Source organism: Theropithecus gelada, chromosome 14, assembly GCF_003255815.1.
Source record: "Theropithecus gelada isolate Dixy chromosome 14, Tgel_1.0, whole genome shotgun sequence".
NCBI lineage: Eukaryota > Metazoa > Chordata > Mammalia > Primates > Cercopithecidae > Theropithecus > Theropithecus gelada.
Window position 1 is genome coordinate 20,975,641 of NC_037682.1, and position 142,918 is coordinate 21,118,558.

General features: G+C 50.7%; 1 protein-coding gene across 3 annotated transcripts; it reads right to left on the minus strand.

Annotated features, from left to right (window-relative positions):
* Positions 1–19,982: 19,982 nt before the first annotated feature.
* Positions 19,983–74,590, minus strand: CD82 (CD82 molecule). 3 transcript variants are annotated; one of them, XM_025356066.1, is made up of 10 exons: positions 74,453–74,590; positions 52,643–52,724; positions 45,473–45,555; positions 39,540–39,612; positions 34,572–34,696; positions 34,326–34,400; positions 24,076–24,177; positions 21,068–21,271; positions 20,714–20,797; positions 19,983–20,418 (listed from the first exon to the last, which is right to left on the minus strand). In XM_025356066.1, the coding sequence occupies exons 3-10, from the start codon at positions 45,533–45,535 to the stop codon at positions 20,341–20,343; spliced, it is 804 nt and encodes a 267-aa protein (XP_025211851.1). In that variant the 5' UTR covers positions 45,536–45,555; positions 52,643–52,724; positions 74,453–74,590; the 3' UTR covers positions 19,983–20,340. The 3 variants fall into 3 exon arrangements, with proteins under 3 accessions (XP_025211851.1, XP_025211852.1, XP_025211853.1); XM_025356067.1 differs by lacking the exon at positions 52,643–52,724 and having other exon boundaries at positions 74,453–74,545; XM_025356068.1 differs by lacking the exons at positions 39,540–39,612; positions 45,473–45,555; positions 52,643–52,724; positions 74,453–74,590 and adding an exon at positions 35,266–35,338.
* Between the last annotated feature and the right edge of the window lie 68,328 nt (positions 74,591–142,918).

The following is a 142,918-nucleotide window of genomic DNA, read 5'->3' on the forward strand; positions in this document are numbered from 1 at the left end:
TCTTGGCCAGGCTGGTCTCAAACTCCTGACCTTGTGATTCACCTGCCTTGGCCTCCCAAAGTGCTGGGATTACAGGCGTGAGCCACCGTGCCTGGTCCATTTGCATATATTCTTTGGAGAAATGTCTGTTCAAGTCCTTTGCCTATTTTTCAAATAGCTTATTATTTGTCCTTTTAATATTGAATTGTAAGAGTTCCTTATATATTCTGGATACTAGTCCTTTATCAGATATATGATCTCCACATATATTCTCCCATTCTATAGTTGTCTTTTCACTTTCTTCATGATATCTTTTAAAGCACAAATGTTTTAATCTTAAATAAAGTCCAATTTATCTATTTTTTTCTTTTGCTGCCTGTGCTTTTGACATCATGGCTAAGAAGGTTTTGCCTAATCCTAGGTCACTAACATTGAAACCTATGTTCCTAAGTTTTATATATAAGAGTTTTATAGTTTTAGCTCTTTCATTTAGGTTTATGATCCATTGTAAGTTAATTTTAGTGCATGGTGTAAGGAAAGAATCCAACTTCATCCTTTTGCATATGGATATCCAGTTGTTCTAGCGCCATTTGTTGAAAAGAATATGTTTTCCCATTGAATTGTCTTGGCATTCACCCTTTTTCATAATGTATGATTTTATTTCTGGATTCTCAATTCTCTTCCATTGATCTCTATGTCAATCTTTTTGCCAGGACTACAGTCTTAATTACTTCAGCTTTGTAGTAAGTTTTAAAATCAGGAAGTGTGGGTCCTCCAACTTTGTTCTTTTTCAAGTCTGTTTTATCTATTCTTGGTCCTTTACATTTCCATATAAATTTTAGGATCAGCCCGTCAATTTCTGTAAAACGGCCAGCTGGGATTTTGATAGGGGTGGCACTGAATCTGTAAATCAATTTGGGGTGCATTTCCATCTTAATAATATTAAATCTTCCAGTTCATGAACAGAAGCAATCTTTCCATTTATTTAGGTCTCTTTTAATTTATTTCAATCATATTTTACAGTTTTAAGGGTGCAAGCATTGTTCTTCTTTTGTTAAATGTATTCTTTAGTTTAAAAAAAAATTTAATGCTATTGTAAGTGGAATTGTTTTTCTTACATCCATTTTTCTTGGATTATATATTACTAATGTATAGAAATACAATTATCTGTATACATTGATTGTGTATCCAGCAACCTTGCTAAACTTGTTTATTAGTCTAATAGTTCTTTAGTTGATTCGTTACCATTTCTATACAGAGGAACATATCATCTGCAAATAAAGATGGTTTTACTTCTTTAATTTTTTTCTTGCCTAATTTCCTGGCTACAACCTCCAGTACAATGTTAAATAGAATTGGTGACAGCAGACCTCCTTATCTGTTCTTGACCTTAGGGAGAATAAAGTACATTCTTTAGACTATCCTTTAGTGAGGTCCATTGTGGTAAACTCAGTTTTTTGTTCTTTTTCCCCTCTTGAGATGGGGTCTCAATCTGTCACCCAGGCTGGAGCACAGTGGTGATCTCCCCACCTCAGCGTCCCAAGTAGCTGGGACTACAGGCATGCACCACCACACCCAACTAATTTTTGTATTTTTTGTAGAGACGGAGCGGGGATCTCACTATGCTGCTTAGGCTGGTGTTGAACTCTTGAGCTCGAGCAATCCACTCGCCTCTGCCTCCGGAAGTGCTGGAATTACAGGCACGAGCCACCATGCCCGGCCCCTCCCAGTTATATTACATCTTTGTTCTTGAAATGTGGATTCACCAGATACAGACTTCTAGGTCAACAACTATTTTATTTTAGCAATATAATTTAAAATGCACTAAAAATATTAGTCTACTGTCTTCTGAATTGAATTGTTGCTGCTGAGAAGTCAGCCACCTGTCTAAAGGCTGTTTCATGGGATTTTTTTTTTTTTTTTTGTCTTGCTGGCTGCTTTTATGATCTCTTTCTTTAAAGTATAATTTCTTTTTAACTGACACATAATCAGTCTACATATTTATGGGGAACAATGTGATGTTGTGATACATGTAAACATTGTGTAATGATCAAATCAGGGTAATTAACAAATCCATCACCATTTATCATTTCTTTGTGGTGAGAACATTCAAAATCCTCTCTTCTAGCTATTTTGAAATATACAATACATTATTGTTAACTATAGTCACCCTATTGTGCAAGAGAACGCTAGAACTTATTTCTCCTAACTGTAACTTTGTACCCATTGACCAATCTCTTCTCATTCATCCCTCCTCCCTACCCTCCCCAGCCTCTAATAACCACTATTCTACTCTACTTCTATAAGATCAACTTACTTAGAGTTCGCTTATGGGTGACAATCTCTCTTTCTTAATTCTGCTGCTTCACTGTAATGTGTATACTGGTGGATTTCCTTTTATTTTTAGTGCTTAAAAATTACGGAGTTTTCTGGGTCTAAGGTTGGATGTCTTTTGACAATTCTTGAAAACAGTCAGTTACCATCTCTTCAAATATTACCTCTTCCCCATACTTTCCCCCTTCTCTTTCTAGTATTCTGACTGAACATGTCAGATCTCTATCCTCCACATCTTTTACTTCTCTTTTCTACTTTCCAATTCTTTTTCGCTTTGGACTATATTCAGGATAATTTCTGCAGTTTCGTTTTATATTTTACTAATTCTGTCTTCACAGGTATGTACTCTTATTTGACCCATACTTTGAATTCTGCCATTTCAGTGACTATATTTCCCATTTCTAGAAGTTTCATTTGGCCGGGTGCAGTGGCTCACGCCTGTAATCCCAGCACTTTGGGAGGCCGAGACGGTGGATCACCTGTGGTCAGGATTTTGAGACCAGCCTGGCCAACATGGTGAAACCCCATCTCTACTAAAAATACAAACAAATTAGCCAAGCCTGGTGGCAGGCGCCTGTAATCTCAGCTACTCAGGAGGCTGAGGCTGGAGAATCGCTTGAGCCCTGGAGGCGGAAGTTGCGGTGAGCCAAGATGGTGCCATTGCACTCCAGCCTGGGCAGCAAAAGCAAAACTCCATCTAAAAAAAAAAAAAAAAATTTCATTTGATTAATTTCCAAATCTATTTTGTTGTGCAGACTCTGGTTACTTGTTCATATTTTCAAGCTTCTCTTATTTTTGAAACATCCTGTATTTTGCATCCAGTTTCAATGTCACTTGTCTTTTCTGGTCTGATTCTCCTGTCTGTTGTTTATACTGACTCTTGTTCGTGGTATTTTGTTTCTTTGTGTGTTTTATAATTTTTCTACTGAGACCTCCTATTTCCTGGAACATTATCTGTAGGAGTCTTTACAATTACATCCCTCCAGAGAGAGTTTATATTTGATCCTGCGCATCACGTTTGAGCATTACGAACCTAGGGCCACATTAAACTGAAGTCTCTACTGGAAGTTTATTGATGCATATAGGTAGCACCAATTCAGGAGCAAAGGCACATCAGGGCTGGCTTATGCTTCTGCATTCTCATTGTAGACGTTTTTCCTCTTCCACATGATGTCATGCTTAAGATGGATACATTTCCTTGCTTCCCGTCTGTGCAGTGGAGTTAGTTATTCTTTTTTATTTTTAAATGGAGTTTTGCTCTTGTCGCCCAGGCTGGAGTACAATAGCACGATCTCGACTCACTGCAACCTCCCTCCGGGGTTCAAGCACTTCTCCTGCCTCAGCTTCCCGAATAGCTGGGATTACAGGCACCCTCCCACCACACCCAGCCTTTTTATTTTTTTTTGTATATTTAGTAGAGACGGGGTTTCACCTTGTTAATCAGGCTGGTCTCGAACTCCTGACCTCAGGTGATCCACCCACCTCAGCCTCCCAAAGTGCTGGGATTACAGGTGTGAGCCACCACACCTGGCTGGAGTTATTTATTCTTTACCCTTACACTAAGAATTGAGTTCTGTAGGCTCCCAACTTCATGAGGAGTTCTCTTATAGACCCTCCACTTTGAGCAAGCCACATAACACTTACTATTATTATGTGATTTTTGGTGGTGGTGATGTGTGTAGGTGTGGGTTTTGTCAAGCACCTGGCAAGACTAATGTTCTGAGGGACACCCTTGAAGTGTTGGTTCAATGGCACCTGCTGGGGCAGCCTGGGTGATCGTCCATCAGTCAGACAGGGATCTCGGGCAGGGCAGATCACAGCAGACCCTGTTGCCTTCTGATCTCCCTGGAGGAATGGGAGGAAGGTTTTCCCCCTCCCAATGCCAAGCCAACCAACCTTCAGCATTCTGAATCTTGGGGCTCCAGATCCCAGGTGCCAGGGGATAGATGGCCTGGTTCTATTTCAAGGTTGTTCCTGAATAAAACCTCCATCCAGGTATTTATCTGGGAAGAAGAGAGAAGAGCCAGTGTTGGGAGTTGGGACTGGGCCTTTGGCCACACTGAGGAGGGAAAATCCCTGCAACCAAAGTGAGGAGGAGTGCTTAGACTTTCCATGGGCAGCAAGGTCCAAGGCCTACTCCCAAGTGGCCCTCCACACTGCGGGACGGCTGCAGTGATCCCAGGAAATGGGTGTTGACCTCGTAGCTTGACAGCATTGGTGAAAAGTCCTTGTCGTTCAGCTAACACTGACAGCAAAGGACCAGCCATTTAGCTTTGAAATGGACCTTGAGGAATTAGGAGTGAGCGCCCCGCAGGCAACCAAGGCGGACTGAAGGTCCCCTTGTAAGTGGGGCAGGGGTTTGCGGTGCATGGTCTCATTGAAGCCTCACACCCGCACACTCGCCCCCAGAGGCAGGTCCTATTATCATCTGAGATGAAGCGGAAGGAGATAAAGTCCCTTATCCAGGGTCGCCCTGGTGGTGAGGGGAAGAGCCTCAGTGTGCACTGGGGGTACGTCTGGTTCAGTCTCCAGGACTATAACTGCTGGAGCTGAGCAGCCTCCAGCTGGGGAAGCATCTGACCAGATCCCACCCACTGAGGAGCCTGGGTGGGGGAGGATCTTCACGTTGGTCCCAGGGCACAGCCCCTCCTCCACCCAGGATGTGTCATCCTCACAGGGGCAGCCAGGGGTGAAGGGTAAGCCGGCTGGGGGCGGGGTGGGACCAGGGAGGGTGACGTCACCGCTGGGCTTAGTAATGCTTTGGCAGAGCCTGAAGCACCCACCTTGGGAGGAAGGGGAAGGAGGAAGGGCAGCGCTGGAGCCAGCATCCAGGAGGCTGCCAAGTCGGCGATCAGAGATGGGCACCCTGCCAGGAGCACCCCAGACCAGGCCTCTTGGGCAGGGGGCCTCTGGGAGAGGAGAGACACTCTTGGCGTGCTGGGAGGGGACCCTGCAAAGCGGTGTCTGTATCAGAGTGAGTGCAGAGTGATCCTCGGACTGTCTGTCCATCTGACTGGCAAGGCTGGCGGCCAGCCGTCCCCTGATCAATGCCCGACTGTCTGACCGCCTGACCGTTGAGTCCTGTCGCTGGCAGATGGATTGCCTGACTGATTTATGTGACTGACACTTGGAGAAGCCATGAGGGATGGGCCAAATCTCTGTCCACATCCATGAGACCCTGGGCTACCCTCAGAACCTGATGCCACCTCTTATGAACACCCAGGGTCAGGCGAAAGAAGAGAGAAAATGAACATCTCCTGAGGTTTAGCAAATACCCAGCCTTGGGCCAGATGCTGGAGGGACACACCCAAATCTGACAGGGCCCCGCCCTCAGGAGCCCGCATTCTAGCAGGGGAGACAGAGTCACAGCCGTAATGGCAGAAACCAGTGCATCAGATAAGCAGACTCAGGGGAAAGGGAAAACAACTTTATTCTTGTCACCCAACATTTTTTTTTCCACTTTTCACGATTCTTTTGCAGGTGGAAGTTCGTCCCCCCGATTCCTGGATGAAAACTCAGGCAGCCCCACAAGTTTTCTGACCCCGGTTAGGCGATAAAAATTCTTAGGTCACTTTAAATTGCAAATACAGAGTCAGGTTGGCATTAAAAGTGTCTGGTCCAAGGTAGTAACCGCATCTTTGAACTTGGTTCAACGCTAACCCACCTTTCTGCCCTTGCTGCCCTCTGCCGGCAGCAAGCTGGAGAAGGGGCTTGGTTCTACTTTGCCCCTGCACATGCCCTTGCTCCGTGCCCCTCTTCCCCCATATTGCTACAGACTGAGCATCCCTAATTCGAAAATTCAAAATCTGAAATGCTCCCAGATTCAAACCTTTTTGAGTACCCATGACATGACACTAGGAGTGTAGAATATTCCACCTAACCTCTGTTTTCTGATGGTTCAATATGCACAAACTTTGTTTCACGTACAAAGTTATTTCAAATAGTCTAGAAATTACCTCCAGACTATGTGTAGAAGATGCATATGAAACACAAATAAATTTTGTGTTTAAGGCTTGGGTCCCATCCCCAAGATATCCCATCATGTATCTGTAAATATTCCCAAATCCAAAAATATCCCAAATCTTGGCCAGGCACGGTGGCTCATGCCTGTAATTCCAGCACTTTGGGAGGCTGAGGCGGGTGGATCACTTGAGGCTAGGAGTTCAAGACCAGCCTGGCCAACATGGTGAAACCCCATCTTTACTAAAAAATACAAAAATTAGCCGAGCGTGGTGGCATATGCCTGTAATCCCAGCTACTTGGGAGGCTGAGGCTGGAGAATCGCTTGACCCTGGGAGGTGGAGGTTGCAGTGAGTTGAGAACCTGCCACTGCACTCCAGTCTGGGCAACAATAGCGACACTCTGTATAAAAAAAATGTCCCAAATCTAAAACACTTCTCATCCAGACATTTGGGGTAAGGGACACTTACCCTGTATTTGCAGTTCCAGGGGCTGCCAGGGCATAGCCCGGAAGGGAGAGGAGTCGGGAAGGAAAGGTTTTGTCTCACTGGTTCTGTCGTGGGATGGCTTCTGCTCACAGGGCATGGCAGAGGGCAGGGCTGACTCTATGGGTTCTTCTGGATGCCTCCTTCCTGTCCCGGGAGCCTTTGGCTGCACTTCCCACACCGCAGGCCACGGGCATCCTGCAGGTGGCTGCTGCCCGCTCTAACTCTGGCTTTCCACGTCCACCCCACACTCGTGCTGTGCTGTAACGCTTCCCAGATTTACTTGTCCACATAATTCTGAAGAGGAGGAGGAGGAAGAGCTGTGTTTTGTGAAACTTCTTGGTAGACCAGGCCCATGTTTGGACCCCAGAAAATATTCCTGTTTTCTACCCTCTGGTGAACTCTGGGGAATTCCAGCCAGTCCCAACCTCAGATCCATCTCCTGCTTATCCCTAGCAGGCAGCAGCCTTTGCTGGCCTTTTTAGATTTTCCTGGTGGGAGCCAACTTTGTCTAGGCTTCTGCATCCCCAGCTCACTGATGACACACGTTACCATCCTCTCACAATCCACTGGGAAGCTCTAACCAAGCCATAAGAGGGGCAGGCACTTCCAAAACAGCCCCTCATAGGGGCTAGAAATCTAAGCATCCCCAGATCTCCCTCCAAAGAAATCCTTTTGACAAAACATCTCCTTCTCTCTAGTCACTGGAGCTTTTATATCCTCAACAGTCAGGCCATTAGCCTGTTCTCGGCCCAAACTTCCAACATGGCTCTTATTCCATGATAGGACCCCGCATCTGTCCCCAGCTGCACTCCTTCCCCAGGGTCCCCAAGCCCAGGAAATAAGGCTTCAGCATACTCAGTTGCTCAAGCTGTATCTGTACCTTGCAGTCTAACTCCAGTGCGCCCTTTTGCTATGGACTTGCCCATCTCACACCTCTCAGCCCTGGCGCCTGCTGTGTCTCCTGCATTCTCTCTCCTCCAGGGCCTGGCGAATATGGCTCACCTTTGGCTGTCCAGGGTCGCTCTCGGTCTCCTGCCTGCAAATCCTTCCTGTCTCTCAAAACAGCCTGAACTCTTAAGGTTGTGCAAGTGCTGCCGTCTCTGGAGCTCTGGGGAGGCTCCCCGGGTCCTACAGATCTGAGTTGCATCTGACAACACATATGTGGACACGCTGGAACTCACCCATTCATTTGCTGAGCACCTACTGCATGCCAGGCACTGTGCTAGGCACTCGGGATACAGTGGTAAAGAATCAATAACATCCCTGTACACACTCAGGAGCCCCGCAGCATACATGTGGACACACGCACACACACACGCACACATGCACACAGACATAAACAAACACCCCAGTTTACAACAGCTTTCCTGGGGTCTGGACTTCATGAGGCCTAAGTTCATAGTCAATATCTAACAATAAAATGTCCCTCTTGGCTGGGCACAGTGGCTCACGCCTGTAATCCTAGCACTTTGGGAGGCCGAGGCGGGCAGATCACCTGAGGTCGGGAGTTCAAGACCAGCTTGATCAACATGGAGAAACCTGGTCTCTACTAAAAATACAAAATTAGCTTGGCATAGGGGCGCACGCCTGTAATCTCAGCTACTCGGGAGGCTGAGGCAGGAGAATTGCTTGAACTTGGGAAGCGGAGGTTGTGGTGAGCTGAGATGGCGCCATTGCACTCCAGCCTGGGCAACAAGAGCGAAACTCCGTTTCAAATAAATAAATAAATAAATAAATAAATTAATTAATTAATTAATGTCCCTCTGGCTGCCTTCTCTCCTCCCCACCTGTGCTGGGCTGAAAACAGACTAATGGCGTGCCTGTGCTCAGGAGGTGGGAAGCAGTGAGGTGGGCATTTCATGTTCCAAACGTCCTCACCAAGTTCTAGTCCTAATGCCTGCCAGTGACTTCAGACTGGCCACCCCTCCTCCGGACCATGACAGAAATGGGAGATGCTGCCGACCATCACCAATCCCTCTTTCTTCTCCTTTCCCCAGCCTTTCTAGGCTGGGGCAGCTCTCCTTCCAGAGCCTAGGGTGCCACCTCCAGGAAAGGCCCACTGGGCTAATCCCAGGCCTGAGGTTTTGTCCTGACTAGGCCTCCTTTAGAAAGTGCTGCCCCTGATTTCCTCCTAAGTGGAGTGGACACAGGACATCATGCTCAGGGCGTCCTTTCCCCCAGGGGCATCCTGATTCATAGGACCCTGGACTTGTCACACGCTGGGACTGCAGCCACCTTCCTCCGACTTCTAGAGGTGGTCATTGTGAGGTTGGAGGCTGGTGCCCCATCCTTTTGGGTCACTGGTGGCAACACCCCTCCACCTTTCCTCTTCCTTCCCTGGAAGACTGGCACCCATCCTCAACACTGCCTCCATGCCTCCTCCTTCAGGAAGCCCACCAGGTCCCTCTCCCTCTGCCTTCTATCTCAGACAGGAGGAACCCCAGGCCCAACCCTCTGAGACACATAAGCAGTATATTCACTTTTCTCCTCTCCAAGCTTTGCTCTAAGCCAGCATTTCTAAAACTGCCTGTGTATCTGAATCAACCGAGGTACTTTTAAAAGCCCAGATTTCCGGCCAGGTGTGGTGGGTTACGCCTGTAATCCCAGCACTTTGGGAGGCCAAGGTGGGTGGATCACCTGAGGTCAGGAGTTAGAGACCAGCCTGACCAATATGCAGAAACCCCGTCTCTACTAAAAAATACAAATTTAGTCTGGCGTGGTGGTGCATGCTTGTAATCCCAACTACTCAGGAGGCTGAGGCAGGAGAATCCCTTGAACCTGGGAGGCTGAGGTTGCAGTGAGCTGAGACGGCGCCATTGCACTCCAGCTTGGGCAAGAAGAGTGAAACTCTGTTTCAAACAAACAAACAAACAAAACAAAACAAAACAAAACAAAATCCAGCCCCGATTTCCAGAGCCCCCTCCTACCCAAAGAACCAGAATCTCCAGGGGTGGGGCCCCAGAATCTGGATTTCTAGCAGAAGGTGCAGGTGATTATCAGGTCACACAAGTATAAGACCCCACTCTAAAAGAACTTATCATTGCCTGAGTTCTTTTCTGCATCACATTATTTCATGCTGCTACTGACAATGGGGCCTGTTGTATTCATTCATTCATTTATCCAACAAATATGCATTAAGTGCTCATTATGTGCCAGGCACACGCTCCAAGCTGGGGACAGGGCAAGGAATGAACCAGAAGCCCTTGAGGAACTTAGGGTTCAGCGGAGAAGACACAGACTTCAACCAGCAATGATAACTATCAGGAGAGCGCCTTTGGGGGCGAAATGCCCATTGGGGCACGGCAAGCTTGCTCCACATCTGCAGAATTTCTTTCTTTTTTGTAATGACTCAAAAAGGCTTCTTTTTTTTTTCTTTAGCTTTCTGAACTAAACACACTGTGCTTGTGCCTTCAACACTTTCCCAACAATTTCCTGCTCCTCCATGAGGAAAGCACATTGCCTCCTTTCCCGGACACATTCAGCACGTGCGGGACCACCTTGGGCCTTGCTGATGTGTGTTTTCATTTTAGATAACCTCATAAGAACTGTGGGTTCTGCCTGGGCACACGCCACATGCAGATTTCGGTGCCTTTCGGACCGTCTTGGCATAAAAGTAAACAATTCTATTGCCAGGGACTCAGGACGCCGAGTTTTGTTGGAGGCTGTATCATAGGAAAGCCTACAATGGTGTGTCACACTCTGGGCCATGCTGAGTGCCTAAACTCTAGACATCTTTAAAAAAACCTGACAGCTTTTCTAAGCCTGAACCTCTGCTAAATCACTTAGTCCTGGCAACAACCCTATGTGGTTGGAACCATTATTATGCTCATTTCCCAGAGGAGGGTCTAAAAGAGATTGCAGAGTCTGGATTTGAACCTATGGGCCAGGCATTTGCACAGGGGAGGCCCTCCCCATAGAAAGGGTGGCGGAAGGGCAAGGCCACCTCTGTCACTGGGGCTGTGCTCTGGGGAGTTCCCTGAAGGCGGATCTGAGGGAGGAGCAGGAGTTAGGTGGAAGAAATAAGGGAGATTGTTCCAGGAACCAAAGGAGCACAGCTCACTGATGATGGAGATATGGCAGAGGAGTTTAGGGCACTAGGAGACCCCGGCGGCCAGCAACTTCATCCAGGGCATCAAGCAAGCCAGTGTGGAGCATGACCTGACCTGCAGCTGGTGAATTGGGCAGGGCGTCTATACATTTGCAAGTACGACCCACCCTGAGAAGGGAGGCTGGTGGCCACGAGGCTGAACCCCTGGGCTGGGAGTCAGGGTGACTGAGTCCAAACCTTTTGTGGCCACTCACTCACCCAGACCCTGGGCAAGTTACTTAACCTCACTAAGAATTCAGGTCTTAGGATTGTTGTGGGAATAGCTAAGATCATGTGTGCAAAGTGCTGAACACTTAATTCATATTGCTGTCTGTGTGGTTATGTGGCTCTGAGAATATTTCTGTTCAGTTTCAAGATGAGGAGACGGAGGTCCAGAGAGGCAGGGTGATTGGTCTAAGGTTTCTCAGCCAGTCAGGGCCTCCAGGGCAGGGATATTTCCAGCACCCAAATTGCCCTAGGGGAAGGCAACCATGTGTGGTTGTGGGACAGTGGGTTGCCTCATTGCCTAGAAGACCCCCAGGCCTCTCAGCCTCTCACCTCTGTGTCCTCCTGTTCCCACACACTGGTGAAGGCTCCGTGCAGTTAGACTCTGGTCAGGACATCTGGGTGGGAGCCTGCTTCCAGTCTGAAGGAGGAACCCTGGGTCGGGGGTGGGCTCTGGGACCCTTGAGAGACCTGTGGCTAAGCCCCACCTCCAGGGAAGTGATGGCCCCGGGAGGAGAAGACAGCCTGGGCGGACTCTCCCTGAATTTCCCATTTGTAAACAGTGCAGCTGGGGAGGGGTAGGGCCCAGTGCCCAGTTTCTGGTGGTGGAAGATGGCAGCGGTCCAGCAGCTAAGCAGAGGGGCGGGTGGGGATGAGCGATGGCTGTGGCTGTCAGCTGCAGACACAAGGGAAGCAGGCTGGAGCCTGTGGCTATTTCTCCTCCCTCCAGGACATGTGACCTCCTGCTGTCCTCGTTGGCCAGCTCACAGCATTACCCAGAGCTTGAGCTTGAGCACCATGCCCAGCCCAGGAGCCAGCCACCTCTGAGAGTCAGCGGACGTTTTCCAACAGCCCCACTAGCCTTTCTCCTCTCCACCTTCCAGCCCCTTACCTGCCATACACAGAACCCAGGGAAGTTTCAAAATCCCTTTTTTAAAAAAGCCACAGCTGTGGTGATAAATTAAGAAGAGACCCTGCCTGAATTCAGCCAAACCTGGAGTTGAATCTTGTTTTGGTCACTTACTAGTTAAGGGACCTCAAGGTGGCCACTTCGCCTCTCTGGAACCTCAGAGTTTTCTCAGCTGTAAAGTGGAGCTAATCCCAACGACCCTCAAGTTGCCATAAAGGCTACATGGGCAGAGTAAGAGCATGCCATAGGGAGCCAGAAAATGTGTCATGAAAGAACGAACACTCTGAAATAAGCACATAACAGGCCCTCTGTAAATATTTACTGATTAAATAGCAGGTGGAATCAAAGAGAAATAAATTATCCCGTCATCTGTGTCTTTTGTCTTTCTCTCCAGAAGCCTAAGGGAATTAGAGGCATTGACTAGGGGTGAGAGAAGAACAGGGTGAGACAGGGCATAATTCTTGGGGACGGAAGGCTGAGAACATTCTTAATGATGTCAGCTCCCGTGTGCAGAATACATTACACTCTCTCAAGTGATGCTGATTCTCTCTGACATTAAGGCTGTTCTGGAAGGGAGATTCAGACACCACACCCATGAAGACAGATTTTAGGTTCTCATCTGATCTCTGTCTCTTACTATTCAGCAGGCTTAGACCAGACTTATGTCTCCTCTGAGCCTCTGTTTTCTTATCTATAAAGTGTGCATCCTAATACCAACTCTCAGGGCTATTGTGAGGATTAAATGAGTCAGGGGACTCATGCAATGTATGTCAAATGCTTAGTGCTGGGCCTGGTGTAAAACAGGCCTTCAGCAAATGGTAGCTGTCATTATGATTACCTATCCTATCAGTTAGCTATTGCTGTATAATAAACTACCCCCAAATTTAGGGCCCGAAACAACCACCATTTGTTTAGCTCATGATTCTGTGTGTCAGCCATTTAGGTTGGGCTCAGCTAGGTGGTTCATCTGGTCTTCTCCTGCGTCTGAAGTTGGCTGCAGGTAGGGTGGTGGTTCTGCTTCTGGGGGTAAGTTGGCTGTTGTCTGGGATGATGGAGTACTGACCCGGTTGCCTCTCATGCTCCAGCAGGCTAACTTGGGCTTCTTCATGAGGCAGTGGCAGGGTTTTGAGAGAGTGAGGCAATGAGACGAAGAAGTGGGGACAAGTGTGCAAAATTCCTTGAGACTTAGAATTGACACACTATGTTTTCCCCCACATTCCATTAGCCAAAGGAAGTCACACAACCAGCCATCAGAGAGGTGCTAGCTGCATAGTCATGTTGCAGACAGCATAGATACAGGAAGGGGAATAAGTGTGACTATTTTTGCAAACAATGACCACATGCAACTAATTAGGGAACATCTGAGACAGAACCACGTCCCCTCAACTCCCAGTGCCATGACTTCCACCCTAGCTGCTCACTCTGCCCTGTGACACTGGCAGGAAAGCCGATTGCTCTCCCACGAGGCTTCCCCACTACATTCTCTATTCCCCAGTCCGAGCCAGGCTGCCACCGTCACAATCCTTTTCCGAAGGAGATGGAAACCAGACTCCATATGGGACCAGGCACAGGTATCCCACACATGGAGTCATGGGGGTCTGATGACCTGCGTCCCCCATAGACTGACGCAGGATGGAGTCCCTGCCCTGCTCAGTCCTCAGAGGAAGGAAATACACACAGCCCACCTGGACAACCCCTCCGCCCAGCTGTCTGCTAAATAAACTCATTAAGCAATTCCTGACGAGGCATTTTAGATCATCACAAGCTACAGATAGTTTCCGTTGACCTCTTGGAAAAGGTTTTCCTGACCACATAGACAGGAGGCCCAGATTAGTTCCCCTTGTGGGTAGGGGGTGCCTGGTTCTCATTTGTATTCACACTGTGATTGGTTCCCATGTATCCCCTTGAACTCTGGGCCAGTCAGCCCATGGGACTGAATTCATTCCTCCATGTCCTGGTGGAGTGGCAACCTCCACAATGCCCCGGGCAATGAGGACATCAAGGGACAACCACCAGCCTGGGGACCAGCTTGTCTTACCTTGTGCACTTCCTGGCAGGTAGAGACAGAGCCTTGATCACCTTTGCTGCCCTCTCTGTCCCTGACATGGGGCGCTTTTTCTGCTGTTTGTGTTTTTTCCCTGTGCCTCCCCTACAACTGGACTGTCAGCTCCACAAGCTTGTTTACCTTGGTGACCCCTGATTCCTTTCACAATGCCTGGCATAGAGTGGGTGCCTGATAAATTCTTATTGGATAGATTGATGGAGGAAAAGTTGGGTTTAACGGACTTGTACCTCCTTAGAAAAGGCCCACTCCTCTTCTCTTTTTATGAACCAGGGATCTTCATTCCCACTGGCCTTGAGAACTATTGGAAAGGATATAGAGTCACAGGCCCCAGGGGCCAACCCCAGTTTCTTCAGTCACTGTGACTCTGGATCTGAAGATAGATTTGTGAATCCAATGTGAATGACTCCTGGATTGTGTAGTGGGTCAGGGCTATGGCAAACAGCTTAGCTTTTCCAAGTTACGGTTTCCACACTCTAAAAGGGTGGGGGGAGCAAGTGTGGCTACACTGTTGGGGTGACAGGGTTAAAGCTTAACACTAAATCCATGGTGGCTGCTGTGACGATGATGATGATTTGGAAGGAGATAGGGTCCCATGGCTGCTGGGGTCCACCATGCCCTCTGCAGTGGCTGCCTGCACTCTCCTCTTGCTGCCCTGCTGCCTCTTTGCCTGCTGCGAGTCCCACCTCACCCCAAAGGGTCAGCCCTGCTCATCTTCCTAGCTCCCCCAGCTGGGGTCCTGCTTATAGCATTGTTCTCACTCCCACTCTCTGTTCCTCCCCTTTATGGGCTCCCTTGGGTTTAGAGCCTGCCCTCTGGGGAAGGCCTTGATATGGTTTGGCTCTGTGTCCCCACCTAAATCTCATCTCGAATTGTACTCCCATAACTCCCATGTGTTGTGGGAGGGACCCAGTGCGAGACAAGTGAATCATAGGGCGGTTTCTCCCACACTGTTCTCATGGTAGTGAATATGTCTCAGGAGATCTGACGGTTTTATGAGGGGTAACCCCTTTTGCTTGGCTCTCCTTCTGTCTTCTCTCGTCTACCACCATGTGAGATGTGCCTTCTGCCTTCCTCCACGATTATGAGGCCTCTCCAGCTACGTGGAACTCCATTAAAACTCTTTCTTTTGTAAATTGCCCAGTCTTGGGTATGTCTTTATCAGCAGCATGAAAATGGACTAATACAGGCCTCTCTCCTTCCATTTAAGCAGACCCCCACCTACCCACTAAGTGGGTTCCCCGACAGCTTCCCCATGGAAAGAACTCAGACACCACCCCAAGTGCCTGAGTCCTCTATGAACCAGGACCAAGAGGATTGGGTGCTGGGATCGCAGGGCCCCTGTCACCCTGGAAGCCGCAAGCTGGGCTCACCCAGGTGTGTCATGCAAGGCAGGGCAGAGGATGGACCCCTCCACTCCTATCAGCTGCCATCAGCATCCCCTCCCACCCACACAGTCCTCCAAGAGGCTGCTGGGGACTCTCCAGCTCTCTCCTTCCACTCCCCACCTCCGCACAGCCCCTCTGCACTCCCAGCTGTTCCTGCTGGCCACCCCTCCGCCCCCAGCATCCTGCAGGAAGCCCACTCCTGTCCCAGGGGCTACTGCTTAAGGCATCTGAGGTCACTTGGGGAGAGGCACTTGGCTCTGGGCCTGACATTCCCCTTGCTCAGAAGGCAGGTGCTGGGGAAATGATGTCAGAGGGGGCAGCTGGGGGCTGGGGTGCTCACAGCTCAAATGTCCCCTAATGGCCCTCCTACCTGCTCACCCTCCCACTAGGCAAGAGGCTGAGTACAGGTTCTTACCTGCCCCAGCCCCAGCCCCTTGGGCCAATCAACCATCCCTGCCCTGGAGGCACCAAGTCCTCAAGTCCTCCTGTGGGCCTCATTCCTGCTTAGAGAAGGTATCCCCAGGGGATGAGAAACCTCCCCTTGAAGGTGGTGCCAGTCCTGGAATGGGCGGCTTGGGGAACAAGCTCACTGTGTATGTGATAGCATTTGGCTCCCACAATAGCACTGGGAATGAGGAATAAGAGTCCCCATTTTCCAGATGAGACTAAGAGAGGTGAAGTCACACAGCCCATCACATCCAGTGGCAGCTGCTCTGATTCTATTTGATTTCAGTTAGGAAGGGGATTGCCAGGGCAATGGCTGATTCCTGTACTGTGGCTGGAGGGGACGGGGCTGAGCGGTGAACACTTCCTCCCACTTTCCTGTTTGTTCAGCGCACTGTTCACTCTACTTCCTTCCACAGGATGGGGCCTTGGATGGGCCCCAGGGATACCACAGCAACACTCGGCTTCAACTGTGCTGTCAGCAGTCGGCAGTGTGTGCTGGTATGTACCTGTGTACGTGTGGGAGGGTGTACTGTGTGCATGCATGTGCTGTGTGTGCACGTGTGTCCTGGTGCATCAGTTGTGTGCAAGAGTCTCTACACTCATCAGAATGCAGGTGCCATGTGGGCAGGAGTTTGTGTGTGTTCACTGCTGTGTTCCTAAGATCCTAGAACTGTGCTTCACAAATAGTCTGTGCCATTAAGTATTCATGGGATGAATGAATGAATAAATGGATAAACCTTAGCCTACAGCCCTAAAGACCCCAGAGAACAGCCAGACATTTGCCCCGAGGCAGCGTGGCAACTTGGGTCTCTGTCCCTCTGCAGAGGAGAAAGGCGATGGGAGCGCTGGCCCAGGAGATGCCTGGTGGCTAGATGCTCCAGCATCACCAGTGTGCCCCTACATACGGCTCCTCTTAGCCTGCGGGACCTGCTCACCTGGAAGACCCGGGGCAGAGGCTGGAGGCAGCTCTGCTAGGAGACAGGATGGGGGTCAGTGGCAGAGGGGGCTCTGCAGTGTAGGCCCGGGAAGGCCAGGCAGGAAGACACTTGGCTCTCCCTGTTCACTACGGGCCACCCACAGCTTAGTCTCAGGGGAGAAGAGCTGGGGACCGAGCCCTCAGGGGTCTTCAGGGCCTTGAGTGTGTGCGTGTGAGAGACAGAGCGCATGCATGTATGTGCACATGTACCAGGCTGCCATTCAGCAGTACTCACCCAGTCAGCCATGCCAGTTATTATGAATAAAATGGTGAAATATTTCCATGCCAGTTGAAAATCCCCCCGCCAGTCCAACCTCTCAGAGCTCCAGCACCTCCTGCCAATCCACATATAAAGATCCTATTCCAGCTCAGGCCTGGCTTCCATTCCCATTGGTCAGTGGCCATGCCAATCAGTGCTCCCCAAAGTCCAGCTTCCTGGACACATCCTAGGCACTGTCTCTAACACCCTTTGGCCCAGCCATTCTTCCTGCCTGCCCCAGGGAGCTGTGGGTGGGCACTGCCAAGGAGCACCCTTGTACCCTCCTCCACACAGTACCCATGTACCAGTCCTCTGGGCCTGGCAGGGCCCTTGGCAGGACAGATGGCAGCCCACAGAGGGCCCAGGGAGGGCAGCTGGAAGGTGTGGAAGCCCCAGATGGGCGTGGGATGGATTAGCGGCTGCAGGGACGATTCCAGGTGTTAGATAGACATGGGTCTACGTTCCCTCTCTCCCAAAACCTCGTAGGTCAGAGGTAAGTGGGGTGCTAAAACTGGGTGCTCCCCAGGAGGTTGAAATGAGGAACCCAGCAGGCTCAGAGCTCACAGTGACCAGATTTCACAAAAGCGAGGGTCAGGGCCTCACAACACCACATGTCCTGAGGCTGTTCTGGGACATGAGAGGGCAGGAGCCAGTGGAGCCAGGAGGATGGTCTTTGAAGTCAGATACATGGGGTTCAAATCCTGGCTCCGGCCCCTTCCAGCTGTGAGCTCTGGGCAGGATGGACATGACAGAGGAAGCTTCGATAACCTCTGACGTTTTCTCAGTCCTCTATTTTGCAAACAGCTTTGAGCCCACCCTCAGCCTGCCAGGCCCTGGGTCGCACAGGAAGATGGAGATGGAGCTGGACTCAAATTCAGGTCCCCTTGCTCCCAGTGAGAAAGCATTTATGAAAAGACACCCAATAGCTCTCTGCTACCCTTCCTGAGGGTGGAAGCTGTGGGGGGCCAGGGAAGTCAGGCCAGGTGGAAACATCAACATTTCCCTCTTCTCCCCCATCCCAGAGGGAGGCGGCCAAGGCCACAGGGGACCCCACTGCTGACACCTCCTCAGCTGCCACATGCGCTGGGAGGTCAGCACATGGCTTGGGACAGACATTACTCCAGGTCTGAGAATCTTCCGGAATCACCGTGAAGGGGTGCAACTAGGCAGATTCCTTGTCGCCATCCCAGATCTGCAGTGCCAGAATCCTTGAGCCTTGGAATCTGCATTTTCACAAGTGCTTCCACTGGAGTGGGATGCCGGCAGGCCCGGGTTTGGTGAGACTGGGAGTAACCACGGAACCTTTGGGCTCTGCTGGGCTCCTAGGCTGAGGCTGCAGCGCCGCCTGGTGGTCCCCGCTGAGACACCACTCTAGCCGCTGCCCCGCCCGGCCCCACTGCAGGGAGACAAGAGTTCTGCTGCCGGCCGGCTCCTCCAGAAATGAGAGGAGAAGGCGGGGCAAGTGCCCTCTGGGCTTCATGACGCTGGGCAAAGGGCATGCTGGGGCTCAGTCGTCAGAGCCGTGCACAAGTAAGAACTAGCTTCTTTTTTCTTTTTTCTTTTCTCTCTCTGTCTGTTGTTTCTTTCTTTTTCTTCCTTTCTTTCTTTTTTTGACAGATTCTCGCTCTGTTGCCCAGGCTGAAGTGCAGTGGCACAATCTTGGCTCACTGCAACCTCCATCCCCCGGGTTCAAGCAGTTCTCCTTCCTGAGCCTCCTGAGTAGCTGGGATTACAGGCGTGCACCACCATACTCCGCTAATTTCTGTATTTTTTTTGGAGAGATGGGGTTTCACCATGTTGGCCAGGATTGGACTCGAACTCCTGACCTTAAGTGATCCACCTGCCTCAACCTCCCAAAGTCTCACATTTCATCTTAAAAAGTCCCCTGAATTCTGCACATGTTACTCTAACACATTTCTTTAGTATGAAAATGCTTCCTTCCACAAATCGTTGCAAAAATGATGCTCTAGAAAGCGAGACCAAGTTTATCCTGTGGCCCCTGTCCCCCATCACCAGCCCACATTTTGCGTACCTTCTGGGGGCATCCATACCCTAGTTTCAGAAGCGGGAATGGAGAGATACAATCTATACCTCTCTTAGCACCAAATCAAACTCCAGGCACCCCACCGTGCAGGCAGGCCCATCAGAGCCTGGCCCATCACCATCCTAAGATTCAGGCTGCAGAGGCAGATGCTTGCGGGGAGGGCAGAGCCGTGAGGGGTCCAGCAGTCTCCAGCAGACCCAGCCACTCTGCTCACACCCTCTGCCCTGGGTCCTCCCCTGCCCCAGGAAGCAGCATCCCTACCATTCCAGACTAGACTGTTATAAATCTTCTTTAATAGTCTTAGAATCTTGAGTGTGTTTTACAGAATGGTGCACACAGAGCCCCCTCCCCTCTCCCCCCTACAAGGCACAGCCTCACCCACCCCACTCCCCAGGGGCCAGAGGACAGCTTGCCAAGAAAGGCCAGCCCACCTTCTCCCAGGAGAAGCCATCCTCCTCCTCCCTGTCCCTGGACAGCTCAGGACCCTGGAAAACACAGGGCCAGCTCTGTGCCATGCCCCCAAGGACTCACCTGTCCCTAAGCAGCTCAGGGCCAAGCCAGATCTCGTTACCCAGGCAGACCCCCTCTGACTCAGCTCCCCTAAGCCCTGTCCCCAGGGCATGGCCCAGGCTAATCTGAGCTGTCTAGATGGACCTGCATCAGGCCTGGGGAAGGGGTGCTACCCCTTAATATCAGGTAAAACCCACCCTCTCCCACTGCCTTCAATATAATTGTGAAAAAACAAAGATATAAATGTCATAGTGGAAATAAGTTGACCCGCCCAGTAGGCAGTCTCCTGACAGCCCAGGGTGCCTTATCTAACGCCCCACCTCCCAATTTTTAATACAGTTGCCCCCTATACAATATACACACACCCTTGAGGGCAGGTAGAAGTCCAGCCCACCTGCGCCAGGGACGCTGCCGGGAGCGTTCTTCTCTGAGTTGCTAAGAGAACCCTGATGAGCGGTGAGCAGAGGAACCATAGAACAGCCAGGGCTCAAGGCTGACAGCGGATAGGCCAGGAGAGATCGCCAGGCCCCAGAAAGCCCCCTACTTTCAGTCAGGGTGGGCAAGGGGGTCTTTGCAGTGAGGTGGGAGGCGGGCCTGGAGGAGGGAGCCAGGGAGACCCCTGGGAGCCCTGAGGTCAGGGGCCGGGCAGGGAGATGTAGACAGCAGCTGCCTCAGTACTTGGGGACCTTGCTGTAGTCTTCGGAATGGACGTGCCGGCACAAGCAGATGGACAGGACCATCCCCAGGAGCTGTGGGGAGAGGCGGAGAGTCAGAGGGAGGCTGGGCTGTCCTGGTCTCAGATGCCCCAGCCCCGCCATCCAGGTTTAGATGGGGATTAAGTGGATCCTCAACTTGAGCCTCACAACCACCCTGTGATGCAGGCAGTAGAGGGAGGCCCAGAGAGGTGCAGTGCCTTGTCTGAGGTCACACAGCGAGACAGTGCTCAGGCCAGAGGGCCTCTGGAAGCTGATGGGGTGCTGGGGCCCTCCAGAGACAACCCAGGAGGACCAGGGATGGAGAAGGGCTGGGGGAGGGGGCTCAGACCTCAATGACAGCCACGCCCACGCCCACGCCGAGGATGATGCCCAGGTTCTCCTGCAGCCACGCCTGCACCTTCTCCATGCAGCCCTGCAAGGGGAGAACACGGTCACACCACCCCACCCTGCACCATCCCGCCCCACCATGCAGAACCACTGAGAGCCCCCTAGTCCCAGCCTGGAAGGGTTCTGCCTGTTGCTTGAATGAATACATTAACAAAGAAGTAGATGAAGGTACAAATGACAGGTGAATCAAGGGAAGGAACTAAATGGAGGAAGGAAGAGCTGAGCAGTAGCCCAGACGGCCCCCAACACCCTCAGATCCCAGCCCCCAATCCGCAGCCCCCCGCCCACCGCACACCTCCTGGTACACAGGCCAGTCCTCAAGGTTGTTGCCCCTCTGGGTCTTGTTGCCAGCAGTCTCGCAGAAGCCCTTCCTCATGGAAAGGCTGTTGTCCTCTTCCCCTTTGTGTTCGCAGGAACAGGGGTAGGTGACCTCAGAGCGATTCATGAGCTCAGTGTTGTCCGTCCAGTTGTAGAAGCTGGCCCAGCCGCAGCACTTCACCTGGGCGAGGCAGGGGACACACTGCTTATGCTCACTGCCCACCGCAGGCAGGCTGCCCTCCTGGCAGAGGCGGGGCCTCCCCAGGACAGAGACTCAGATATGCCACTTCCAGGCCCCTGGTCCCAGCCGAACCATCACAAACTACAAGTACAGCAGAAAAATCAAAACCAGGATCAGCAAAAATACAAAGCAGAGTAGGAAGGAAGTTCAAGTTGAAGGAGCGCAGCTGTGCAGCGCACAAAGAGAATGGACGGCAGACCGTTCACAGTGCAGGGTTTAAAGTCAGGCTACTGGGTTATAATCCCCGCCCTGCCACCGACCAGCTGAGCAACCTCCGTCAAGGAAATAGCCTCAGTTTCCTCATCTGTAAATGGGGATAATTAAAATTCCCAACTTGCAGGGCTATCACAAGGACTAAATGGGATGAGTCAGGCAAAGTGCCCAGCAGAGGTGTGGGGAGCACAATAAGCTTAGGAAAGGCTGTTTGACTTTAGAGCAGGAGTTGAGATTTGCCTCTGAGCTTCCTGGTGAAAAGGAGAAAAAGTGGAAAGTGAAAAAGGATACAGCGTCAATTCTGCTTTTTTTTTTTCTTTTTCTTTTTTCTGAGGCAGAGTCTTGCTCTGTCACCCAGGCTGGAGTGCAGCGGCGTGATCTTGGCTCACTGCAACCTCCACCTCCCGGGTTCAAATGATTCTCCTGCTTCAGCCTCCTGAGTAGCTGGGATTACAGGCACTCACCATCCTGCCCGGCTAATGTTTGTATTTTTAGTAGAGATGGGGTTTCACCATGTTGGCCAGGCTGGTCTTGAACTCCTGACCTCAAGTGATCTGCCCGCCTTGGCCTCCCAACGTGCTGGGATTACAGGTGTGAGCCACCTCGCCCGACCGGTCAATTCTGCCACTTTAAAGGAGAAAATGCTCTAGTTCTAGAGAGAAGAAAGCCTTTCTGGGCTCTGTGTGCTAAAGGAGGTCTCTGTGTGCAAATCCCTGCAATGCTGGGGGTTCCTGGGAGGATTCAGTGGGATAGCCATGGTCACAGCAGGGGTCAGTTCCTGGACCGCTTCCTTCCTATCTCCGGATGTTGCCCGACCAATAGCCAGTGGACAGCAGGGGGCGTACCAGGCACACCCAGAAATGCTCAGCTCCAGGCCATTTCTAATCCAGCTTTTACAGGCGCTTGTTCCAGCAGGCTGGCTGCCTCCTCTCTCGAACAAAAGGCTGGCACCTCTGAGGGGTGCACAGGTCTGCAAGCTGGGGCCACCCACAGGTCATCCTGCACCAGAGCAAAATAAGGCAGGTCTCCTTGGCCCGTCTATGGCAGAGCCTCCTCCCAAGCAACGCTTTGCCCTGACCCCGGCTGTACCTGTTCCCCAGCAGCACATGCCATCTCCGCCTGTGTCTCCATGGATGTGCATGGTGACTAAAACATCACCACCAACTTAGCACATAATAAATGCTGCCTAAGTGCTGGAGGCTTTAACAATGTATCTCACACGGCATGGGTCAGTAGCCCCATTGTATAAACAAGGAGGCAGGCTCAGCAAAAGTCTAGCGGCTGTGGCAGTGTTAGCACTCCAGGCCTTGGGAGTCTCACTTACCACCAGCCCAAGCAGCATCTGACAGCATCGGAATCATCTAGAACCAGCCAATGACTTTCCAGGGTAGGATGCTCACCACCTCCCAAGGGACCCACTTCTCCTCCCAGGTCCCTTGTCAGGTGGCGCTGGTTTATGTCATTGGTGACATCAAGACTTTGCTAAAATTAGCAAAGTCTCAGCAATTGTGGGTCAAACTACATAGGCGACCAAAACATTTCCCTGTGTGAACCAAGCCTTCCAGCTGCCACGACCCCCACGCCTGATCTCCTATGTCAGGGCCAGAGAACATCGCTCTCCCCTTCCTCCGCTCAGAAGATGGTCAAGTCCACGTCGCCTAGATGGAGTGTCCTATTTGCAAACTCTCCTGGTGCCCCAGAGTCAGGCTTTCTCCTGCTGCCCATGCCCCTTATACCCCACAGCCCTCCCCTGAGGAGTCCACACCTCAGGGACCTCCCCTGAGGCCCTACGTGATCACTGTGTCCTGCTCCCTCACAGGATTGCAGATCAGAGACGGCAGGTTCCAGCCAAGGGCACACACAGCATCCGGGACCACAAGAAAGGAGAGCCAGGTGGTCACTGGATCACTATGGAGACAGGCTGGGAACCTGGACAGTCTATCTGTTGGTCAGTCGGGCAGTCCATCCATCCGTCCAGCCACCCATCCCCCCATCCATCCATCTCTCTCACTTTAACGGAGGTCTAATACACGTGAACTAATGGGCACACGTTCAGCTTGGTGCATTTTGACGTATGTGCACATACTGGTGAAACCAGTATCAAGATTTGGCTAGAATACTCCTTTCACCCTAGAAGGTTCCCTCAACACCTCCCCAGCTAGTGCCCCTCCCGGAGGCAGCCTCCACTGGGACTTCTCACTGCTACTTGGCATCCAGTTTCCTAAAACCCAGGGTGGAGCTCCCAACGCTCCCCAGTGTGGCTTGAGATAAGAGGGCTGACAACTGCCCCCGTGCTCTCTGGCCACAAATGGGAGCACCGAGTTATGACGCTGTCTCTGAGTCTCTGGGCCCCCGAGCAGGGAGCTGTGGTGCTAACTGGGGTGCCCTGCCCCCATAGAAGCACACTCTCCTACAAACTGTCAGGCACACACGAGCACTGCAGATGCCAGTCCCAGACACGTGGGTACACAGAGCCCCAAATTCAGGGCCACCCAGGCCAAAGAGCCTCCCACAGTCGCGCCCCACCTCACCTGAGCCTGCACGTAGTCCCAGGTGTCCTGCAGGCTGTCCTCGCGACTGCTGTTGTAATCTCGAATGAGCTCCATCACGATGCCGCCCATCTCCTGCTTCAGCTGCAGGACAAAGGTCAGGGTCAGATTTCCTGAAACCCGTGCCCACCTGTGGTCACCGCTACTTAAACTGCCTCCCCCCTGTTCCCTTCAGCAACCCTGTGACATGCTCATGGCTCCAACCACTTTCCTGGCGCTCCCAGGGTGCCCGATGCAGGCAGTGCCAACCACTCCTGCCCCACTGTCTCTTCTGCGCTCAGCAGCAGCCTGGCCCTGTAAACATCAATATTCTCATGTCACTGCTGAAAACCCTGTAGGGGCCTCCCACCACCAAGGCAGTTCCCACCATCAGTGTCCTCGTAACAGCCTAGGAGGCCCTACGCCACTTGTCTGTCCTCCCTGGACCTTGTGTCCTCTGTTCTTGCTCCCTCTGCTTCAACTGTGTGGATTTCCAAGCTGTCTTTGTGCCAGGCACACTCCTGCCTCAGGGCCTTTGCACCTGCTGTTCCCACCGCCTGGAATGCTCTTCCCCCAGACATTAACATGGCTCACTCTCTGCTTCCTTCAGGGCTCTGCTCCAATGTCACCTCCTCAGAAAGGCCTTACTAGACCACTCTACAAAATACCAGCCCTTCCCCATCCCCTCTCCCCCCACCAATCAACCCCCCCTCCCCTGGCCTCCCTTCTCCCACAAGGGAAAGCATGCTGTATTTTTCTTTAGAGCACTGACGTTACATGCTTGTTAGTTTTCAGGGCTTATCATCTCTCTCCACTAGCACATCAGCTCCATGGGGGCAGGGACCACATCTGGCATGCTCACTACAGGGTCCCCCATGGCCAGCGCCAAGCCTGGCACAGAATAGGTGTGCGGGGTACGTGAATGCTGAATGCACACCTAACCACCACGGTCTGCCAGGCACCAGAGCCAGACCCATGCAACTTCTTGGTGAATCCTTATGCCTCCCACAGCACAGCTGCAGGGAGAAGGAGGGACAGGGAGGAGAGCCCAGCTCAGCTTCCTCCTTCCAAGGACCAGAGTGCAGCCTCTCCAAACAGGGCCCCCAAGGGTAGATGCCTGGAGGGGGCCCCAAGACTGGGGGACCTGGAACTTCGGCATCAACTATGTGATCAAAAGATCCTCCTTCTATGCAGGCATGGTGGCGGGTGCCTGTGATCCCAGCTACTCAGGAGGCTGAGGCAGGAGAATTGCTTGAACCGGGGAGGTGGAGGTTGCAGTGAGTCTAGATCGCATCACTGCACTCCAGCCTGGGTGACAGAGTAAGAGTCCATCTCAAAACAAAACAAAACAAAACAAAACAAAACAAAACAGAAAAGATCCTCCCTCACCCCTTCCCAAGCCCTCAGCCAGCAGCGCCAGCCAGCCGGAGTGTGAGCTCAGCTGCTTTTCTGGGACCTGGCTGCTTGCCCCAGAGCTCCAAAAAAATCTCTTTTTTTTTTTTTTTTTTTTTTAAGACAGGGTCTCCCTGTCACCCAGGCTGGAGGGCAGTGGCAGGATCTCAGCTCACTGCAACTTCTACCTCCTGGAGTTAAGCAATCCTCCCACTTCAGCCTCCCAGGTAGCTGGAGCTACAGGCGCGTGTCACCACGCCTGGCTGATTTTTGTATTTTTAGTGGAGACAGGGTCTTCCCACGTTGCCCCGGCTGGCCTCGAACTCCTGACCTCAAGTGATCCACCCACCTCGGCCTCCCAATGTGCTGGCATTACAGGCCTGAGACCCCACGCCTGGCCCAAATCTACATCTTGCCTACACTGATCCTCACCCTGCTCAGGAATTGAGGGTCACTCTCCTTGTGGTGGAGAGCAGCACCTGCTCTCGGCTAACCCCACAGAGAAAACCCTGATGTACAAAGCAGGCAGAAGGGGGGTTTTGAAGTAAGTCAGTTGTGCAAAGGGAGGCAAACCCAGAGCCAGCTGAGGGCAGGGCCTCCCTCCGCAATAAGCAGACCTGGGTGGGAGGGGGGCCTCCGAGAGCCAGCCCCTGCCTGGCTCCACCTCACCTCTCAAACGGACCTTGCCCAGAGGCCTTCCAGGGCACATGCATGGATGGGCTGGTCACGGCAGTGGGAAGCCCCAGGGTGAGGGACTCTAGAAGGCAGGGATGCCAAGGAGAAGGCCACACACCTTCCCACCTTGGTTCCTGAGAAGGAAGAATTGGGAGAAACGGGATAGGTACTTCTAGATGGGGTTTTAGAGCCTGACTCCCAGGGAACCCTGTGGGTGGGGCTTCCTGCAGCTCCCCACAGGCAGCCCTCGAATGAACAGAAAACTCATATCCTGCAGATGGACCTGCAGCCCTGGCTCCTCACTCTTGGTTAAATTAATGCTGGGGCCGGGCATGGTGGCTCATGTCTGTAATCCTAGCACTTTGGGAGGCCGAGGTGGGCGGATCACGAGGTCAGAAGATTGAGACCATCCTGGCTAACATGGTGAAACCCCATCTCTACTAAAAAAAATTACAAAAAATTAGCTGGGCTTGATGGCAAGTGCCTGTAGTCCCAGCTACTTGGGAGGCTGAGACAGAAGAATGGCTTGAACCCGGGAGGTGGAGCTTGCACTGAGCTGAGATTGCACCACTGCACTCCAGCCTGGGTGACAGAGTGAAACTCTATCTCGGAAAAAAAAGAAAAAAAAGAATGCTGGGAAACCAGCCTCCGATGATGCTCCCTGCCCTTCTCTCAATAAAGCTCTCAGCATGATACTTTAAAACAAAACAAAACAAAACACCTTATACAGAGTTCTGCAATTTACAAAGCTTTCCTGTCAGTAATTAATCACAACACTAATAGTAGTTAACTTTTATCAAATGTTTGTTATGTACCTGGTGCTGTGGTAAGCACTTTAAATGTATTATCTCAACTGAATCTTCACAGCAGACCTATGGCCTAGGTATTCACCCCATTCCCTCATTATAGAGACATAGAAAACAAACCCAGAGAGGTTAATTAACTTGCCCAAGGTCACACAGCCAACATGTGGAAGAAGTGACGTTTGTACCCAGGCTTGGCGGATTTCAGAACCCAGGTTTTTACCTATTAAGCTTTTGGCATTTAAACCACATGGCCATACCCAGTTTTAACCAGGGCCCAGAAAAGCTAAGTGGTTTGCCTGCGTCACATAGCCTGGGCTGTCTGCCAGCCGATCTGACATCTCAGGTCCACCTCTCAACCCCAATGGGTGGGTGATCCCCATGGTGTGGAAAGGATGGGTTCTCCAGAAGCATCTGTGCAGAAAGCTGCCTCACCCACATCCTCCCCACCCAGCCAGCTTCCTCACGACATGTTGCACTGAGGCTCTGTTTAAACCCCAGCGTGGCTGTCACAGCAGCCTGGACTTCCCTGTTTCTCTCCCAGGCCCCCTGAAATGAGAAGGTGATGGAAGCTGGGTGGTTTCCACCTAGACAGGTGGTTTCCATGGAAACACCACAACATCTTTCAGTCCAGAATGTGGTTGAGGGACACACCTGGGCCACGAGGACCATGGCCACAGGGGCTGGTTCAGCTTGGAGTTGATGCCCTGGGACCCCAACGCTCAGGAGGCCTGTGCTGGGAGTACAGGGAGGTCACCCTGGCAACCAGGTAGCTACTGAGACCAAAAGGACATGGAGGTAGCAGGAGCAGACATTCATGATCTCCCTCCATCCTCCCAGGGACCGCTCCACTGTTTCTGCCTGCCCTGCAGAAACCCACTCCTTGGGTGTAACCACCTTTCTATTTCTCCATGGAGCTGGGGAGGCCCCACTCCCTCAATGCCAGAGGCAGGCAGAAGACCTGGCCTGCCACTCAGTGCCATCCACATCGCAGGCACGGTGAGTGGTTCAGAGACGGGCTTGAGATCCACGCTCACACACCCAGCCCTCTTTCCATCCATGTGGTAGGATGAGGACCTGGGCTACCTTCAGGCTCCACGGGGGACAGCCTGCCCGAGAAGGGAGCCAACAGAGGAGGGCAGGGCTGAAGGGTAGAGAGGGACAGCAGCAGCCTTTGGGAACCTGGATACAGCTGAGCCTTCTGCTGGCTCTAGCCACTTGCAGTTGAGTCACTGTCACATGCCATAAAGAGTCCTGCCCAGGGTCAGCTGCATAATTTACATCTAGTGCAAAGTGAAAATGGAGAGCCCCTCATTTAAAACTTATTAAGAATTTCAGCCGGGCGTGGTGGCTCACACCTGTAATCCCAACACTTTGGGAGGTTGAGATGAGCAGATCACTTGAGGTCAGGAGTTTGAGACCAGCCTGGCCAACATGGTGAAACTGCATCTCTACTAGAAACACAAAAATTAGCTGGGCATGGTGGTACGTGCCTGTAGTCCCAGCTACTCGGGAGGCTGAAGCAGGAGGATCACCTGAGCCCAGAAAGTGAAGGTTGCAGTGGGCTGAGAACTCCAGCCTGGGCAACAGAGCGAGACTCTATCTCAAAAAGAAAAAAAAAAAAAAAGAATTTCAATACAGCAACAGCAGAGCATCCTGTGCGATTGCATAGGTTGAATGCCGAGGAAGCCAGCCTTGTCTTCCCTGTCTCCCTCCTCCCCATTTCTCAGAAGAGAAAAGTGAGGCTCAGAATTAGAGCAACTTCCCAAGATCACACAGATAGAAAGCAGCGGAGACATGACCAGATCTTGATCTGTGCAGCTCCAGGGCCCCAGGATCTTAGCCTCGGCAAGCTGCCCGCCGCCTCCCCGTGACCCTGCTGTCCTCTGCGTGGCTCTACTCACGTCCCACCCAAATGCTGCGCTTTGACCTCCCCTTTTAGTGTGAATTTTCACAGTCAGAATTAGGAGAGACCTTTGAATCCAGAAAATCATCCAAATGTAAGAGTCACGCTTTTCTAGGCTCTGCTTAAATGCTCCCTGTGATGGGGAACTCAGTAACTCACATGAGAGCATGTTGCGGAGTTGGGAGGCTCTTGATACAATTTAAGTTCTGCTCAAATGACTTCTACCCACCTGTATTAGTTCACATCCTCCTCCTCTCCCAGCTACCTAAGTCCCAGCTGGGACCACAGGAATAAATCAAATCCCTCTCTTGAAGGACACATCTCATCCAGATACTTGAGACCAGACTACGTCTCCAGGGTAACTTTTCAGGCTTCTGTGCCCGCCCCTTGGGGTGCTGTGCAGACCTCTCACCATGCTCTTTAAGGTGTGAAATCACCCCTTATAATGAGGTACCAATGCATGAATTGGACCCACATCTTCTTGTCCTCTCCAGGTTTCCCACAGGAGATGCTGGCAAATGCTTTGCTAGAATACAGATACACCAGCTCAGAGGCTGCATCCCAGTACCCTGATAGGAAATGAGGGCCCTTGGCCGTAAAGGGGGTGGTGGGAGCATTTAGTCTTTGTGATCACCTGTATCTTTCCGGCAAGTCCAGCTGCAAGCCCCATAACTAGCTACCCCAGAATTCGGAGCCAGTGACCAGCGTGTGCTTCAGAGACTCTAGCCCAAGTGTCTTTCCATAATCCTTTTCCAGAGGAACGGCCTGGACTCCTCCATTCCCTTCTCAACAGGGAAGAGAAAGGTCACCTCTCCCTGTCCCCAGCTCCAGCTGCCCTTCCTCCCTCTGCCCCATCACAAGAGAAGCCCAAGCCTGAGAATCAGGAAGTTCTAATTCAGCAAGCAGACAGCTCACAGAGAACCACACTGTCCCCTAGGAACCTGTCTCGCCACCTGCGTCTCACACATGAGAGTATATGCGCACCAGCAATTTGGGGCTTTCAGGGTGAGAGCGAGGAGGACAAGAAGGAAATCACAGTTCCCCTGACCAACATCTCTGGGGAGCTGTCTGACCAGCCACTGCCACTGTCACAGCCCCCACCTCTGGCTCCCAGCCAGGCCAAGTGAGCCCCTTCCCCTCCAATGTCTTCTCCTTAAGCCTGATAGCTCTCAGAGCCTCAGGGGCCTCCCTGGCACAGGTATGGCCAGCCAAGTACATCCAGCTCAGCTCCCGCACACCACAGGAAAGGGCAAACTGCATCTGCTTCCTTCTCACCCCTCCCACCCTCACTGTCTAGAGAGAACAAGTCAGAATCCCTGATTGCCTGCACTGGGCATGGCCCAAGAGCTCGCCTGTGGATCAGAGGGGCTGGGTAACTTTTCCGAAGCCACACAGCAATCAGCGGCAGAGCCCACACTAAAACACAGGGCCCCTGAATCCCAGAGCTGGGCTCTGCTCACCAGAGGCTGGATAAACAAGCAGATGAGGATCTTAGTGCCACGCCCAAATCCTGGTTCCCACAGCCCTTGCTCTGCTGACAGCGAGGGCAGCAGGAACAGCTGCCACCTATTGAGCCCTTACCAGGCCCTCATGAAGTGAATAATGGCAGCAATAATAATAAACACTGGCAACGATGCCAGCAACATCGGCCTCTGGCTGGGCGCCGCACGACACCCTTCTCATATGTTAGGGCTCTTCATCTCTCAAGTGCTGCGAGGCAGCCCCTGGGGGCTCCGGCTCCAGACAGGATCAGGTTTTAGAAAGGGCCTGGGGGGACAGATCACACCCGCCAGTGGGGGCTGGGGTAGCAGCCTGCAATGACTCCCATTTCTATTTCCCCAGGGATGCCCTAATGGGGCAGGCAAAGCCCATACACAGCCTTGCTTCTGTTCAGGTTCAATTTTGCCATCAAATGAGTTGCAAATGCTACTTTTGGTTTTCTTTTTTCTTTTTTTTTTTTTTTTGAGACGGAGTCTTGCTCTGTCTCCCAGGCTGGAGTGCAGTGGCGCAATCTCGGCTCACTGCAAGCTCCGCCTTCCGGGTTCACGCCATTCTCCTGCCTCAGCCTCCTGAGTAGCTGGGACTACAGGTGCCCACCACCGTGTCCGGCTAATTTTTTGTATTTTTAGTAGAGACGGGGTTTCACCGTGTTAGCCAGGATGGTCTTGATCTCCTGACCTTGTGATCCGCCCGCCTCGGTCTCCCAAAGTGCTGGGATTACAGGTGTGAGCCACCGCGCCCAGCCTACTTTTGGTTTTCAAAGTGCTTTTCTGGATTTCAGAATTGCAGAGAAGGGACAGTGAGCGGGCCTATATTGTTACTAGTTTGACGAATGAGGAAACTGAGGCACAGGGAGGCTGAGTAGCATGCCCAGAATGTCAGAGCAGTGGTTCCATAGTCGAGACCCTTGGACACCACTCTGCATGTTCATAGAAGTATCACAGTCTGTGTTCACTCCAGCCTGAGCTAGGGCAGGGAGAGGCAGGTTTATTCTCGATTTATAGAAGCAGAACCCAAGGCTCCAGAGGTGACATGCCATGCCAAGGTCCCCCACCTCCCCATCGCTGCCCTGAGAACAGTGGCTGCGGGTGGCAGGGGCAGGAAGGACAAAGGGCAGCCCTGGAGACCACAGCAGGGTCGCTCCCACCCACCTGCACAGGAGCCCTATCTCCTTTCAAAAGGCCTTTCTTCCTTAGGTTCAGGCAAGTCCCACCCCCATGCCGAGCCTTGTCTGCCAGAATAAACACCATCAAAAGTATGTTTAGTCTTCCACTGAGATTTACGACGCGTTGGGAAAGAAGAAAGAAATCATTCATTCCAACTTGGGCAATACAGTGGCATCAGAACTTCTTCAGCAAAGCCAGAAAATGTCCCCCTGCCTTCCAGAAAAGGTGGTGGTGGACGAAGGTGAAGCAGGCTGCGACTAGGGGGTGTGGACTCTGGAGGGGAAGATGGGGGCGGTCGTGCAATGCACAGAGCCTGGCTGGGGTTGGGAAACCCAAATCTCCAAACAAGTCCTGTTCTGGGACTGACAGGACACCTGTGAGTCTAAGCTCATCATCATCAGCCAAGCAGAGTTAACAGCCCACGGGAGGGCAGCACGGTGTACAGGGAGGCATGGGCCTCGGACTCCGAGGGAGCAGGATGGAAATCCCCACTCTGATGCACCAAAGCTGCGTGTGTCAGTGGCCGAAAGTCACTTTGCTTTCCTGGGTCTCAGTTTCTTCAAATGGAAAATGTTTGTAAATTTGAAACGTGTATGTCAGCTCACTTTTCTAGCTCAGCTCCTGGCATGTGGTTGGTGCCAACCCGGTGGGTGCCATCTTTATTACTGAGAGATGGTGAATCACACAGACTGCACGAGATCCCTGTAGAGGCGACCAGCTTCTGAGTCATAGAAGCTGGCTCACTGAGGCCTGATTCTAATCCACCCTGTTTATATCACTAACTGGGTACTAAAGAAGCTCCAGTGCCATAGGGCAAAAATGAAGACCTGACCCCACAACCATTTTTCTGGGAAAGGAATTTCCCTCCCTTAACTGCTGGCTTCCTGTCTCATAGCCAAACAAGCTGCTTTTCATCTACAAAATCCACTATTTTCCACTTTTGCCTTGACTGCCAGGAAGCTCAGTGCCCAAGTTAGCCCTTAGTTACCAAGAGTATCTTGTCTTGTTGAAGTTCTATTAAGTTCTAAGTTCTATTAAGTGTTCGTTGCTGATGTTGATGTTGGTATAGTGTTTTCTCAGTTACCTTCCAAGAGGGATCTCAGGCAACTTGACCTTCAAGTGGTGACGTGCAGGAGCCCAACTGGCTGCCAGCTCTGCCACCCTCACTGGTGGACAAGAACTGGTGGCACTGGAAGCAGGGACCCCAAGGGTCTGCTAGGCCACAGGCCACGTGCAGCAGGGTCTGGGGACAAGTGAACTCGAATCGGAGTCAGGGAGCCTAGGCTGACCTTACTCCTTCATCTGCAGGACGGAGATTCTCCCACAACCTTGAGAGGGTCTAGTGGGGATCAGCGAGAGGAGTGTCACGTGGCGTGGTCAACACTGTACTTGGTATATGCTGTGCATGAACTCAACTGGAGGGATGGTGGGGGTTAGAGCCACTGTTATCAATGTTGTTATTGCTCTTCATCTCAGAGCATCTGCTTCTCCATCTGTCAACATAAAACCCTGCAGAGCCATTGTGAGGACAAGATGATGTATGGAAAGCTTCTAGAAGATGCCACATGCACACAGTAGGTGCTTCTTACACAATAACCGTGACTCACAATTAACTGGCTCACCCAACAGCCATTCTTGGCTCCTTTCTCTCTTGTGCCTCTGTCTTTAGAGTCTGAAAGTTTGACACATTCTCAGCCTCCTCTGCAACCAAGGGTGACTTTGTAACCCAGTCTGGGGAAGTCTGTTGGAGGGTTTTGTTTTTGAGACAGGGTCTCACTCTGTTGCCCCAGGCTCTGTTTCATGGCTCACTGTAGCCTCAACCTCCTGGCCTCAAGGATCCTCCTGCCTCAGCCTCCTGAGTAGCTGGGACCACATGTGCACACCACGATGCCTAGCATTTTAAAAGATTTGTAGAGATGGGGTCTCACCATGTTGCCCAGGCTAGTCTCAAAGCAATCCTCCTACCTCTGCCTCCCTAAGTGCTGAGATTACAGTCATGAGCCATTGCGCCCAAGCAGGGCTTGCTTTTCTGATAAAAGGGATGGCAATGTCTGGCACTGCTCACTTCCCCATCTTCCAGCCACAGCAGCACAGACGTCGTGCCTGGTGCTGTGGCAGCCATCTTGGAACGACGAGGTAAGTGTCATAACGCAGGAAAGCCATCCCAGCGAGGATGCTGAACAGCCAGAACCACGGCCTCTGAGCTTCAAAACCAGACTTCCGGGCAAGTCAACCACAGATGTCCTTCAAGTTTAAGCCGCCGTAAGTCTGATATTCTGTTTCTGAAAGCTGAACATCTCCCCTCAGACACAAGACTGATGTTTTTATTAACGGTCTCCTTCTAAACCTCATTTGTGGGTGAGTGGCATGGATTGAATAGTTGCTAAAGTATCTTCATAATAACAAGAATGACATTTATTGAGTACTTATGGTGCCATGTGTTATGTGTTTCACTCAGATAATCTCGAATAATCTTTGTAACCACTCAGAGAGTTCAGTTTTCTTACTGTTTCCATTTTACAGATGGTGGAACAGGCACATAGACGCAAGCAGCTTGCCCAAGGCCACACAGCTAGAAAGCAGTGTGGTCAGGCTGAGATCCAGGCCCGGCAGGCACTGCCCACACCTGCTGCCTTCTCCTCTAACACTCCCCCATTTGATCACAAAGAATAGTGTCCAGAAGGCCGTCCCTGACACCTACTGGGTCTGTCTGTGACAACTGGGGGGCTCCATGTCCATCCCCTACACTCAAGGTCAACCCCTCACATGGCTGGTCCAGCCCAGTGAGGGGGAAGGGAGCGAGGGGCTTACCTTGCCCATGTTGAAGTAGAAGAGGGCCCCGGCCGTCACCTGGGCAATGAGGATCAGGAGCAGGAAGGCAAAGTACTGGGGACACAGAGCAGGCAAAAAGTCAGCTGTGGGTCCCCGACCAGGTGCACCCAGCCCGCATGCCTCGGGAGACGCTCTCCACCCGGCGTTACGGCCAGCGACGTGCTCAGGCTGCACTCGGCTGGGTGAGAGGAAATGGTCATCAGCTGCAGAGGGATCCGTACTCACCAGCCCCAGCAGACAGCGGACCTCATTGACGGCGCCAATGCAGCCCAGGAAGCCCATGAGCATGGTGACTGCCCCCACGCCGATGAAGACGTAGGCCCCCATCCTGAGCGAGCTGGAGGAGGTTTCTAGGGGGAAGAAGAAGCACACTCACTAAGTACAAAATCAGTGGGCCCAGCAGGTATGAACACCTGGCCTAACCGCCCAGGTCTGCTTCCCCATCCCCTCTTTGGAGCCAGGCTGTTGGGGTCAGCTGCATTCCCCTGCTGGCTTCTCACTGCCCAACAGGGAACCAGCTCCCACGCATTCCCACTTGTGTCCCTCCCCCAGTAAACTTGCAATCCGCACCCTCATCCAGCCTAAGCCCCTTCCCGGCTTTATTTTTTTCTTCGTAACGCTACTCAGGATTGAACAGACTACATTTCACTGATTCTTCTTGCTCATTGTCTGCTCTCCCCCTCCACCAAGGACCTGAGGTGCATGAGGGCAGAAGCTTCGCTGTATTCCCAGGAAACTCTCAGCTCGAACACCGCCTCTGGCAGTGAGGTGCTGGGCACAGTAAGGATCTGTGGAATTGACAGACGAGGGGCTGGCTGCTTCTCCAGGGGCCACGGACGTTAAGATTGCAAGCTGATTTTTAACCTGCCTTCCTTCTTGTCCATATAATAACAAACACCAGCCTTTCTTGCCCACTCACTGCGCCTTAGGGGTTTTCTACACACCGTCTCCAATTCTGACATCACCCTGCCTGGCAGGCACTAGCAGGGCCCTTTCACAGATGAGAAAACTGAGGCTCAGAAAGGCGCACAGGCAAGGGCCTGAGCTGGAATTTGAAAATATGCAAACCTCCAATGCCACACCCTTTCCGCTCATGCACAGGGCACATGTATTGCTACAGGTGTGATGCATGTTCATTCAGCCAACAAATGTTTACTGGGTGCCCACTTCATGCCAGGCACCATGCCAGTTGCTGGGGATGCAGAAGAGTGACTAACAAGGTCTGACATTTGGGGGTGGGGAGTGGAGACAAAAAGTACACAATACAGGTTTTCTGGTTGTGTTGGTCGCCATGAAGATACCAAAGCTGACTCACTGCAGAGAACTGCCCGTCGGGGAGAGGGTCGGAATGGGTCGAGGAAGGCCAGCCTGAGCCAGTGACATTTGAGCCAAGACGTGAATGAAGAAGTCAGCCAAGCAAAGATCTGTGGGAAAAGCATTCCAGAAAGGGGGCACAGCAGGTGCAAAGGCCTGAGGAAGGAGGAGCTGGGTGTATTTGAAGATTGGAAAGAAGGCGAGAGAATGGACCAGTGAGAGCAAGAAAGGAGCCCGGGAGGAAATGACGCTTAGGAGGTGCAGGGATGGGCCTGATGGCTAAGACTTTCTTTAGAGTCACCTGTGGACAGGCCCATTCCAGGAGGCGGAGGTCAGGAATCCAGCAGGGGCACTTGGCCAACATTTCCTAAGACACCCAACCCATCACACAGGGTAAAGCTCATGTCATCTCTAGCTCACCAGCATGGGTACGCTGTACCCCCAGCAGAGGACACACCTGGAGGGTGAAGATGCTGGCATCTCCAGAAGGCTGGAGAGCAGTGTGGATCAGAGGAGCCTCTTAGGGATGCAGATGCTTGCGTCCGTTACAACCCGACCAAGATGCTCCCAGCAGAAGGCCAAGGACCTGCGTTTTTCACCTGCGCCCCTAAGCACTGAGGCACAGCCAGGACCAACCCCTTGACCATCAGCAGGGAGAATACAGGCCTGGGGCTGGCCATGACTCCCTGGGGATCCTGGAGAGGCCGAGGTCCCCACCTTGGTCCCCAATGGGCGTTATTGCCCTTAAGGAATAACGATCAAGCTGGAGGATGGGAGGGAGTCTGTGGGATTCAGCTCCACTTCCTGATTACAGACAGAATGTTCTGGAGCTCAGGAAGAGCTCTGGCCAACCCACCCTACTCTCAGGCTTCCTCCACCCAGTTCCTCACAGGAGCCCCCCACCTTCCTCAGGGTGAGTGTGGGGACCTCCTGGCACTGAGCCTCAGCCACCAGCGTGCGCAGGGAGAGGCTGTCAATTCCACTTTTCCTAAACTTCCTGGGTTTGGCTTCCAACAATTTCTCCCAGTGACTACTCCCAGAAAAAAGAAACTGGCACTGCCCAGACAGCCGCTGTGTGCCAGCCCCAAACAAGGCCCTTTATCCAAAGCATCCTGCCTAATTTCACCAACCGCCCTCTGTGGCTGTACTCACATCCTGATTTGTCTGCAAGGACCCCGAGGCTCAGAGAGGATAGCAGGCTGTAAGCTGCCTGGCAGGCAAGGCCCAGGGCTGACCCCAACTCAGATCCTTTCCCTGGGAGACCAGACGAACTGCGAGGTCTCCGTATCTCAGAACATTTCATTGATGCCTTTCCCTGGTCCCCCAGGATCCCAGGCCTACCCCACATCTGAGCAAGCTGACTTAGGAAGTAGGTGACGGTATGTTCCTGGGTAGGCCATCCACAGGGCATGGCAAAAACAAAACAAAACAAAACACCTTTTAGTCTTCCTGGGCCTAGAAGGGACCAGGAAGGTAGAAAGGAGGTGGCCCAAACAGAAAGGGACGAGGGATCAAGAAAAGGAGATTCTAATCCCAGCTCTGCGCCAACACGCTCTGACCCTGGGCAAGCCATTTTCTATTTCTTTCTCTGTAAAATGGGTCTAAAGCCTGCTCCTTGAAGATGGCAAAAGGATTAAATTGTATTATAAAATTTAGCTAACCATCGCGTATGTAGGGGTTTTCACTGGGGGCTGTCCTAAACTCTTTTCAGATAAAAACGAGAGGCTCATTTAATTTCTCACAATAACCACAGAAAGTGCACTCTACTACGATCCTCATTTTATAGGTGAGGAGGCACAGAGAGGTGAAGCAATGTGCTGAGGGTCACACAGCTAGTGGACAGCACAGCCGCGAATCGAACCCCAGCAGTCAGGCTTGAGTCTGCTCTTCACTGCAGAGTGCTTCCTCTTACTAAGGTACTAACCAGTGGCATGTGGCTGCAGAGCCATGTGGTCCAGGGGTTCAAGGCACGGGCCCAGAAGCTAGGCTACCTCATCTGCAGCCAGCTCCCCTACCTGCTTGCTGTGTGCAAGTTACGACGCCTCTCTGTGCTTCAGTTTCCTCCTCTGTAAAATGAGGATAGCAACGCCCAGCCCCATGAACTCAGAGCAGGGATTCAACTCGGCAGGGAAAGAGCTATCCCCAGTTCTGCCCCTCAGCTGCTCCGTGACTCTTAGCAAGTCATTTTCCCCACCTCTGGCCTCAGTTTACACCAGTGCCTAGTGACCAGGCTAGAGGATCAGTGTTTCTGAACCCTGGCTGCCTGGGGAATCCACCTGGGGAACTTTTTAGAGAACACCAGCGCTCAGGCTCCCACGCACACCGACCGTCAGGTCCCTCGGGGCGGGTGGGGCTTGGGCTGAAGCATTTGTAAAATGCACCCTCTACTGCAGACAGTAGACCTTTAAGATCTGGCCAGCTTGAGATTGTCAGACCCGAACAGGGAGGAGGCCAGAGCCGCAGCAGGAAGCTTTCCCCACCCAGCGGGCTCACCCCCACTGCACCAGCCGTGGGGCAGGGCGCAGAGGGCAGAAATGTGGGTGGGCAGGCTGGGCCTCTAGACTTTGCCCTGGGGTGCAGAGCCTGCTGGGTTGGGCCATGACTCAGGAAGTAGAGAGCTGGCCTCATGGGGCCAAGGAGGGTGTGTCACACAGGCCAGGAGAGTGTGGGGGGCATGGGTCGCCCACCCACCTTAACCCCAGAATGGAGGGTGAAAGGGGGTAAGACTGAGAGCCCCGGGGTGCATCAGATGTGGCTAGAGTGTGGATCATCCCTGCTTTCCATCTCCTGGAGAGGAGGCCTAGCCCCTGGGGCCGGGGGGACAGATGTGGCCTCTCCATCATCACATCCTAGCCAGGTTCCGCTTTATGTAAATCAAGCAGCTGTCACAGGCCACATTCCAAACCAGCTGCCTTGGGCAGCTGCTGGGAGAAGTGAGCCAAGGCCGCACTCAACGAGGGGAGTGGCACGGCTGTCCCCCGGGGGCTTCTGCTGTACCTCCCTTCCACCACAGGGAGCCCCTGAGAGGTCAGCGCAGCAGGCCCTGACGGCTTCCTGGAGGAGGCTGCGCAGGCACGGAAGGGCTCTTATTCCTGTAGAAATGCCTTGGGCCTCTTTTCTTCTGCCTCTAAAGAGTGAGAGAAGGGGTTTCCACACTGTGGCTCACCCTGCCCTGTGCTGCATTTAGGACCAAAGCTCTTGGAGTTCGAGTCCCACACCCACCATTTAGAAGCTGTGTGAACTTCAGCAAGGGACTTAACCTCTCTGAGCCTCTGTTTCTTCATTGGTAAGGCGGGAATAGAAACGTATCTACCTCACAGGGCTGTGGTGGGATTAAGACAGTTTATCGGTACAAACTGCTTGGCACATGAGGAGCATAATAATTGGTGACTGTGCCTGGAACCTTCCTCATCCGTGCACACACCTGACCCACCGAGCTGCTGCCGGGCTCATAGCGAAGCACCACTCACAGCAGGTGCTTCATCAGCCCCCGACTATCTTTCTTACATCTCTGTGAAATGGGAGGGACTGTTGTCTACATTCTGGTGGATGGGCAAGTGAAGGAACAGAGAATGTAAGAGGCTTTCCTAAGGTCAGGGCCAAGGAAAGGGGCCAGGAAGAGAAAACAAGCCTCCCTCATCTCCAGTGTTCCCCCAGACAACAGCAGCTTTGTTTGGGGAAGAAGAGAAAATTCCTTTTGGAAACCCTTGCAGAGAAGAGCCATGGGCAGTGGTCGGCAGCAGGACCTGGCTACATCCCTGAGGTCAGCGGGAAAAGCAACAGGCATTGAAGCCGAAGCACTGATGGAACAGCTGTGCCTGAGCCCTGGCCCTCCCTTCTCCAGTGAGCCTGGTTCTGGGGAAGCTGAGGGGTTCTTACGCAGGACAGAGATGAAACTGCTCTTGTCGGCCAGGATCCACACCCCGAAGCCCAGAATCACTGCGCCCAGGATCTGGAAGGAGAATGGAGCCGTTAATGGGGAGCCAAGCCAAGATGGGATGAGAGCCCTCCCCCGCCAGCTGTCCCTGCAACCCAAGTCAGAGTGGGCAGGGCAGGGGGCCACAGAGGGTACCACCTCCACCCTTCTCCAGCCCAGGAATGTCCAGATGGCCTCAGGTCCCACACCGCAGCAAGCCAGACACCAGGACCCTGGGCAGGGAATCCCTCCGACCTCCCATCTTGCCCCCCTCCACCATGTGTGATTCAGCCGAGCCCCCTGGTGAAGCCTCCTGCCAGGGGCACCCTTCCTGCCGCATCTCCTGGCCCTTTTCACAGCTCATCCCCCGCACTCCACCCAGTTCACGGCCTAGGAGCTTCCCAAAAAAGAAAAGCAAGACCCTCCGTGGACTTGAACATCAAAGCCCAACTCATCCCCAGGTCTGAACAACGGGGCCACCTGCCACAGGAGCCTTCTCTGACCCCCTCAGGCAAACTCAGGTGCCCCCATTCTGCTGCAACCACTGTCCGGCCCTTCTTAGTCATTCCCACTGGGTCTAACTGCTGTGTTAGTTTATCTGGTTAGACTGAGAGCTCCCTGAGGGCAGGGCTGGTTGGAGACAGCTCTGTATCCTCAGCAGCTCTATAGCACTGGATGCTAAGCAGCTGGGGGAATGAACGAGCTCATGAACCAAACTGCAAATGCAGGACTAGAAAGGAAAATGAAGGTCAGGCGTGGTGGCTCACGCCTGTAATCCCAACACTTTGTGAGGCCCAGGCAGGAGGATCACTTGAGCCCAGGAGTTTGAGACCAGCCTGGGTAACACAATGAGACCTCGACTCTACAAAAAATTTTAAAAATTAGCCAATGTGGTGGTGCACGCCTGTAGTCCCAGCTACTGGGGAAGCTGAGGAGAGAGGATCACTTGACCCTAGGGAAGTCAAGGCTGCAGTGAACTGTGTTCATGACACGGCACTCCAGCCTGGGTGACAGGGCAAGACCCCCTCCTTCTGCCCCCCCATAAAGGAAAAAATGAATGAGGGGTTACAAAAAAGGATCCCAAGCCCAGGGATTCCCTGCCTCTCTCCCATCTACCAGGGCTGAGCTCACGTCCCCAGGTGGAGTCCCAGCCAAGATCCACCATCCCACAAAGCTGGCGAAGACTGGGCAAGTGCCTGCCATCTGGGCAAAGGTGCAGGTTCCCTTTGGAGGTGGGGGTGGCCCTGTGTCAGTCCACGAGGCTGGCCATTAGTGGGGGCCTGGACGGGACCCACCTGGTGGATGACCCATCTTGAAACTCCCACCTGTATCACCAGCCCTGGGTTCCCACCTCAGCCATCATCCCATAATCTCAGGTCTGAGGCCAGCAGCTGCCTTAGAGCCCTGAGCCTGGGGCTGGCCTGGGTGCAGGGTCTCTATCAGTCTCATTCTATCATTATGAAAGACCAGAGCCAGGACCGGCCCAAGGCACAAGGCACCTGCCTCAGGTATAACACATGAGGGAGCATCAAAAACTCAGGAATCAAGAGAAATAATATTTTGCAGCAATACTTTATTTATTTATTTATTTATTTATTTATTTATTTATTTATTGAGATGGAGTTTCGCTCTTTTTGCCCAGGCTGGAGTGCAATGACGCGATCTCAGCTCACTGCAACCTCCGCCTCCCGGGTTCAAGCGATTCTCCTGCCTCAGCCTCTTGAGTAGCTGGGATTACAGGCATGCGCCAGCATGCCTGGTTAATTTTTGTATTTTTAGTAGAGACGGGGTTTCTCCATGTTGGTCAGGCTGGTCTTGAACTCTCAACCTCAGGTGATCCACCTGCCTCGGCCTCCCAAAGTGCTGGGATTACAGGCATGAGCCACCACGCCCGGCCATGCAGCAATACTTTAAAAAGAAAATTAAGGGCCAGGTGCGGTGACTCAACCGTAATCCCAGCACGTTGGGAGGCCAAGGCAGGTGGATCACCTGAGGTCAGGAGTTCAAGACCAACCTGGCCAACATGGTGAAACCCCGTCTCTACTAAAAATAAAACAAATTAGCGGGGTGTGGTGGTGGGCGCCTGTAATCCCAGCTACTCAGGAGGCTGAGGCAGGAGAATCACTTGAACTCAGGAAGCGGAGGTTGCAGTGAGCCGAGGTCACCCCATTGCACTCCAGCCTGGGCAACAAGAGTGAGACTCCATCTCACAAAAAAAAAAAAAAAAAAAAAGGCCAAAAATCCATGATTAATGAACTATTAAACTTTTAAATAAAATGTTGACAGTATCAGTATTATTGATGTTTCCTTTTGCCCCAGGGCCCAGGTGGCTCGGTAGGGGTTTGCCTCTCTCCTGTTACCCTTGTACTTGCTGCCTTAAAGACCACTGTGGCTGATGACTACAACCACAAAGGGACAGTGATGACCCCATGTCTGCCCCCCAGTGTCTCCCACCAGAATCATCACTGAGGTATTATATGCCCTCTCCTCTCTCCCAGTGAGACGGGCCTTGTAATTGTCCTCATTTTATACACAGGGAATTTTATATGAGGCCTTGATTTTATCCATCAGGTACTGGAAACCAGATGGTGACAGGTGAGCTGTAGGGATATTTTGGATCCATCCTCGGCCTTCACTCAGAAAGCCAGTCTCGGGACCGAAAAGCCCCTGAGACACTGGGGAGGAGAAGGGTCTGCTGGAAGGTGGGTCCACCTTAATTTGCATAGCTGGGGGAAAGGGGGATTTCCAGGACCTGGGAGTTTGGTTCCCCAAGACTCCTGCAACCCTACTCAGCCCACCACCACCCCACAGCACAGCGAGGCAGGGGCCAGTGCTCAGGCCCACGTCTGCTCCCTCTGCACCTCAGACCCATGTGGGCAGAGCCCCTGCCCCGTTCCCTCCTGCATTCACAGGGTGGGACAGGAGGGAGGACAGCCCCCACCGAAAGGGAATGGGAGGCAGGACAGAAAATCCCCTCTGGGCACACATAATCCCAGGTAGATCAAAACCCCACACTACTCAGCTGGCTCCTCAGCTTGCCAAGAGGAACCCGGAGAGCAAAGTCCCCAGGGCTACCCGTTCAGTCCCTCTGCAGGTCTGATGACCCCAGCCTGATGGGCAGGTGTGGCTGGATCAGCCACGGGGCTGTGGCGGAGCCAGAGCCTGGCTGGACAGCCTACCAGAATGGGCAAGGCACCATGGCACCCGCTTTTTCTCTGTGAATCAAGACTGGGGCTGTGGGGCAGGCCCCATGTTAATCACTCCCCAGACCTTCTCCAGTCCCCAGATGGGACCCAGCCAGGAGGCAGGACCCTCAGAGCAGAGAGCTTCCTTCCCCAGCATGGCCGCAGCACCAGCGCCTCTGCATTCCCTTGGACCTGAGAAAAGTGGCAATGTGCTGGGGAGTCTGGAGTCTAGAGGAGTGTAGGCAAAGACATATAGGTGCACATGCACGCAGGCGTGAGCACACACAGCAGCCACGGGGATTTTTCCAAACCACAAATCCAACCACTTAACCCCTCCCGATGTGCATAAAACAAAGAGGCAGGCTGACCCAGTCTGTGCCTGGGGAGGCGCACTCTGCCTTCACTGGCTGGCCCCGCTGCCAGGATCCGCCTCTCCAAAGCCACACCCAGAACCCCAGAAAGCCTTTGCTGACCTCCATGACCAGGCCAAGAGCCTCATCTGCTTTCCAAAGAGCCTATCTGTTCCCAGTACCCCCAACAACTGCAATTTTTCATGCATTTGAGTAGTTATTTGATGGACGCCCACTGCTCCCTAGGACACAGGCTCCGGAAGTATAGCAATCAGGGCTCCTCCGCCCTGAACATCTGAAGATACTGAGGTGTCACATACACATTTGTTGAGGAGTAAACAAGCCCGTTGTGCCTCCTCCAGCTTTCCTTTTTCACTCTCACCCTCCTGTTATACAAGCTCCTCCTCTCCCCCTCCAGCCTCCTGATGGATCACCCTGGGCCCCAGTACACAGTTAACACCTGACTCCTGCCAGCCCCCTGGAAGAGCCAAAAGGAGGCCACACCCTGGCCAGAGAGCAGCTTTTCCAGTCCCTGGTTCCATAGGGCAGCCTGAGAGCAGGACAGAAAGGGACGCCCTGGCCGAAACCACCAACCTCACTCCCTTTCTCTACTGGGGTCTCCCCAACCCCCACTGCATGAAGGAAAGTTTCTCTATCCCTGAAACCCAAGCTCCGTGACCTAGTACTAGGCCAGAGCCCAGACCCATCTCTCTAGTCCCTAAAGCCCCCAGGAACAGAGCGACAGCGCTCCCCTTCTCCCCGACCCTCCAGTCCTGGCCTATTGGCCTTTATGCTGGGTCTCAGCCCAGACACCAAGTGCTTGCCAGGAAAAGTTTGGCTTTGCCTGCATGGGCAGCTGCTTCCCAAAGTCCCAGGGCAGCCAGGAGGGACCTGACCACCAAGCTGGGGAAGCCCAAGCCTGGCCTGGGGTGGGTTCCAGGCCCGGCTGCCATGAGCAGAGGGCCAGAGCCACAGTGGGGCCTCACAGGGTCCTCCAGGAGGGAGCTGGGGCCAGGGCCAGGGTGGACAAACAGCAAGGCAGGCAGTACCAGGGCTTCCTGTGTGTGTGCATGCATGTGTGCACACTTGTGTGCAGGTGCCAGGAACACACGTGTACATGTCTGTGCATTGGGTTAAAGTCATGAAGGGGAATTTTTTAATTTTTTTTTTTTGTAGAAAAACAGGGTCTTGCTATGTTGCCCAAGCTGATCTAGAACTCCTGGCCTCAAACAATCCTCCTGCCTCGGTCTCCCAAAGCACTGAGATTACAGGCAAGACCTACCATGTCTGGCCTGAAGGGGAATTTAGAATGATTCTTGTTTATTTCCCAAACTTCCCATGAACCATGTAACTTGTAATGTACCCCTCCCCCTAACAAGCAATTCATATTTACCGTAGAAAACTGGGAAAATACAGAGATGCCTAAAGAATAAAATAAAAATTCCCAAGAATTCCAACATTAACATTCAGAGGTATTTTCTTCTCCTCTCAAAAATACTCACTTTTTTATGAATATGTACATTTAAAACTTTGGATCATAAGAAACATCCTACTGTACAACCTGATTTTTTTTTTAACACTATCGGGTAGACCATCAACATGGAGAAGCCAGCGCCCCCAACGCTACTCCTAGGCTATGAAGTCCTCTCCAGGGCCCTGCCCCCTCACGACACACTCTCACACTCACACACACCCCACCATCCCGGCAACTCCAAGGCGAGAAGCGGTCCGTGCCAGGCCAGAGAGGAAAACCGAGGCCCTGGGAAGATCAGCGGTCAATGTCCACAGAGCTGACCTCTGGACGACCCATCTGCTGGGGTGGGTCTGGGGAAGGAGGTACGTGCCCTTCGCTAGCCCAAAGCCTGGCGTCCTGTTGGTCACTCTATGAGAGCTCAGGGACATACCTTCCCATGACAGGGATGGGGGTGTGATGGGGCAACTGGGGCCTCGAACTGTAACAGGTCAGTTCTTCACATGGGCAGGGTGGGGTCCAGGGCAGGACTAGAGAGATGCTAAGAGGCTTCTTCTAGCAGCTCCTGCTGTTGAGTTAGGGGGATGCCCAGGGGCTCTCCTCTCACTCCCCATACCCACCTCCAGCCCTGGCCAGCCCAGGCTTTGGGTGCTCTAGGAGAGGGGAAGGCCGGGTCAGGAATCTAGTGCTTTGTCAAAGGACCAGCTGGGAATGCCTGGGAATCTCCTTGCTACCCGCAGCAGGTTCCATTGGAGATAGTTCATCCTCAGTCCCCACCCACCAAATCCCCCCAGTCCGCGGCCCAGTCGGCTCTGGAAGGAGTCAGGCTGGGATGCCCCTGGGAGGAGAATCTTTTCGGAGGTGGTCAGGGCAGCACGGGACATACTTACAAAGAAGATCAAGTTGAAGAGGAAGAGAAAGTATTTGGTGACTTTGATACAGGCTGAGCCCATCCTGCCAGTCCTGGAGCTTCCTGGGGGAAGAGAGAAGGCAGGCAGGCCAGTGAGGGGATCAGCTCGGTCTGCCCTTGCAGCAATCCCAGGAGGTGGGTACTAACTCTGTCCCATTACAGGATGCAGAGGCCCAGAGAGGTTAGACAACTAGCCCAAAGCCACACAGCTAGGAAATGGGGTCCCACGAGTAGTCTCATGTGCCAGGCACCTGATGCTTGGCAGTTAGGATCTGGGTCAGCCACTGCACTGGGGTTGGGGCTGGTGGGAGCAAAATGACAGAGGGAGACCCTCACCCCTCACCTCCATGACCCAGGCTCTGAAACTTGCACAGATAGACTCTGTTGGAAGACAGGGGGCTAGGAAGTTAGTGATCCATTGACAGATACCCAGAGGTGAGACCTGTGCTTGTTCCACAGACTCCCTCTGGGACTAGGGGCTGGGAGTTGTGGGGTCTGCCAAGGTGAGAAGGGGAATTCTGGCTTCTCAGAAAATGGGTGAGTGTCCCGGCTTCTTACTACAAAGGGAATAAAAATGCATTGTAGAACACCCAACAAATACAGAAAAAACAGAAATCAAGCAAAATGTATCTCACCCCAGAGATTAAAAACTGGCATCATTTTAATAGCTATAATTCGTGTGTGTGTGTGTGTGTGTGTGTGTGTATGTGTATAACAAATGGTTCTAAACAAAATTGGGCTCATTCTGTATAGTGTTTTGTAGCCTGTTTTTTTCATTCTATGATCTTCACTCTCTGTATGTTGATTAAATGCTCTTCATAGTTTCATAAGCTGCATAGGCTTCCATCCTATTAGTACTTATTAACATTTGGGGGCTCACAGAGTCCCCCCAAAAATTCATGTGTAGTTAGCATTTTGTAATGCTAATAATTTCGGGGAGTTCGTGGGCCTCAGGAAACCCATTCAGGAACCCCAGTGGCCCCAGGTTAAAGTCCCAGATGTGGCCATCCCGTAAAGCATTTAACTGATACTCTAAGATCGGACACACAGGTTGTTTCCAAGTTTTCACAGTCTCCCCGATGACACAAGCTGTGCTTCTGAAATGACACAAACCATGCGTTGGCATGCTGTGCCCCCTCCACTCCAAAAGACCCCAGGCGAGGGGAGGGCCCCGGGAGGAAGAGGGAAGCTAGAAGCTGACTGTCCTCACCCTAACTCAGAGGCCAGAAAATCCAGGAGTGCCAACCGCCAGCCTTCAGACCCTGTGGGGCAAAGGGAGCCAGGACCGCCGGGCAGCTGGGGCCTGGACAGCTGGCCTGGGACAGCTGCATGGGCAAAGCTGGGCTGGGGGGGTGGAGGGGAAGGCACCAGGCCCACTTGTGTTTCCCTGCCTTATGGAGGGGGAAGGGCAGGCCACAGAGCAAAGGGAAAGGAAAGCCAGAGCCTGGGCTTCACTCCTTCTTCCTCCAGCACCGCTTGAAAGTCTTCAATTTCCCCAGCTACACACAGGTTCCCTACTCTTTTCTGGACATGCTAACCATCAACAATCCTCCATCCTCCTTGTCAAGTGGGAGCTCAGCTTCCACTTCACACATCTCCAGTGATGGGGAAGGTGGCTAATGAGGAGGGCGCATGACCTCCCAAGGGGTCCAGTCCAGTTTTCTTTCCTCTAACAGCTTTGTTAGAGGACGGTTTCTTTAAGTGCCTTTCTAAAGGGCAGATTTGGGAGGTATCACCTGAAGCAAAGCTGCCCAAGTTAGGAAAAAGCTGCCTAGGTGGTAGTGAGCTTCCCATCACAAGCGGCATGGAAGCAAGTCTAAAAAAATACTCATGGGGGATTTAAGTGCTACATAGGGAGATTAGACTAAATGGCTCTTCCAGTCTAGGGGGCTCCAAGGCCTGGATCTGAGAATTGCAGAGATGGCAGTGACTCAGGAGCCAGGGCAGTGCAGCCTGGGCAGCTCCCCAGACCTAGAGAGGAGAAAACATGACTCTCCTGTGCCCAGAAAGCCAGAGATCTTCGATGCCCAAACCCCGTCCTGGTCTAGGAGGGCCTCCTGGGGCTCTGCACTACGTCAAGGATAGCTATTGTTTTTCCTCTCTCTCACCTCCCAGCACAGAGCCTGACATACCGTAGGCACTTCACAAACTTCAGGAACAAGACAGCAAGAGAAGAGAGATTCTTTCCCAAAGCCAGGCGGCATCTGTTTTTCTTTCCTACCATGGATCTGCTGTGTTTCAGCCTGACCAGGTCTCCTTCTAGTAAACCACATGGGGCATGCCCCGAGAGACCAACCCAGGTTCAGTGCCTAAGCAGCAGTAGCTAAGCCACCCCTTCACCACAACAACATCCACTAACTGCAGTCCAGCAACTAACTATGCGTCTCGGCAACGGGGCCATTGGCATCCTTGTGAAATTGGAGAAGTGTGGAAACCGTTCTTTGGCAACCCTGAGTCAGATCCATGGTGTTGCAGTTTCAGAAAGTCCGGGAAAGGGGTTTCTACACTTTCCAGCTCACACGTCCTCTGCTCAGCCCCGCGGGGGGGCATTCAGCAAAGGGCAGCTTTTAGAAAAAGAGTAAGTATAGGCTGGGCACGGTGGCTCACGCCTGTAATCCCAGCACTTTGGGAGGCCAAGGCTGGCAGAACACCTGAGGTCAGGAGTTCGAGACCAGCCTGACCAACATGGTGAAACCTCATCTCTACTAAAAACACAAAATTAGTCGGGCGTCGTGGCGAGTGCCTGTAATCCCAGCTACTTAGGAGGCTGAGGCACAAGAATTGCTTGAACCCATGAGGCGGAGGTTGCAGTGAGCCGAGATTGCGCCACCGTACTCCAGCCTAGGCAACAGAGCGAGACTGTCTCAAAAACAAAAACAAAAACAAACAAAAATAAGAGTAAGTATGACGTCTGTAAGGAGAAGGAGTGGCCGCCAGGGATTAGCAACCACTACAAGTGGCCATTTTCAGACATCATCCCCCATCATCCTCACAACCAGCCCAGGAAGTGAGTATTTCTATCCCTGGCAGACCAGAGGCTCAGACAGGTTCAGTAACTTGTGCAAGTCACACAGCTCATAAGTGGCAGTGGTTTTCAGAGCCCAAGATCTTTCTTCTGTGAAGTGGTCCCTTCTGGGCAGTAGCTGGGATTATAAAGGGATCTCTAGGGATGGCTGGGTTTCCTTTGTCCAGTTAGGTGTAAGGATGAAAGGGCTGCTCAGAGGAGCTCTGCTCGGAGGGCAAGGAGGAAGCTGGGAAACCTCGTCACCAAGGCTGACGTGGCTGGGCTGGTATTCCCATGATATTCCAGATCCCCGGCAAGCTTGGCTGGTCCCTTGGTCACGCACACAAATTGTATCAGGCACTGGGCTAAGCTCTTCAGAACCTCTACGTGCAAATGGAGGCACAGAGGAGAGAAGGAGCCGCCCAAGGTCACAAGTAGGAGGACCGGCAAGGACAGGGCCCAGGCCGCCTGGCCCCTTACACCACCATGGGCTCCATCCCACACAGGAGGCAGCTGGGTGGGTCTGAATGCTGAAATGAGAGCCAGGCAGCCCAGTCAAGTGGGACAGACCCAGAGGTACCTGGACATCACCCGAGGGAGGAGAAGGTGCTGATAACCGGAACCGGGGATGGGCGGCTCCCAGGCACACTGGCCAAGATCCAGAAGACAAAGTCTTCCTGCCCTGCAAGTGCAGATGCTTCTGCCTTCAAAGTGACAGGGAGCAGAGGGTGAAGAACAGTCTCCACACTCAGCAGGAGATGGGCAATCCCACACAGACAAGGGAGTCAGCTCAGCCCGAGGCGGGGACATACCCAGCTCACCCATGATGGGCTGTGGCATCAACTTCAAGGAATCCACAACCACGCCCAAGGTTCAAGGAGTTCCCAAGGTTGAATTCAGAAGGCCAGGGGTTATGCCTGGATCTGCCCTCCCATACTGAGAGCGGAGTCTCAGTCTGCCATCCATGAGACAGAAATAAGGATTGGTGTGGAGCCAGGGTTGGTAAACTGCAGCCTGCAGACCAAATCCAGCCCCCCTGCCTGTTTTTTATATAGCTTCTGAGCTAAGAACAGATTTCTCTCTCTTTTTTTTTTTTTTTTTTAGACAGAGTCTCGCTCTGTTGCCCAGGCTGGAGTGCAGTGGCACGATCTCGGCTCACTGCAAGCTCCGCCTCCTGGGTTTACGCCATTCTCCTGCCTCAGCCTCCCGAGTAGCTGGGACTACAGGCACCCACCACCACACTCAGCTAATTTTGTTTTTGTATTTTTAGTAGAGACGGGGTTTCACTGTGTTAGCCAGGATGGTCTTGATCTCCTGACCTTGTGATCCGCCTGCCTTGGCCTCCCAAAGTGCTGGCATTACAGGCGTGAGCCACTGTGCCTGGCCCAGATTTCATATTTTTAAACAGTTAAAAAAAAAATAAAAAGATTCTTTAATGCATGAAAATTACATAGAATCTAAATTTCTGCACACAGCCATGCCTACTGATCTGTCTGGCCATTTACAGAAAAAGTCTGCCGGCCCCTGGTGTAGGGGATCAAATGGTGCACCCGCAAGTCTCTGTAAGAGGCAGCAAGGGTCACCAGGCGCGGTGGCTCACTCCTGTAATCCCAGCACTTTGGGAGGCTGAGGTGGGCGGATCACAAGATCAGGAGACCGAGACCATCTTGGCTAACACGGTGAAACCCTGTCTCTACAAAAATACAAAAATTAGCCGGGCGTGGTAACGGGCGCCTGTAGTCCCAGCTACTCAGGCGGCTGAGGCAGGAGAATGGTGTAAACCCAGGAGGTGGAGCTTGCAGTGAGCCGAGATTGCACCACTACACTTCAGCCTGGGCGACAGAGTGAAACTCCGTCTCAAAAAAAAAAAAAAAGAGGCAGCAAGGGTCAGGACCACCCTTGGCATGGGAACTTTGGAGAAAGAAAACAGTGGGGTGGCAGGAATTGATTGTGACTTAGAGAGAGAAGACACAGGATCCTTGAACAAGGGTTCAAATCCTGACTCTGCCAATGTGTGGCCACAGAGGAGGGACTTCCTGGGCCTCATTCATCTCCTAGGGGAGTGGAACTCCCAACTGGACTCCTGTCCTGAAGAGGGAGTGAGGTCAGCGCCTGGTACAGTCAGGACTCGGTGACCCGGAGCTGGGGCCGACGTCTGTATCATCATCAGTTGGCTCAGTACTTGCAGGAGAAGCGAGGGATGAAGATTTAATTTACAGATGATCTTAAACCAAAAGAATGTCCTCCAGTGTTATGCTTTCTTGTGTATACTTTTGGTAAACACTGCAGAGTCTGCTCAAGCTTTCCCGTGTTAAAAACACCGACAATTCAAGGGAATGAGATGCAAGCACATCTTATGGGAAACTTCCAGAACAGTCACAGAGAACCGTGAGCAGCAGGATGGAGGTACTGATCTTTGTTATGGTGGTGGTTGTTGTTTTGAGGCACTCTCGCTCTTGCTCTGTCACCCAGGCTGGAGTGCAGTGGCACGATCTTGGCTCATGGCAATCTCCGTCTCCTAGGGTCAAGTGATTCTCCTGCTTCAGCCTCCAGAGTAGCTGGGATTACAGGTGTGTGCCATCATACCTGGCTAACTTTTGTGTATTTAGCAGAGACAGGGTTTTGCCGTGTTGGCCAGGCTGGTCTTGAACTCTTGACCTCAGGTGATACACCTGCCTAGGCCTCCCAAAGTGCTGGGATTATAGGTGTGAGCCACTGTGCCCGGTGAGGTGCTGATCTTATGTTATACTTTACACCAGGTAAATTGACCATTTCTGAGCAACTACAATTTTAATTGACCAAATATATCATTTTATGCCAGATCAGTTTGTATAATAAAATTATTATATTAATATTTTGCCAACTTCTACTCATCATTTAACACTCATCTCCGAAATCATCACCTCCAGGAAACTTCCTACTCCAGCCAGCTTTGTCATCACTACCACTGCCAACCCCTGACCCCCAAGACACATGCTGGTTAGAGGCACTCCCTCTCTCCTTCCTTCCAGTGGCACTGGAGACCAGAGCAGCTCCATGAACAGGCTCTGGCATCAGGCTGCCTTGGATTTGAATGCAGTTCTAATGCCTCCTAGCTGTGTGACCATGGACAAGTGACTTAACCTCTCTGAGCCTCACTTTACTCATCTGTGAAGTGACAAAGAGAAAACCTATTTTGCAGCCTGGGTGCGGTGGCTGAAGTCTGTCACCCCAGCACTTTGGGAGGTCGAGGCAGGCGGATCACGAGGTCAGGAGTTCGAGACCAGCCTGGCCAACATGGTGAAACCCCTGTTCACTAAAAATACAAAAATTAGCTGGGCATGGTGGCGGGTGCCTGTAGTCCCAGCTACTCGGGAGGCTGAGGCAGAGGAATTGCTTGAACCCAGGAGGCGGAGGTTGCAGTGAGCCGAGATCGCACCACTGCACTCCAGCCTGGATGACAGAGCAAGACTCCATCTCAAAAAACAACAACAACAACAAAAAACCCAAACCCTACTTTGAAGATTTGTCCAGACATTAGATTAGATCATATGGGCAAAATGCCTGCCACATGGTCGGCTGTGGATAAATGGCAGTTCCTATAACGAAGTGCTGCACAGTCACTTTCTACTTGCCTGTCCATTTCCCCTGAGGACTGTGATACCTTGAAGGGGAGACTATGTTATTTATGAGAACAAGGCAGACTCCCAACAAACGTTGCCGAATGAAAGACTGGGTGGATGCAGGGATGGATGGGTAGGTAAGTGGACGAATGGATGGACAGACAGATGGAGGGACTGCCACAAAGAACACCAGGGCCTTCAAGTTCTCAGCCACCTGAAGGTAGTCTAAGATCCACTGCCCCTGAGTCTGCAGGGACTGTTCTCAGGCCTCTTCTGTCCTTGCCCACAGGGCAGGTTGCGGGTGTGTGAGGTGCTCAACCCCGGGCCAGATCTGAATGCCAGGACCTGCTGCTGAGCCTCCCCAGGGACCAGCACTCCAGAACTCTAAATGCTGTAGGAGTCAGAGAGGGGGAAGAAATGGTCCCTCCGTCCACCAGGTGGCTCAGACTGAACACCTGAGGGCCACGCTCGGTCTCCGCCTTCCTTGCCCCACAGCCCAAGCGTGTCCCCTCCAACCCACCACTCCTCTCGGCCCAGGACTTACCTTCCACAAAACCAGTGCAGCTGGTCACAGGACCCACGTCTGCCCGTGCCCACGTGTCGTCCACGCAGCAGCAGGGAGGACTCTGAAAAACACGGCCCAGATCTCGTCACTCCTGTCTGTGACTCTCCAAAGGTAATGTGGCTGAAGACATATTCACTATAAATCCAGGCTCCCTGTGCGGCCAGCGGGGCCCCGCCGGGGTTGCCACTCCTCTGTCCTCTTCCCCCTACAGGCTCACGTGGCCTCTTTCCTGTTGTCCTGGTATATCAGGCCCTTATACCCACCTGAGGGCCTTTACAAAAGGGTTTCTCTGCCAGAATTACTCTTTTCCCATATTTCCCCACAGGCCTTGGCTCGGAAGGCTGACATCCCTCCTCCCAAAGGCCACCCCTAAACACCCAATCTATTCAGAAGGCCTCAACTCCAGCTGCTCATTACAATCAATATAGGCCATGCCCAGGCCCCCTGCCCCAACCAAGTCATCAGGATCTCTAGGGGTAGGGCTGGGCTTCCCAGGAGACCCAAAGGAGCAGCCCAGGTTGACATCTGGGTTGTTACATGGCACCCTCACTGCAGTAGCCTATTTGTTCACTAGTGTGTCTGCATCCGCCACTAGAATATGGGCTCCTCAAGGGGAGGGGCTGCCCCTGTCCCACTCACCGTGTGTCCCAGAGCCCAGAACAGTGCCTTGTGTATAAGAAGCTCTCAGTGTGTGTTTTTAGGAAGCTGGAGAAAAAAGGGAGGTCTAGAGAGATTGGGAAAGATTTCTTAGACCAGAATTGATCCTGCAGCTGTAGGTTTCTAATCCTTAGAATGATATCGCTGGATTGGGGTAGAGATGGGTTGCTTCCCCCTAAGATAGGAATTTTTTTTTTTTTTTAGATGGAGTCTCGCTCTGTTGCCCAGGCTGGAGTGCAGTGGCACCATCTCGGCTCACTGCAAGCTCCGCCTCCCGGGTTCATGCCATTCTCCTGCCTTAGCCTCCCGAGTAGCTGGGACTACAGGCGCCCGCCACCACGCCTGGTTAATTTTTTGTATTTTTAGTAGATGGGGTTTCACTGTGTTAGCCAGGATGGTCTCAATCTCCTGACCTCGTGATCCACCCGCCTCGGCCTCCCAAAGTGCTGGGATTACAGGCGTGAGCCACTGCACCCAGCCAGGATTTTTAAATATATATGTATTTGTTGAGACAGGACCTCACTCTGCTCTGTTGCCAAGGCTGGAGTGCAATGGTGTAAACACAGCTCACTGCAGCCTAAACCTCCTGGGCTTAAGTGATCCTCCTGCCTCAGCCTCCCATAGAGTTGGGACCACAGGTACACTCCACCATGCCTGGCTGATTATTTTGTAGAAATGGGGTCTCACTTTAGTGCCCAGACTTGTCTCAAATGCCCGGGGTCAAGCAAGTATTTTAATCTCCTTTGGGTCAGAAAAGCTGACGGAAGCTGTGAACTCTCCCTAGAAAGATGCACACAGACGGGCAGGCACACGCTTCCTTCCAATTTCAGGAGGTCACAGACCCTGGAAAGCCCACCTGAGGCCAAGGTTTTCTCTGCCCCCATCTCCTAAATGCCCTAGAGTGGTGGTCCCCAGCCTTGGCTGCACACAGGAATTGCCCCCGGAGTTCTGAAAGTTATTGATGCCCGGCCCCCACTGCCAGAGACCCTGATGAGTTGTTCTGGGCTGCAGCCTGGGGATCAGGGTTTCTTCAGTTCTCCAGGGGGTTCCAGTATATTGAGACCCACTGCCGTGGCTCCATTCCTTACACAGGCCAGCCCCTCTGCTCCTCAGTGGGGTGCAGGTAGGTCTGGGGTTTCTGGTGCAGCAGCGCCTGGCCAGAGAGAATCTGCCTGGCACTCTGGCATCTGAAAAACAGTGTCACATGAAGCTCCCTGCACCATCTTCCAACCTGGGCTGCCTCAAGGCTCCTTCCACTCCAGTCTGTTACCCCAGAGCAATATTACTGTGCATGAGAAGACCTTTGAGATCACTGCACTTTTCAGAGGAGCCAGAGAGAGCAAGAGATGGCAGGTGGCACAGCAAGCTTGAGCTAAACATGAAGTAGAGATCTGAAGATTCCCAGTCCAGAGCTCCTTTCTCTACCTGCGGCCCTGTCCCTGCACACTGGGGCTCCCACATGGGAGGGATAAGAAACACTGGACTCAGAATCACAGAGATGGCCCTCGGCTCCACCCCTGGCTCTGCCGGGTATCTGCCACATGACCTTGGGAAACACTGCAGAGCTGCTCCCTTATCCACAGATGGGGATGCCAACCCAGCCCACCCACCGCAGGCATGAAGGTGAATCACCATCAGGCTAATGCATAGTAGGGCGCAATCTATGCTGGTGCCTGGCCCTCTCCTCCCACTCTCTCTGCCTGAAGGTGCCACATCTGCCACACCTTGCCAGCTGTGTAGCCTTGGGTGATCACCTTACCACTGTGCCTCAGCTTTCCCACCTGTAAAATGAACTAAATAATGGGTTGTGGTCAGGCTTAAAGAGTTTGTATCTATAAAGTGCCTGGTACCCAGTAAGTGTCAGATAAATGTTACCAACTATGGTGATGATGATGATCTGGAAAAGTTGTTGCTTTCCTGACCAACAGTCTGAAGCCCTCTGAGGCCTGATCTAGTCTCTAGCCATGTGCCCACCCTGGAGAGGCTCCATGCCAGAAGACGACCACTGCTGCTCCTGGGTGAGGGGCTGGTGAACAAGCAGGACCAGGCTGGGCCACCTAAGGAAGGAGGAGCCTCTGCCCCTAGCCTCCAGGCTGTGCCACTGGGAACTGCCTGAGACCCAGAGGTCCAGCCAGTTTGGTGAGTTGGGCATCCGATCCCGTGGGAGCTCAGTCTGCCCAGTCGGGCAGAAAGGGGAGTGAGAAAGCCTGGCTGGGCTATTGTGCCCTGGACGCCAGCCCATCCACAGGCACTCCACCTGCAAGCTGGGTTCTTGGCCACCAGCTCTCTGGTCCTCTGGACTTTGTCCTGATCGCCCATGGGAAGAGACTGGGCACAGACGGCTGTGTTTGTTTTCATGTTTGACAGGTGATGTGTTTCCTGAAACCCCCGCTGACACCAGTGCCTGGCTTTTTGACCTCTCACTATCTTATTTTTCAATCTCTGGTCTTACTCTTATTGTTGATATTAACCCCCACCCACCAGAAAAAAAAAATAGCTGCTACTCTGGGCAACAGGAGAAGAGTAAGCATAAGCAGGATGAGGGCCTCAGGTTTCCTTTAAGACCTAGGGTTCAGCCCAGCCACAGTGGCTCATACCTGTAATCCCAGCATTTTGGGAGGCCGAGGTGGGCAGATCACCTAAGGTCAGGAGTTCAAGACCAGCCTGACCAACATGGTGAAACTCCCTCTCTACTAAAAATACAAAAAATTAGCTGGGCATGGTGGCGGGTGCCTGTAATCTCAGCTACTCAGGAGGCTGAGGCAGGAGAACTGTTTGAACCCAGGAGGCAGAGGTTGCAGTGAGCTGAGATCATGCCACTGCACTGCAGCCTAGGCAGCGAGAGAAAACTCTGTATCAAAACAAAACAAAACAAAAAAACAAAAAAACAAAAACAAAAAAAAATCCTAGGCTTCAATCCCAGCTCTGCTTCCTCCTAGGTGTGTGAGCTTGAGCAAGCGAGTTATTAAACCCTTCTGAGTCCCAACATTCCCACCTCTAACCCCAAGATGCTGGTGGGATCCCCATCTCATGGGATTGTTGGAGGAGTAGGAAATGACACGGAAGGAGCTTTGCGGTCACCATCAGCTCCTCACCACACAGTGAGGAGATCCCGCCACTACTACCGCCACCAAGGTTGGAAGAAACACATCCAAATCAGACCTTCCCAGGAATCACGGGATTTCAGAGCCCAAAGAGCCTCCCTGTTTGTCTTAGAGATTAAGGAAGTGACCCTGTCACAGGATCCCATGAACCAGTGAGGCAGGCTCCCTCTCTCCTGAGAGAGCTGGGATTGACAGCTGACATTTGGGGAAAGGAGGCCGGGGTACAAGAGCAACACAGGCCAGCAGGCATTCCTGTATATTATGCCATTACCCACCGCATCCATGCAATCTCCATAACACCCTCACCTGCTGCCCAAATGAACAAGGTTTGGCGCAGCCCACCGTCCCACCCTTCCATACCTCTGCTGCCTGCTGCCTGATCCCCCAACCCTACCCCAGATCCCTGAGGCCTGACTCTCAGCTTCCTTTCAGGAAGGAAAAGAGCAGCTCCACCAATTGTGACCGGGACATTCCTTCAGTTTGGCTGATGAGGCTGACAGATGTGGCCCTTCTCAGGAGGTTATGCTTTGAAACCCTAGCAATGAGACTGGAGGGCCTTTAGGTAAACAAGGGGGCCACTCTGACAGGAGAGTGCAGAGTGGGAACCAGCAGATACCTTGAGCCCTCCAGCATTCCTGCCTGGACCCCACGCAGCCAAAGAATCAAGCTGAGGCTGAGCCATAGCCTCTGACCTCTTGCTTTCCACAGCCCCCTTGCTTGACTGTTTTTGGCTTCTTAGCCAGCTGCTTGGGCCCCAGACAGCCCCTACTCTCTCCCAATGCTAGGTGCCAAGACTCATGCACTCAGATTCACAGTGCCAGAATGGTCTTTGACATCACTAGCTCAGCCCACACTCCTCAGATGAAGAGACTGATGCCCAGAGAAGAAAACAAACCCCTACCCCCAACCCTTCTGGGGAATGTGCATGTTCAGTGTGTATGTTGGGGGATAGGGAGGGGACTGTGTAGGGCAGTCAGTGTGTCCCAGCCTGTTTGGCATCATGATACACGTTGAGAAGTATACCTATTTGTTCAGCTCACTGGGACGGACAGATAGAACTACATCTGGCTTGAGGTTACTAGCCTAGGGCTCTGTTCTCAAGGGCTCCAGAGATAACCATCTCGACAGCTCATTGATCGGAAAGCTCTAACCTAAAGGGATATTTAGGAGCTAAAGAGAGCCTGCAAGAAGCCTCAGATTCCAGAGGACCTGACAACAGGATTCCCAGGTGGGCTCTCAGGGGCCAGCCACCTTTTGAGGCCCTCTCCCCAGTGCCACAACTAGGGGCAGTTAAATAATGGGCCCTGAGAGAGACCTAAATTCCAAATCTCATTTCTCAGTATCCACGTGACCTCTGGCAAGCTGCCTGCCTGCATTGAGCCTCAGCATTCTCATCTGTAAAATAGGCTATCTAGAACCCTCCAAGAGGAAACCAGAATCAGCGTGCCAAACCCAAGGTTGTCAGCATGACAGAGACAGAGGATTCTGGGAAGAGGTCCTGTTAGGTCCCACAGCAAGGAAGTTGCATAAAGATTGTCCCTTGAGGCATAGGATGGACACAGGGTTCCTGCAGACTGCCCCAGGGAGGTCACCACCACCAAGAACTTGAAATGAGGTTGGGCAGAGGGAAGACCTAGGGGCAAAAGGAACATTCATGAAAGCATCCACAATGGGAGTGTTGCTTCACTGATCTTATCTCATTCAGCCCCCAAACCCCAGGCAGGATCACTGGGATTCAGGAGGGTGGCAGCACTGGCCCCGGTCACACAGGGGACAGTGGTGCAGCTGAGCTCTGCCCTCCAGACTCTCTGACTCTGGAGTTCAATACCCTACTGACTTTGTGACATTGCTTCCCACCACCAAGGCAATCGCAAGGCAGGCAGCGGGGGTCACTGCAGCCAGGTATTAAAGGGGCAAAGCCTTGGTCCCAGGACTGTAAAATCAGAGCATCCAGAGGTGAGGCCAGGCACCTGCAGGTTTAGCAAACACACAGCATTTCAGAATTCTCTCCCTCCACCAGCCAGCCATGAAGGAGGTGGACACAGAGGGCCGAGCTGAAACAGCAGGACATGAAACCAACCAGTCCTAGCCCTCAGAGGGGACCTCATAGGGCACACTGTCCTCTCAGAATACACAGCTCATGATCCAGAGGCCCTGAGGGGCTGCCCTCCCAGGGGCCTCCCAAGTGGCCCTTCTGTGTTCAGTTTCTCTCCTGAGCCACCATGCACTGCAGTTCACCGAATCCCCACTCCAGGTTGGCCCAGAGCTGGAGTGAAACAGGAAACAGATGACTCCAACTCATCCCTGCCCTCAGGGAGCACCCAGTCCAGACAGGCACAGACATGAACGTGAGCAATTATACAAAGCAGCCTGCTGACTCCATCTCCCTCCGAAGGACAAAAGGGGCTCTCTAGAACACAGACTCAAGTGTTTAACAATGACAAATGCGAACATGTTTGCATGATTACTAGCTAGACATTGTGCCAAGCCCTTCACGTGGCTCAGTTTATCCCTGCAATGATCCTATGAGATAAGTACTGTTCATCACCCCTCTATATGGTTGCAGAAACTGAGACTCAGGGTGGTCAAGGGCCTTGCCCAAGGTCACCTTGCTGGTAGGGCAGAGAGTTGAACCCCAACAGTCTGACCCTCCCAGAGCCCCTGAGCTTTGTTGTCACACCATGCTGCCTGCAGAAACAAAGTTGTAAATGACAGGTAATGAAAATTACCCCACCAAGGCCCAGCCTAGATTAATTGAGCTTTATGGCCCAGCTTCCAAACCCAACCAACTGAAGACACTCTGGGGCGACACTAGGCCCCAGTGACCAGCTTGCACACTGATCCCAGAGCCTAGCCAGCTACAGTAGGTGGCTAACAAAAGGGTGTGGGCCCTGAGTAGGGTGATTAGAGAGAGGGATAGGGACTCTAATCAGGGACCCCACATGGCAGCAGGCAAGCCTTTTGTCACATCGTACCCTCCCCAGGCACTGAGCTCAGGAAGGTAGAAACAGGGCTGCTGAAATGCTACCTCCTCGAGGCAGCCTTTCCAAAACATTCTCCAGCACAGACTTTCAGGCATCACCATATGGCAGCCCTAATTATCTCATCATGAGAATTTAGGATAGACATCAGACAGGCATAGGTTCAAACTCTGGTTCTGTTTATTTACCCTTTTTATTGAGACAGAGTCTCACTCTATCGCCGAGGCTGGAGTGCAGTGGCATGATCTCGGCTCACTGCAACCTCTGCCTCCCGGGTTCAAGAGATTCTCCTGCCTCAGCCTCCCATGTAGGCAGGATTACAGGCACACACCACCACATCTGGCTAATTTTTGTATTTTTAGTAGAGACAGGTTTCACCACGTAGACCAGGCTGGTCTTGAACTCCTGATCTCAAGCGATCCACCCATCTCAGTCTCCCAAAGTGCTGGGTGGGATTATGGCATGAGCCACTGCGCCTGGCCCTTTCCCAACTGTCATTTAACTTTTCCGAGCTTCAATTCCTTCATCTGTCCAATGGGCTGATCCTTCCTGCCTCCCAAGGCTTAGTTCTCAGTACTCTGCAGGCCTTTAGGAGTATTTGATGGGCAGAGAGGAGAGTAAGTGAGGCACAGTGAAGGCAAAGTGATGCACATAGGTACAGGGACTCTGTCTGCACAGATGCTTGGGTGAAAGCACAGAGACACGGGCCAGGGGTGGAGGGTAGGGGTAGGGGTAACTCCAAGAACTTGGGGGTAGGGGGTCTTCTTGGCTGAGAGCTAGCTGAAGGCAGCGCAGCCCAGGTGAGGAGAAGGCAGGGCAGGGCTCTGTGGGGTCTCAGCCCTCTCTGAAGTTCTTCTCCCTCAGCTGTTTCTTCCCTTCTGTGGGGGTCCCTATCTCTGTCTGTGGCTCCCTGGAGCCATCCCCTCTTCCTTGTCACTCCCTGTTTCTGCCATCATCTAAGTCTCTCCCTTTAACATCCCGAGAGCCTTGGAATACCCAGTGTCCGGGGCAACCTCATCCAGCCCACAGGCCCCAATCTCTAGCCTACTGAGCCCTCCCCATGACAGGAGCCCAGCTCCTGCAAGGGGTGGCTCTGAGAGACCCACTTCCATGGTCTACTGCAGAGATCTGGGCCCGCCGAGGCGGGAATAAAGGGGTTGTGCTTCCCACAGAGGGCCCCTGGTTCCCAGGCAGAGAAGCAGCCATTTAAGCAGCCCAGACCCTTGGCAGCTCCAGCAGGAACGCTGGTAACAAAAGGAAACCGGCATGGGCCTGTCAGGCCTCCCTCCCCAGGGCTCCCTGGGCCTCTCCTCTGGGTTTGCTAGGGGAGCCTGTGGTGAGGCCGGCCTGGGAGCGCAGGCCCTGCTGACCCAGGAGGACCCCACACCCACCCCTGGAGCCAGGCCAGCTCCCCAGCTCCTGCTCTGGGGTCACCCCAGAGACTGCACTGCATGTTCCGTCTCCCCCTGTTTTGTAGCCAAGAGTCCTGTTTCCTCTGTGCCTCCCAAGGAATGGGCCCACCCTCTAGCCTCCCCTACCCTGCCCTCTCCCTACCTCCCATTCACAAAGACCCTTCCCCAGCACGTCTTTCTCAGCCTCGGCCTCCCTGAGATTCTAGGAGCGGCAGCACTGTGCCCTGGGAAAAAACCCAGTCCCCCACCAAACGTGATTCCTGAGCAGGCTGCTGGCCAGGCCTTTACGATGAGAAAGGGCACGGCAGTGCTCTGAGCCAGCCACTCTGAGCCCCCTAAGGAAGCTGAGGCAGACAGAAGGGACCTGACCTCAGCCCACAGCAGCTAACACAAAATGAACATCTGGGTCCCAAACAGCCCCATCCAATCCCTTCCACTAGAGCAACTCAGGGCCATGGGGAGGAAGAGAGAAGGGGAACGAGCCCAGCCAGCTTTAGGCTGTAATCAATCACTCCCCTTCTCCAAACCTCAGCTTACCTATCTGTGCAGTGAGGACAGTCCCTATGCCAGCTCCTAATGCAGGGTGGAAATCTGGGACCCCATCCCCGCTGGCCCAGTCGTGAACCTAGCCCTCTGCCAGCCTCTCCTCTTCCCAGGGCCAACCAACTTTCCATTGCTGATGGACTTAGCCAAGAATTTGGCATCCAGTGAGAGCTGGGGCAGGCAGAGAGGGTAGTGAGTCCGGCTGTGGGCCTTGGGCGCGTTCCCCTCTCTGGGTAGTAATGGTTCATTCCTGTCCTAGAGGGAGGCGTGTGGTTTGGGGAGTAAAACGCTCTAGCACAATAAAGGGAAGTGTGGTGATCATTATCACCATGAGAAGGTCCTGGGCCACACGGAGCTAGAAAGGGGGTGTATAGATGTACAGACAAGTGAGAAGGAAAGGTGCTAGGTGCTATAGGAAGTGGTCTGTCCCCAGGGGCCAGGAATGGGACATACGGCAACACCATCGTGGTCTCAGATAGAACCAGGCAGGGCCTCACACCTGGGCTGGCTCCCTGGCTCTCTTCCCACAGGAAGACAGGGGCTCAGAGAGAGGCTGCCTCCTTCCCTGGGCGACCCAGTAAACCAGGCACTACACCAAGAGCATATGGGCCTGGAGAGCCTCCAGGTGTCCAGAGGAAAAGGGGACTATTTGTTCCCCAGTAGGAAAATTGATATGTAAATAAGCAGCCACTGGCCTGACCCAAGCCTCCTGGGAGGCCGCCCTCAGGTCGCCTGGGCCCCATCCCCTGGTCTCCTGTTTGCCGATCATGTGTGATCCTGAGAACACAGGAGACAGAGTTATCTCTTTCTACAGATCTGGAAATTGAGGCTCAGGGGGGTTAGTAATGTGCCTGAGGAGGGTCACAACTTGGAACTGGCAGAGTCTGATTAAATCAGCCTGATTCTGTCCCTGTGCCCAATCCTTGGCCCATTATCCACCGAGGACACCCCCTACCTAGAGCAGATATAGTTCAGGCCTTAGGCCAAGCCCAACCAGGCCCCCCACTAAAGGGGGTCGGGGTGGGTGGCGGCAGAACGTAGCCTGAGCCCACTGCAGGGAAGATGAGGGACTGGCATTTCCTGGGTGCCATGAACCCCCAGGCGCCAGTGCTAGATGTTTTGCACTTTATCTCCTGCAAGTATCAGAAGTTATCAACAAGGAAAGTAGCTTTCTTACTTTCCGGTGAAGGAAACCAGGGTTCAGAGAAGGTAAGTGACTTGCTGAAAGTCACAAGCCTAAGAGTTCCAGGTCTGAGGCTAACCTTTCCCTAGCATGCACAGACTCAGCTGCACACCCTGCCAGACCCTGCAGGGGCTTGGACCCACACCAGCCACAGGCCCTGCTCTCATGCCTCACTGGGGAGTTAACCAACCCGGTCAGCCAGTTCGCCCACTGCACAGAACCTGAGAGAGTTGAGTTGGCTTGGCCAGAGGAGCAAGGCTTCCCCGAGGGAAGAAAGTGGCTGGAGCCAGGTGTGGAAGAATGAGGAAGACTTAGGAGGAAGTGATGGCATTCAGGTGAAACTGCAGGGCCCAGGCACCCATGTGTGAGAGACTGGAAAATTCTGCATGACGTATTTTAGAAGAAAAGCACAGTTCCCAGGAGAAGCAAGCAGCTGAGCTGGGAGGAAAACCTGGGCTGAACCCCTCCTTCCCCTCAGCACCAAGGACCTCATGTGCAAGGCCTGGGCAGGAGTCAGAAACAGAGACAGCCTGGGCCACCCTGTCTTGCCTCCCCATGGGTTCTTGGCCAACAGCAAAGATCCCAGGCCAGCCCTTTCTGGGATCCTGGGCCCCTTGCACCCAGGACCCACCAGCCCAACTAAGAGCCCTGGGATCCTTCATCCTAAGGCTGAGAAGAGAGAGAAAGAGTTCTCCCGTCTTCGGGGCTGGGCCCAAGATGGGCCGCAAAGACAACCCAGGTTCCAGTCTTAGCTCTTGCACCATCCCTCAACTGCCCGCGGGATTCTGGGCAACTCACTGCTCTGTCATCCTCATCCTCTGTGAACATGGGCTTAGTAATAATGCCCGCCCTATTTCACAGGGTGCTGGAAGGCTTGAGGGATCGGGAATAAGTACATGAGAAAATGTCCACTGCCAAGAGCTATAAAGCATAAGGGATCATTATGAGAAAGGAGGACTCAGATGTCCCAAGCCGGGAAGTGACTTGCCCCCAGGCCACACAGCTAGGCAGTAGTAGAGCAGGATTTGAAAGGGGTCTCCTGCTGACCAGCCAGTGCCCTCCCACTGCACGACCCTGAATCCCAAGAGAGCTTTGACCCTCGGGCTGACCCTCTCTGCGTGGATGGCGGGTGGGGCGGAGGCTGCTTACTCCACATGCTGGCTCCCTCCAGAACAGGACCTGTTGCCGTCCCAGACCAGACCCCAACCTTGAGTTCGAAATCAAAAGCCCAGCTCTGCCCCTTTCAGTTCTGTGACCTTGGGTAAGTTGTTTCACCTCCTGGACCCTCGGTTTCCTCATCTATACAATGGGACCTGGTGTTAACCCCTACCTGAGGTGGCTGACCTGACATCATGGCTGCAAAGTGCCCAGGATAGGGCCTGGCACACATTAGATGCTCAATAACTGAGGCTTCTCTCTCCTCCCTCTGTTGTGCCTGCCGGGTGAAGCCCAGGTTTGACAGGAGAAAGCTCCTGGCTTCCTGGAAAAGCTGCCCAGAACACTAACTGGGAACATAAACTGCTGGAGAACACTAGACCTTGGAAGAAGATCACGTTACTGAAGAGTTAGTCGGGGGATAAGAAGTGGAGCAAGATCCCAGCGCAGAGATGGTGTGGAGGAACCTGCCTCCCCAGGCCCCTCACTTGGGGCCAGCACAGTGGTCAGGGAAGGCCTCTCCGCTTCCACACCAGACCTGCACTGGAGAAGTTGAGGTGGGGAGCGTGAGAGGGCCAGGGTTCCAGTACTAGCCCTCCTACTTTCAACATCCTCAGACACAGCAGGTCACCTGTCAGAGACTCAATTTTCCTTTCTGTAAAATGGAGATGCAGATAATCCTCTTGTCCTTCTGCACAGAAAGTTCCCAAAGGACACATGGGAGAAGGGGTGGTGAGGTGGGGGCAGGAGGGGAAGGTAAGTTCAGGCCTCACAAGATGAGCCTTTATTAAACAGGACAAGGTTCCTACTGTCAGCAGCACCAGGAGCCGAAACTCACCACAGAACCCCACCCCGCCCCATCCCACTACTTTACTGGTACCCAAAGTATGGTCCAGGGCCAGCAGCTGCAGTGTTCCCTGGGAACATGTCAGCAATGCACATTCTCAGGTGGTACCCCAGACCCACAGAATCAGAAACCTGGGGGTGGGGCCAAGCAATCTGTGCTTTCACAAGCTGTCCAAGGGACTGATGCATGTCAGAGTTTGAGAACTACCGCAACACCCACCACCCACTCTGGAGAAACTTTCCCCCACTGACTCATCTTCCCACCTCCTCCTTTCCAGGAGACTGCTGGGGAGGAAGGAGTCACTGCGGGGAGAGGTCATTAAATAGTAAAGAGAGTCCATGATTAGTTAATGACACCACAGGCTCCCAGAGAGGAGAGGGTCAAAAGTCAGACTGTAATTGAAGAGAAAACACTCCCCTATATCTATCTGCCTTTCTCCATCTCCTTCTCTTTCACAGATACACATACCCTAAAAGCCTGCTCCTCCTCCTCCTGTGGGTAGGCTAACTAGAACCAGGGACAGAGAGAACGCTCCCCCACCAGTAGGGCTGAAGCGAAATTGGGAGACTGGTTAGGGTGGGAGATTCTGGTCCTCTGGCCTTGAGTTTAAAAACCATCTGACTTGGAAAGCCACTTCTAGGAATTCATTCCATGGAGCTCATTAGAGTTGAGTACAAAATATACATAGGGACAAGGCGATCATTATAGCAAGGGGAATACTAATGAAAAATTCAAAGGGCCTAAATGTGCAACGGCTGGGGAATGCTTAACCAGGTCACAGCAGATTCCTATGGTGCAATACTACAGAGCTGGGAAACTTGCTGGATAATGCTCAATCACATGGGAAAACCCTCCCTATACAGCGTTCAGTCAAAAGTGGCAGTGCAGGAAGTGGTTTGTGTGGTACAATCCCAATCTTGTATGTGTGTGCTTTTTTTTAAGGCCAAAACACCAAACTGTTCACAGCAGTTATCTCTGAGCAATTATTTCCTCCTGCAGGTCTGTTCTTTACCGCCTGAATTTTTCCACAAAAAAAAAAAAACAAAACAAAAAAAACCCTCTTTCTTCAATAATCAGAAAGTTTGGGGGGTTTCAGAAAGTTTGGGGGGTTTCTTGGGGTAGCCATTTGGTTTAGATAAAGTTTTTAAAAGAAAATATCTCCTTCCTATGTCAGAATCGCTGGCCTGGGGTCTTCTGCTACAAGATTTGGTTCCACCAGGGAGTTTCCACATTGTGTGTAATTCCAACAAGCAAGATCAGGATCAACATGGGGAAGCCAAGGGTGGGTAGGTTTGCTCAGATTCCATCCCCTATTTTCTAAGAGTCAGTTCTTTCCAGAAATAAAAAATCATGAGCTCTCCAAGACTTGAGGTGCGTGAGCAAACGCTGGATGTGGTCCATGGGATCAGACTGGGCAGGTAGGTTGACTGCATGGAGCACAGAGCTGCTCACACCACCAAGACCCTGTGACTCTAGACATAAGCCCTCAATTTTGCCCTCAATTCTATGCCAAGAGCACCCAGGTCAAGGCTGGGCTCAGATAGTCTCGGTACCAAGACTGCAGAGACCTAAGGCCTCTGCTGACCCCCCACCAGAGCTCCACACAACCCTGGAAAGCTCCTTCACTCCAGACTGGGGACCTCAGCCTTCAGAGAGGAAGACCCCCTGTCATTTCCCCCGAAGTGATGACAGGAACAGCCTTTGTTCATCATCACCACCCTTATCCTCTGGTTTCATTGAGGGTGCACTCTTCCCTGGGTCTGCCACGAAGCATTTTACCAGCATTATCTCATTTAATCCTCATAAAAACCAAGGCTCTGAGAGGCCAAGAAACTTGCCCAGAGGTGAGCAGATACTGTGCCCATAGCTTGGTCTGGCTGACACCAATGCCTGAGAAGCTAGAAGAACCCCAAGCTGTAGGCACAGCCCCAGTGGTTCCCTGACTGCAACTTGCAGGGATCGTTAGGGATTCCTATATGCACAAATTTTGAGAACCATAATGCCATGCTATACCATGTCCTGGCAAACAAGGAGACCTGCTCAACCCTGCCAGGAGAGGGTGTGGGGCAGAGAAAGCGGATAAGAGGGGCTTTCAGATGGAAAACAAGTGACTAGTTCAGAGTAGAGGACACATCCTCCCTGCCTCAGTTACCCCACTGCTGTGTGTTCAGAAAGGCCAGGGGTCAGGGAGGTGGGCTACCTACATGTCCAAAGGTGACTCAAGGCCTAGACACTCACTTGCTCCATGACCTCAGATAAATCAAACCTCCCCTGCCGGTTTCTATTTCCTCTATATACGATGATGTCTCATAGGTCCCATTGCAAAAGCATTCTAATATTCCACTTTTTAAGACAGTGAGTGGGAGATGGTTTTCCAACTGTACTAGTAGAATGTACCAATTGTTATTATTACCAGCAACAACAAACATTTATTGAGTGTTTACTTCATACCAGGTATCATTCAAAACGGTTTATGTGTACACGTGGGAACACAGACTCCCCTCTCCATTTGTTTCCCAATGGAGGGACCTCTGTCAGGGAAACACCTCAGGCCTTGCTCCGCTGCCAGCCCCCACCCCCTACCCCCCCACCGCCCTCTGGCTTCACGCCACGCCCCAGGCGGCTTATGATTGGCTCGTCTTAGAGACACATAGGGCAGGCTCAGTGGGGCCCTGCCCCTCGAAGAGCCAAGTTGCCCGCAGGGAGAGTTCTGTCTGGGCTGTTGTCTGCTCCTGCTGCCTGGTCCTGCAGGAGGCTGGTTCCTGTCCAGCACTTCCTGTGGCGGGACGGGTAACTCTGCCAGGTCCAGGACAGGCCAGCCAGCAAGCCCTCTGGGCCCCAGATCTAAAGCCACGTTCTTCCGTTGGCTTCCATTTGGGGCTCTGTCTTCAATGTGTGTTTAGCTCATTTAACCCTCACAGTAGCCCATCCCTATTTCACAGATGAGGAAACTGAGGCTCAGAATGGTCATTAAGGCACTTGATCTCAACTACTGTTCAAAAGCTTTCTAAACACCACCCAACACTCAGGGCGTGTCCACTGCAGGGGAAGGCAGATTACACTTCTATTCTATTACACTCCTCTAACTCTTGTCTCCCAGCCTGGGTGGTCGAGGGCCACAGACACGACCACAGGCACTCCCTCCAAGTCTTCTGAGGCTTGACAAATTGATATTCACTTCAAACCAACATCCCATCCCTCCTTCGAAAAAATATGATTTATTCACAAAAAGAACTTCAATGTAATTCCAAGTTCGTATAATACATTTTTTGTTCAAATATGTATGGTATGTTTTTTATAGCTTCATTGTAGGAATGGGTTCTTTTTTTCTTGAGCATAAAAAAATATGGGCTCACTGTAGATTTGGAAAATAGGGGAAAGTAAAAAGATAATAAAGGTCTATAATCTAATCTATATAATTGCATTTCATAACGGGTACATTACATGTAGTTGTCTACATTTTGGCCTGATTGAGTAGAGTTGTAAGGGAGCAGCTCTGCCATTCAGTCTCTGCAATGGTTTAGGGCAGCAGCTGGGACCTGCCCACCTACAGCCTTCCTTCCTTCCTAGACTGCAGGAGAATAAGCCAGGCCCCCAGGAGTCCTTCCCCTGAATAAAACCCTGCAGCCGTCCACTGTGGCATCACATTGTGCCTCACTTACAAAATCCAAGTGCAGCAAATGCAAGATAATATAGTTTTGTAGCCCAAGAAGGGCTATAACTTACCCAAGGTAACACAGCAAGTAAAAGATGAGCTGGGAACAGAGCCCAGGTCCCCTGATCTCCAGACTCAAGCTCTTCAAAGACTTACAACCTGCTTCCTATTAATAGCACTACCAAAAACACCGAGCACAGTAGCTCATGCCTGTAATTCCTTTGGGAGGCCAAGGCTGGAGGATCACTTGAGGCCGGGAGTTTGAGACCAGCCTGACCAACATGGTGAAATCCTATCTCTACTAAAAATACAAAAATTAGCCTGGCGTGGTGGTGCATGCCTGTAATTCCAGCTACTCAGGAGGCTGAGACACGAGAATCACTTGAACCCAGGAGGTGGAAGTTGCAGTAAGCCAAGATTGCACCACTGCACTCCAGCCTGAGCAATACAGTGAGACTCTGTCTCAAAAAAAATAAATAAAAATAAACGCTACCAAAAACAGCAGGAATGTACATAGCGCTAACTATGTGCCAGGCACTGTTTTAAATGCTTCATGTGTATTAGCTCGTATATCATTCTCAGACAACCCTATGAGATGAGTACTATTGTTGTCTCCATTTTATAGATGCTGAAACTGATGCACAGAGGGGTAAGACACAAAGTCACGCCCTGCTGGTAAGTAGCAGAGGCAGGAATCATCCTTAGGCAGTTTGATTCCAGAGTCTGTGATCTTGCCTAGGCTTTCTTCCCCACTCCCCTGGGCCCAAGCCCAGCTGGGACTCAGGAAGGCTTCTGGAGCACTTGCTGCCTAAAAGGAAGAAAACCAGCCTAGAAGTCACCTCTTTTGGCCAAGGTCACGCTGTAGTTCCATGGCAGAGCCAGGATTTGAACCCGGGCTTCCTAATGCCCAGCCCTCAGGGCATTGTTCACTTCTATACATTGACCCTGAGATCCAAGGCCCAGAACTCTGAACAGCTCCCACACCAGATCACCCGTCCACAAGGCAGGGAAAGTCAAGGGGGAGAGAGAAGGGGCAAAAGCCTCCCCTGCAGGGTAGGAGGCCAGAGGGGAGAGTAGGGCTTCCCAGAGCTGCCCACCTGGGGGTCTGCATGGATGATGTCCAGGATGGGCTTCCTGGAGGCCACCATCCCATTTCTCCAGGCCCCAGCTTGAGTCCCCATAGGATAGCAGCACCTTCTACAAACAACTGTTGACTCCAAGATGCTCTTTCTGGCTGAGTCAGAGTTCACTAAAGGCCAGAGTGGCCCCTCACTGGGTTGGGGCTGAAGGAAGTCATGCTGCTCCCCTCTCAGGAGGGTAAAGGCCAGGCATCAGAAAAGAAGCAGAAGCTCTGCCGAAAGCAATCCCAGGACAGATAGCGCGTTCCCATCTCCCTGGATCCAGGTTGCAGAAGTGGGGCCCGCGGACCTGAAGCGCCGGGCAGCGGCATCCAGGTCCTGCTTCCTGGCTCTGCCTTTGCCAAGGAGTCACCTGGTATCTGGCACCAAGCTGGGTCCTGCTGATACCCCCGACCCCACCCAAGAGAACCACTTACCTATTCATTCAGTCATCGATCCCCAAGTGCCTGCTGTGTGCCAGGAATCAGAGATACAGACAGGACAGGGCAGTGCCTATCCAGGAGAGCTCGTGGAAACACGTCACACGCCACAAAGCGACAGTGTAAACAAGCACAGAGGAGAAGGTGAAGGGCAAGGAGGGGCTTGGGAAAAGCAGCCAGCGATGTTCAGACCTACTGCCCCTCAGGAAGCTGAGTGTCACAGTGAGGAGACCCAGCCGCCCCCAGGAAGAGCCAGAGAACCCCACATAGCCAGACATGACTGCCGTCTTGGGGCACACACGTATTGGAGAGGCGCAGAGGCCCTGTGCAGAAGGAAAGTGTTCTGGGAATGTCCCTGGGGGCCTGAGAAGGAGCCTGGCACCAGCCTTGAAAGACCAACTAGACGCAGCAAACAACAACGGCTCTCCTTTATCGAGCATTTACTATGTGCTAGGGATAACAATTCTAAGCGTTTCATGTGTACTTTTTTGTCCTCTGCTCATGCCCTATGAAGCCATGACCATCATTATCCCCATTTGCAGGTTCAAAAACTGAGGCTCAGAAAGGGTCGCATAGCTAGAAATTGGCAGGGCCAAGATCTCAACTCTAAAGTCCAGTGCTTTACTGCCATGCCGTACCATCATCTCTCTAATCTGTGAACAGGCAGAAGGTAGATAAAGGTGCTTCAGGTGGGGGAAACAAGGTAAGAACAGGGAGGCAGGATCAAGTGCTCTGTCTGAGGGGAGCTGCCCAGCTCCACTGTGTTGGGGTTGTGTGTGTGTGTGTGTGTGTGTGTGTGTGCGCGCACTTCTGAGTATGGGTGGGTGTTCACAGATATGCCCTATTTTGCAAAGGATAGATGCCAGGTCCCAGAACTCCCTGGGAGCCAAGGAAAGAACGGGGCATCCGCAAGTCAGGGAAGGAATCCCAGAGAGGAGACGGAACTTATCTAAAGTCACACAACACACAAACAGCAGAGCAGGAGCCAACTCCAAGGACCAGAACATGGGTCTCTTTCCTCTATCAGCTGCCTCTCCTTGTCAGCACAGTGAATCAGCTGCTGACAGGAAAACCACAGTGGAGGGGAAGCCCGGGGGTGAGTCAGGAGCCAGCCAGCCTCCGAGAGACAGCAGCTGGGCCTGTTGCAGAGGCCCCAGGTCTGTGGTTGTCTGCCTCTTCTCAGGGCAGCGTCAGGGGCGAGGGGAGCAACACGTCCCACACCACTCGCTCCATGTTTACCTCTGGGCTTCCCCTCCCAGCTCCTCAGACCCCGGCTTAGTGGAGGGGAAGCGGGTGGGTAGGGCAGTTCCTGCTAAGATTAAATGGGTCCTGTCCCACGGAGAGGCCCAGGCCAAACAGTCCAGGCTCTTCCCTCCCTTCCCACCTCTCACAGAGCCAGCTTCTGGCCGTTTGATCTTCTTGATTAAGTCATAACCGCCCCCCGTGAGCTTCCCGTGGGGCGGAGGAAGTGGGTATAACGGTTTGGAGCAGAAGGCCAAGGCCAAACCAGAAGCAGGGATGCCAGCTGGCCCCAGATGCTCCAAATCCAAAAGAACACTCAGGACTTGGGGCTGCTCAGCTATGGGTTGAGTGGGAACTGTCTGGTCCTTCGGGGAACCCCAGGGTAGAAGGGGATAGGTGATGGGAGATTCCAGGCTGTGACTCTAAAGTGTGAGGCCTCAAGACAGAGGGGGCCACCCCCACATAGCAGAAACTTCAGAGGAGCCCAGGGAAGCCAAAATCCTGCCCCAGTCCCCCTACTGTGGGAAACTTGTACCTTGACTGCTCACCCACTGCCAGAGATAGCACATGGTGACCTCTCACCCCTATCCTCCCTGGGCTGGGATGGGAAGGAGGGACCAGCAGGCACTTCTTCCAACCACCACGCCCCCCACTCCCAAACTTACTGCTGGCTGGCACAGGCTCCCACTTTTTGGCCCAGATGCCTCCCCTTCATGGGCAACCCCCCCACCTTGTAGCATTCATCACCCTCCCAGTGCCCCCACCACTCACCCAATCCAGCCACCTTCCTGAGCCCCTAGTATGTACCAGACAGGATGGGGAGGAGAAAGAAGTGCAAAGGTGCTGAAACAGTCCCCTTCCACCCCTCCAGTGGCGCCTTCGCTATCCCCATGGCTGGTGTCTCTTCCTTCACTCCCAATTGCAGACATCCCCAAAGCCACCCAGACCCCTTCTTCCCTGTCACTGCAGCCATTGGTTCATTATTCCTTGACTGCTGGATCCTCCACCCCAGCACATCTGGCACAGACTGACTTTCCTAAAGTGCTGCTCTGTTGTGTCACTCCTCTCCTCAGAAACCTTCAGTGGCTCCCACTTTCTGCAAATCAGATCCAAAGTTCTTACCCTGGCATTCAAGGCCCTCTGTAAGCTGATTCCACCTACTGGTCCCACTGTGTATCCCCGCACAGTCCCAAACTTCAGCCAGAATGAGCAACCTAGCAGTTTCTTGAGACTTCTCAGGACAGGTTGACCTCCCTGCCTCTGCCTAGGCATTTTCCTCTCCCCAAGACACCATCTTCATTCTGGGTGCCGAAATCTTCCCAGTCTGTAAGGCTCTGAAGATCCCTCTAATCCTTTTTTCATTTATCTTGCATCAGAGTCACTGGTATTCTTGTGTAAGCCCCTTCCTGGATGGTAAGCAACCTGAGGGTGCAAGCCTTATGTGGTTGCTTGTCATTCATCCAGCGGGAAGGGGAGGTGGTGATGGCGAGGGCTTTCTTTTAAGGCTCACTAGGTAGGCTCTGTTGAAATGAACGTCTCCTCCTCCCCACCTCAGGCACCACCTACCAGACCCTCTCCCTCCCCACCATACCAAACTCCAGTTTATGCCACTTCAGTGCTTGGAGAGACTGTGGTCCCATGTTGATCCAAGCCAAACCAGACCAGGAGCCCAGGCAGAAAGTCCTATTCAAGTCTCACCCCCTCCAGGAAGCCTCCTTACCCCCACCCCCTGCCCTGGCTTCTCAAGTGTCTCACTCTTCTGAACACCTCCCCCTGCCCTACATACACACACGGTCTCCTGCACACAGCGCAGCCGCCAATCCATCTCTGTCCCACAGCACTTTCCAGTTTGTTCCATACTGTACAGCTTATCTCCCAGAAGATGCAGGGAGCCAACATAATGCAGCACCTTCAGTGTCCTTCGGTGCCCAACCCGGCTTACATATCAGGTGCCCACATTGCCCCTCGCCTCCATCCCAAGCCAAGTGTGCAATGGTATAGCTGGATTCCAGCCACTAGGGCAGCACAGACCCATGAAATCTCATCTGGTCATAAGCCCTGGGTGTGACTGATCCTCTCTACAGGGACATGGTAGGGATGGGGGAGCCCTCATTGTCAGCAAGTCAGGTCTGGCTAGTTCACCTCTGTACCTCTAGCTCTCTCTAGCATATAGTAGGTGCTCAGTAAACATTTTTAGACGTATTTAACTCAACACTCACCAACCTCAAGCAACATTACAGAAAACTCAGCCACTCTTTGTTCCAGATGACACAGTCCTCATCCCTTAAATAGAGTGATGTTGGTGGCAGGTGGCAATTTCTGGCTCTCACAAGGTCAGGAGGGGCTGTAGCCAACCCCATCTCTCCAAAAAAAAAAAAAAAAAAAAAAAAAAAGGCTTATTCCGCATAGGAAGCAAGCCCATCACCTGCCCATCCGCATCAAAGCAGCTGTCACGGACGGAGGTCTCACTGGTTTCCTGGCGCCTTGCTAAGTAGTGTATACACAGTATTCTATTTAGTGCTTGCTCCTGCCATTGGATATTGCCATTATCCCTGTTTTACAGGTGAGGAAACTGAAGTTTGGAGGGGGAATGGAATCCAAATCAGTTTGATCCCAAAGCCCAGGCCCTTGACCACAGAACTAGGCTGCCCCACTACTGGGGCCCAGCACAGAGCACCCACGGCCACCAGGAACAGAACCTGTCAGCCAAGAAATTAACCCTGGGTATGCTGCAAGAGCCACTGGGGCCCTGGGCTTGACTCTGGGCGCAAGGATTGGTGGCGTTTTCTCTTCTCTTCCCCAGTCACCAGTGTAAGAACTGTTCCCGTTTCCAACCCCCTGCTCAGGCCAGCTCACCTGGAAAAGCCCCACTGCGTTTCCAACTTGAAGTCTTAGGGGGTCCGACTCAGCTGAACTGTCAGAAATTGTGGGAAGCAGGTGAGGCGGGAAATGGAACCTCCTTGCTTTGGCCTCCTCTTCCCCAGAGTTCATGGGTTACGAGCCCCAACCGAGGAACCAGTGCACTCTTTAAAGCAATTCGCTTCTCTTAGTCCCATTTTGCAGGGAGAGAAACTGCAGAGGGCAATGCGATGGGAACACCTGTGGCGACCTGCAGCCTGCGCTCACCTGCCAGCTCTCACCTTCCGGCGTTTTAAGTGAGAAAGGGCAACGGCAGCGTAGAATTAATCTGGTTCACTTCCTCCTGCTGGAACCTGGGAGGTCCAGAGCCGGGTGGAGGGACGGACCCAGGATCACGCAGCTAGTGCAAGCCCGAGTGTGAGAACTGGGGGTTCAGGACTGGGGGCTAAAGCTCCTTTTCACCCACCAGCTGCCCCGACCTGTCACTAGTTCCGAGGAAAGCTGTCCTAGACGGACCGCAGAAGCGGGGGTCAAAACTAACTTTGCCTCTGGTTGTCGGGCAGGCTCCCCAGGCCTGCTGCCCCCTTGCTCACCTGCTGGTTCTGCTTTCTGCTCCGCGCTGCAGGCCCAGCGTCGCCCGCTTGTGCCCCAGTCAGTGTCGGACTGCGCAGCCCTGGGCTCAGTCACTCCTCGGCCCCCTCCTGGCTGCAGCCGGGGAACGCCGCGGACTCGGCAGGCCCCGCCCCCCCGGGGACACGCCCCCTCGGCGCCCCTCCGCCGACCCCGCCCCCGAGCCCTTTGAGAAGGCGGTGCGCTCCCGCCGGCCAGGCCCCGCCCCCTATGGCCAGGCCCCGCCCCCTATGGCCCTACCCCGACCAGCCCCGCCGCCGGGCCCTGCTGGAGTTGAGTCCCCGCCCCTCTCCCCGCCCCGCTACGGCTTCTCTCTTCTATCCCGGCAGCCCCGCCCCCAGGTTACACAGGGGATGAAGCCAGCGCCGCTCCAGCCCTGCCCACTCACGGCGCTGCCTAACGGTCCCGCCCAGCTCCCGCCTACCTCGTCCTTCCCGGTCTCCCGGGCCCTCCCAGCGCCCCTGCCTCCTTCACTTTCTCCTTCGTGCCCACCCCATCCCTCGGCCTTAGTAGGGTGAGGCCACGCCCCTCCCCGCCCCAGCCCCGGCTCAGCGCCTTCCTAATCCTGGCCTGCCCTGCCCCTCTCAGCTCCGGGCGGGTAGCCCTGGGGCCCCCACGCTGGCATTCCAGGGCGGGTGTATCCGGGTGCAGCCAGGGAACGGCGTGGGAGCGGTTTGTGTTCCAAGTCGGGGCCTCTATCAGGAGGCGGCCTGGGCCCAGGCACTTTTTGAAAATACTGACTACCATTGATTGAATCCTTGCCAGGGGCCAGGCTCTATGCCAAGCGCTGTATAAAGTTCTAGTCCTTGAATTCCCACAACTCATGGGTACTCTGGTTGCGCCTATTTTACTAATGTGCAGTTTAAGGCTCACAGAAGGGAAGTCACGGCCTCTGAATATCATGGAGGCGGGGGTGAGCGGGATTCAGCCTCAGGTCCTGAGTCACAGGCTTGAGCTGCCCCAGCTTGCCTGGACTGGCCCCTGGGGAAGTAGCCCAGGCCAGCCAGTGCTGGGGCAGTGCCCAGCAGCTGCCTGAGGTGAGGGAGGAGGTGTGGGTTGAGAAGAGTGGCAGGAAGGACTGCGGGCCTAAGCCCTCAAAGCTGGCTTTCTCCCTGAAAAAAAAGTGACCCAGAATTGAGGTGGGCTGCAAGAATTCTCTAGATGGCTGCGGTGCCCACCCTGTGTCCCAGCCTTCTGCGCCCCCCCAGCCTCCGGGGGACTAGCTTCAGGCAGATTAACTGGTTAATGACCAGGGGCATTCATCTGGGCAGCTGACGAAGCTCTTTCACTTCCATTATCACATTGGCATCTCACAACACACCATTGTGGGAGGGTATGATTATGAGCGCTTTGTCTGGGTGGAGTAGGGGCGGGAGCTGGATCCCAGCCCAGCAGTGTAGTTCTCACAGCGTGGTCCTTGAACCAGGAGCAACATCATCTGGGAACTTGTTAGGAATGTGGATTTTGAAGCCCCATCCCAACCTACTGAATGGAAAACTGTGGGACAATTGGTTTGAATACGGCCTCCAGGTGATTCTGAATCACATTCAAGCATGAACCACTGTTGAGAAATTGTAAAGAAGTTAGAGTGGTCTGAGAATCACACAGACCTAGGTAGCTTCCTGGTTGCTTTTTAACCCCAGGACAAGGCAAGATACTTAACCTCTCTGGGATGAGCCCTTAAACAGGGAATAATAATAAAAAGAGCCATAACAATCATGCCGATCTTGACGGTGGCTGTTGAAGATTACATGTGACAGCATTCATGAAGTGTTTGGCCCACCATCTGAATGCCGTACATGCACAGAAAATGTTCTCTTTTTCAGCAAAAAGTCTCCTTCATAGAATTCCCACACCAAGTCAGAGGAGTGAGGCTGGGGAATCCTTTAAACCCAGCAGCGTGTCCTACCCGCAGAGAGACACCCTCTATCCTGCTAGTGGTTCAGATCCTAACAAGCTCCTAGGTGATGTGGATGCTGGTCCGGGGACCACACTCTGAGAACCACTGTGCCATTCTGTCTTGGGCTGGGTTTCAGATTCCCTACCCTACCCAGCCCACGCAAAATGGACATAAAATATCCTCCTATTCCACCCTACTCCACACCCCGTCCCTCCGAGGTGGGGGTGTTTGTGATGGTGTATGACAGATGCTCCTAACAGTGATAACTTGACTTAAGCATACCCTGAGAATGGTCCTGTATGGCAGATGCACCCAAATGTGTGTTTGGAGTTTTGAGCTAAGGAACTCGGGAGTGACCAACCTGGAGATTCATTCCTTATCTGTGAGGAACATTTGAACCCTGGCCCATCCTGTGGAATGCAGGCTGTACAGGGGTTCAAGGTTCTTTGGGGCCAAATGAAAGTTATCAGGTGGAGGTTGTTAGGGGGAGGGTGCTAAGTGAGAATGATGTATAAACTGTATCCTTTTTGTAAGCGGTTGTGGCTCTCTTGCCCAGCCTGCCATGGGACTGTACAGTTCTCCTTTCCAGCCCACTGCCACCTGCCATTCCTGTGTGTAAGCTTCCCAATAAACCCCCATGTCTCAGTTGCTGGCTCTGGTCTCTCCTTCAGCCTCTTGAACCTAGTGCCATCCCTGCTGAAGTTAATAGGGCTCCAGCACGACAGATGGGGACTGGCCATTGGCAAAACAGCTGGATCCCCTCACTGTCCCCTTCTCCCATGAAGACATTCCCTCATATTAGTCCCATCTGCTATCCCTTGCTGCCCTGCCACTCCTGGTTAGAGATAGAGGCAGCTGTGGTGACATTGAGAGCAGTCTTCAGGCAGCTTCTGGAATCTCTGCCATACTCCCTGTCATTGTCTGAGCCCCACAGAAGAGTATCTCCCTGTAGGAGTGCAGGGCCTGGGGCACTGGTCCTGTTATGCTGACCTACCCAAACACGGAAAGCCCAAGAGTACAAATCAAGGACCAGATACCTTGTATCCAAACATTTAACAGACTGTGAAATAAAATGTGTATTTTCCTGCCTTGACAAATGTTCTTTCTAATGACCAGGAAGACCATGTTCAAATTTAGAATTATTGGACTCTTTAGAATTGTATGCAAGAACATGGCAGTGCGGGAGGATAGCCTGGCCCTAGCCCTCAGCCCACCCACTCCACTTCTTTTCCCACCCCATCTCTGTCCTATGTCACAAGTGGCTTAGGACTCAGGCATGTGGACACTCTAGCTCACATACCCAAACTCTGCCCACACGCCTTGCCTAGAGCCACCTCTTGGTTACCTCTCTATGGGTGCACGCTCCAGGGACAGGATGTATCCTCAGGAGGATGGACCTGGGCAGGCAGCTTTGTAAACCTTAAACTGACTGGAGGGCTGGGCACAGTGGCTCACACCTGAAATCCCAGCCCTTTGGGAGGCTGAGGCAGGAGGATTGAAGAGCTCAGGGGCCAAGACCAGCCTGGGCAACAGGATGAAACCTTGTCTCTACAAAAACTACAAAAATTAGCTAGGCGTGGTGGCGGACGCCTGTGGTCCCAGTTACTCAGGAGGCTGGGGTGGGAGGATCGCTTGAGCCAGGGAGGTGAAGGTTGCAGTAAGCTGAGATTGCACCACTGCACTCCAGCTGGGCAACAGAGCAAGACCTTGTCTCAACAAAACAAAACAAAAAAACCAGCTTGGGCCGATTAGGCGGTCTAGGTTTTTAAACACCCAAAGCATGATCAAGGTCAGGTGTGGGCTCTGGGTGACCACAGGTGCCCTCTTCTCCAGGTCTATGGTGACACTGCCATTTGGCTTTGTCTCCCCAGCTTCTAGCACATGTCCAGAAGCTTAAGGGACAGTTGTTGAGTAGATGTGCATCTGAGTCTAACTTAGTCCATTTTCTGTTGCTATAATACAATACCATAGGCTGGGTAATTGATAAAAGAATTTTATTTCATGTAGTTCTGGAGCCCGGGAAGTCCAAGGTCGAGAGGCTACATCTGGTGAAAGCCTTCTTACTGCCTCATCACATGGTGAGAGCATGCCACCTCAGGTCTCTCTTCCTCCTATTATAAAGCCACCAGTCCTCATCATGACGGTCCTATCCTGATGACCTTATCTAATCCTCCCAAAGGCCTTACCCCCAAATACCATCAACATATGAATATGGGGATTCAGTTTCCAGTACATTCAAACCATAGCAGAGCCATTCACTGAAATATCACATGGGGTTGTCTCCCTCAGCATTGTCGCTATCTCCTCTCTTCCAGCAGAAGGCAGGCTTTGTCATGACTCACCTTGGACATTTTGCCAGGCAGAGAGCACAGACACTTCTAGTGAGAGACTCCACCTCTGGAAATTCTTTAGCCCATTCTAGAGATGGAGCCAGGAGTTCTGGAGGTGGGAAAAGGGTTTAGAAGAACCACCCTAGAAAGCCTTGAGAGAAGATATCTATGGCCAACTTGGAGGTGGGGAAGATGGTGGCATGGCAAGACCTCAGAGAGGTATGGCTATAGGATTCCCAGACTCTCAGAAGATTCCCCCACCCCAAAGGTGGAAGAGGAACAGCTGAGCAGGAGACGTCAAAGAAGTTGTAGGCAAGAACATGGGGGCCAGTTCCCTGTTGGTGTCTGGGCCTAGGTTAAGGCCCCAAGACTATTGCACAACTCTGGTGGAGGAAGGTAAAGAGAATGAGTGGGGGTATCTGTTTCCTACCGTTGTGTAACAAACCATCCCACTCATTTATTTTGCCCCTAAATCTGCAGTTTGGGGTGGGCTCAGCAGCAAAGGCTTATCTCTGCTCTACGCAATGTCAGCTGGTTCAATTGGAGGTTAGAGATCCATTTTCAAGATGGTGCACTCACACACCTAGCAAGTTGGCACTAGCTGCCAGCTGGGAGGTCAGCCAGAGCTGTGGACTTGAGCTTCCTCATAATTAGGCTGCTGGTTTTCTAGGACAAACAAAGACCCACTTAGAAGTGCATGGCATTTTGTGACCTAGCCTTAGAAGTCACCTAGGATCACTTCCTTTGCATCCTATTAGTAGAAGCAGTCACCAAGGCTTACCTGATTCAAGAGCAGGGTACATAGTCTCTTTCTTAACCAGGGGGTAACGAAATTCTAGAAGAATTTTCAAGAAAGGAGATATTGTTGCAGCCATCTGTGAAAAATACTATCTGCCCCAAACGAGTCCTCAGAATGACTGGAGGAGAGTTCCCCTGATGGGAGCTTGGGAGCTGAGAGTTGAAACTCAATTGATTGTTTTAAAAAACGGTATGCAATATGTATCACACAAGCATTTGTGCACAAATGAACAAGAAGTTCAGCAGTGGATAATTAGTCTTGGGTACTTCGATTTTTTTTTTTTTTTTAGATGGAGTCTCATTCTGTTGCTCAGGCTGGAGTGCAGTGGCGTGGTCTCGGCTCACTGCAACCTCCACCTCCCAGGTTCAAGTGTTTCTCCTGCCTCAGCCTCCTGAGCAGCTGGGACTACAGGTGCATGCCACCACACCTGGCTAATTTTTTTGTGAGACGGGGTTTCACCATGTTAGCCAGGATGATCTCGATCTCCTGACCTCGTGATCTGCTCGCCTCGGCCTCCCAAAGTGCTGGGATTACAGGCGTGAGCCACCACGCCTGGCCTAGTAATTGGATGTCTTAAGAACTTTCTTCAAGAGTCCTCAGAATAGAGTTAGCACCTCCCTCCCTCAACCTGCACAGTTTCCTTAAAGTTATAGACTTAAAAATTGCACTCATTTAATCCTGATAGCAATAACCCAATGAGGCACATACTATTATGAGGCCCATTCCCAAGATGTGGAAATGGAGCACTCAGATGCTAAAGTCATACAACTAACCAGTGATGGTGGAAAGTGAAGTTGCAGCTTATATATAGCTAACCCAATTTTCAGTTCCTGAAATTGAGCCCTAGGGGAAAGGCCCAAGTTGGGACCCAGTGAGCGCCCAACACTGAATCGCAAACCTCGAAAGGGACCTTGCTTCCTGCTTACAGAAAGAAGGCTGGCCCCAGAAAGCTGGGCTCCAATGCTTGCCTGGCATAACTCCGTCCCATCCTCTGTCCTCTTGCTGAGTCTCAGGTCAGGAAGTGGTTAATAGCACTTTCTAAATGCAGTCATTCCTGCATTTGAATGGGCTCAGCAGGACCACCGGCCTTTATTTTTTCTCCAAACCACTTAAACCGGCTCGGAACCCTAAGCCCATTATAACTGGGTTGTAGCTGGGGACAGGGGCTGAGTTCCCACAGAAGAGACTGAGCCATTGATTTGTCCCTGTCTCAATCATTTCAAAAAGATCAGTGAGGCCCCTACTCAAATCCTGCCCTGCCACCTACTACATCTGAAGGTCCAGGGGTTACTCCCAGCCAGCCCTGGCCTCAGGGGGCTTTTGGCCCCTGCACATTGCCATGTTGCCATAGCAACTACGACACTAATAATGGCAGCCATCTTTTTAAAAGTAAGCTGTAAAATGACTAATTTAAATATATTTAACTAATTTGATAACTAGGATTTGTGTAGCACTTTACATATTCTAAAGCTTATTTATATTTGTCTTACAACTGTGGCACTTGGGTAAGTCTTTGAAACTATTAAATCATGTCCCCTCCTCCCCATCCACAATTCCCTGTTCCACCTGTTTATTTTTCTTTTTAGGCATCAGCTTAATCCCATCGTAGGGGTTGGGTACCCCAAATATATGTTGGGCCTACATCCCAATATATGTCATTTAGTTATAGTAGATATGTATGTACTATTTCATTAGCTGTTTTACATATTATGAACAATGTGCAAAGACAAATATTTTATTTTATTTACTATTATTATTATTATTTGAGACAGAGTCTCACTCTGTCGCCCAGGCTGGAGTGCAGTGGTGCAGTCTTGGCTCACTGCAACCTCTGCTTCCTGGATTGGAGCATTTCTCCTGCCTCAGCCTCCCAAGTAACTGGAATTACAGGTGTGTGCCACCACACCCAGCTAATTTTTTTGTATTTTTAGTAGAGACGGGGTTTCACCATGTTGGCCAGGCTGGTCTTGAATTCCTGACCTCAGGTAATCCACCCACCTCGGCCTCCCATAATGCTGGGATTACAGGTGTGAGCCACTGCGCCCAGCCAAAAAACAAAAATTTTAAAAGATAATTATTTAAAATATATACATATCTAAAAAACAAACAGAAAGCAGTCCTATTATTTTCTCCTTGAACCCCAGCAGATCACATTGGAGACCATCAGCCATGTAGGGAGGGATTGTTGGAATAGCAAAGCAGAAGAAAGGGGACTTCTCTGGGCAGTGCTTTTTCAGAGTGTCCAGATAGAAGCACACCTTGGAACTGTTGCAGGTTCCTTTCCAGACCACCACGCTAAAGTGAATTATTGCAATAAAGTGAGACACAATTTGCATTGGTTTCCCAATGCATGTAAAAGTTATGTTTACACTCCACCATAGTCTATTAAGTATTCAATAGCATGTCTAAAAAATGTGCATACCTTATTTTTAAAATGTTGATCCTGGCCAGGCACGGTGGCTCATGCCTGTGATCCCAGCACTTTGGGAGGCTGAGGTGGATGGATCACCTGAGGTGTGGAATACGAGACTGCCCTGGCCAACATGATGAAACCCTGTCTCTACTAAAAATACAAAAATTAGCTGGGCGTGGTGGCGGGCGCCTGTAATCCCAGTTACTCAGGAGGCTGAGGCACGAGAATTGGTTGAACCCAGGAGGTAGAGGTTGCAGTGAACCAAGAGTACGCCACTGCACTCTGGGAAACAGGGCGAGAGATTCAGTCTCAAAAAAAAAAAAAAAGCGGTTGATCCAAAATTCTGACACAAAGTGAGTGCATACTGTTGGAAAAACGGCACTGATAAACTTGCTCAGTTCAGTTGCCACAAACCTTCAATTTGTGAAAAAACACAGTATCCGCAAAGTGTAATAAAAAGCAATGTACGCCTGCGCTCATAAGCCCCTGAGACGGATGAGGAGGTGCTGCGGAAAGGCAAACTCTCATACCTGTTCTTCGGTGGAGCTGCACAAAATCAGTCGGGAGATCTTTCCCTGAATCAGGCCTGAGATCTAAAAGAACACACTTGTGGCCCGAGAAGCTGATGGTGTAGACATTCTCTCCCTTATACAGTTGAGAAGGCCAAGGCTTAGTGAGTTGAGTTGAAAAAGTTTTGAATTTGTGGCCAGCATTTAAAAATTGGGGAATTTTATGTTGATTTTTAGATGTATAGGGATAGGGACATCTGAGCCTCCTGCTATGCCTTCTGATGGGGCCCACAGCAGATGGACCTGAGTTGTGGCTGACCTCTTCAGTTGTGACATACACCCTCCAGCTGTCTACCGTCCCCACTGTGCCTGTGGCTCATCTAGCCTGCTTCCCTCATTTCTGTGACCTGCCTGGTTCCCATGGGCAACTGAGTTTGCAATCCAGGGAGCAATACTGGCTGAATTCACGTTCATATTGAGAGCATTCTGAGTAGCTGGCAGGGCCACACAGACCTTAGCAGGAAGACAGGGACACCACACTGTTTCTTCCTTTCTTTCCAGGATGATCCCTGCGAAAGCTGCCATGTTTGCACTGCCCTCCTCTGTGAGACATGGTTTAGCTCAAGTCCTTGCTCTGATAACTTTCAAGCATGTGACTTTGGGCACATATGACTTTCACCTCTCTGGGCTTGTTTCCTCACTGCTTAGGCTGCAGGCAATGCACATACAATATTTGCTACTTTAGGGCTATAAGATGAACTAGTTAGTTGTGTCCGAGTCATTCCTTTTACCAACAGAAATGAAGAGAAAGAGGAGAAAAAAATAAAATAAAACCAAAAAAACCCCTCATCTTCTCTCCAAAATGAGCGTTTATCGCCCTCTGGTGTCCACCACAGCGCTCAGTGCGGCCAATTAAGAGTGGCTTGAAGGCCGGGCGCGATGGCTCACACCTGTAATCCCAGCACTTTGGGAGGCTGAGGCAGGCGGATCACCTGAGGTCCGGAGTTCAAGAACAGTCTGGCCAACATGGTGAAACCCTGTCTCTACTAAAAATACAAAAATTAGCCGGGTGTGGTGGCATGAGCCTGTAATCTCAGCTACTCGGGAGACTGAGGCAGGAGAATCGCTTGAACCCGGGAGGCAGAGGCTGCAGTGAGCCGAGATCACCCCCACTGTGCTCCAGTCCAAGAAACAGAGTGAAACTCCATCTCAAAAAAAAAAAAAAAAAAAAAAAATCAGCTGGCATGGTGCCTCACGCCTGTAATCATAATCCCAGAGCTTTGAGAGGCTGAGGAAGGCAGATCTTCTGAGGTCAGGAGTTCAAGACCAATCTGGCTAACATGGCAAAACCTCATCTCTACTAAAAATGCAAAAATTAAGCCAAGTGCGGTGGCTCACACCTGTAATCCCAGCACTTTGGGAGGTCGAGGTGGGTGGATCGTAAGGTCAGGAGATCAAGACCATCCTGGCTAACACAGTGAAACCCCGTCTCTACTAAAAATACAAAAAATTAGCCGGGCATGGTGGCAGGTGCCTGTAGTCCCAGCTACTCGGGAGGCTGAGGCAGGAGAATGGCATGAACCCGGGAGGCGGAACTTGCAGTGAGCCGAGACCACGCCACTGCACTCCAGCCTGGGTAGCAGAGTGAGTGAGACTCTATCTCAAAAAAAAAAAAAAAAAAAAAAGGGAATACAGCAATGGGCTCACGCTCATGGAATTCACTGGTTTTACCCTGTTCCCTATTATCTTGAAGCAGCTGGATTGATAGAATGGTGGAGTGGACTTTTGAAGTCACAATTACAGCACCAACTAGGTGACAGTACTTTGCAGGGCTGGGGCAAAGTTCTCTAGAAGGCCATGTATGCTCTGAATCAGCATCCAATATATGGCACTGTTTCTCCCATAGCCAGGATTAATGGGTCCAGGAATCAAGGGGTGGATCTGGAAATGGCACCATTTACCATCACCCCAAGTGATCCCACTAGCAAAACTTTTGCTTCCTGTTTCCACAACATTACATTCTGCTAGCCTAGAGGTCTTAGTTTCAGAGGGAGGAATGCTGTCACCAAGAGACACAACAACGATTTCATTAAACTGGAAGTTAAGATTGCCACCTGGACACTTTGGGCTCCTCCTATCTTTAAGTCAACAGGCTAAGAAGGAAGTTACAGTGTTGGCTGGGGTGATTGACCCAGAAAATCAAGATGAAATCAGTCTACTACTCCACACTGGAGGTAAGGAAGAGTGTGCATGGAACACAGGAGATCCATTAGGGCCTCTCTTAGTATTACCACGCACTATGATTAAGGTCAATGGGAAACTACAACAGCCCAATCCAGAGAGGACTACAAATGACCCAGGCCCTTCAGGAATGAAGGTTTGGGTCACTCCACCAGGAAAAAAAACAACAACAACAACAAAAACACAACCTGCTGAGGTGCTTGCTGAAGGCAAAGGGAATACAGAATGGGTAGTAGAAGAAGGTAGTCATCAATACCAGCTACGACCACACAACCAACTGCAGAAACGAGGACTGTAATTGTCATGAGTATTTCCTCCTTCTTTTGTTAAAAACATGTTTGTGCATGTATACACTTGTACTAAGAAAATATCTTCATTTTATTTCCTTTTCCTTCATCATGTGACATAAGATTTATTGACTTATTCATATCAGCATTGAAGTATTGTTAACTTTACGTAGTCATATTTGGGTTGGGGATTGGTGCGTTTCCTGTTGTATGAAGGATAGTTGTATTATGTTAGGCATAATTATGACATCGCTATTGTCTTTATTTGAAGATTATGTATGATGTGTGATGTTTTGTGTATGATCTCAGGAGATGTGTATGGGTTCAAGTTGACAAGGGGTGGACTTGTGATGGTTAATACTGAGTATCAACTTGATTGGATTGAAGGATGCGATACTGATCCTGGGTTTGTCTGTGAGGGTGTTGCCAAAGGAGATTAACATTCAAGTCAGTGGACTGTTGAAGGCAGACCCACACTTAATCAGGTGGGCACCATCTAATCAGCCTCCATAGAATATAAAGCAGGTGGAAAAACGTGAAGTAACGACACTGGCCTAGCCTCCCAGCCTGAATCTTTCTCCCATGCTGGATGCTTCCTGCCCTTTAAAATTGGACTCCAGGTTCTTCAGTTTTGGGACTTGGACTGGCTCTACGCGCTCCTCAGCTTGCAGGTGGCCTATTGTGTGACCTTGTGATTGTTTAAGTTAATACCTAATAAACCCCCCTTTATATATATAATATATATATACACATATAGTATATATATCCTATTAGTTCTGTGCCTCTAAGAGAACCCTGACTAATATATAACCTATGCATATTCCCCCATATACTTCAAATAATCTCTAGATTACTTATAATACCTAATACAATGACTACACAGCACTTCATTCATGTGGGTTGAAGGTAGTACTCAGCACTTGGAAAATTCAAGTTTTGCTTTTTGGGATTTTGTGGATTTTTTTTTTTTTTTTTTTTTTTTTTTTTGACAGGGTCTCACTCTGTCATCCAGTCTGGAGTTCAGTGGTGCGATATTGGCTCACTGCAACCTCCACCTCCCAGATTCAAGCAATTCTCCCACTTCAGCCTTCCGAGTAGCTGGGACTACAGGCACATGCCACTATGCCCAGCTAATTTTTGTAGTTTTTGGTAGAGACAGGGTTTCACCATGTTTTCCAGGTTGGTCTCGAACTCCTGACCTAAAGTGATCTGCCCACCTTGGCCTCCCAAAGTGCTGGGCCACTGCGCCCAGCCAATTTTGTGGAATTTATGTCTCGAAATATTTTTATTGTGTGGTTGGTTGAATCCATGAATGCAGAACCCACAGATATGGATGGAGGGCTGACTGCCAGCAACAATAACAGTAGTAGTAGCAGCAACAGTAATAATAGCAGTGGTGGTGGTTAGAACTGTAGCAGGAGCAGCAGCAACAGTATTTCTTAGTGGGCCTCATTTCTTTTTGGGCTGCTGACCTGACAGTCTGTGGACTGAGAGTCATTCCATGGGTGGGAATAGTGATGGCAAAGCTGCTGTTGATGGTAATGAAGATGCTGATAATGATTGTGATGACGATGATGAAGATGGCAGTGATGATGCTGATGATGTCATTCATGATGACTTTGGTTGGTGCAGCGATGACGGGGATGATGATGACGGTGATGATGACAAACGTGATAGAGATGGTCGTGGTGATTGTGAAGGTGCTGATAGTGGATTGTAATGGTAATGGTGAGAATGTTGACGGTGTTGGTGGTGACGCTGATGACATTGATGGTGACATTGATGATGGTGACAATGGTGGTAGTGGTGGTGGTTATAGTGATGATGCTGCCAAAGTTAATATCTGTCTTATGTTAATATTTAATTTGGTGGACAGCTGAGAATGCAGTTGAAATCTTGTCTCCTGTCTTTGTTGCTCGGTCTCCTCAATATTTGGTGCTACCTTGAGGTCTAATATGGCTGCTTCAACTCTAGCCATCACATCTCCATTCTAGCCAGTGGGAATTCAGGGAAGACAGGGAGGGGGAAGCAAAAGGCAGCCTCTTGTCCTTTTTCTTTTTTTCATTCTAGCTATATTTTCATGGGTTTTGTGGGGGTTTTTAAAAAATGTTTTATTTCCATAGGTTTTGGGGGGAGCAAGTGGTATTTGGTTACAGTAAGTTATTTAGTGGTGACTTATAAGAGTTTGATGAACCCATCGCCTGAACCTCTCGTCCTTTTAAGGGCATAACCTGGAAATTTTTGAAATAGAACTCAGATAAAACATTATTTTAAATACTGCTGTCATGGATAAAGTTTATCATATGGCCCAGTGACCTGATACCTAAAGACCCCAGCAAGCAAATTCCTCTTAGATCCAGGATAAAGGTGATCTCTCCTGGTGAACTAGAAGGTTTTCTTTTTTCTAGCTCTTTCTTCATTTCTTCTTTCTTCACTTCCAGGAAAGTGCTTGGGCTCCAGAGACAGCCTGCAGGCTTCCTGGCTGGGCTGGTGATAAAAGGGCCACACTGGGATCTGGGACTGACACCATAGACTTGGGGCCCTAATAAGACTTCTAGCAGAATGGAAGGGAGAGATCTTGGCAGATAACATATGTTGCTTCTGCTTCTTAAAATATGTTCCTAGTGGGCCAATATTAACATGTGATGTCACTGTTTGAAATACTAGTGCTATGGTTTGGATGTGCAGCCCCTGTAAGATTCATATTGAAACTTAATCCCCACCTTGGTAGTAGTAAGAGGTAGTGATCACTTCTTTTTGAAAAGTGACTAAATCATGAGGACTCCAACCTCATGAATGGATTAGTACCTTATAAAAGGACTGGAGGGAACCAGCTTAGCCCTTCTTGCCCTTCCATCCCTTCCGCCATGTGAGGGCATCTAAATGGTGCCATCTATGAGGAGCAGGCCTTGCCAGACACTGCATCCACCAGGGCTTGGTTTTGGACTTCCCAGCCTCTAGAACCGTGAGAAATCAATTTATATTATTTAGAAATTATGCAGTCCCAGGTATTTTGCTATAGCAGTACAAGTGGACTAAGTCACCTCATTAAGACAATGGAATAAGGAATCACAAAGACATTTTCTAACTTTGGCTCCAGCATAAACTGTTTTACAACCTTAGGTAATCCTCTGATTCTGACTTTTCTCTTTTTTCCTCACATGGTGGAGAGAGAGAAAGAGCTCCAGTGTCTTTTCTTATGAACACACTAATCCTATCAGATCAGGTCCCCATCTTTACCCCTTAGAGGTCCCATCTCCAAAAACAGCCACACTAAAGGTTGGAGCTTTAATATGTGAATATCAGAGGGGACATAATCATTTAGGACATAATACTAACCTATCCAAAAATCCCAATCGATTTATCCAATATCATACAAACATGCACAGTATTACAATTCTCTGAGGACTTCTGCATAATAGAGAGCATCTGAAACACCAATCGCCTAATTACCCAACCCTAAATGGAGTCATTAGTGCGTTTGTGTGTCTGCCGACTTAGGGACTCTTTGGTAGATGATGGTTTTTGGTCTACCACTTAATCTGTTTTTCTAGGTTTTTAGAAAACACCTGTTGTGCTCAGGAAATGTGGTAGTGTATTCCAGAACCAACAACACTTTTATAATCATTCTTTACTTTCTTATTCACGAAAAAAAATATGCACAGTATGCAGAGTCACACACAGCCAAATGGAGGCTCACCGGTGCATTTCTTTCATTGCTGAATATTTCTATGAGTGCTTAAATTTCCCAGATCTCCTGGCTCATCTGCTTCCTCCACAGGCTCTTCCTCTTTCTTAGGCAACAGTTACACCTAATAATGAGAATGAGCCTATAGTAGGCCAGGCACAGTGACTCAAGCTTGTAATCCCAGCATTTTGGAAGGCCAAGGCAGGCGAATCACTTGAGGTCAGGAGTTCGAGACCAGCCTGGCCAACATGGTGAAACTCCGTCTCTACTAAAAATATAAAAATTAGCCGGGTATGGTGGCCGGCACCTGTAATCCCAGCTACTCAGGAGGCTGAGGCAGGAGAATAGCTTGAACCCGGTTGGTGGAGGTTGCAGTGAGCCGAGATTGTGCCATTGCACTCTAGCCTGGGTGACAAAGTGAGACTCTGTCTCAAAAACAAATGAGAGAGAGAGAGAAAAGAGAATGAGCCTATAGTGGTGGTTACACATTACACTGCGAACATTGGATGTAGACCTCCTGGAAGAACTACTGAGATACAACTCACACTCACGTGTCTTCTTGCAGTATCCACCCACAGCCCAAATGGTCTAGCCTCCATTTTTGTGTGAAATCATTAGAGCAGGCTTTTTGTTCATCAGTCAGTGCTATGGTCTGAATGTTTGTGTCCCCTGAAATTCATATGTTGAAACCTACTCCCCAATGCAATGGTATTAAGAGATAGGGCCTCTGGGAGGTAATTTGGTCATGAAGGTTTCACCTTCGTGCATGTGAGCAGCACCCTTTTAAAAGAGGCCCAAGGGAGCTTGTTAGCCCTTTCAGTCATGTGAGGATGTAGCTAGAAGGTGCCATCTGGGAAACAAAGAGTGGGCCCTCACCAGATGCCAATCTGCTGGTACCTCAGTCTTGGACTTCCCACCCTCCAGAACCATGAGAAATAAATTTCTATTGTGAATAAATTACCCAGTCTAAAGTATTTTGTTATAGCTGCTTTAACAGACTAAGGGTAAATTTGGGGTAAATATTTTTTCAAATCATGATGGCAAATATGTACATATTTTTATTTATGTATAAATTATATATAATATGTATCCAGATATATATTCAAGAGGGCAAAGGCATTGACTGCTATATCCTCAGTGCTAGAATGTCACCCAGGACACAGGAGGCACTCAATAAATAATTTGTGAAATGCAGAAATGAAATATAGTCAAATGAGAGCTACTATGAAGCATGATTTGTGGCATTCAGTGGCTTTGTAACTGATGTACATGGTAGCTGTGCTCTCCAGAATCCAGCTGTCAGTGCTAGAGGGACTGGTATGGGTTTTCCTTTTCTCCAACGAGTTCCTTCCCATTCCTGTAAGATTAGACAGCCCCGTCCATTGTCATGTGACTGGTGACAACTCCCTCTGGGAGGACACTTCTCTGTCAATGATATGGAGCTCAGCCTCGTGACTTGCCTTAACCAATGGCATGTGGGCAGAATGACAGATACCGCATCCAAGCAGGAGCTTTGAGAGCCACCATGTGGCTTGACCACTGCTTTTTCTTTCCTCTCCCATGAGAAGACCCTCAATAGGGACGGATTTTCCATCTTGGATCTGGGAATAACAAAGACACATGAAACAGAGTCTCACATGACCCCCAGCAATCTTTAGCAGTCATGTAACATAAGTGGGGAATAGGGCCTTTGTTGATATAAATCTGTGCGATTTGGGGAGTTCTTTGTTACTGCAGTATAACCTCACAGAAGCTGTGACTCTCCAGCCAACCCCAACCCCATGCTCAACAATTTGGGAGGCTTTGCAAGAGCCTTTAAATAAAATTTTTCTGCACAAACAACTAGATTTCACTTGCCATGCTTATAACTAATACCTACTGTGGTTAATGTTATTTCATATGATTATTAAATGCTGTGACTTTAGGCCAGTTACCATTGGCCTGTAAATCCCATGCCTCAAGTGTCCTTATCTGAGCTGGGTGGGTGTCTGCAGTTGAAACTTGGTGTAGAGACCTAATTCCATGTCTGCCCTCACCTGACCCTGCAGCCAGGGGGATTAAACTGAGACCATGAGGAATGGGGCAGGCCCTATTCCCCTGACCCCAAGTCTTTCATCTCCAAGCCCCCCACCTTTTTTTTTTTTTCTTTTTTTTTTTGAGACAGAGTCTTACTCTGTCGCCCAGGCTGGAGTGCAGTGGTGTGATCGCGGCTCACTGCAACATCTGTCTCCAAGGTTCAAGTGATTCTCCTGCCTCAGCCTCCCAAGTAACTGGGATTACAGGCACCTACCACCATGCCAAGCTGATTTTTGTATTTTCACTGAGAATGGGGTTTTACCATGTTGGCCAGGCTGTTCTGAAACTCCTGACCTCAGGTGATCTGCCCACCTCGGCCTCCCAAAGTGCTAGGATTACAGGCGCGAGCCACCGCACTTGGCTTAATTTTTGCATTTTTAGTAGAGATGAGGTTTTGCCATGTTAGCAAAAGCCTGCTGTACTTCTTTAGCCATAAAGTGAGTGCCTTGGTCAGAGGCAATGCTGTATGGAATACCATGATGGTGGATAAGGCATTCTGTGAGTCCATGGGTGGTAGTCTTGGCAGAAGCACTGCGTGCAGGATAGGCAAACCCATATCCAGAGTAAGTGTCTACTCCAGTGAGGACAAACCTCTGCCCTTTCCGTGATGGAAGAGGTCCAATATAATCAACCCGCCACCAGGTAGCTGGCTGATCACTCCAAGGAATGGTGCCATATCGAGGACTCAGTGTTGGTCTCTGCTGCTGGCAAATTGGACACTCAGCAGTGGCCATAGCCAGGCAGGTCAGCCTTGGTAAGTGGAAGTCCGTGTTGCTGAGCCCATGCGTAACCTCCATCCCTGCCACTATGGCCATTTTGTTCATGGACCCTTTGGGCGATGACGGGGGTGGCGGGGGAAAGAGGTTGAGTGGTATCCACAGAATGGGTCATTCTATCCACTTGATTATTAAAATCATCTTCCACTGAGGTCACTCATTGGTGAGCATGTACATGGGATACAAATATCTTCACAGTTTTTGACCACTCAGAGAGGTCCATCTGCATACCTCTTCCTCAAATTTCTTTGTCATCAATTTTCCAATCATGCTTCTTCCAAGTCCCTGACCATCCAGCCAAACCATTGGCTACAGCCCATGAATTAGTACATAATCACACATCTGGCCATTTCTCCTTCCATGCAAAGTGTACAACCAGGTGTGCTGCTCAAAGTTCTGCCCACTGGGAAGATTTCCCTTCACTGCTGCCCTTCAGGGATGTCCTAGAAAGTGGCTGTAGTGCTGCAGCTGTCCACTTTCTGGTGATGTCTGCATATCGTGCAGAACCATCTGTGAATCAGACCCTAGTCTCCACTCCTCTGTCAACTGACCATAGGGAACTCCCCACGAGGCCATCAGTTCAGCCTTGGGGAGAGAAGGCAGGGTGACAGGAGTGGAGACCATGGGCATTTAAATGACTTCCTCATGTAACTTACTTGTGTCTTCAGGACCTACTCAAACCAGATCACGTATACATCACCTCCATTTGATGATGGAATGCTGCTTTATGGCCTGATGGGTCAGAAAGCACCCAATTCATGATAGGCAGCTCAGGTCACATGGTGCTTTGATGACCCATAGTCAAACGTTCAGTTTCCATCAAAGCCCAGTAACAAGCCAAGAGTTATTTCTCAAAAGGAGAGTAGTTATCTTAGAAGATGGCAGGGCCTTGCTCTAAAATCCTAGAGGCATCCACTGCGATTCACCTATGTGAGCCTGCCAAAGGCTTCAAATGGCATCCCTATCTGCCACTGACACCTCAAGCACCATTGGATCTGCTGGGTCATATGGCCCAAGTGTCAGAGCAGCTTGCACCACAGCCTGGACCTGTTGCAGAGCCTTCTCCTGGTCTGGACTCCACTCAAAATTGGTAGCCTTTCGGCTCACTTGACAAAGGGCCAGAGTAACACACCCAAATGAGGAATGTGTTGCCACCAAAATCGAAATAGGCCTACTAGGCATTGTGCCTCTTTCTTGGTTGTAGGAGGGGCCAAATGCAGCAACTTATCCTTTACCTTAGAAGGAATATCTCGACAGGCCTCACACCACAAGAACCATAGAAATTTTACTGAGGTAGAAGGTCCCTGAATTTTAGTCGGATTTATTTCCCATCCTCTGGCACGTAAATGTCTCACCAATAAGTCCAGTGTGTTTGCTACTTCTCACTCACTGGATCCAATCAGCCTAATGTCATTAATGTAACGGACCAGTGTGATATCTTGCAGAAGTGAAAAGTGATCAAGGTCTCTGCGAATAAGATTATGACACAAAGCCAAAGAGCTGATATACCCCTGAGATAGGACAGTAAAGGTATATTACTGGCCTTGCCAGTTGAAGGCAAACTGCTTCTGGTGAGCCTATGGACAGGAATGGGGAAAAAGGCATTTGCCAAGTCAATGGCTGCATCTCAGGTACCAGGTGATTGTTAATTTGCTCAAGCAATGAAACCACATCTGGTATGGCAGCTGCAATTGGAGTCACCACTTGGTTAAGTTTACGACAATCCACTGTTGTTCTCCAAGATCCGTCTGTCTTCTGCACAGGCCAAATGGGAGAGTTGAATGGGGATGTGGTGGGAATCACCACCCCTGCATCTTTCAAGTCCTTGATGGTGGCACTAATCTCCATAATCCCTCCAGGGATGTGATATTGTTTTTTATTTACTATTTTTCTAGGTAGAGGCAGCTCTAATGGCTTCTATTTGGCTTTTCCCACCATAATAGCCCTTACCCTACCAGTCAGGAAGCCAATGTGGGGGTACTGTCAGCTGCTAAGTGTGTCTACGCTAATTACGCATTCTGGCACTGGGGAAATGACCACAGGATGAGTCTGAGGACACACTGGACCCACCGTAAGTCAGACGTGAGCTAAAACTCCATGAATCACCTGACCTCCATAAGCCCCTACTTTAACTGGAGGACCATAATGACATTTTCAGTCCCACAGAATCAATGTCAGCTCAGAGCCAGTGTCCAGTAGTCCCCCAAATGTCTGATCATTTCCCTTTCCCCAGTGTACAGGTACCCTGGTAAAAGGCCGGAGGTCTCCTTGGGGAAGGATGGGAGAAAGATTCACTGAATAAATTGTGGGTAATGTAGTGGGGTCCTTCCTCAAGGGGACCTGGCCTCCCCTTCATTCAAGGGGTTCTGGGTCAATAAACCGGCTGGGTCTGTAAATCAAGTTGGGAAATTGATTGAAGGACCATGAGTCTCTGTTTTTATAATTGAAATTAACCTTTTGTCCGTTCGACCTAGAAGTTTTCTTCTTGCATAATTTAAGTGGAAATGCAGTAGGCTTCCTATCAATTTTACTTCTAGGAACACCATGATTAATTAGCCTATGCCAAAGCTCTAAATGAGACTATTCTGATTGCCGTTTTGCCTCTGCTGTCCATTATGGTAGTACACCCACCTTGCCTTTGAAAGTTGAGTGCTGCCACTTGGCCCCTGCCACCTCAGGATCCAGTTATTCCCATTGTATTTAAATTTTGTAGTTGAGTGACTGCAGTTCCCACTGTCAGATCTGATATACAGAGAAGAGCAATTACAGGGTTCTCCAAAGATGCAGGTGCTGCCCTTACAAATCTATTTCATAAGGCATTGGTCAAGGGTATATCTTCTGGACCCTCCCAGCTGGGATGAGTAGGTCTGAAGTGACTAATCCACTCCACCATCCCCATATCCCCAAGCCTTTGGATCCCTTCCTCTACATTAAGCCAAGGGAGATAGGCATCTCCAGCTAACTCACAGTGGGCCATCTTTTAATCCATAGTTCAGCTAACCAAGCAAACAGAACCTCTTTGAGCGTCTCAAGCTGCAATATTAAATTCAGAGTCCCTACTTAGTGGGCTCAAGTCAATAAATTCAGCCTGATCCAACTCTATGTTCCTTCCACCATTATCCCATACCCTTAATATCCACTCCCATGGATGTTCTCCAGATAGCTGTTTTTATAAACTGGAGAACACAAACAGTTCTTTTTGAGTGTAGTGCACCTCCTCATGGGTCACACTCTCAACCTCACCTCTAGCAGCCCACCAGGACTTCAGTCTAGTTACAGGTCTAGAAGCAAACAGAAGTGTTGACGATGGCTTCTGAGGAGAAACAACGTTATCTTGCCTGGCAACTGCCTCAGGTGAGGCCATCACTGTTGCCTCAGGCAGTGCAGGGTTAATCTCCTCAGACAAAGGTGTAAAGGCTGATGGAAGCATGGGTCAGGGAGGGGATGTTGCCACTACAGGGGATGGGGAAGCTGTTCCTTCTGGCAAAAAAGGTTCATTAGAGTTTACAAACTCAGTGTCCCCAGCTTCATCAGGTTCCTCCCACCTGTCCCCATTCCAAGTTGCAGGGTCCCATTATTTTCCAATCAAGAGTCACACCCTTAAAGGAGATAAAGGAGATGGAGAGATGGAGAGAGACCTTCTCTTCCCTTTACTCCATTTTCATTGCTTGGAAAGCAGACCCAACAGACAAACTTGTCATCTTTCTTTAACTGCATGAAACTGCATGTTGGGGATGATGGAGAAACATGATAGAATGTCTGGGTCCTTGCCAACATTAAGCAGCCATGCCAGAGAGAGAGATTTCCATTTTGCTGAAGCCACTGAACTTGAGATCTTTTGTTAACAGCAGACTAATCTATATCCTTGCAGTTTCTCTTGGTTTCATTTGCTTTACATGGATTCAGAGAGTGACCTTTTTCCTAAACTCATCTTCAAAGTTTAGGGATCCTTGATTCTAATCCTCATTGCCCAAACCAAAACCTCCATGTTTTACTCCATGACTGTTTCTCAACAAGGCCTCCTCTTTGAGGCCTCCCTCGACCTGTAAAGTAGGAAAAGTGAACTCAGCAACAGTGAAGAACAGTGCAGATGAGTGAGGTCACAGATCAAGGGCTTTCAGCTTTACAGAAAGAATAACATTTAATAACAGATGATGAGGAGGATGACGGTGATAGAAATGATAACGCAAGGGTAGCTGTAATCGAGATACAGGTCTGCGGTTTCTGATGGTGATGGAGTTGGTGATGGAGGAAGTGGTGATAAATGGTTGTAAGAGTTGTGATGAGAATGAAAATTGTGGCGTTACTAGTGACACTGATGGTGGGAGAGGTGGTGATAACATTGATGGCAATGATAACAATGCTGATGATGGTATCTGATTAGAATGATGTGGTTGCTATGGTGATAAGGATGGTAATCGTGGTTGCTATGGTGATGACAATGGAGATGGTGGTTGCTATGGTGATGGTGATGCAGATGCTGGTTGCTACAGTGATGATGGGAGTGATGACTAGTGATAAGAATGGTGAAGTGTGATGGTGAGATAATGAGAGGTCATTATGGTGATGATAACAATCATGGTGCTGGTGATAGTGATGATTGTATTGCTGATGATGGTGGTGATCCTGATGACAACAATGGTAATACAAGAATGGGATTGACATTGGTAGTGTTAATAGCGATATCAATGGGATATCTTTTTATTTTTTTTTTATTGCTGGATATAGAATTGTGAATAACTTCTCTCTGGTCATGGATCACCTTTTCTTCATGAGATGACAGCCAGATTTATAATTCCAGATCTGATCTGTTCAACAGTTCCTGGACTCATATATGCATTTTTACGTCTCATCTCCTCTCATGCAATCACATGTGGAACACTTGTTCCCCTTAGCATCTGCCCCACACCTGTTCTTCCTGTCATCCTCATCTAAGTAAGTCACAGCACCATACATCCACAGTGCAAATTCTAGGACATACCCTTGGTTCCTTCCTTTGACATATCTTCCCCATCCACCTGGATTTCCAGCCCTTCAGTAAGCCCAGCCACCTCTACCTTCCATTGCTTTTGATCTGCATCCTTCCACCCTCTTGTTCCAAGTCACCATCATCTCCCTCCTGGCTTAATGCAATCATCTCCTAACTGGACAACTCAGCTCCCTGGTTTCAGTCTTTTTTATTTTTATTTTTTATTTTTGGAGATAAGGTCTCACTCTGTTGTCTGGGCAGGAGTATAGTGGTGTGATCACAGCTTACTGCAGACAGCCTCCAACTCCTGGGCTCAAGTGATCTTCCCACCTCAGCCTCCTGAGTAGCCGGAACTACAAATGCACCACCACACTCAGCTAATTTTTAATTTTTTTTTTTTTAGAGACAGGGTCTTGCTATGTTGCCCAGGATGGTCTCAAACTCCTGGCCTCGAGTGATCCTCTCATTTGGGTCTACCAAAATGTTGGGATTATGAGCGTGAGCCACCACACTTGGCCTGGCTTTCACTCTTGCCACCCTACAATCCTTCTCCTCTCAGCAGTCAGAGTTACACGTTACAAATGCAAATTAGACCCCTCCACCCCCAAACAGCTGACCCAGGCCCTCCACCACCAAACAAACAGCTGACCCAGGCCCTCCACCACCAAACAGCTACTCAGCTCCTTAAGCTGACCCACAAATACAGACCAGAGACAAAGCAAGAGAAGAAGCAGAGGCTGTGGGCCCCGGCTGAGAAGAAAGCTGACAGCAAAGGGGACATCCTCACTAAGAGACCACCTGTCCTTCAAGCAGGAGTCAACACCGTCACCACCTTGGTGGAGAACAAGAAGGCTCAGCCGGTGATGACTTCTTGTGAACAGACGTTTGGTTGCCAGCCTGCTGCCTCCCGCAGAGAAGAGTGTGCATGCTAGGCCAATGACCTCTCAGCGGGTAGCTTGGAGACAACGGGCCTAACCATTCTGAGTAGCACTTGACTACTCATTGAGCTTGTTGTCTTCCTGCCTGCCCTGCATTGTAAAATGGGGGTCTCTGATTGCATTATCAAGGGGAAGGCACAACTGGGACGTCCAGTCCACAGGAAGACCTGCACCACTGTTGTCTTCACGCAAGTTAACTCAAAAGACAAAGGAGCTTTGACTAAGCTGGTGGAAGCTATCAGGACTAATTACAATGACAGAAATGATGAGATCCATCATCACCGGGGAAGAAACGTACTGGTTCCCAAATCTGCGGCTTGCATTACCGAGTTGGAAAAGGCAAAGGTTAAAGAACTTGCCACTTAACTGGGTTAAATGTACACTTTTGTTTTCTGTACATAAAATTTATTAAAATGACACAAATTCTCCTTCAAAAAGAATTTTCCCTCTTCCCTGCTTAAGACCTATCAATGTCATGTATGCATGGATTTCCACGCTGGGGTCAGCAGCTTTTGATGGTTCCTTAGGAATCCAGAGGAGGTGGGGGATGGGCAGAGCAAGTGTGGTTCCTAACTTCACATCCCCCCAACCCCTACTGCCAGAGAAGCCTCACTTGTACCAGGTGTACAGAGAGGCAGTATAACCTTGAGATGAAGGACAAGGTTTCAAAGTCAGTCGGCCTGCATCAAAACCTGACTCTGCATCTCAAGCTGTGTGACCCTGGCCAGGTTACTCGTCTTCTCTGATCATTAGTCTCCTTATCTGTAAAGTGAAGCTAATGTTGTACCTGCTTCCTAAGGGTTGCTGGGAGGAATAAATGAGTTCATTTGGATAAGGCACTTAGGACCACGCCTAGCACATAGTAAGTACTCACTAAGTGTTGGCTATTATTGTCAATTACTTTTTTTCATTTTGCTTTTGGTTTTCTTGGTGACAAGGTCTCACTCTGTCACCCAGGCTGGAGTGCAGTGGCACAATCTCAGCTCACTGCAGCTTTGACCTCCAAGGCTCAAGCAATCCTCCCACCTCAGCCTCTGGAGTAGCTGGGACTATAAGAGCATGCCACCACACCCTGCTAATTTTTGCATTTTTTGGTAGAGACGCAGTTTTGCCATTTTGCCCAGGCTGGTCTCGAACTCCTGAGCTTCGGCAATCCTCCTGCCTCGGCCTCCCAAAGTGTTGGGATTACAGGTGTGAGCCACTGCACCTAGCCTGTTAACTACATTTTCACACAGGAATTTATTTCCACTGATTAAAAGGGGGGAAAAAAAGTGAAAACCATTAGTTTTCATACTTTACATTGCAATTATTGCTACGCACCTTCTATATTTGGCTGGAAATTTCTTGTGGGGGAAAGACCAGGTTTCATTCAGTGTCTCTGACACCTCAGAGACGCTGCATCTAGCAGGCCTTCAATAAATACACACCAAGGGAGGAAGGAAGCCAGGCAGTGCATGTGTCCCCGGCCTTCCCCGGGTGACACGCCACAGCATGTCATGCTCATGTGTCTCCAGCAGGTGTTGTCCTTGTCTCTGAAACGGCTGTCTGGGCCCTGCTCACTGCAGTCCAGGCCCAGGGAGGGTCAGATGAGACCTGAGGCATATGCTGTGGGCCCAGCAGATCTGGGTTGTTCTGTGTCGGGTAGGAAAGAGGCCCTGGGAGAGGTGCGAAAAACCACACCAGAGTAGGTCACAGGCTGCTTGGAGCTTCCAGGCTTGGGTTCTAGTCCCAGCGGGGGACACCAGGAGCACCCGTTTCCTCTCTGAGCCTTGGTTTCCTCCCCTCCAAAGTGGGGGCAATCCTGCGACGGGACATCGGGATGTTGTCAGGCCCCACCTGACAGACGAGAGGCGTTGGATTTGCGGTTTTGTTTCTTTTTTCCTTTTTTCTTTTCTGTTTTTAAGTTGCACCTCCCAGGGAAGTCCAGAGGCATCTCCAGACCTCCCCAGCACATGGATTCTGCCTCTCTGAGGGGCAGCGAAATGAAAAGCTCAGCAGCCTGGAATTCTGAGGAGGGAGAAACCAGGGGTGAAGAACATATGGAGCTGCGTAGGTTCCTACGGAAGATGCCAGGAGAGCCAGTGGTCCAGGCGGACTACACCTTGGACACACTCTTCTGCGCTGGCGTGAGCACATCTGGGTAGGCTGCGGGTCTCTTTTCCTCAGAGGCAGACGCCCTGGAGTTACACGGATAGGGAGGTGGAGGTGGCGCTCCTCTGTTGCTGCGGTCCCCTCAGCCTCCTTGGCTGTGGCTCAAGCAACCCCTTCCCCTCTCTGGGCCTTTCTCTCTGTGAAATGGGGCTGGCCTGGGTCAGGCATTTTCAGGCTTAGCAGTAGAGGCCTGACTGTGCAACACCCAGTGTGGAAGACAGATATGGAGGTAGACAAAGAAAGCTGTTGGAGCCTAGGATGACGGGACAAGGACCCCACTCCCCTGGCCACCCTTTCACTGCAGTGATCCTAAGTGACTCAAACCACGGGCTGGCTCTCCAAGGCTCTTTCTTTTTTTCCTTTTTTTTTTTTTTTTTTTTTGAGAAGGAGTCTCACTTGGTCGCTCAGGCTGGAGTGCAGTAGTGTGATCTTGGCTCACTGCAACCTCCGCCTCCTAGGTTCAAGCGATTCTCCTGCCTCAGCCTCCCAAGTAGCAGGGACTACAGGCATGCGCCACCATGCTCAGCTAATTTTTGTATTTTTAGTAGAGACGGGGTTTCATCATGTTGATCAGGCTGGTCTTGAACTCCTGACCTGGTAATCTGCCTGCCTTGGCCTCCCAAAGTGCTGGGATTACAGGCATGAGCCACCCAGCCCTAAAAGGCTCTTTCTAAGTGCAAGTCTTCATGACGCTGCAGTCCTCTCCCCGGCTCACCTCAGCTGTCCTCCCACAGGCCTCGCCCTGCGTCCCCGGCCTCCAGGGATGTCCCATCTCCCTGACCCCTCCCCACACTCGCAGGCCCAGGGAATGTGAGGTTTGGAAGGGGGCCCATGGAGGGGGCTGCCGGATTCATCTATCACTGGGATAGATGGGGAAACTGGTCCAAGGTCCCATAACTCCCAGGGCAGAGCTAGGTCCTCCCCGCCAATCTGCACCCCACCTCTGACCCTCAGACCGAGCCTCTCTCCAGGCCTGCATGAGAGCGGGCCAGATGTTCGTGGGTGCTGGGCCTGGTGTCAGGGCCAGCGGGATGTCGGCCCGCCCCCGCAAGGTCGCTGCCCTTGCACTTCCCCTCCCAGCAGCTAATTAGCTCCAGGCCAGGTCCACCAGAGCTCCCAGGATGCTCCTGAGCTGGGACCTCACCCAGCCTGCTGAGGTCACGGCCCCTCCTGCTCGCCCTTGCTTTTCCTCCAGGCCCGTCTCTCACCCCTCAGACACCCTCCTCCTCAGCTCCCCTTTCATTCCACAGAAGAGGGGTAAGAAGCTCCGAGTGGAGATCACACAGCAAAGCAGAGGCAGAGCCCGGAGGAGACCTGCCCCGATTCTCAGCCCAGCACGCCCACTCTTCCCACCTGTGGAGGGCAACCTGGAGGGTGGGTGAAGCTTCTACTCCTGTCTCCACCACCTCCCAGCTGCGTGACCTTGAGAAAATTACTTCCCTTCCGTGACCCTCAGTCTCTTCATCCCTAACAGGGATAATAACGGTTGTTGATAGGAATAAATCATCAACAATATTAAATGTCCTGAACATGTGAATATTAAATGAGATAAAATGCATAAGCACCCAGCACCTTATATATTGCTAGATCGTTTCTCTCTCTCTCTTTTTTTTGAGATGGAGTCTTGCTCTTGTTGCCCAGGCTGGAGTGCAGTGGCATGACCTCAGTTCACTGCAACTTCTGCCTCCCAGGCTCAAGCAATTCTCCTGCCTCAGCCTCCTGAGTAGCTGGGACTGTAGGTGCCCGCTAATTAGCCGTGCCTGGCTAATTTTTTGCATTTTTAGTAGAGACAGGGTTTCACCATGTTGACCAGGCTGGTTTCGAACTCCTGACCTCAAGTGATCCGCCCAGCTTGGTCTCCCAAAGTGCTGGGATTACAGGTCATCCTGGAACTTTCCTGAGTCCCCGTGCGCTGCCCCTCCTCCCCCTTCTGCATCACAACATTTTCTGGCTGAGCTTTTCTGCAGGCCTCATCACTTGCTCCCTGTGTCCAGCTCAGAGCCAGGTACAGGTGGTGTCCATCTCCTACTCCCATCTCTGCCCGTCCTCACCACGTCATGTCCCTCCTGAAGCAAACTCCTTCTCCAACTCAATGGCCAAGGAAAATAATAATAATGACCACAACAGTATTTATCATGAAAGCTAACATGTATTGAGGACTGACAGTGTAGGCCCTGTTCTAAGTACTTTTTTGTATTAACTCATTTAATCTGTCCCCATTTTACAGATGGGGAAACTGAGGCACAAAGAGTTTCTTTTGTTTTTTGTTTTTTGTTTTTTAAAGCAGTTGGCCGAAGGTCATACAGTGGCGACATAGTAAAGCCAGCCTTCAGCCCTAGCCCAGGCTAGGTCCAGTGTCTGGCCTTTTAGGAAGCCCTTTTGCTATAGGCAGAGGTCGACGTTAGACACAGCTTAGCTCCCCCTTCCTGGCCAGCACCACCAGGCAACCCAAAACTCAGGACCTCAGGCAAGGCTGAGCATTGCACAGCCCCAGTAGGTACCATTTCATAGAAGGCAACACAAGGAGCGCCCCCAGGAATTGTACCACCCATTGGCCTAGCCCGGGGTGAGCGTTGAGGGTCCGCCTGCCCTGCCCAGACTTCTGCCGGCTTCTCCTGTCCTCACTGGAATTCTGCCATCTCACAGCCGCCTTGGGAATTAGCTGTGCCCAATCGGCTTGCAGGCTATTTAGTTACCATCTTACATACCCACCAGGCTGGCCTCTGAGCGGGACAACCAGGTTTCAGTATGACTAAAACCCAGCCCCGCCCTCGAGGCGCCCAGACCCTCCAGTCATCCATCCACAGGAGCAGAAGCAGGTCCATTCCAAACTTCTATCAACCCTCCCTCCAACTGGATGCCTGATCAGACTCTCCCTCTGTCCCATCTGCACTAGGCTCCAGCCCCCACCAGGGACCATCTCACCTGGCTGGGGCAGGAAGCAAGGCAAGACAAAGTGCAGATGTATGGGATGAAGAGGGGGAGGTAAGGGAAAGGGATCCCTCTAGGGTATTTACAGACCACTTAGATCACTTCTTGAGCTGCTTTGGATGCCTCTGTGTTCAACTTGGAAACAGAGCAAGAAAGAAACCTAGAGAGCCCCAAAGTGTGCTTCAGGGAAGGTCAATATTCACATTCTGGAGTTCCCCAGGCTGATTTCAGAGAGCTGTAAAGACCCGGCACTACTTAGCACAGTCACCCAGCCAGAGAGTTGTCACTTTACTCTTTCCCTTTCTTCTGATTAAACCAATGAGGAAGTTTCTATTTGCTGCCCCTCCGACCTGAACCCTTCTCAAGGCTCTAAACCTTCCTTGCTAACAGCAGTCTCCCTGGCAATGGGGGGCACCAGACAACTAAAGTTTCCTTTTAAATAGAAACAGAGCAGAGGGATGGTCATTTTAATGAACATCTACTATGCATCAGGCACACAGCAACTTTAATCTACAGGCTCAGAGAAGTTAAGTTACTTGCCCAAGGTCACATGGCTAACGAAAGAGGTCCAGGTTCCTAAATGGGCTTATCAGACTCCCAGTTCATCTTTATCTTGTTAATCTTCCTCCCTCACCTCAGTTTCTGTTAGCTCTTTGATCTCAGATCCTGTTCATTCCTCAGATCTGCTGGCACTCCTGCCTCAGGGCCTTTGCACTCGCTGTTTTCTCCACCTGGAATGCTGTTTTCAGATGCCCACATGTCTCACTCCCTTGCATCCTTTCTCAATTTACTCAAACTCACATCCAGTCCATCCCTGACCATCCTGGGTAAGGTACTGACCCTCCCCTGCTCGCTTTTCTTGGTCAGTGCTTCTATTACATGTTATTTTACTTATTTTCTCTCTGCCTCCACTAGTGTGTGAGCGCCACAAAGGCAGTGACTTTGTCTCTTTCTTGTTAACTGCATTATCTCCAGCACCAGCACAGCACCTGGCTCATGGGAGGAGCTCAGTGAAGGCTTGTTAGGTGAATGAATTGGAAGAGAGAGCAGGGCATGGGATCCTGGGCTCTGGCACAGTGCCGTTTCCAGTAAAGCCAATAACATTGTTTTGTTTTCATCATACTTCTTTTTCTGGTTACTTTTTCTTTTGAGACAGAGTCTCGCTCTGTCACCCAGGCTAGAGTGCAGTGGCATGATCTTGGCTCACTGCAAGCTCTGCCTCCTGGGTTCACACCATTTTCCTGCCTCAGCCTCCCGAGTAGCTGGGACTACAGGCACCCGCCACTACACCCGGCTAATTTTTTGTATTTTTAGTAGAGACGGGGTTTCACCGTGTTAGCCAGGATGGTCTTGATCTCCTGACCTCGTGATCCGCCCATCTCGGCCTCCCAAAGTGCTGGGATTACAGGCGTGAGCCACCATGCCCAGCCACCTTTAATTTCTTATGGCAAATGATACTGATTATTTTTTTCATTTGTAGGAGTGATATAATTTTTTTTTTGAGATAGGGTCTCACTTTGTCCCCCAGGCTGGAGTGCAGGGGTTCGATCACTGGTCAGTACAGCCTTAACCTTCCTGGGATCAGATGATCCTCCCACCTCAGCCTCCCAGGTAGCTAGGACTGCAGGTGAGCACCCTATGCCCAGCTAATTTGTGTGTGTGTGTGTGTGTGTGTGTGTGTGTTGTTTTGTTTTGCTTTTTTGTTTTTTTTTTTTAGAGGCAGGATCTCACCATGTTGCCCAAGCTGGTCTTGAACTCCTGGGCTCAAGCAATCTGCCCACCTCAGCATCTCAAGGTGCTGGGATTACAGGCATGAGCCACGGTGCCCAGCAATATAAATTTACCTTTTAAAATAAATGTATTTAATTGGAAAAGGTACATTTATCTAAAGAACAATCTTTAATAAAGAGAGTTACAGGTGGGCATGGCAACGCTTGGGAAGCTGGGACAGGAATAACCATGGCTGTATGATTGCTGGAGCCAAGGTCTTCTGTTCGTCAGATGGGGAAACTGAGGCCAGAGGGCATATGATTTGTTCAAGGTCACACAGCACGCTAATGGCAAGTGAGCATTTGCATGCTGGTCTTGTGGTTCCAGATGTGGCTTTTCTATTTTCCTTCTCAATTCTCTGTTCCATCCATCCATGGACACTTGGGGGAAGAGACTGCCTAGGGGACAGCCTGTGCTGAAGACAGTAGGACTGAGGATATAGTTGTGTTTTTTTTGTTTTTTTTTTTTTGAATGGCTTTGTCTCCATCACCAGAGCAATGCCTGGCACGGGATAGGAGATCCAGAAACCCTTATTAGGTGCAGGAATAGAAGAGAGAACAGAAGACTTGGAACCCCAAATCCCACCCTGAGGAGCCCCCAGTGAGCTGAGGAGTCAAGACCAGGCCTGTGGCAACAAAGTCAGGCTATGGAGGTCATATCTCCAATCTCCCTCTCATATCCAATCCAGGGAGTGGGTGCCCCAGTGCAGAGGAGCAGGGGACATGGTGGGTGCTGGAAATAGGGAGGTACACACACCTTTTAGGACCTGGGGAGAGGCATGGGCCTCATGCGGCTGACTGGGTTACAGAAAACAGCCAAGAAGAGATGGTGGAGGGTTCATTCTTCCTGGGGACTCCCATGGCCTTGGGTGGCACAGAGCAGTAGTGAAGACTCAGGCCTCCAAATCTGACAGCTCTGACTTTGAGCCCAGCCTCTGCCACTCACCAACATCATCTTCTTTATCTTCCTCATCATCTTCCTCTCTCTCCGAAGGGCTGATGTCAGGACTAAATGAGAACGTCTCCATGGACCACTTACTGCACCATCTGGTTGGAAGACAGAGCTAGGAAAATGCTAATGGCTGGTATTTTAGGGTAGGGGTCAGGTTCAAGGATGGGTTAAGGGCACTGGGATGTCTGCTTTGCACATTTCTTGACAACCGCTCTCTAAGGGTGTCCATTTCCATTTTCAAGAAGAGTCAGTGACATTCAGAAGCCCTACATACTCCTTTGGAGTTGGGGCTGGGGAGGTGGGAGGCTGGGAGGCTGAATTGGGGCCTAGAGAGAGCCCAGGAGTAAAGGGGTGGTGGAAACAGAGGCTCCAAGGGGTCAACCCTGCAGCCATGACTACACAACTGATTAGGGGCAGAGCTGGGACTGGAGGCCAAGCATGTGGGTCCCCTGCCCCACGCTCTGTCCATAGCTCCTAGCTGCTTCCAGACTCGAGAATTAGAAATTCACGTGAATTGGTTGGGCCTTTGAGGCAAGACGGCTCCTCCTGGCATTGTGGCTGAGTCGGCCCTGAATGACTCTGAACTTGAACCTGAGCCTTGGTATGCCCTTCTACAGAATGGGGAGAAGTACTGCCCAGCTCGTCTCACTCAGTGTCCTGAAAGTCAAATGATGAACTCATTCTCATTTCCTTTTTCTTCTTCTTCGAATTATCCTGACTATTCTGATTGCTTAGTTCAGCCTCTGAAGGTCCAGGGGACACCTGAAGACAGAGCTAATGTCCTGCCCACCTAGAGACTTGGAAAATGGGGTCTTAGACGCCGGGTCTTGGGGCTCTGCAGAAGCATGAGGAGAGCTTTCCCAGGGCCCCGCCTGAGAAGGATTTATGGTTTGGCTTGCAACGTGGTGAACTGCTAAATATGCAGATTATGGCTACAAATCCGGGGGTGGCAGGAAAGGCAGCCAGGCAGGGTGGGGGGCGTGCTGGAGGTCTGGCTGCCCGACCATGTGTGTGGGTGGGGCCCGCTGTTCCAGATGGAGTAGCAGATGTGCCTGCTGCGAGGTTTGGGCAGGGCTGTAGCACGTGGCCTCTCCTCCACCTCCTCAGCCTCCTCCAGGCCTCCAGGCCAGGCTGGCTCTCCTCATCAGGGAGCAGCCACTGCAACCCACAATTCTGGTTCCTTTCAGTGTCTGGAGAGGTGGGTGGTGGAGATGAGGGACACCATCATTGTTCAGATGGGGAAACTGAGACACAAAGACACGAAGTTATGTATCCCTGGCCAATGGCAACTTAGAGGGCAGGCTTGAAACCAAAGGCTGATCTCTTGACCCTCTGCACTGGGCATGGCTGGGCAGGAGATGGCTCAGGTTCTATTCCAAACAGCCCAGGGAACAAGGAGCGGCCATTGTCATCAGAGACACTAAGATGCCCCTGCCCTAGGTGGCTGACTCCAGTGTGGTGGGGTTGTCAGAGGTGTCTGAACCAGAGCTACTCCATCTTGAATAGGGGCTAGGTGAAATGAGGCTGAGACCTGCTGGGCTGCATTCCCAGGAGGTTCGACATTCTAAGTCACAGGATGAGACAGGACGTCAGCACAAGATACAGGTCACAAAGACTCCGCTATTACAATAAGATACAGTAAAGAAGCCAGCCAAAATCCACCAAAACCAAGATGGTAATGAAAGTGATCTCTGGGCATCCTCACTGCTCATTATATGCTAATTATAACATATTAGCATGCTAAAAGTCACTGCCCCCCAGCACCATGACAGTTTACAGACGCCATGACAACGTCAGGAAGTTACCCTATATAGTCTAAATATAGTCTAAAAAGGGCAAGAGTCCTCAGTTCCGGGAAATCTCTGCCCTTTTCCCAGAAAACGCATGAGTAATCCACGCTTTGTTTCGCATATAGTCAAGAACTATAAGTATACTCATTCAAGTAGCCCGTACTGCCGCTCTGCCTTTGGAGGAGCCATTCTTTCATTCCTCTACTTTATTAATAAACTTGCTTTCACTTTACCCTATGGACTCACCTCCAATTCTTTCTTGTGAGAGATCAAGAACCCTCTCTTGGGGTCTGGATCAAGACCCCTTTCCAGTAACAGACTTGTGACTTGACCCCACATCTGAGCTTCTCCACGTGAACCCTGTTACCTTTTCAACAGCACTGGGAAGGGACGCCTTAGGGAAGAAGAGATCTCCGCAATGAACACAGGAACACATGGGTGGGGATGCATTTCTTAGATTAGCTGGAAGTTTTACAGAAAACAAAGCCTGGTTGCCTGCGAGGAGAGGAATCAGGATGTTGTCATATTTTAGAGGAAGGATGAGGACGATGGAGTGAGAGGGGAGGCTGAGGTTCCAAAGGGGCCTAAAGAGACAGAGCCTTCCTCTTTTTCAGGTAGAAGAAACAGGGCACAGAGAGGGGTAGCAATTCATACAGGGAGCTCAGCCGTCGAGAGCAAACAAACTCAGGATCTTGGTTCCTTCCTAGACTGCCTGGGGTGAAGGAAGTGGCGCTGAGCACTGAGACCTGAAGCCTTCTTATCCCTTTTTTTTTTTTTTTGAAATAGAGTCTCACTCTGTCGCCCAGGCGGGAGTGCAGTGGTGCAATCTCGGCTCACTGCAAGCTCCACCTCCCATGTTCAGTGATTCTCCTGCCTCAGCCTCCTGAGTAGCTGGGACTACAGGCACACACCACCATGCTCAGCTAATTTTTTTGTATTTTTAGTAGAGACAGAGTTTCACCATGTTGGCCAGCCTGGTCTTGAACTCCTGACCTCAGGTGATCCACCCACCTTGGCCTCCCAAAGTGCTGGGATTATAAGCGTGAGCCCGTGCACCTGACCTGAAGCCATCTTATCCTTAGCTAAAGTGCAGCTTTGGGTATGGTGTCTCCTTCCTGCCCCAGCCCAGGGCTCCTTCAACTAACCCCTCAACTGGTCCTGAGAATTATGCCAATCGGCAGTCACCCAGGCTCTCAGAGGGCCCATCCTTCCTCCTGATCCTGCTAGTCCCCATGCCCCTACCTACAACACAGAGAAAAATCCGCCAGTGAACGCAGCTCTCCCCAGCTTCCTGTTTCTGGGTCCTGGACCTCTCTTGCTGTTGGCCTAAGGGGGACCAAATGGCCTCTGAGAAGCGGGACTCAAAGTGGCACACGGTCAAGGTGTAAGGACAAATCCACCAAAAGAAACTAAAAAATAGAACCAGGGCCCTGGGAAACGAATTCCACTCAGGCATCTGTGTGTGAAAAAGATGTTTTCTCCTTAGAGGAAAATGGCCCTGCCCAGAGCATGACTGCTCCAGGTGAAGGCAGAGTCCCCCACTGTGTTCAGCCAAGGTCACCGGAAGGAGGGCAAGAGTGGTAGGGCCTCAGCCCTGACCCTTTCCTCCTTCACAGCAGGGGTGGCTTATGGATTTCAGCAGTAGGGGCTTCCTGTGCCCCACTCACCCATCAGGACCCACATTCCACCCTTCGAGATTCATCCCTTTGCCAAGGGTGAAGAAAACTAAGCATGAACTGGGAGTCTGGTAAGCCCAGGTAGGAACTTGGTCCTCTTTCATTAGCTGTGTGACCTTGGGCAAGTAACTTAACCTCTCTGAGTCTGTAGAATAGGGTTGCTGTGTGCCTGATGCACAGCAGGTATTCATTAAAATGACCATCCCTGTCCTTTGTTTCTACTTGAAAAGAAGCTTTTGCTGCCTGGTGCCATCCATTGCCAAAATCCATGGGCTGCTTCTTTCCCCAGCAATGACAGACTTTAGGAAAGTGAACAAGTAGTATCAGTAGCCACCAGGCACTGTGCTGTGTGTTTCCATCACTGCAGAGGAAACTGAGGCACAGAGACAGATGAAGTCACTTGCTCAACATCACACAGCAACTAAGAGACCAAGGAGACTCAAGTCTAGATCTGTGCAATTCCAAGACCTTGGTCTCTGCAGTCCACCCTGCCATCTGCCTCTTCTTATGATTCACAGACTTCAGACTCTAAGATCAGAGGCATTCCGACAGGACAGTAAGAAAGTGGCAGTGGCGGGGAAGAGGCTTTGGGGCCTCAGGAATGAGGGCTCAGGCTGGTGAGGCCTGGTGGAGCAGAGGAGGGGAACTCACGGTGGAGGGGGCACCAAGGTCAAAGTATGTCTCCTCATGGCTTTGCAGAGGGAGGGTCTGCACCACGCTCCCGGATGACTCACATGAAGTGAGTTACTGGGGGAGGATCAGGCTGGGGCTGGTAGGGAGCTGAGCTGTCCCGGAGGAGCCAGGAATGGATCCACACCTTGGACATTCACCTGCCTGGCCCTTTGCTCCCTGGAGGGCAGGGATTTCTCCTTTGCCTTCGGGGGAAACGGGGCACCAACCGTCAAGCTGTGTCTTCTCCCAGCCTCAGAAAGCTTGGTTCCCCACCCGCTCCAGGCTGATCACAAAAGGAGGGCTTCTACCCTGGGAAAGGACCCCTTCCCCCATCCCACTTGACTGAATTCAGCAGAGCTTTTTATTTCTAATTCAGGAAGTGTCCTGACAATAAAGACATCATCGATATATTAACTCACCTCTTCAAAATTTCAAGCACATTCTGGGGAGAGATTTTCCAAATGGAAAACAAAACTGCAATAAAATGAACAATGTGGTCCCGGCTGTCATTGCTTTTATGGTTGGGATTTGAGCGGAGGGCACCAGGGGAGATGAAAAAAAAATTCGCAAAACAACCCGGAAGGGTGAACTCCCACTGTCAAGACGTTCATTCCAAAATCGGCCTCCACGCCTGGGCATTGCTTCATTTCCATCTGCCTTTGCAAAGAAATTGCCAAGAAGCAATGTCTATTTGCTATTTGTTCACAGTGGCCGTGCTTTTAACCCTATTGACAACCTCGTGGAAAAGCATTCCAGTGCATTCTGGTATCTGTGAGGTTGCCGGTATCTGTGAGGCCGTCTTTGTTGCACACAGGGGCTGTGCTAGGATTTATTTGTGGGACCTGGTTCAATTCAGGGCTCACAGTACACTGTGGAGGAGACAGGTCTCTCCTCACGATGTACGTGAGGAAAGCTAAGGTTTGAAGAGGGACTGGCTTGTCCAATGTCCACAGCTAGAAGGCAGCAGGGTCAGGATGAGGTCCCAAGGGCTCTGACCCAAACCGCCTTGCTGAGAGGAAGCCAGAGGGAGGCGATAACAAAGGAGCGAGGCCCCGAGGCTCTGGTTTTGGTGGAACTATCAGGGCCCCTCCAGTCCCACACCTTCCTTCACCTTCTGAGTCAAAGTGGAACCAATTTCTCCTTAGTGGGAATTCACGAATTCATACATTCACTCAACAGATATTTACAGAGAATCTTCTAGAAGCCAAGGCTTATGCTAGTGCAGGGATGGCATCATAAATAAAACAGCAAGTGTGGAAAGGTAGCAGGCAGGCCCTCAGCCTCACTGATTTTCAGGGCTCAGGCCCCTCCCACCTGTCGCCCCCAGGGCCCTTTTAGAGGATCTGCCTCAGGTTCTTCTCCACGCAGGAGGAGCAGCCTCCAGACAGGGGTGGGCCGAGGCTGCTGGGAAGCCTTTGCTGGCTCCCCTCATTGCTCCCCACATCCCACCAGACCTCTGCCCCAGATCCTTATGGTTTTATCTCTGCCTGGGACAGGCCAGGGGCAAGGGAGCCCCCAGGGAGCCTGGGTCAGCTCGGATGAGGGGGCGGGGAGGAAAGCGGGGGCGAGCAGAGGTGTGTTTTGAAATCTGCTTCCTTTTGGCCACGCTTGAACTTCCAAGCGGCAGGGTTTGACTGACAGGCGGGGAGAGGGAGCGCCTGCTCCCCACGGAGCCGGGGCAGAGATGGAGGGGCTCTGCAGGGGCTCAGGCCCCGGGGGCTGCGTCCTCTGCCCTTCCTCCCCTACTCTCAGCAGGGCCTGGAGACGGGAGTGGGTCTGGGCTCCCTGAGCCCAAAAAGGCCAGGGTTGGGGTGAGGATCTTGGGGTCAGAGACAGAAAAATCTCAGAATCACAGCAGGTCTGAGCCCCTTGGAACGCGTCTGACCACAAAAACAAAAGCACCATCAACAAGGATGGGTATCATTTACTGAACTCCTGCTGCTCATTCGTCAAAAGCTCAGAACATTGCCCTGCGTGCCTCCTAAATGCTGTACGCATTTGTGAACCAGTAAATAAGGGGAGCCCTGGGGCTGCCATTCGTCCTTCCCTCTCAGACAGCGAACGGATGGATCATCTGCTTTCCCCTGGCCCTCCCCTGTGACTCGGGGCTGACTCCTGCCAACTCTACTGATATATTTCCCAGGCTCCTTTGCCTGCTGGCTTCCTGTTAGTCTTGGCCAATGGGAAGAACTGGATGGAGATCAGCCGGCGGGGCGGAAGGGAGGAGCCAGTGTCTTCCTCCTTTTTTCTCTCTGCTTTAGGGGCAACTTGGGAAGTTGTCGGGTCACCGCCAGGGTTCCAGCTCCCATGGGCAGCCCCCTGCCTGACTGTGGTTCCGGTGTCCCACACCTAGTCCGGTTCCCAGGCTTTAGGTATGGACACTTCCTCCCACATCTCTGGAGTCCCAGGTTGTCACAGCTGCCTGCCGCTGCTTGTCCATGGCTGGCTCACCATCCCGTTCAGGCCTTTCAGCTCCTCCAACCCCTTCCGAACTAGCTCCCTATATCACATGCCCTCTGTTGAAATACCTGACTTGAGTTCTAGTTTCCTGGCTGGATCTTGACTAAGAGAAGCTCCTGCTATGTGCAAGGCTCAGATCCCTGCCTTCAAGGAGCTTACAATCTAGTGGGGGAAAGGGACGTTTATCAAATCATCCCATGAATATGCATAAAAGCTCAGACAGCACCCAGTGCTGTGAAGGCCACTGTTAGTGAGGGAAGACCCTAGAGAGGAGAGGAGGCTTGATCTCACTTGGGGCCTGGCAGGTGCCTCGAGGAAGGGATGTATCTAAGAAGCAGCATGTCTGATGCTCTGTGTACACCATTTCTCAACCTTGGGGCAATCCTCCAAAGTCAGGGTCACTGTCCCCGTTTTGTAGATGATGACATGGAGGCCCAGCGAGGAGCACCCTCTGTTGCAGCCTCAGGATCCGGGGGAGACGGGCTGTGACTGGGACTCGGGTCTACCCACTCTTTGCTGCCTACTCTCTGGAACTGACATTTTCAGAAGAGGGAATCAGCCTAGAGAAGCACAGTGACTCCTCCAGGGCCACCAAACCAGGGGAAGCCAGGTCACCTCATCACCTCTCGGAGATCCTGGGGGCTGCCTCTGCCCTGTGAGATTTCCCATGTCACTGCTCATTTGCACACTCAGCATTTCCTCCTCCTCCCAAGCTTCCCTCCAACTGGCGGCCGAGGCAGCATCAGAAACCACAGTGCTGGGCCCACTGCCAGAGCCTCCCCCTCAGTGACCCCCTTCCCACGTCCTGAGTTTCTGAGACTAGCACTGTCCGGTGGGGAAGCTTTTGCAGCTCTCCCGAGCCCACATGCACTGGAGGGTATGTGTGAAAACGTGCACTTACCTGGAGCATGTCTTCCCTGTGCTGTGCAGCGAGAGGCAAATAGGGCCCTCTCTAAGATTAGCCCCCAACGCCCCCCTCCCCACTAATTTCCACAAGTACGGGCAGGACTTTCTGCTGAAGTCATCACAGACGGGTGGAGTTCGGGGGTGCTTGGTGTCCTGGGGGCTTTTCAGGGCAGCGTAGCCCCTGCACCAGGCGCTGCGTGCCTGGGGAGAGGCCAACAGCTTGCTGGCTAGGTGCTGGCCAGGCAGGGACAGAGAGCAGGCCCAGAGGGACCCGGGGAGGCAAGACTCCAGGACATCTGGGCTGGGGGAAGGTGGAAAGTGCAAAATATCCGTGCAGGAGGTGAAGGCCTGGATGTGCAAGGCCCTGAGGTCTCTGACGGGAAGTGAAAGCCTCAGGGAACAGGAAGCTTGGCTGGGAACAGGCTGTGAGAGGGAACCTCGGCCACACGGAGAAGCTGGGAGAGGCTTCCTTGAGCAGATGGGGACACTGAGGCTGAGAGGCAACTGCTTTGCTCAAGGGACTGGGAGTCTGTTTTATTTTCCACCCCACCGTTCCTAGATTGAAACCAGCTGAGAATATTGCTTCTGTGACAGTCTGATCACCTGGGCCTAAATTTTCCAGCGGGTGAGGGGAGGCAGCACTGTGCTAACATAGCCAGCCTTTTTTTTTTTTTTCTTTTTTAGAGACAGGATCTTACTCTGTCACCCAGGCTGGTGTGCAGTGGCACAATCAATGGCTCACTGCAGCCTTGAACTCCTGGTTTCAAGCAAATCTCCTACTTCAGCCTCCCGAGTAGCTGGGACCACAGGCACATGCCACCACACCTGGCTGATTTTCAAATTTTTTGTACAGACAGGATCTCATGTTATTTAGGCTTGTCTGGAACTCCTGGCCTCAAGCAATCCTCCTGCCTCGGTCTCCTGAAGTGCTGGGATTACAGGCATGAGCCACTGCAGCCAGCCACCAGCGTTTGTTAAAGTCTCACCACGGATCAGGCTCTCATCTAAAAATCTTGAAGCTGTCATTCTATGCATCCTTATAGTAACCCCTCAAGGTAGGTGCCACTCTCATCTCCATTTTACAAATGAGAAAAATGAGGCTAACGGAAGTTAAAGAGCTTGCCCAAGATCACATAGCCAGAATTTTAATCCAAGGATCTGCAGCCTCTTTTGCAGTGCCATCAAAGGCTTGCTGGCTCCCCCTGGTGTGCCCTCGAGGCAGCTGCCTGTGACTGTCCTATAGGGGAAGCTTTGCAGATAGGAGACTTTTGCAGGTCATAGATACCCCGGGCTCTGCCGGTGCTGTGGTTCCTTTGCCTGAAATGCTCTTCCTGCCTCTTTTTTTTCTCCTTCTCCTCCTTCTTCTTCTATACGGAGTCTTCTTCTGTTACCCAGGCTGGAGTGCAGTGGCTCAATCTCAGCTCACTGCAACCTCTGCCTCCTGGGTTCAAGTGATTCTCCTGCCTCAGCTTCCTGAGTAGCTAGGACTACAGGCGTGTGCCACTACACCTGGCTAGTTTTTTTGTTTGTTTGTTTTTGTGTTTTTTGTATTTTTAGTAGAGATGGGGTTTTACCATATTGGCCAGGCTGGTCTCGAACTCCTGACCTTGTGATCTGCCTGCCTTGGACTCCCAGAGTGCTGGGATTACAGGCGTGAGCCACCGTGCCTGGACTTCCTGCCTCTTTTCTAGTGTCCTGGCCTGCTTTGGAGCTCAGGCTGAAGTTAGCTTCTGCTTTGGGGGTTACCTCCCCTGAACTCCAGGCTGGGCTGGGTTTCCCTGTTTTTCCTCCCAGAGCCCCTGTATTTCTTCTTTGTAACATTCATTCATTCATTCATGTTTCATTCAATAAGTATCTACTCAGCACACACGGTAGGTCAGGTGCTGCAGACAGAGCACAAAGGGGTCACAACTCCCACCCTCGTGGTGTGCATTGGCTAGTGGGGAAGACCGGAAAACAAAGAAATGCACAACCTTGTACCAAATACTCATACTCCTACTTTTTGAAAAATCAGGAAAGGGGATGGAGATTGACAAGGTGGCATTTTAGACAGGGGGGTCCGGAAAGGTCACCCAGAAGAGATGACATTTGAGCAGAGATGTGAGCAAAGTGATTTGTCACAGCATGCCTTAATTATTCTCTGAACTTCTGTCTCATGCCTGTCTTTTCTACTGGGCTATAGCTGAAGACAAAATATTTGCCAGCCTTGTCATGAAGGTATTCCAATGCCTAGAACATTGTTCTTGCACACAGTAGGTGCTCAAGAAACAGGGCCTTGCACACAGTAGGTGAATGAGTAAATGAATGCATGAATAAATGGATGAATGAATGAATGATGGAGGCAGAAAAATCTTTGCAGGCTCAAGTGCTGACTCTAGTCCTGTTCCCCACAACAACTGCAGACACGTCAATCTCCTCCTCAAAGCCTCCCTTTCCTCCTCAATAGGGAATAAATGGGGAGCTTGACCGATCCTTTGGGACAGGTGTTAGGAATCTCAACTGGTTAAACATCTGGACCCAAAACAGATGATTAAGAGACCCAGAAGGCAGTGGGGTTGTGAGGATGTGGAGGGCAAACAGCCATCCAGTTTGCATTGCTCCAATTCCTCCCCAGACAGCCTTGATGGACTGTCTGTCGTCCACACCTTTTTTTTTTTTTTTTTTTTTTTTGAGACAGAGTCTCGCTCTGTCACCCAGGCTGGAGTGCAGTGGCTCAATCTTGGCTCACTGCAACCTCCACCTCCTGGGTTCAAGCGATTCTTTTGCCTCAGCCTCCCGAGTAGCTGGCACTACAGGAGTGTGCCACCACACCCGGCTAATTTTTGTATTTTTAATAGAGACGGGGTTTCACCATATTGGCCAGGCTGGTCTCAAACTCCTGACCTCGTGATCCACCCACCTCAGCCTCCCAAAGAGCTGGAATTACAGGCATGAGCCACCACGCCCAGCTGTTGTCCACACTCTTATCTGAGGCAGAGTGCCCGTCAGGGAGGCTGAGGTGGTGGGCGAAGGCTGCTTCCTAACAGCTGTGCCAACTCCAGAGCTGCAGGTTCAGGCAGGCAGGCACCTCAACCCCAGCACAGAGGGATGTAGAGGGGTAGGAGGCCAGGGTGACTTGGGAGCCAGGGGCTTTATCCCACCAAAGGGAAGGATCTCTCTTGGGGCGGGGTCAGTGGAGTGGGTGTTAATGAGGGCCTGGGCTTTAGGGAGGCTCATGGATGACCCAGGAGTTTCATGCCTGAAGGCCCCTGTGCTCCCCCAGTGAGAAGGATCAAAAGTCCACCTGCAGGGTCTCAGCATTCCCCAGGTCCACCCTCCAGAGCTGAGACCTAGCTGAGAGAGAGGAGGCGTGAGAAGAGCCGAGGGACCTTGGAAAGAGCGTGGGACATCCTGGAACCCTGGGTCAGACACCTACTGGCTGTGACCCTGGCAGGGCCTGTCCCTTCTTCGGACCTCAGTTTTTCCACTCTGTAAAATGGGTTTATCATGATAAGGCTGACCTCGCCAAATTGCTATAAGGATCAAATGGGAGGACATATGTGAAGTCCCATTACTGTGCATATGTGAAGTCATATCACTGAATCTATTGGGTGCTAGACTCAGAAAAACAGTAGCAAGGGAAAAAAGAGAAAACTTGTTCCATGTTTGCTGATTTTCCCTAAGGCTGGTGCTTCACAGACTTGTCAAGCACTTTTGTGTTTTGGAATCAGACAGACCTTGGTTTGAATTCCAGCAAGTGATTCTCCAAGGCTCGGTTTTCCTGTCTATGAAATGAACGGATGAACACAGTCATAAAATACTGAAATGCTGAGCACAGCCTCTGGCTCATAGTAAGAGCTCAATAAATGGTTTAGTTAATACCACAGGTTAAAGATGAAGAATAAGGGGCTCCCTGCCTCGATGGACAAGGAGAAAGGCAGGGCCCTGATGAGGGAGCCCCACACTGACAGGATGGAGCAGGAATGTCAAATGAAGCCTTCCAACAGCGGTGGCACAGGCGCCAAGGCAGCAAGGAAGGGTGGGATCTCTGCAAGGTTCCGGGCACTCCAGGCAGAAGGACCTGCGTGGGGAAAAGCAAGGCAGCTGGAAAAAGCAAGCGAAGCTGCGAAGGCGCCAAGGTATAAACATAGACCAAGAGCCAAGGGTGGGGCCCGTACAGGGGGTCACTGGGAGATGCCAGCACCCTCCACCCAGACGTCCTCCGGGCCCAGCCGACCTAAGGAAGGAGGCCAGGCCTCACGCCCCTCTGTGCCTGACCCCTAGCCACCACTGCCCCGTGGGGCCCGGCCTGGTTTCCACTCCACTGCTTAGGGCGGAAATCCAGCAGGGGCAGCCAGGCCAACATCCAACCCTCCCACCGCAAGCCTGGCCTCAGCCCCTCTCCGGGCCTTTAACGAAGCCATAAATCCCCCGCAGGGCCGTGGGAGGGGCGGCGGCCCTGCACATGTCCCGGCGGCCGGACAGAGGCCGGCATCTCTGGCTGGCGGTGACTGAGCGCCCTGACACCCCATCACTCATCCCCCGCGCCCAGCTGCCCCCGCCTCGGCAGCAGCCAATCCATCTCAGCCGGCGGCTTTCAAGTCCGGCCCCAGGCCCCTCTGCTTAGTGTTAAGATGAGCCCGGCTCACGCGGACTGTTCTTATTTATCTGGAGGTTCGTCCCACTGCGGCCATCACTCTGCGGGGCGGCCCCAGTTCCCGGGACAGGCCCCCAGAATGCGATCCTCCTCCATTTCCTTTCCCACCCCCACCTGGTAACGCACAGAGAAGGCCTGCAGCCCGAGGGCGGATTTGTCTCAGTCGCAGGTCGCTGGGCGTTTTGACCTCTGCTGTTTCTTGGAAGGCTTTCAGCAGCCCTTTGAGGCATCAGTGTCTGTGCTCTGTAGCGGTGGAAACTGAGGCACAGAGAGGGAAGCTCAGAGTTCTCTTGGCTGTCTGACTCTGAAGCAGGATCAGTGGCCAATCTTTGGCCAAATCCTGCGAGGCCTCCTGGGGCCTTTGCATGGCTGCCTTGCAAGTTTGATCACATCAATTTGCGTCCACATTCTCTGCTACACTGCAAAGTCCTCCAGGGCAAGGATCCACTCACGGGGGCTTTGCTGGACTCAGTCATGGGAAGCGGGAGATTAGTGTTGGGAAATTGGGCATGTTATGCATTGAATGTTTGTGTTGCCCCCAAATTTACATATTGAAGCCCTAACCTCCAATGTGAAGGTTTTGGAGGTGGGGCCTTTGAGAGATAATTAGGTTGAGATGTCCTCATGAGGGTGGAACCCCTATGTTGGGATTCACGTCGTTATAATAAAAGGCAGAAACGCCAGAGTTACACCTCTCTGTCTCTCTCCCTGCCACTTGAGAACACAGTGAGAAGGTAGCTGTCTGCAAACCAGGAGGAGAGCCCTCACCAGGAACAGAATCTGCTGGCACCTTGATCTTGGACTTCCAGCTTCCAGAGCTAGGAGTAATAAGTGTCTGTTGTTTAAGCCACCCACCCTGTGGTGTCTTGTTAAGACAGGCCAAGCTGACTATAGCAGAAGGGTCGTTCTGGAATCAGATAGAACTCAAGCCCTGACTCTGCCACCTCCCAGCTTGGGAGAAATCATTGACATTTTAGTCTCAGTTCCTCTTATGCAAAATGAGCACAAGTGCCAGAGCCCTCCAGGTCACACGTGCAAACTTCCTGGAGCCATGTGGGGCTGTCAGGGAGCTCCATGAAGGACCACAGCTTCATTTATGATGACCATCACCCTCTCAGGGGTGCTTGGCCTGGGGTCCTCAGAGGGCAGATGGCCTTCTGGGTTTAATCCTGTCATCCCAACAGTTCCGGGGCCCTCACAAACCAGACATATTTTGCCTGTGGTCAAGGAATCCAGGCTGGGCAGAGTCTTCCATCTTGGAGACAACTGAAATTCTGACAGCCAAGCATGGAAGCCACAGTCATCTCTCAGAGGATGACCACCTGCGTCTTTGAGGAATAAGAAGGGGGAACTAAATTAATTATTACTTTAAAACAAAGTTTGTTCAAGAGATAGAAATCTTTCAAAACACAGATGACAAAAGCCACCTCCCTTGGGGAAAAACCCGGGAAGCTCTAACTTGGTCCTGCCCCAAGCCCCACACCCCCGCTGAGAGCCCTCTGAGAGGCGGTCTCCATTCTACAGGGGAAGATATTGAGTGTCAGAGTGGTGACCTGACTTGCCCTAGGTCACACCTTTGGAGGCCAGGGGAGGCCTCCACTCTGCAGAAGTAGGGCCCTCTTGCAGGAAGAACTGACCTGGCACAGGCTTCAGGCAGACCTGCATCCCCGCCAGGCTCTGTCCCCTGTTGCTGAGAGACTTTGAGCAAATCACATCTCCTCATCAACCAAGGCGGTGTGAAACCACTCGAGTGAGTTAAAGCACTGTTCTCTAGGTGACGAGGCTCTAGTGCACATTTTCAGAGATGGGGTCTGGTTCCTCCTGACACCCCAGGTTCTGGTGGCCATGGTCCCCAGTTCCCACAGCCTCCTTCTGCAGCCCCTGATGCCTGTTCTAGGGGCTGAGGGCTAGAGGTCTGGCTGCCAGGGTGAGGTGGTGCTTCCTAGAATAGGGTCCCTTGTCTTTTGCTGCTTCCCAGATATGGAGATCTCCCCGATCATGGAAAATGGGCTAAAGATACTTGTGTCTTTGAAGTTTTGGTTATAGTCCTTTTGGATCTTGGGGCATGGAAGACAAAAGAAGAACTGGCTTATTCATGGGGAGGCAGCACAGACATCCAGGCTGCTATTTTTGCACTTGGAAAATGGATGAGAGGGAGGTTGGTTAAAGGAGATGTTAGGAGCCTGCTTTCTGAGGGTTGGCTGCAGACCTCCCTGGTGCATCTCCTGCAGGAGGCAGGCTTCTCTGGGTCCCTCTCCACCCAGAGGGTGGCAGACCTCACAAAGCCCAAACCAAGAAAGATTCAAGTGACCAGCCCCTTAGACAAATCAGGATCAGAGAAGGAAAGCAGTTTACCCAAGACCACACAGGATATGCATGGAGAAGCCCAGGGAGCAACCCAGGTGTCCCAACCCTAGCCCAGGGCTCACCCGCTGCACCATGCCATGTGCGTTAAACAACCTGATTGTTGAATAAATGAACAAATGAAAGTTCATTTAGAAGCTGTAATCACCTCCCTCTCTCCTTCTCTCCCTCATTCCCTCCCTTCTTTTTTTCTTTATTCTTTCTTTTCTCCTTCCTCCTCTGCCTCCTCCATTCTCTTTACACACGCACGCACGCACACGCACCCCAAATGTCTGCTCTGGGCCAGGTCTCGTCCTAGCTACTGGAACACTAACTAGCTGACCACATGCCTGTCCTCTGGTGACTCTCAGACAAGTGGGCAAGACCCTGTCAGAAGCCCCCAGACCCTGCCAGGTGCCCGGGAGTCCCTGATCTCCCTGGAGCCCAGCCCGGGCTGCCTTCTCTCTCTCCTGCAGGTCACGCCCAGGATGTGAAGGGGTTAAAAAGCACAGGGCAGGGCAGGCCCACGCTCGCTTTGGCCCAGCCAGCTATCCAGGCCGCTTCTGGGGGCTTGCAGTGTTTCTTTTTCTCTTCCTCCTCTCCTTTTTTTTTTTCTAAAGAAACATGTCACTCGCCATAATTCATGTGCTTATTATAATTATGACCATATGCTTAATGGGATGTAATAAAACCACTGCTAACCTGGTCCCTGCTCACAAATCTCCCCCATCACTCCCACTCTGCTGGCCGATCTGCCGGTCCCTGGGCTACTTCAAAATGTTTTCATGGCAAGACTGACCTGAAGAAAGGGGAGAAAAAAGGGGGAGTGAGCTCAGTCATTCATTCTTTTGTTCATGTGTTCATTCATTCATCCGTTTGCTATTTATTGAATACCTACTGTGTGCCAAGCCCTGAGGGGGCAGCAGTGAATGGTACAGACTGAGCTGATGGGAAAGGTAGATGTCTTATAAACAGGTAATTGAACACTTCGTTAATTTCAGCTAGCTACAGAGGAGACTGCATCATCTCCTTGGCCCACCAAGACTGAATTGTTGCTTCCAGAGCAGAACCACATCTGATGCATTAATATATACTGTCCCTAGTATATATTAGGACTTTTATATTAGTCCCTAGTAGGACTTTTATAAATATTTGTTCAATGAATAAATGAATGAATGAATGAATGAGTTGTCGATCAGAAAAGGCTTTCCTGAAGAACAGAGATTGAGTTATAAAATAATGCCTCCTAAGAGGGGTGCCTAAGACAATCCATGGGGTACGTGAAGAAAATAGTAAAACTTGCATTTATTGTTATTTGTCAATCTTAAAAACAAGATACCAAAATTTTCTCTGATGCTTTATGTACAGATTGACGGAAAAGTATGTGGTATATGTATGTAAAATTTATAAATAGTTATACGTACAGTTGGCGGAGGGTGTGCTCAATGTTTTTTGTTTTGTTTTGAGACGGAGTCTGATCCTGTTGCCAGGCTGGAGTGTAGTGGTGCAGTCATGGCTCACTGCAGACTAGGCCTGCTGGGTTTAAGTGATCCTCCTTCCTGAGCTTCTGAAGTAGCTGGGACCACAGGCACACACTATCACACCTGGCTAATTTTTTATTTTTTATTAGATGAAGGGTCTCCCTATGTTGCTCAGGTTGGTCTGAAACTCCTAGGCTCAAGTGATCCTCATGCCTTGGTCTCCCAAAGTGTTGGGATTACAAGTATGAACTACCATGCCCATCAATGTTTTTACAGTTGGAGAGGGATACATGATCAAAAGAGTTGGGAAACCTCTTGTCTTTGCCTGCTTGGGCAGCCACACAAAATAGCTTAAGTATCTTAAAGAATACCTTAAACAATAGACATTTATTTCTCATAGTTCTGGAGGCTGGGAAGTTCCAGACCAAAGTGGTGGCTGATTTGGTTCCTGGTGAGGGCTCTCTTCCTGGCTTGCAGGCAGCCACATTCTTACTCTGTCCTCACATGACCTTTCCAGAGAGAAAGAGAGAGAGATCTTCCTCTTCTTATAACATCACCCAACCCATTGGATTAGGAATTCACCCTTATGACCTCATTTAACCTTAATTACTTCCTAAAAGCCCTGTCTCCAATTCATTCCCACTGGGGGTTAGGGCTTCAACATGCAAAGTTTAGGGCAACACATCTCTAAAGGAGGGAATAGTGAGGCTCTGGGTGAAGGTGCTGGGGGGAAGGAGAGTCCACATTCCAGAAGCAGTAGCTGCATCAAAGGCCCAATATGGGAATAACTTTGGGGTTAGAAAGAACGAAATTCTTTCATTTGCATCCTCTATTCTTGGAAAAGTATTACATCAAGTCGGACTTCATGCTGGTGTGAACTTAATACCCTTTCAGATGTCCAAAACAGTGTAGGAAGTAGAGACAGAGTAGGATATGTGGTTCCTGGACAGAGGGACAGCTGGAGGGAGGTAATGATAATATAAGAATGTAGCATAGATGGAATGTTACTGTGTGCGCCTCAGGCAAGCACCCAAGGCATAAAGCTCAGTTCTCCATTCTCCAGATGCCAAGAATCCCCACGCACTCCTCCCTCTCCAGTCTCTCCTTGCCTCAGCTGGGGACATTTCCTGAATTGTTCCCAGCATCCACTCAAGCTCTCCATGGTCTAAACCCTCAGAGCTTCCTGCCACACTCAGAATACATGCAGAGCCCTTCCCATGGCCCACAGGCCCTGCGTGAGTTGGCTTCTGGCCTCCTCTTCCATCTTCATTCTTACCCCACCCTTGGCTTGCCACATGGGCCTCCTTGCACGTGCTTGAACACATCCTGCTCACTCCCACTCCAGGGCCTCTGCACTCACTGTTATCTCTCCCTGGAGCACTCATGCGCCTCCACCTTTTATCCTCACGACTCATTCCCTCACTTCACTCTGGTCTCTGCCTAAATGATACCTTCTAAGAGAGGCCTCCTCAGGGTACCCCATCTGAATTTTTTTTCTTTTTTTTGAGAAAGGGTTTCACTCTGTTGCCCAGGCTAAAATGCAGTGGCATGATCTCTGCTCACTGCAACCTCCACCTCCCCAGCTCAAGCGATCTTCCCATCTCAGCCTCCTGAGTAGCTGGGACTACAGGTGTGCGCTACCACACCCCGCTAATTTTTGTATTTTTTTATAGAGATGGGGTTTTGCCATGTTGCCCAGGCTGGTCTTGAACTCCTAGGCTCAAGTTCTCTGCTTACCTTGGACTCCCAAAGTGCTGGGATTACAGATGTGAGCCACTGTGCCTGGCCTGTAAAATTTTTTCAGAGATGGGGGCTCACCATGTCAACCAGGCTGGCCTCAGACCCCTGGACTCCAGTGATCCTCCTGCCTCAGCCTCCTGGGTGGTTTGTATTACAGTCATGCCACACTGGGCCTGGCCTGTGGTTTCTTTTTCAATAGCACTTGTCACATTTGACATATTATACATGTATTTGTTCATTTAGGATATCGTCTCACTTTCACCAAAATGTGAACTTCTTAAGGCACGAATGTATGTTTGTTCCCTACTAACTTTATATGTACTGTCCCTAGTAGGCCTCTTATGAATACTTGTTCAATGAATAAATGAATGAATCAATGAGTGAGTCGTGGATCAGAAAAGGCTTTCCTGAAGAACAGAGATGTGGTTCTGCTCTGGAAGCAACAATTTAGTCTTCGTGGGCTTTCCTGTGAGGCAGCCTCCTCTGTGGCTAGCTGAAATTAACGAAGTGTTCAATTACCTGTTTATAAGACATCTACCTTTCCCACCAGCTCGGTCCGTACCATTCACTGCTGCCCCCTTAGAGCTTTTATAGGCCCCACTTGAGGGCCTACAAAAGTACCTGGCACCTAGTAGGTGCTCATTAAACTTGTGTTGAATAAATGAAAAATGTTTTTGCAACTCATTGAGCAAAGGGAGAGAGCTGTGCAAGATGAAATGGGAGAGGAAGGCATGGGCCAGGCCCCCTGGTAGGGAGTTTGGATTTTGTTCCCATTGTGATGGAGAGCTATTGAAGAGTTTAACATGATTAGGTATTTTATTTTATTTTATTTTGAGATGGATTCTCGCTCTGTTGCCCAGGCTGGAGTGCAGTGGCGCGATCTCGGTTCACGCAAGCTCTGCCTCCCGGGTTGACGCCATTCTCCTGCCTCAGCCTCCCCAGCAGCTGGAACTACAGGCGCCTGCCACCATGCCTGGCTAATTTTTTGTATTTTTAGTAGAGATAGGGTTTCACTGTGTTAGCCAGGATGGTCTCTATCTGACCTCATGATCCTCCCACCTCGGCCTCCCAAAGTGCTGGGATTACAGGCGTGAGTCACCGTGCCCGGTTGATTGGGTTTAGTTTTTAAAAAACAACTCCCCTTAGGTGTGCCAGGGAAGAATAATAGGATTTTAAAAACTATGGAATTGAGGAAAATTGGGGACAATCTCATAGGATTATGGGAAAACTAATAACTTCAACCTCAGTTTCCCTATCCATCCTCCCTCCTCACTCTCCCCCAGTGCCTGGGATCTCTCTCAGATCTCTTTTTGGTTAAAAAAAAAAAAAGAATAATAAATATGGGATGGGGGGGTGGTGGTGATAAAACATGGTCTTCTGTGTTTAGCCCTCTGTGAGTTTTAGATCTGTTCCCTGCATGTCTTTTCTGTTCCCGAGTGTGCAAGAAGAAAGCCCGGTCCTGATTTATGCTGCTGACAGAACATCTAATGAATTGAAGACATAAAAGCATAACAAGGTTCCTCCCAGGATAAATCCTTTCTGGATTCGGGCTTTTGTGAGGGGCACATGGCCATGCTGACAGCCCAGTGTCCATGATGGATGTGGCCCTGGACGCTGAGCTAGGGGGCATCGGAGGAGCTCGTTGGGGGTGGTAACGGGAGGAGTTTATGTAGTCTTAGGAGGCTCTAAACATCTCCAACCTTGTAGCAAAAGGAGCTTAAGGCAAATCCAAAACGGAGATTCCAGCATGTGTGGCCTGCAGGGCCACTTCCATTGCATGGAGAGTGATGCATGGGGGCGGTGTGACAGATGGTGGACCAGAGCGAGGACCTGGGGACCTTGGTCCCAGCCCCAACTTTCCCCCTAAATGCAAACTTGGACAAGCCCCTAGCGGGCATCTATGGCCACTTGTAAAATAAGATTTCAAACAGTTCAGGGACTGAAAAATTTAGTGCTTATAAGAGCCCAAGACAGATTTTGCCAAAAAGAGAAAGGTGAACGGGGTAGGAGCTGCAGAAAAATGGAGAACCCTTATCTTGTTCATAAGAAACATCCACCACTCTGCTCCCACCAACGCGATTATTGTCAGAGCAGAATGTGGGCTGGGAAGGAAAGCAGGAGCAGCTCTTTTGCTGATAGAAGAGAAGTCAGAAAGTTGAATCCATTCCTATGTAGAATCTCTCCTTTAGAAAATGCTGACAGCTAGTTAAAATAACATCTTTAAATGATGCTGGCTGAATTCAGCCTTTGGGAAACCCATTTGAGACTTCTGAAATAGATGACCACTCAAGATCCCATTTCATTTTAATTCAGTTAATTCAACAACTTAACTGAACTTAATTCAGTTAAGTTCTTCTTGTTGAGAACTCAATATGTGCCAGGTACTGGGGATAAAGACAGGACAAGCACAGGGCTCAACATTCAACAACTATTTACCAGATACAACCATGTGAATCAAGGCTCAGAGGCCTTAGTGTCAATGGCACATTTGGAGAACTGTCCAGAGGCGGCCAAGAGAGGACATGATTGGAGGTAGGCAGACAGTGGCAGATCTGAAGAGCCAGAAAGGCATGGTGGAGGATGGAGCCCTTATCCCCCTGGTCACTGGGACCTGCAGACACTTAGAAGCTGGGGGTGAGGGGTCAGATGTTATGTTAGAGACCCTCTATGTTAGAGAGGGTCCCCTCACAGCTGTGTGAACAATTATTAAAGGAGCAACTGTGGACATAGGGAGGGCCATGTAGTGGCCGTTTTAATAATCCAGGGAGAGTTGCTGTGACCTTGAACTCAGGCAGAGACAGAGGGGGAAGGAAAAGATGGCACCTTTGAGGCACTGGTGATTCCCCTCATCTTTTGCTGGGATATTTTCCTGCTGGTTCACATCAACTACACAGAGCTCCTTGTAGCAGGCGACAGACACCAATGTGGCTAATTTAAGGAGACAGGGGTTGGAGAAGCAGGCTTGGAGGCTATGCAGTGAGGAAGAATGCCTTAATCCCTGGACAGAATGGATCCATTGGAGATGCTACCACCATCGCTGAACAAACCTCAAAGGTGCACAGCCAGCTGTGCTGCACCTGGACACCTAGGCTGGCTTTGGATGTCGAATTATCAAGAAAATGGGGAAAATAGGATAATAACTCTCACTTCACGGGACTTATTTTGAAGATCAATGGCAATCACATTTTCAAGACATTAAGCACAGTACCCAGTGCCTGGCACATAATAACTACTCAGGAAACAGCAGCTATCACCATTGTCTTTGGCATGTCCATTATCATTATGATTACCTGCTTATTATTAGTTTCAGCAAGCCAGTTAGACTTGCCCTAAGGGCCATACTCTTATACCATTCTCCTTGTGCAACCAACAAAACTTTATACATTCTAGGGGCTCTACACCCCAAAGTCTCATCCAATGTCTGGCATAAAATGCCCGTTGAATAACAGAATGGATGGGTGGAGGGCTGTGTGGTTGGAGAATTATAGACGTAGCAAGTTCAAGGTTTCAAATGTTTTGTCATTGGTTGAAAGGCCAACCTCTTTTCCATTTACCTTGACCATATTCAAGACAAAGGGGGAACAGATGTCCCCTTAGTCATACCAAGGATGCCCCATGGTTGGCAAGACACCATCTGTGGCTAGTTCCATATCTCCCACTAGGAAGGAGGGATTCCAAATGTCTGTGAGGTGCTGAATGTTCCACTGAGCAGTGGTGGGTGTGCAGGAGAGATGGTGGTCTCTGTATGTCAGCTGGAATGTGAGTGTGAGCAAAGGTGAGTGTCCAGGGTGTGACCCTATTTTGGGGCACACACGTAGAAGGTGCTCGATGCTGGTGAGTTACACCCATGCATGTAGAGGTTTCTCCAACCCAACATCATATCATGGAGGGTGAAAGAGACAGTTAGAACTCACCACATATTCCAAGGGCTTCTTCCACCTCCCAGACTCCCTTGCAGCTGGGTGGAGCCATGTGACTCCTTTGACTAGCAGAATGTGAATGGAAACTATAATTCCAGGCAGAGGCGGTCAGAGCCAAAGCTGATGTTCTGACAGGAGAAGTCATTAAACAATTAGTTAATTGCAATGGTGACAAATGCTGCATGTGAGATGTACAGGGTGGTGTGGGAGCAAATGGCTGAGTCTAGGGTGGAAGTGGTAGGTCACGGGAGGCTCTCTGAAATAGGACTTACTGGGGAGAAAGGAGGCAGCATTTGCACATGCACTTCTCGGAGCATTCCTGGCAGAGAGAAGTGCATGTGCAAAGGCCCTGTGATAGGAGGGACCATGGAGTGTTTGATGACTTGAAAGAAGGCCAGCGTGGCCGGGTGCGGTGGCTCATGCTTGTAATCCCAGCACTTTGGGAGGCTGAGGCAGGTGAATCGCTTGAGATCAGGAGTTCGAGACCAGCCTGGCCAACATGGCAAAACCCTGTCTCTGTTAAAAATACAAAAACTAGCCAGGCCTGATGGCGCACATCTGTAATCCCAGCTACTTGGGAGGCTGAAGCACAAGAATCGCTTGAACCCAGGAGGCGGAGGTTGCAGTAAGCTGAGATTGCGCTGCTGCACTCCAGCCTGAGCGACAGAGGGAGACTCTATCTAAAAAAAAAAAAAGAGAGAGAGAGAAAGAAAGAAAGAAAGGAAGAGGACCAACGTGGCAGAAGGGAGAGAAGAGACAAAAACCAGGGGATGGAGAACTGGAGACATTGCATGAGAGACAAAGCGGGGCTTGGTCATTGCAGGATCATATCATAGATTTAGGACTTCATTATTGTTATTCTGAAAGGCACTGAACAACTTGTGATGGACCCAGTGGCCTTCAGACTGGTGGCTGCTCTGTGCAGAGTTGATGTGAGGAAGCAGGAAGACCAATTTGTAGGCTATGGCAGAGGATCAGGGAACAGATGGGCTTTCCACGAGGGCAGTGGCAGGAGAGATAAAAGAACAGACTTGCGATATATTTGGGGGGTCGAATGGGCAGGCCTTGGTAATATATTGGATGTGGTTCTTGCGGGGAGCGTAGAGAGTCATCAAATTCCTGTCTTGGGCAACTGACCAGACACCGTCACCAATTCCTGAGATAGGGAAGATTTGGTTTTGGGGGGTAAATGATGAGTCTATTGTTGGATGTGGATGTGAGTGGTGGATGAGGCAGGGGAGGCTCTGCATGAGAACTCTCTGCCTTGTAGGGAGCTGGCAGAGTAGCCAGTTGTCTACCCCATGCCTATTCTCCTTTTCCTCCTGAGTAATCTAACCCTTGATTCTTAGCTGGGCATGTAACCAACTGGAATAAAGAATATGCTTTCCAGCATTCCTGGTAACATGATGTAAGCAGAAATGGTGTGTTCAAATACTGGGCAGTGCCCTTAAAGGGAGAAAATCTGGCTTCCTTTTCTCCTTCTTCCTTCTGGATAATTGGAAAGTGGACTTGATGTCTGGAGCTCAAGCAGCCATCTTGGGTCATGAGGAATGAACCTCATGCTGTGGCTGTGGAATAGCAACATGGAAGGAGCTGGGGATATGACGGTGTGGAATGTCACACCAGCCCCAAACTACTTACCTCTGTACTTTTTGGACATGCACCTGATCTGGTCCTAATTAATACAAAGAAATCTGACCCCGCCTATCAGACCACCCACCCCTCCTGCTCCTCTGTCTCTCTCTGTCACTTAATCCATGCAGGCTACAAGGACTTTTCTTTCTCCAACTCTCCGAACTTATTCCCACCTGGGGACTTTGCACTCACTGTTCCTTCTGCCAGGAATGCTCTTCCTCTACATCATCTCATTTGTTTCAGCTCAGAGATCCCCTTCAGAGAAGGTGCCCCTGACCACCTTCCTAAGGCAGGCTCCTCCCAGGCTCCTCCTCTAAGGGTCCCTCCATCATACCATCCTCTTTCCTTTATTGCACAGCATTGCTCACAGTCTGTAGTTATTTTGCCCTTTTCTGTGTTTTCTTTTGATTTGTCTGCCTCTCCCTCCTGGAATGAACGCTTTACAAGACCCTGCTCCTCACTCACCCACCATCTCCCAAGGCAACAACAGAAACCAGCATGTACTACTCATTTTCTAGATAATCATTGACTAATTAACAAAAGAAGCTAGAGCAAGTTCCTTGTTTTGCCAAGACTACTGAGCCTAGGAAAACAAACTGACTTGTCTAAGATTATCATTTCAGTTAAGGACAGTGCTGGGGTAAAGGTCCAGGTGTCCCAGCATTAGCCCAGGGTGTGGCCCCCTCCCTGTCTTTCAGTCAGACCTTTGGCAGAGCCACCAGCAGCTCCTCCTCTCTCTCTGCGTCACGGGTCAGAAATCTCTGCATCCATGACCTTCCTCTAAACTGGCTGGGCTTGCCTGGCTCCTGTGACCCCGGACCCAGTCCTCAAAGGCTGATTTAGGCTACTCGGATGTCCCACTCCTTCAGCTGGCCCAGTGTTGCCTTGAGTGGCCCGTGTAGAAAGAAGGCAGGGAGAAAGGAGGCCCTGCTGGGGACCTGTTGGGGAGACATCTGGAATTAAGAGCCAAAAATACAGCTTGGTGTTGATAAGGCTTTATTGAAAGGACATGAAAGTTCCAATGGCAGTAACTCTCCACACTCCGGTTCATGCTGCTTTATGAGGTGTGACTCACTCTGGTACCTTCGAGACAATCTCTCTCCCACTCCATCCACCCCGCCTCTTTCCCACTTTCCTGCTCCTAGCCCACCTTCGGCCTGCACATCCACCCTTGGCTTGGTGGGGTAGGGTGGAAGCAACTGCCCCCACCCCAGAAAAGACCAAGGAGGCCCGGGGTCCAGGCCCCTGTCCCAGGCTGCTGGCTCCCACTTTGCCCCATGGAAATTGAAACCTGGGAGCAGCCTGGCCCAAAACTGGTTAAAAAAGATTCAATGTCCCCTGCTCTGGACTGGAGTTAGAAGTCCAAGGAAGAAAAAGTGATTGGGAAGTGTATTAGTCAATTCTCACACTGCTATAAAAAAATAACTGAAACGGGGTCATTTATAAAGAAAAGAGGTTTAGTTGGCTCATGCTTCTGCAGGCTATAAAGAAAGCATGATGCTGGCATCTGCTCGCCTTCTGAGGAGGTCTTAGGACACTTACAATCATGGCTGAAGGCAAAGGGAGAGCGGGCACTTCACAAGGCCAGAGCAGGAGGAAGTGTGGGGGGAGGTGCTACATACTTTCAAACAGCCAGATCTCACCATCGCAACAACAGCAGTAAGGAAGGAGGGTATTAAACCATGAGAAACCACTCTTGTGATCCAATCACCTCCCGCCACGCCACACCTCCAGCATCGGGGATTACATTTCAACATGAGATTTGGGTGGGGACACAGATCCAAACCATAGTAGGGAAAGAGGAGAGCAAGAGCAATGTGATAAAATGGGTGGGGTAGGGGACCAGGAGAGCAAGAGCAATGTGATAAAATGGGTGGGGCGGGGGACAGCAGAAGAGAGGCCAGGAGGCAAAGGGAAAGTGCTGTGCTGAGGAAACAGACAGCATTGGACTCATTGCTGCTGTAACAGACTTGGTCACCAAAAACAATACAAATGTATCATCTTATGGTTTTGGAGGGCAGAAGTCCAAAATGGGTCTGGCTGAGCTAAAATCAAAGTGTCTGCAGGGATACATTCCTCCTGAAGGCTCCAGGGCAGAATCTACTCCTTCGTCTTTTGCAGCTTCTAGAAGACACCCACGTTCTGTGGCTCCTGGCTCCTTCCTCCATCTCCAAAGCCGGTGGCGTGGCATTTTCAAAACTCTCTCCAGCTCTGACTCTCACTGCCCTCTTTCACTGATAAGAACCACCAAGATAATCCAGGATAGTCTCCCCAACTCAAGGTCAGCTGATTAACAACCCCAGTTCCTTCTATAATCTTGCTATGGATTGAATGTTTGTGTCGCTCCAAATTCATAGGTTGGAGTCTGAAGCTCCAATGCAATGGTATTAGGAACTGGGGCCTTCAGGAGGTGATTAGGTCATGAGGGTGGGGCCCCCATGATGGGATTAGTGTCATTGTAAGAGGAAAAGGGCTAAGTAAGCCCCCTGTCTGGCCTCAGCCATGTGAGGACTTGGTGAAGAGGCCTGTCTACAAGCCAGGAAGCAAGCCCTAACCAGACCCCTATCCTCCTGGCCCCTTGACCATGGACTTCCCAGCCTCCAGAACCTTGAGAAATAAATGCCTGTTGTTTAAGCCACCCAGTCTATGGCATTTTGTTACAGCAGCTGAAGCAGACCAGGACAAACCTTACTTAATTCTCCCTTGTCATGGAACATAGCATATTACAGATTCTGGGGACTATGGCTTGGGCATATATGGAGGGGGTGTTATTCTGCCTTTCACACAGGGTCAGAGAGAAACCCTCTTGGGCTTCAGAGTCTCCATGTGGAGGGTGTGTGTGCTGTATGTGTAGGGTGTGTGTACGGAGGGTGTGTGTGTGTGTAGAATGTGTGTGTGTGAAGAGTGTATGGAGGGTGTGTGTTTGTGTAGAGTGTATGGTGTGTGGAGGGGAGTATATGGAGGGTGTGTGTGATGTATGTGTAGGGTGTGTGTACAGAGGGTGTGTGTATGTGTGTGTGTGGAGGGTGTGGAGAGTGTGTGTATGTAGAATGTATGTGTGCATGGAAGGTGTGTGTGGTGTGTGTGTGGAGAATGTGTGTGGGTGAAGAGTGTATGGAGGGTGTGTGGTATGTGTGTGGAGACAGTGTGTGTGTGGAGAGTGTATGGAGAGTGTGTCGTGTGTGTGTGTGTAGAGTGTATGGAGAGGGTGGTGTGGTGTGTGTGTAGTGTATGGAGGGTGTGTGTGTGTGTTTGTGTGTGTAGAATTTATGGAGAGTGTGTGATGTGCATGGAGGTTGTGTGACTGTGTGTGGAAGGGGTATGTGTGTGTGGAAAGTATATGGAGGGTGTGTGGTGAGTGTGTGGAGATAGTGTGTGTAGAGTATATGGAAGGTGCGTGTGTAAAGGGTGTGTGTTTGTGTGTGTGTAGAATTTATGGAGGGTGTGTGGTGTGCATGGAGGTTGTGTGTCTGTGTGTGAAAGGGGTGAGTGTGTGGAAAGTGTATGGAGGGTGTGCGGTGAGTATGTGAAGACAGGATGTGTGTATGGAGAGCGTATGAAGAGTGTGGGGTGGTGTGTGTGTGGGAGTGGAGAGTGTATGGAGGGTATGTGTGCGTGTGTGGTGTGGGTGGGGAAGAAAGGTAGGGGTGCACAGAACTGCACATCCTAGCAGCAAGCACTAGTGTGAGGCAGAATCCTAAGGCAGGTAACCCTTTGCAGGTGATAAACTTGGGTGTGTAAATCAATGTGACCTCTTTCTTTTTCTGGGATGAGCTGATTTCTCCCTGGACCCTCTCTGTGCTGATGCTGTACTGCACGGCCACACCTTGCCTTGAGTTTCCCAGGATTTTACTGGGCCCAAGTGGGAGGCAGGGCTTCTTCAGGTCTGGGCAGCTGACACCTTTTCATCCTCCAATGATGGTGACGATGGTGATGGCTGTTCTCAGCCGCCAGCCCCTCAGGTTAGGATGTGGGAGCAGCTAGGCCTCCTCTGGGCTCCTCACAGCTTGGGATTCTCCTCATCTCCTGGCCAGGTCCTGCTTTGGGCCATCATCTTCTTCTCCTTAGCAGTGGTACGGTTTTCTGGGCTCTGGGGGTTCTCCTGCCACACCCTGGGGAGACTGTGGGGACCCCGCACTCTACGCCTTTGCTCCAGGCCCTGCACATTTGAGGACGTGGGTACAGCCCAACCCCACCCACCCCACCCCCCATGCAGCCAGTGTGCACAAACACACTCAGGCTTGCCGGGCTTTCCCTGGGGAGGGACAGAAATGTCCCTCTGCTCACCACCTTCCAGTGTAAGGGGCTGTGATTCCCATCTTCTACCTCCAGATTCGGCCCAGGTGCCAGGCAGAGTCCCCATTCTGAGACAGTCTCCGGCTACCCCTTCCAACTTTGCCTTTCCAAGCTCATTGAAGAAATCCTCTTCCCAAATGGTTCAGCTTTTCCCCTAAGTGGAAGAGAATTAGAGTTGGCTTGTGGACTCTGTTCTTTCCCCACTGCTTGTGATATACATTGTCCCTGGGGACAATGGTGAAAGGCTCCTTGAAGCTAAAGACACATTATTTGTAAGTGAGAGGTGGGGAGTGTCAAGGGCTTAAGAAGTTGTAGAAAAACATGTTAATAAAGAGGTCACATCTTGGCCTGCCACACTCCCAGCGTGGCTGATGGCACGGGCTCTGCGATCCACAGATCTGGCTGAAATCTCCAGCTCAGCCACTGACTGGCCAAGGACTCCCTATCACCGAAGCTCAGTTTCTCTTCCTACAAAATGGGTAAGGGAACCGCTCCCCATATGAACCCTCACAGGGTTGCTTCAGCATTAAATGAGAGTAGATGGATAAAAATCTTAGCCCTGAGCCAGGCCCCCTAAAGAGGCTGGATATTGGTCAGCAGTTGTTGTTTGGAGGTGACTAGTTGGGGACTTCCCATTAATAATATGCAACCTACACTAGGACTGTTTTTCAAAGCAGTTTTTTGTTCCAAACATATTGATCTTATGATTTTGTTTGTTAACCTTTTTTTTTTTTTTTAACCTCAGAGCTGGTATAAATTGAAAAAAACTATGGAACTTATGTTCCATAGGATCATTTCCACATTGGCAAAATTCCAGAGGCTCTGCCAGCTGTTTCTCCCTCTCCCCAAGAGTAGCAGCCATTGCCTTTGGGGAGAGACTGGAGATTTCCATTGAGTGGCTTTGGAATTTCTGTCCTGTTGAAGCCGAAGAACAGAGGACACGCGGTGTATTCAATGTGCACGTTATCTTGTGCGGGTGTGGTGCTTTCCACCTCACAGTGTATCTAGATGCACTTTGTCTTCTGGATCATCTCCATGGAATTACATTGTACAGATGCGCCCAAAGTCCCATCATCTGCCCATTTTACAGTTGTGGACAGTCAGTGGCCCAGCTTCTCAGAACCACCGTAGTAGCCCAGTGATCACAGATGGGATTCTGGAGTTAGAGAGATTCAGTTTCATATCCCAGCTCTGCCATGTCTCATACTGGATAATCTTGGGCAAGTTGCTTCATCTCCCCCAGCCTCAGTTTTCCCCTCTAACAAATGAAGACACCAACAGCATCTACTGAGACATCACCTACCTCACGCTGATGTTGGGAGAATGAAATGAGGTCACATGTTGATCCGTTTTACAGATGGACAAGCCAAGGCCTACATCACCATACCAGAGACTTATCTGAGGTTACACAAGTCCCTAGAGAGGAGCTGGGGTGAGAGTCTGGTTCTGCACCTCAAAACTTCAAACCCCTGGTGAGCAGTCCTCTCCCCTCAGAGGCTGTGAGCTGGGCATAGGCTGGTCAGTCTCCATCAGGGTCCTTTCCCACCCTCCCTTCTCTATCCTCTTCCTTCTCATCAGTGTTTCCCTGGCTTTTTTTTTTTTTTTTGACAGAGTGTCTCACTGTGTCGCCCAGGCTGGATTGCAGTGGCACTCTATTGGCTCTCTGCAACCTTCATCTCCTGGGTTCAAGCAATTCTCCTGCCTCAGCCTCCCAAGTAGTCGGGATTACAGGTGACCACCACCATGCCCAGCTAATTTTTTTAAATATTTTTAGTAGAGACAGGATTTCACCATGTTGGGCAGGCTGGTCTCGAACTCCTGACCTCAGGTGATCCACCGGCCTCAGCCTCCCAAAGTGCCCAAGATTATCCAGTATGAGACATGGCAGAGCTGGAATTTGAAACTGAATGGGTCAATATGTGACCTCATTTCGTTACAGGCGTGAGCCGCCACGCTCGGCCCCTTCCCTGGCTCTTTAGACAAGGTGATTGTGCAAAGACTTGGAAGAGAATGAGGGCACAGTATTTGCAAAGTTCCTTAGCTGGAAGGATGAGGCATGCTCAAGATGGACAAGGAGACTGGGGTAGGCAGAGGGCAGAGGGCTAGGGAGAAAGAGGAAGAAAGGAAGGAGTGAGGTCTCCCAGGGCCTGGCTTACCTCCCAAGGCCATGGTAAGCTTGCATACAATTCTAGGCAGGGGAATGACTTGGTCTAAATTGGAATTGTTGAAGTATCAGTCTTCTGTGGAGTGCCATGTGAGTGGGTTCAAATGGGGAGGGAGGTGAGAGGAGGTGGAGAATCCAGCTGGGTGCTGCTGCAACTGCCTAGGGCTGCTGTGACAAAGCATGTCCAACTAAGGCTTAAACAATAGAATTTTATCATCCCATCGTTAAAAAATCTGACATCAAGGTGTCAGCAGGGGTGGTTCCTTCTGAGCCCTGGGAGGGAAAATTCATTTTCTCTCTCTTACCTAGCTTCTGGTAGTTTGTTGACAATCTTTGGCATTCTTTGGCATCACCATCATCTCCACCTTCGTCTTTACAAGGCATTCTCCTGTGTCCACGTCTGTGTCTACATTTCCCCCTTACATACGAATATTCGGGGCCTATACTACTCCAGTATGACCTCATGTTAAGTAATCAGACCAGCAGTGACCCTATTTCCAAATAAGGTGCTAAGGGGGCCTGGATTTGAACATATAAATTTAATTGGTGGGCACAATTTGACCCATAACCAGAGGCTCCTGCCCTTAACCAGGCCAGACTGAGTGTAACTTAGGTGCTATCAATGGAGATGAGAAGCCTAGTTAGGCTGAAGATTATTTTGAAAACAGAGCCGATGGGATTTGCTGATGGCTTGAATGTGAGGAAGTAGTGATGATGGGGAGGGAAGACCTGTTCAGACTTCAGATTCTGGCCTGAAGAACCAGGGGGGGATGTTGGGTGGGGGGCTCGGAAGAGGGTTTGGGGGCAAGAAGTCAAGAGCAAGGTTTTGCAGCCAGAGGGGGTGACACATATGGTGTTTGCCCCCGCTTACCTCGTGGGCCTACCTTGTCCTGGGCTGGAGGAAGCAGACCCTAATGAGAGGCAGCTGTGGCCAGGCGGCCGGCTCACATTTGCTCTGCTTTCAGCATCAAAGGCCCGCGAAGTGGTTGTCCAGCCCTGAAGGCCGTGGCCATCCATCTTGGAGGCTGCACTGCCAAGAAGCCAGGTTCCAGTGGCCAGTGCCTATTCATTCCACGAGGAGCAACCCCCGCTGCCCCGCCCCACTTCCCAGCACAATTTCCTCGCTGCAATGTTGGAAGCTGCCCCTCCACCCAAAGCCCTCACCCCACCCCATGCCTGGTTTAATCCTGCCGGAGGAGATCAGACACCTGAGAGAAGCAGATGAAAGCAAAAAGGGAGAGGTTCATGGGGGCATGGCTGATCACCCCCAAAGTGACCGCAAACATGTCAAATTCTATTTCATAACACAGACGGGGAGCTATTTAGTAAGACGGTTCGAAACTTAAGCTTGATCATTATCCTACCTGGGTTAGAGCTCATACCTGCCTCTTATGAACTCATCTGTAAAAGAGAGGGGAAAATGATACCTGGTTTATAAGGTGATTGAGAGGCCTAAATAAAATGGGACATACGTAAAAATTTTAGCACAATGCTTGTCATATGGTAAATTCTTGATAAGTTATTAATATTACTGTTGTTATTTCAGAGTCATCATCTTATATTAAAATTGTGTATTTAAAATGTTTACACTAACAAACCCACAAAGGCCCAAATGTTCTGGATGGATCTTCTGCCTAATTTAGAAATTTAGGCAGTTATGGTATGATGCAGCCTCAAAATGACTAATAAAAATATTAATAACCAAGTCATGTGCTGGTATAGAAAAATCACCTACGGGAGTCAGTGAACATGTAATTCTAATGTCAGCTCTGCTGTTTACTAGCTGTGTGACCTTTGTAAAGTTACTTTACCTCTCTGAGGCTCTGAATCTGGTTCTCAAGGGCCAGATCCTTTACATACATCATCTTCAATACTCATGGGTATCACCTTGTCTCTGGCTCTCCATAAATACACAGCAAATGGTAGGTATTGTGGCAGATCAACGGCGGAGAACAATTGTCCTTGTTCTCTGCCCCTCTTCGTGTTCCTGCTGTCTGTTATGTAACTTTTTAGTGTCCTTCCTCTGCAACTCAGACATGTGGCCTGCTTTGACCAGTGGGATGCTAGCAGATGTGACACAAGCCCATGCTTTAAAAAGCTTCTGTGCTTTTCTCACTTCTCTCTTGAGCCTTTGTACCTGCCATGGGAATATGCCCGGGCTATCCTGTTGGAGGATGAGACTTGTGCAGCAAAGTTGAGTCCGCCAGTCATCTCAGACGAGGGCATCCTAGATCAGCAAAGAGCTGGCAGACTCCAGACATGGGCATAAGCCCAGCCAAGATCAGCAGAGCTTCCCAGACCACCCACAGCTGACAGCAGATACATGGGCCAGTCCAGCCAAGGTCAGTTGAGCCCAGCCCACACCAGTGAAACTCTGTAGACTCTTGAGCCATATCTGTGTTTACTGTTGTGTGCCTCTGAGTCTTTGAGGTTGTTACTCAGCATTATTGTGGCAAGAAATAATGGAGGCAGATATTAATATGCAACCTTCTGGCTGCTTGCTTAAGAAATATAGACTCTTCCAAATGGGTCCTAGGGGATCTGGGACCCAAAGGCATTGACAGTTGTAGTGAGAGTTCACCCTTGTCTTTATAGCTATAAGATTATGTAACTGTGAACCCATAAATGTCAAAATCTAAAATATAATAACTAAACTTTGTTGTTTTGTTTCGTTGGAGGTAAACAGCCAAGAATAAAAATGCCAGAAACATTAGTGATGTTGGCCAGATGAAGAAATTGGGAAGGAAAAGGCAGGCAGGTCACCTCTCTTTATATGTCTTCAAACCCAAAGCTTGCAGACTTCTTGGCCCCAGAATTATAAATTAGGCCCTTCTCCTGAGGACTTCCTCTGCTTATTACGCAAATCTGATTCTAGAGCCTCTGAATGTGATGGCTTTAGCCAAATCCTGGGTAATTTGTCATTGCTGAAAATAAAATCTTATGAGCTTGCAATCCTCGTAGCTCCCAGCAGCCTATAATGGAGGGAATCTCTGCAAAGGTTGAGAGCGCAGCTTGGCATCAAGCACCCTGGACTTGCATCTCAGCTCCCCTGCTCTGCAGCTGTGCAACCTTAACCAAACTTGCAATCTCTCTGGGTGATCTTTGTAGTAGCTCCTCCTGGTAAATACAATAATCTTGGTACCTGTTTCTTAAGGCTCAGTGACATAAAGCAAAGAAGGCATCAGCACACAGGAAGTGCTTAATGATTTGTAGTTGTTGTTATTAACGGTCCTTTGATCCAGGTTGCAACATTTAGTCCGTACACCTCACACTGTCCCAACAAGGGTCAGCCCTGAGACCTCAGGGTTATAGTCAATGCAATGCCCCATTCTTCCATTTTCAGATTTCCCAAGCCTCGTCTCTGAACCTCAAGCCAATTTTATTTCTTGGGCCGGGCTCTCAAATGATCAGATAGCTAAGAATTATTGACAATTCTATCAGTTAAGGTAAAGTTAGTTGATGTTATGAATAGAGGAAATCCCAAGATCTTAGTGGCTGAACACAATAGAATTTTATTTCTCATTCACATGAAGTCTGAATGGCAGTGGAATACCGGGGAGATGTACTCACGTCCTAGGCTGACGGAGGCTCTGCTGTCTTTACCCTCTCGCTTCAACAGTCCACCTGGGCATCAGCATTCAGCTGGCAGCTAGGAGAAGAGAGAGGATGTGGAGGACCACAGCAGGCATCTAATGAGCCTAGCCTGGAAGTGGCTTATTACTCTGGTCACATTCTACTGGATGCAGAACCAGTCACATGACCACACACAGAGGCAAGGGGGGTCAGGAAATATAGTCCCTGGCTGGGCTGCTGTTTTCCAGCAATGACTCAGCTGGGGAGCATACACCTTTGGTGCACAGATGGCTACCTCTGCCTCAATGGCCAGCACTCCCTGAGCGCCTACCATACACCTGGCACCACGTGATGCCCTTTTCACCCATCGTTCATGGATGCTCATGGTAACACTATGAGGGAGGCATCCTTCTTATCACCTGCATTTTCCAGCTGAGGAGTGAGGCCCTGAGAGATGACCTCTAGCTGCAGAGCTGGCTCTCAGAAGCAGTGGTTTCTTCTGTGCACTGCCAAGGGTTCTGGTAAGGTGGGTGGGGTCCATTTCTGAACTTGTCCTGGAAGGCTACCTGTTGGTGCTGTCTGACCAACACCACAGCTGTCTCGCCAGCCTCTGTATTGCCCATGCTCCATCACCCCCTATGCAGAGACCCTGTGCTGGTCTCCCTGCCCATCATCACCACCATCACCACCCCTCAGCTCTTGCCAATTCATTAGCCCGTCTACAGCTCTACATCAGACATGCCTTTGCTCTGCCTTCTGCCCTAGCCAAGATCAGGCTGACCAGCTCACTAGATTTCCAATGTTAATGTGTGAAAGAGCCACAGGGAGGGCTTTGTGCCCAGTTGTCATGATTGCTGTGGCTGTGAGGGGTTAACACTTGTGGTAGACAGAAAAGTGCCCCCTCCCCCAGAGATGGTCACATCTTAATGCCCTGGAACCTGGGAATATGTTGCCTTACATGGCAAAAGGAAATGTGAAGATGTGATTAAGTTAAGGATTTTGAGATAGGAGATTATCTGGGATTATCTGGATAGGCCCAATGGAATCACAAGGATCCTTATAAGAGAAGCCAGGAAGGTCCAAGTCAGAAAGGAAATGTGACAGTGGAAGAAATGGTTGGAGTGATGCACTTTGTGGTTTTGTTTTTTATTTTTGTCAAAAAATATTTATTGTGTGTCTGAGCAGAGTGCTGAATTCAGTGCCACGATGGCAGGGAATGAATACAAAGTTAAGAAAACAATAATAAAAATTATAAAATTAATGATACAATTTAAGTATTCTTTTTTTTTCCTTTTCTCTTTTTTTTTCAGATGGAGTCTCACTCTGTCACCCAGGCTGGAGTGTAGTGGCATGATCTCGGCTCACTGCAACTTCTGCCTCCCAGGTTCAAGGGATTCTCCTGCCTCAGCTTCCCCAGTAGCTGGAATTACAGGTGAATACCACTGCACCCAGCTGATTTTTATACTTTTAATAGAGACGGAGTTTCGCCATGTTGGCCACACTGGTCTCAAATTCCTGACCTCAGGTGATCTGCCCGCCTCAGCCTCCCAAAGTGCTGGTATTAGGGGCATGAGCCACTGCGCCCAGCCCAATTTAATTTTTCTAACGAGACATTCCTTCGGGCGTTATAATCCCCATTTTATAAATGTGCAGGATGAGACAAAGAAAAGTTAAATTACCTGCTTAACATCATATAACTATATGAGTGTTCATGATTTGAACTCAGGTTTATTTGCAAGAAAACTATTCTGAATTTATGTCAAATTTGAGAGTAACTGGCCCTGCTGTCAAAAGGCTTATTATCTAGTGATAGATACCAAAAAGTATATGATTAGCAAAAGGACTAGGCAGATTTTGTTGAATACACATGGATTTAAATAAGATGGTAGCCAAAACACAAAATACCTAGAGAATAACAGAAAAGGAGAGGACGGTAGCTAGAGGTGAGATTTTATGAAGTTATGTGAAGAAATCTTATGCAGTTCCTGACGTGCCATGCAAAGGTATTTTATTTTGTGTGTTTTCTTCAAAATATTTTATGTGTGATTATTTTCTTTTTGAGTTGGAGTGATCCACTTTGTGAAGGAAGGGAGTTGCACCTCCTTTCTCTAAAGTAAGTCTCTTGGTCCTATGCAATGTTATGCAGGCTCCTGTGTGGATGGATGAACACACTGTAAACCTTGGGTGATGGTATTGGCTGAAGCCCCGTGGGCAGAAAGGGTAAACTCACACCTCGAATATGTGTCGATTCCAGTCGAGATAAAAGTCTGCTCATTCCGGGGTGGAAGGAAGCCAATGCCATCACTTGCCACTGAGTGGCTTTTTTGGTCTCTTTGAGGGAAGAGGCCATATCAAGGGCTTAGCATGGATCACATTGCTGGCAGGTTGGATATTTAGCAATAGCTAGACCAGTCCTGATGATGGGATCTCTCCCATGTATGGCCTCCATCCCTGCCACTGTGACCACTCCATGCAGGTGCTAATTATGCAGCCCTCGGGTGACTGATAACAGGTTGGCTGATATCACCTGGCTGAGTTATTCTGTCTGCATCACTGTTTAGTGCCTCTTCTGAGGGAGATGCTCTCTGATGGTCACTGGGTCAACAGGAAGATTTTCAGACTTTATGCCCATTCTTTTAAATCCATCCACGTGTTCCCCCCAACCCCCCGCCCCCAATAACTTCTTGTTCTTAATCTTCCAAATGTTCTCCTTCCAGGTTCCTAGACAACCAGTCAAGCCAATTGCCACGGCCCATGAGTCCATATACATTCTAACTTTGGGCCACTTCTCTTTCTGCACTAGAGGGATGAGCAGGTCAGTCCTCGTAGCTCTGGCCCCGGGAGAATCTCCCTCATTACTGTTTTTCAGGACTAGCCCTGAGTGGGGTCATATGCAGTAATGGGCCATTTGCAGCTTGCACTCACAAGTCAAGCTAACCCATGGGTGAATTTTTTTGCTCCTCTGTCAGTTGGTTACAAGGAACCCTCCATATGGACATAGATGAGAGCCAAAGGAGGATGCCAGTGTAACAGAGGCCAATGATGTGGGAAGCTGTGTGATTTGCTTGTGCAGTTTTATTTGTGCTTTCTGGCCATACTGGGCCCACCCAATCTGATGGCTCTGCAGTAGTGACTGATCCCAGCTAATGATGAGCAGTTCTGGCTGCATGATGTCCCATAGTCAGGTGCTCCATCTCTATCAGGGCACGGTACCATTCCAGGAGTTATTTTTGAAACGTGTATTATTTTCCACTGCAGATGGTATGAGCTTGCTCCAGAACTTCCGAGGTCTACATTGAGATTCTCCTTTTGAAGTTTACCGTAACATCTACACAGCATTTTTTCCCACCATGGAGAGCTCCAATGCCATAGGGTCTATTGGGTTGTATGGCCCAAGCAGCAGAGCTTCTTGCATTACGGCCTGGATCTGCTATACACTGCTTTCCTGCTGGTCCCCCTAAAGCTGGTAGCTTTTCATTTCACCTGACATATAAGTTGGAATGTACATGAAATACTCTGCTTCTAGCACCTGAAGAGGCCTACCAGTCATTGTTCTTCAGTCTTAGTGGTGAGAAGTTGAGAGGCAATAATCTGTCCTTTACATTAAAAGAAATGTCCTGGAATGCCCTAGACCAGGACCAGACTGGACTCTAAAACATCACTAGTGTGACACCTGAATTTCTCTGATGAGAAGTTTCTCTTCTAGTGTACTAAGTAAACTCTTGTATTAATGTGGACTTTCTACTGTATTCTATTGACCAATCTATTTTTGATCCCATGTTAAATAATCTATATTATTATATCCTTAAAATACGTTTCAGTATCTGCTAGTACAACTTCTTCTTTTCTTATTTTTCCCAGATATTTATTCTCTCATATTTATTATTCCAGATAAAATTTAGAACCACACTGTCAAGTTCCAAAAGTAACTACATTGGAATTTTGGTTGGAATTGGGTTAAATTTTTCAATAAGTTTTATAAGAATTGATATTTGTATAATTTTGAGTCCTCCTAGACAACAAGATGTATCTCTATCTGCTCAAGTTCTCCTCTCTGTACTTCCCAGGAATAATATAATTTTTTATTTTTTTGAGATGGTCTTGCTCTGTTGCCCAGGCTGGAGTTCAGTGGTGTGGTCTGAGCTCACTGCAACTTCCACCTCGTGGGCTCAAAGAATCCTTCCATCTCAACCTCCCAAACAGCTGGGACTACAAGCATGTACCACCCTGCCCAGCTAATTTTTTGGTATATTTTTGTAGACATGGGTTTCACCATGTTGCCCAGGCTGGTCTTAAACTCCTGAGCTCAAGCATTCCTCCCACTTCAGCCTCCCAAAGTGCTGGGATTACAGTTGTGAGACACCATGCTCAGCCTAATTTTTTATATGAACGTGCACATTTCTTATCA

Excerpts from the sequence above, each read along its gene's own strand:
- CD82 (XM_025356066.1), bottom strand. The coding sequence starts at position 45,535 with ATGGGCTCAGCCTGTATCAAAGTCACCAAATACTTTCTCTTCCTCTTC. Across the intron at positions 34,697-39,539 it reads CAGTTTCATCTCTGTCCTGC|AAACCTCCTCCAGCTCGCTC; the intron begins GTAAGAACCCCT and ends TCTTCCCCCTAG. Across the intron at positions 20,798-21,067 it reads ACTGGCCTGTGTACCAGGAG|GGCTGCATGGAGAAGGTGCA; the intron begins GTGTGCGGTGGG and ends CTCCCCTTGCAG.